Source organism: Suncus etruscus, chromosome 13 (assembly GCF_024139225.1).
Source record: "Suncus etruscus isolate mSunEtr1 chromosome 13, mSunEtr1.pri.cur, whole genome shotgun sequence".
NCBI lineage: Eukaryota > Metazoa > Chordata > Mammalia > Eulipotyphla > Soricidae > Suncus > Suncus etruscus.
The window spans coordinates 12,211,565-12,355,743 of NC_064860.1; the positions used below are offsets into that span (position 1 = coordinate 12,211,565).

The 144,179-nt window shown below is 35.0% G+C and overlaps 2 protein-coding genes and 1 pseudogene across 3 annotated transcripts in view; all 3 read right to left on the bottom strand.

Annotated features, from left to right (window-relative positions):
* POLR1F (RNA polymerase I subunit F) overlaps window positions 1-3,866 on the bottom strand; it is an 8,645-nt gene extending 4,779 nt beyond the window's left edge. The window contains exons 1-2 of the mRNA XM_049785711.1: window positions 3,610-3,866; window positions 2,220-2,361 (exon numbers count right to left, since the gene is read on the bottom strand). Of these exons, the coding sequence (XP_049641668.1) occupies window positions 2,220-2,361; window positions 3,610-3,866 (399 nt within the window). The remainder of the gene's footprint in view (window positions 1-2,219; window positions 2,362-3,609) is intronic.
* Window positions 3,867-21,074: 17,208 nt separating this feature from the next.
* TMEM196 (transmembrane protein 196) lies at window positions 21,075-83,851 on the bottom strand. Of its 2 annotated transcripts, XM_049785715.1 has the most exons (5): window positions 83,057-83,851; window positions 27,471-27,527; window positions 25,441-25,695; window positions 24,038-24,111; window positions 21,075-21,395 (listed from the first exon to the last, which is right to left on the bottom strand). In XM_049785715.1, exons 1-5 carry the CDS (start codon window positions 83,219-83,221, stop codon window positions 21,389-21,391), a joined length of 558 nt encoding a protein of 185 aa, XP_049641672.1. In that variant the 5' UTR covers window positions 83,222-83,851; the 3' UTR covers window positions 21,075-21,388. The 2 variants fall into 2 exon arrangements, with proteins under 2 accessions (XP_049641672.1, XP_049641673.1); XM_049785716.1 differs by lacking the exon at window positions 24,038-24,111.
* A 13,319-nt stretch (window positions 83,852-97,170) lies between these two features.
* LOC126026495 (uncharacterized) lies at window positions 97,171-97,353 on the bottom strand (annotated as a pseudogene).
* Between the last annotated feature and the right edge of the window lie 46,826 nt (window positions 97,354-144,179).

Below are 144,179 nucleotides of genomic sequence, written 5' to 3' on the forward strand. Positions count from 1 at the left end.
AAATAATATTTAAACAAAGAAAATGGAAAAGTGGCCTTTCTCAAAATTGAAACCTGCTATTCATAACTGATACCATTATAACAAAGAGTCGAAAGACAGAAAACATTGGTGTTTATGGTGCTGTTGCATCAAACACCCAACCGAGACTCAAGCCCTAGCACAGGGTTCCATTAGGAGGCTGGAAATGCAGTGTCCCTCAGGGCCTTGCACTGAACCATAGAGGTACAGTGGTGCAATGATGGTGGTGGGAAGAGCGAGACGGGGAGGGATCTTGGTCCAGAGGTACAGTGCAGAGAGGAGGGACGGGCTTTCTGGTATAGCTTGGGAAGTCCACCCAACAAATTAACAAAAAGGCATGGACTAGAAAAAATAGTACAAAACCTCCAAAACAAGGTAAGTTATTTTTTTGTATTTGTTTTTCTTCATTTAAGCACCATGATTACATATGATTTTAGTTGGATTTCAGTCATAAAAAGAACACCCCCCTCTTCAAGATAAACTTTGTTTTTAATACTATTCTACCTAAATGATGATAAGCCAATTAAAAACAAAGTAATTGAACAGACTTATTTAAGTACAGGGAGGAAAAAACATCCTTAAAGAAATGTCAATTGAACTCTAGTAACTAGATATACTAGACCTCCTAACCAGTAAAATCAAGGTGGAAAACAAGAATGGCAACAGGCCCTCTTGTGACTCAAAAGTACCATTTTTGCACCAAGTTAGTACCTCAAGTGGCAGGTAGCTCTGCTTAGTTTCATGACCACTTATTTCTTCCAGTCACAATCACAAGACAACACAGAAAAAACATCCCAACACGGCAAAGGTCACACACAGGGAAAAGCTTGGTGAGCGAATATGATAGCTCAGAAGACCAAACCAGTACCAATAGCAATACAGAACACTAAGGATGATCGAGGAACTCAAAGAAACCATGGAATGGACAGCCAACGGGACTGAAGGACAAGAGAGCAGAAATGAGAAAACTTCAAACAAAAGCAATGGAACTGAAAAACTTGCCAAACAAAATGAAAAACTCACTGGAAAGTCTCACCAGCAGTCACAACTGCTGAGGACAGATCAGTGAGCTTGAAGATGAGCTACATAACACCTCCAGTCAACAGCAGAAGATGGGAAAGTCTTAAATGAACAGGTAACATGGAAAGTTTGCGATGAACTCAAAAGAAACAATATAAGAATTATCGATGTCCCAGAGGGCAGGGAAGACAACCTCTATGAAGAAGCCAACAGTCATTAGATTGCTCAGAAGTTACCAGAAGTAGAGAGCACATGTCCCCTTACTCAGGCTGTCTGGAAGGCTAAAATGCAGCTTCTTAGCATAATGAAAACTACATAGAGATAAAATACTGAAAGCAGCAAGATCAAAGAAATAAGTACTGTACAAAGGAGTGTCCTTAAGATGTACAACATGTTTAACAAAGGAACTCTCAGACCTAAAGGCAGTGGTGGAATACAATGAAAAATTCAATGAATACCTCACCAAGACTTCTTTATCTAGTCAGACTCATTCAGATTTGAAGGAATGATCACAACTTTATGGATAAACAAGGCTACTTCACAGACTCAACTCCAATTTAATTTAATTTAATTTTATTATTTTAAGGCTAGTCAAGTGGGGCAGTGGGAGTGGAGAAGAAACGAAGAAATCTATAACTGGCTGGGATCAATTAATTGGTGAACACATAGCACTAGGAGGACCAGCTTCAACCCCAATTTTAAAAGAACTGAAGGGGGTATTCTAAGAGAAAACAAACTCCACAAACACATCAAATCTGACAAAAAAAAAAAATGGCAAAAAAGTCCATGAAAACAATCTCTCAATATCAAAGAACTAAATGTACATGCTTGCCTTGCATGAAACTAAACTAGGTTTAGTCCCTAGCACCATACATAGTTCCTGAGGCTTGCCAGAAATGATTCCTGAGTGCAGAACCAGTAGTATGTCCTGAACACTGTCAGGTGTAAACCCGCCCCAAAACACCCAAACACCCCAAACCAAAAAAACAAACAAACAAACAAAAAAAACACAAAACAAACCTAGGTAGGCTAAGCAGAGAGAAATGGTTCCTTTCTTTTAATGTTGTTTTTAGTTACCTGGTTTAGGAATTCCAATAGTGTATCAATGAATAATGCTTTCAAAAATGTCTAAAAATGTTTTAATTACAGCTATTTAGATGACAAGAAAAAAAAATACAAACCATTAGCTTTTGCCCTGGTTCGGGACAGAAAATAACAAAATCTGCTTCAATGTTAAGATGAATGTGTCCTTGATCATCATATATATCTCCTAATTCGCCAACTACTTTGATGTTATCATATGCCACAGGGACACCTAAAAGGCTGTTTAAAAAAAAAAAAGAAAAAAAGGTTACCTTCCATTTTCTCATAAAAACAGTATCAAAAGATATGCTGAATTACAAAGAAAACACATTCAAAAGAAAGTCATTCAAGATTAAAAAAAGAAAAAATGGAGTAAGATTACACTGTAACAACTTCAGCAGTTCTATTTCTCTAAAAGAATTCAATGTAACTACTAAAGTTGACATTGGGGCAAGAGTTTAATTAAGTAGTAGTCTTTAGGCATCGGCTTCAACCTCAGAACCTGAAAGAAAAAATAACTACATATATATATATATATATATATATATATATATATATATATATATATATATATATATATATATATATATATATATATATATAAAGAAATTAAAGCTGTCATGTACTAAAACTGATGTTGACACTTTTTAGTCAATGTAGAATTTAATTGTGACTTCAAAAAGGTCTAAGAGAAGTCAGAGAGCTGGAGCACACTTAGCTTGGAAGAGACTAGGCTTGATTCCCAATACCACACAGTCCAGCCAACAAAGCTAGGTGGAGACCGGGTGTCACTGGCTATGTCCCCAAAGACAAAGTCAATTCTATTTCTAAGTTCTCAATCACAACTATGAAGGAGGCAGATCTGGTGGCATCACCACCATCACCACAACTGCCTCCTCTAAACAATGCTCTCATCACTGCTTCTCTACTCCAACAGGGTTGCCTGACAATGCCATTATGTTTGAATCCCATTTTAGGAGTTTGTTCATTTGTGTAAATTCCAGACCCAACTCTGAGGCTTGAGTGGGGCGGGGAATAGTGATTGTTTGGGTTGGTGGCTGGACCCGGGATCTATGCTGAGGGATCACTCCTAGTGTGGTGAAAAGGAAACCTTCCTCCCATCCGCTCACCCTAAACTCTTGGGGGTTTTCTTGTGGGGGAGGGAATGGGGATTGTTTGATTTGGTGGCTGGACCCGGGATCTATGTTCAGGGATCACTCCTGCCGGCGTGAAGAGGAAACCCTCCTTCCACCCACCCAGCAACCCAGCAACCCAGCCTAAAGTGCAAGGAATGGAACTGGCTTGCAAGGCTTGCAAGACCAAGCAAGGCGAATAAATGTCAGGGCTCAACTAAGCCTAGGAGTGAGTCCCAGGGAAGCCTTCCAAGTCCATCCATCCCCAAGTTCACCCCCAACCCCAAAACATCGGGCGGCTGCGGGGGAAAGAGCAAGCAAAGGCCGTGCAAGGGTTGCAAAGTAGCAGAAGCACCTCTCGGAATAGCGCAGGAGCTCGGCGTCCAGCTGCTCCCGGATGCCACTGCGTTTGCGGTGCAGGTAGCGCGGCGCCAGGGCGACGTGCCTGCGGTGCGGCGCGGCCACCAGGCACGAGTAACGACTGGGCACCAGCGCACACGCGGCGGCGTACGTGGGCAGCTCGAGGCACTGCGGAGCAGCCCCGGCCGTGGCCCCCGCAGGCCCCGCCGAGACCGCTTTGGGCCGCGGAGCCTCCGAGCGGTCGGCAGCCATGCGGCTCAGCAATGCCTCGTCGCGGGCTACTGACGTCATCTTGGGCGCCTGCTTCCGGGTTGTAGATTTCTGCGTCCTAGACGTGCTGTCACGCCCCCCGGAAGTGGTGCGCTAAGAGCCTCCGTGTTGCATCTCCGCCAGCAGGGGGAGCTGACCGTTCTTTTTGCTCTAAGAAGCCTTGCGGAGCGCTGAGCTCCGGGGATCCTTACTGAGCATGCGCAAAAAAAATCCCGCAGGTATTCAATGGGATATCCTGTGTTTTCTCTGTCATTCTTTTTTAATTAATTAATTGATTGATTAATTAATTAATTAATTAAATCCAGGCTAGGTGGGCCTTTTCCATGCAAAAAGGGGTAGATAAAAGAAGACAATGGGGACTGGTAAAGGTCTTTGTTTCTGTTGTTTTTGTTTTTTTTTGGAAAAGATCTTTGTTATGGATAAAAGGTTTAATCTAATAGTCCCCCCAAACTAACCAGGAGTGATCCCTGAGTGCTGCTGAACCAGAAGTAAACCCTGAGCACTGTCTGGTGTGCCCCCAAATCCTTAAAATGCTTAATAACTTTAAATTAATACTTTTAATAATACTATGCTGCTTCACTTTGAAATTTATATTAAGGAGATCAAATCTACAAATATATTATTTAGTAAGAATGAGGTGAGGTGAAATAATAATATAAAGAATAATATGAAGGTGTTTATAAAAGTACAACGATTTTTGTTTTTGTTTTGCTTTTAGTGATGTGGAGCATTTTTCATGTGTCTTTTGGACACTGCATTTTTTTAAATTAATATCTTTATTTAAACACCTTGATTATAAATACAATTGTAGTTGGGTTTCAGTCATGTAAAGAACACCCCACTTCAACCAGTGCAATATTCCTATCACCAATTCTTACCAGGTGACATGTGCACCTCGAACCCGGATTGGCACTTTGAGCAAATTTCCATCGTAAGTGAGTTCATTTGAGAGGGTTTCGGACAGTGCATTTATGGCGTATCTTTTTTTGGTGGAGATACTATTCCTAAAAAAAAAGCAATCCTGATCTATCTTAGGAAACTTTCATCTTTAGAATCGAATCCTTCATCTCCATCAGGTGTGTCCTTCTGCAAAAGCTGATTGAGAACTGCTTTCCAGCGGGCTCAATCCCATCTCATCTTAGACACTTCTCTTTGGATCCCCACATAGTGAATTATTTTATTTAAATATATAAATTTATACATTTATCATGTTTAACATTTTATATCAATTATATATATAATTTTCTATTTTATATGTATATATTTGTATTTATATGATATAATTATATTTATATATTTTAAAATCATCTAAAACATAAATTTATACTTTTGTGTTTTTCTTTAATAATTTTTATTCTGACCAAAAGTGAATAATAAAGCTTTCACAGTAATATCTAAGGTACATAGTGACAATGAATCAGGGCCATTCCCACCACCAGGGCTATCCTCCCTCCACCCCTTTTTGCATCATTTGTCCCATATCTTCCTTCTTTGCCCTGGGAGTGCTAGTGTAACTGTTCCCCTTTGTGTATAGCTTGTTGTAGATAGAGTTTCGATTCTGTTGTTGTTGACTTTGGGTTTGGTGTTTAAGTCTGATCATTTTTTATTTCCACTCAATCAGTGGTCAGCAACCTGCGGCTCGCAAGCCACATGTGGCTCTTTACACTTTTAATTTGGCTCTTTTGTACACCAGTGACCTCTCCAGGAGTCAGGACTCTGCTCCTAGCCTCTGTCAGTGCACGCCCTGTGTGCAGCCCCAGCAGCAGGCTCCAAGACTGTAAGACTGTAAGATGATACCCAGTATCAATTTCTCTCTCTCTCTCTCTCTCTCTCTCTCTCTCTCTCTCTCCTCTCTATCTCTCTCTCCTCTCTGTCTCTCTCTCCTCTCTCACCTCTCTCCTCTCTCTCTCCTCTCTCTCCTCTCTCTCTCCTCTCCTCTCTCTCTCCTCTCTCTCTCCTCTCTCTCCTCTCTCTCCTCTCTCTCTCCTCTCTCTCCTCTCTCTCTCCTCTCTCTCCTCTCTCTCCTCTCTCTCCTCTCTCTCCTCTCTCCTCTCTCTCCTCTCTCTCTCTCTCTCTCTCTCTCTCTCTCTCTCTCTCTCTCTCTCTCTCTCTCTCTCTCTCGACCTGAGGCCTCCTGGTATTGGGAATTGGTTTTAATAAAGTAGTGTAGAGGTGTTCTAGTTTTCTGGGCTTGAGGCAGAGAGTACAAGATAAAAGGCCATGGACTCCATGATCATCCTTTCCTGGCTAGCTTGGTTTATTATTTCTTTCCTGCTACCCTGCTTCTTCAGAAAAGGTTGGGTGAGGTTTAGAAATACAGTGCCTGGAGTGATCTTAAAACACATATTTTATTTTGCACAAGAGTGGGCATCTTCCATGAAGGGATTCTCAACCCAGACTTTTCTTTTCCGTGGATTCTCATGTTCAATGTACTCATGATTAAAGTTGTGAGCTAATGCCCTTAAATGCTGTTTTTCATATTGATTATGACTTTCTGCATAATATAAGTGCTAATCAGAAATTTTTTGCAAGAATGGAAACATATCAATATCTCCTTCTCAGACACAGGTATCACAGAATCAGATTCTTTTTTGAACACCTCCATCTTATGTCTCACTGTAAAAACTAATTGTGAAACTCCCCTGAAGAGAAATATTAAATTCATAGAGAAACTGAACAATGTATGGCAAATGGACAAGCTTAGCTACCCATTCCATGTCCAACTGGGGCTGTACAAAGTCAGAGTTCTGCTCTCACAGGAACTGCACTACTTCTTCCCTCTTGCCAACAAGGCGAGAGAGCACCCTTCCCCTGAACAGCCACTTCACTTCCTCATGGAGAAGATGCTAGTAGTGGGCATCCATACTCTCACCCAGGGTGGTGAATAGCCTGGATTTGATCACAATTGTGAATTTCACAAATTATCTTTACTGTGTCATTTGTCACAGATTTTAGTTCAACAGGGAGTTTTTTTTTAATCCAGTCTATCATACAATGAGTAGATACAATGTATGGGTGTGCAATTTCTGTTTCTTGTGACTAGACAAAAACACTGAGCCATGCACAATGCATCATCTGTACATACATCAACACATCAAATTATTATTCTGAGTGAAATGAGTCAGAAGGAGAGCTGTAGACACGGAAAATCATTTGTGGCATATAAGAATAATAAATGGCAATATGGTAATAATGTCTAGAGAAAATAGGGATGAGGGACAGGAGGACTAGTCCATGATAGAAAACTTGCCATAAAATGTGCTGAGTTGAGTTAGAATAGAGAAAGGTACATTATGACATTGATAGTTGGACATATCACTCTGGACAAGAACTGGATGCTGAAAATAGATAAGTGACATGCATGGTACCCTTTAATTAACAATATTGCAAACCACGGTGTCATAAAGGAAATTTTGCAAACCTTAGTGTCATAAAGGAAAAGAAAGATAGAAAAAAGAAAAATGCCTGCCCCTGACATAGGCAGAGGAAGGTGAAGGTGAAGGAAACAAGGGACATTGGTGGTGGGGAAAGTGCACTGGTGAAGGGTGGTATACATTTTATGATTGAAACTCAAGTATGAATAATTTTATAACAAATATGCTTAAATAAAAATTATTTTTAAAATGTTTCAGGAACTCTATCATAATTCCTTTATGATATATCATATGCCTTTAACAAAGTGCCATTTTTGTTTTTGTGTGCATTTTAGTTTGGTTTCTTGCAGCACACACTAATGTGTCAATAGATTTTTTTTTTCCTTTCAGTGAAATCACTACTTTTCTCTGGAACACTATCCTTGCTTTTAAAGATTGTTAAAAGGTTTTTCTCTTTTATCTATTTCATCTCCATATTGTAGGGTTTCAAATTTTCAGCACATTTTGGTTATCAAGAGGAAATGTTTTGAAATGTTTTGCTTCCTTGTTATCAGAAATAAAAGCATTTTTCCTTGAGAAGGGTGTTCACTATCCAGAATTAACAAACAATCAGTGGATTCAAAAACTGTTTTCATGGTGGATGTTACTTCACATTTAAATCAGCTTAATCATAAACTACAGGGGAAAGGAAATACAATTTTTTCTATATTAGAAGTTAATTTATTTGAAAACAAATTATCTGTTTTTGCTCAAGATTTTGACAGAGAAACTTTGACTCACCTTCCATGCCTGTTGAAATATCATCAAGAAAATAATTCTTATATTGACATTACCTATTTTAAAACAGCACTTTTAAATATGAGGGAAGCTTTTCTCAAGCAGTTTCAGGATTTCAGACACAGCAAAGCCTTTGTTTAAAAAAAAACACAAAAACCTCTGGATGCCACTGTAAAGGAATTAAATTTTTTTCCCTTTAATATCGACATTGGCAACTTAGAAATGCAATTTCTGGATTTAAAAGCAAAGAACTGTGGAGCTCAAAATTTGAACATCTTTGTGCTAATTTAGAAAGATTGGAGAAACACACATGTGAACTTAGTTCACAGCACATGTGGCCTGCTTTGAAAGACCTGGAGAAGGAAGATATGTTGATTTTTAACACCTGGAATAGAATTCCTGACTCATATAATCCACTAAAAAAGCTAGCGTTTGCTGTTCTTTCCTTGTTCGGGTCTATATATTCATGCAAACAATCATTTTCAAGCATGAATATTATCAAGAGTAAATTGAGAAATCATCTCATCAATGAGAACTTGGAATCGTGCCTAAAATAAAAAACAACAACATACAAACCTGACTTACTCAAACTATCCAAGGAAATGCAAGACCAATGTTCACATTGTTTGTGACTTTGTCAGTCATTGTCAGGATGTAATTTTTCTACATTGTAAGGCAAATTTTATGAAATTTAATATTATCGATAAATAATATCGTTCTAAAGTTTTTGTTTCATTAGTCGTGTTATTTGTATCCTCCCAACCTATGTGGATACTTGCATGCAGAATATTCTCAATAAAAACTTATTGACACTAAAATCAGTGTACCATCCTATGTATTTTTGGTTTCAAAAATGTGGCTCTCGGGCCTGGAGAGATAGCATGGAGGTAAGGTGTTTGCCTCTCAAGCAGAAGGTTGGTGGTTCGAATTCCAGCATCCCATATGGTCCCCTGAGCCTGCCAGGAGCGATTTCAGAGCATAGAGCCAGGAGTAACCCCTGAGCGCTGTCAAAAACAATAAACAAACAAACAAACAAAAACAAAAAATCAAAAAATTTGTCTCTCAAAATAAATTCCAATCATGGTTTTGGCGAGATTTGGCTCAGTTGTAAAAAAAGGTTGCTGTTTGGTCCTGGTACCATTCATTTTTTTTCCCCTCTCAATTCATGAGGCACAACAAGATGATTCAAGTTGTGTGGTTCTGCTGGAAGAAGATAAGAACAAACAAACAAAAAAATAACAATAAAACCAGCAAACAACAGTAAAAATCAACAACAACAACAAAAAAAAAACCAGTAACTATCAAAAAAAGAAAAAGCAACCAGCAACAACAACAAAAAACATCAAATAATAACCACAAGAGTGAAAAAGAAAGAAAAGAAGAAAAAAGGAGAATAGATAGGTGATAGATAGAAATTTGCATAGGCATGATTATTAAGTGCGGAGCCAGAAGTCAGCTTAGAATACAGCCATATGTGCCCACTTGTGAAAAAGAAATTTAAAAAATACCCTCCACCTCTTGGTACAAGAGCAATAGTACAGCAGGTAGGGCATTTGCCTTGGCCAAGTTGACTTAATTCCTGGCTCAAGATTATTTCTCTAATGTGGCCCAACTTATCAAAAGTGAACCCAGAATGTAGTGCAGGTAGTTAACATTGAGTACTGTCAGGATTAACCCCCCCCCCAAAAAAAAAAAACAGAACAAAAATAAAATTGGGGAGGGTCTCTAAGTACATAATTTTACTGAGAATGATACAAACTCCTCTATAAAGCTTATAATGGCCAATGTATGCTCTGTGTCTAGCTGATCTTATTGCACTCTCTGGCCTCTCTACCCCCTTTAGTCCCTTTCCTACACTCCATTCTGCTGGTTCCTTCTGAAAAAGAGATGCTCCTTATTCATTTCTACCTCCAACCTCCAAGTACTGCAGAAAACTAGTCTCTCTAATCTGCTTCTCAACTTGAACAAATATTTACTCACTGGAGGTTCAAATAAGTAAAAAGCAGTTTCTTTAGAATTCTTTGATTTTAAATTCTGCATGGGATCACAATCCTTAAGGGGAGTGTTATTGCCTGCTTCTTTTGCTATGAGATACCACATGATTCTCTGTAGGGCCCTTTATTCAGTGTCCTCAAAATCTCTCAACATCTTAAGGAGCTTTATAGTATCCTGGTCTCCAGGTAGAACCAATTAATCTTTAGATAATATTTGTTTGCAGTAAGAAAATATAGATTTTGACAATGTATAATATAAATAAGCAACATACCAAAAAATAATTGAGTTTGAGTTTCTTATTATTTTTTTTATTTGGTTTTTGGGCCACACCCGGTAACGCTCAGGGGTTACTCTTGGCTATGTGCTCAGAAGTTGCTCCTGGCTTGGGGGACCATATGGGACACCGGGGGATCGAACCGCGGTTCGTCCAAGGCTAGCACAGGCAAGGCAGGCACCTTACCTTTAGCGCCACCGCCCGGCCCCATTTTTTTTAATTTAAAGCACCATGTTTTACAAAGTTATTTATAGTTGAGTTTTAGACATTCAATGTTTCAGCACGAATCCCATCACCAATTCAACCCCCCTCCACAAATGTTTTCAGAATCTATCTCAAATCACCAACCCCTGACACAGCTTGCCATAATAAATGGCACATTTTTAAGTTTGGTTGTTAAAGTTTGGATCTAATTATTTTGTTGTTTGTTGGCTTAACTATTCAGTTCTGTTCTTTCTTAACACCATAAATGCACCTGATGTCCCTGGACCCCTGACCCCCAAAATTTCACATCTGTCTCCTCCTCACTACATTCAGTGGCCAATGTGTTCTAGACAACCCACATTTAACAAAAATTGTTTTACCTTATGCAATTATTTCAAACATCACATATAAGTGGTATCATCCTGACTTTACTCTTTTATTTCTGGTTTACTTTATTTCACTTAATATCATTCAGTTCTACCCATGTTGCATCAAATTGCATGATTACATTATTCCTTACAGCTACGTACTATTCCATTGTATATATGTGCCACATATTCATGATCCATTCATCTTTTGTTGGCCATTTATGTTGGTATCAACTCCTAGCTACTGTTCTGAGTGCTGCAATGAATAGTGGTGGGCATATGTCTTTTTGAATGAAGAATTTTCTACCCTGGGGATAGATAACCGAAAGTGAAATTGCTGGGTTATATGGAAATTTGATTCTGAGTTTACTGAGAACCCTCCATATTATTTTCCATAGGGATCTAAGTAAACAATATTCCCATCAGCAGTACATGGGAGTTCCTTTAATTCCACATCCCCAACAGCACAGATTATTCCCAGTATATTTTTTTAATTTTTTTATTTTATTTTTGTTTTTTGGGTCACACCTGGCAGCACTCAGGGATTACTCCTGACTCTATGCTCAGAAAGTACTCCTGGCAGGCTCAGGGGACCATATGGGATGCCAGGTTTTGAATGTAATGCAAACGCCCTACCTCCATGCTATCTCTCCAGCCCCTGTTCCCAGTGTTTTTAATACGTGTTATGCTCACTGTGTAAGATGATATCTTATTGTCATCATGATTTAGATTTTCCTAATGGTAAACGATAATGAGAAAATTTTTTCATCTACTTGTTGGGTCTTCCTCAGTGAAGTGTCTATTCATTTCCTCTTACTTCTTAGTGGGTTTATAGATTTGGGGAGGAGGCTTAAACATTGTGAATCCTTTGCATATCCTAGATATAAACCCTTTATCTGTTGTTAATAATTCTCTCACTAATTATATGTCTTTTAATTTTAGCTTGTGTTTCTTTTGCCATACAGAAATTTGTTTGATATAGTTCCATTGTTGTTGTTTTTAAGGTAAACTAAGCTGCAGGTGATGACAATCCAGATCAAACAAAATTTTATCTGAAATTTAAAATTCCAATAATAATTTTTTCACAAATGTTTTATATAGCCCTTTCAGTGTCATGGCAGATTTTGTTTCGGTTTGAGAGTCATATCCAGCTGTGCTCAGAGTTTGTTCCTAGTTCTGAAATCACTTTTGGTGATGATGCTCTGGGACTGAATTTGCTGCCTAAGATAAACTCAGCTCACCTGCCTAAAATGGAAGCTCCTTACCTCCTGTACTTTCTGTCTCTTGTCAAGAGGAACTTTAGGTTTGTTTTCTTTGTTTTTTTTTTTTTTTGGTGAGGGGGAGTCACACAAAGCTGTGTTTAGGAAAGGAAAATATCCTACCCTCTGTCCTGTCTCCCAGGCCTCTGCATTGCAATATATATATATATATATATATATATATATATATATATATATATATATATATATATATATATATATATATATATATATATTTAAACACCTTGATTACATACATGATTTTGTTTGGGTTTCAGTCATGTAAAGAACACCACCCTGTGCAACGTTCCAATCACCAATGTCCCAAATCTCCCTCCTCCCCACCCGACCCCCGCCTGTACTCTAGACAGGTTTTCCATTTCCCTCATACATTCTCATTATTAGGACAGTTCAAAATGTAGTTGTTTCTCTAACTAAACTCATCACTCTTTGTGGTGAGCTTCCTGAGGTGAGCTGGAACTCCCAGCTCTTTTCTCTTTTGTGTCTGAAAATTATTATTGCAAGAATGCATTGCAATTTTTGAGTTTCGTTTTGTTTTATAATTCAGAAAATTTTTTCCACATTTGAGTTGTGTATGTGTGCATAGTTTTTGTTTTGTCTTCTTTTTCTGGGTTATTAGTCACTAATCATGCTGTGTGATTTGAAAGAGTAGAAAAGGATTCTACGTGTAGAAACTATGGAGTAACCCTATTTACCTCTACCTTCATGACAATAATAAAGTCAGACTATTATAGGGTCAATCTCATGTATTTAATCAACAGCTATAAATCTAGAATTTTTCTGCTATTTTTTTATTTTTTATTATTTTTGGTTTTGTTTAAGAGTCCTACCCAATAGTTCTCAGACCTTACTCTTAAAATTTGTTCTCAGGATGGTGCTGGGAATTAAACCCAGATTGACTGCATGCAAGGCAAGTGCCTTACCCACTGCACTATTGCTGTGGTCCCCACTATTTTAAAATGATCTGATAACAATGGTATTGACTTAATATCTTGCTGTACATACTCATAACCACCAAAGTACTCAAGACCACCCACCCACACTGAGCAAGTAAACTGATGACTTTTCCAAAGACATGCAACTGTTAATCCATTAAGGAATTTAAATAATCTATGCATGACTTATTTACAAGCAGTTGCTTTGCAATAAAAATAATGCTGTCCTGTATATATGATTAACACTAATGAAGAAAGAAGTTGAATAGGTCATGAAAATGGGATACTTACTTTCGATTTTGCCATAAAAGGTTAAGGTGAGAATCACAACACCCTAACTTAACTAATTGTGTCATTTTTAACAGTGTGTGGCAAGATGTCAATGAAACACCAATTTATCCAAAGCTTGTATCTTGGCTGTCTTGAGGAAACTAATTTAGGCCACATGGCCTTGTTAACTTACCTAGGCTTCTGGAGTATCTGTCAGTCACAGCTCTATTAATTCAGACAACATACCTAGTCTATTTAAATATGAACATTTGTGTTTGTTTTGTTTTGGGACCATACCTGACTGTGGTCAGACATTATTCCTGGCCCTGTTCTTAGAAATCACTCCTGGCAGTCTCAAGGGACCATATGAGATGTGGGGAATTGCACCCAGTTCAGGCGCATGCAAGTTAATGCCATGAATGTGTCCTGAATATGTATTATTGTTCTGCGTAGGACCATGTGATGAGATGGAGACTTTGTGAAGATCACTGATTATAGAAGGCGTTAATAAACAATATATTATCAATCTAATACTTAGCATTGGGATTGGCTTTTATTAAGTACTAGGTAGTATTTCTTTTTTTTTTTTTTAGTTTCTTAGTTTTAATTTAATTCATTAATTTTGGTTTTGGGGGTCACACCCAGCAGCACTCAGGGGTTACTCCTGGCTCTGTGCTCAGAAATCACTCCTGGAAGTCACAGGGAATCATATGAGCTGCCGGGATTCGAACCACCATTCATCCTAGATCGGCTGCATACAAGGCTAATGCCCTACCACTGTGATATCTCTCCGGCCCTAACTAGGTAGTATATCTATTGCGTCTATGACCAAAACTTTAGTTCTGAGAAGCCAGGTTCCACAATTAAGGTTATAGAGCTGAATCGTGGAGCAAAGGCATAAGCCTTTTAGAATAAATAATGAAATGGAGAGAAAAAGTTGAATATGAGTATAACAACTCTGAGTTGTACCTTGGCTCTGATTCTCTGGGAATGATAGTTTTATTTACTGTCATTATTAATTAATTAATTTAATTTTTATTTTAGGGCAACACCCAGTGTCATCTGGAGGCGACTTTCTGTTCAGTATTCAGGGGTCATTCCTGACAATGTTAGGGGACTATACAGTGTTGTAGGAAAATCTTGGATCTCCTTGCATGCGTGTCCTCTACTCCACTGAGAGATTGATCTCTCATCCCCTTTATTAGGATTAAAATTAATATATTAATGTAGTATGTGAACTATGTATTCAGAGATAAGAACTTTTACATTTTATTTATCAGTAGAAAGAATTCAAATCAATTCAGGAAAAACTAGTTGGAAAAATGTTTAATTGGAGAAATTGTTTTCTTTCAGTACCCTGGGTAATTTGCAAAACACACACTTTGAGAGAAAAATACATGCTTGAATTTTGCCTAATGGGTTTTGAAAAAGAAAAAAAAAACGAAGTAAAGCAAAAAAAAAACAACAAAACAAAACAAAAAAAACATCTGAATCCTTTTTATCAACCAGTTCACTTGCAATTTACCATTGTGTCCCCAGAGGGCAAACATGAGCTTTCATTGCTTAAAGCTTGCCTTGAGCCCTAATAATGGCAAACATCAAGTCCAATATTGATCCTTTGTTTCTAACCAAACTTCATAAAGAAAGGTTAAGATCATTTTTTAACTCAATAAGCTTCTACATTGTATTCTATTGTTGTATTCTATTCTATTCTATATCATTCTATTGTTGATCTAACATGCATTCCATTCTTGCAATGAGAAAAACATACATTGTGTTGTGTCTTACTGACTATAACAGGGGTTAAAATTTGCAGACTATAGCTATTGCTAAAGAGCACAGAAATTTCATGATTCAAATGTATATGAATCAAAAATATATTCATGACTCAAATAAATATATATGCTTAAATCAAGTTATTTAATGTTAGTAATCAAATTATTGAATGAATTTATATTTATTGAATATAATATTCATTAGTGCCCATATGTAACAAATAAAGGCATCATCTGGAGAGTGGTTAGACATCTTCTTGGGGCTGGAGGGATAGTATTATGAGTATGATGCTTGCCCTGTACATGGTCCAGGTTTGATATCAGCATCACCTATAGTCTCCTTCATATCTGCCAGTTTTCCTTAAGTACAGAGTCAGGATTAAGCTTTATGCATTGCAGGTGTCTCTCCTTGCACCACTCTTAAAAAGATGATTAGTGTACATACATCAGGCTTGCTGGATCAGGATCCTGGCAGGGGTCCTCAAACTTTTTAAACAGGGGGCCAGTTCACTGTCCTTCAGACTGTTGGAGGGCCAGATTATAATAAAAAGAAAAATTATGAACAAATTTTTATGCACACTGCATATATTTTATTTAGAAGTGAAGAAACAAAATGGGAATAAATACAATATGTGGCCTGCGGGCGTAGTTTGAAGACCCCTGCGTGTAGAGAAAGTTTTTATGGATGTGAAGGCATGTAAAAATGAAACCTACCTCTTCAAAGCCTATCTCTTTCCACTGAACTGGAGGTGATCTACCTATAATTTCTTGACATACACAATAACAATATTGAAACAAAAATGCACAGCTATACAGTTTGACATTGCTAAAGTTTTTTTTTTTTTTTTGAGCAATGCATTGTTAGTAAAAGGCCTTGGTAGTTTAAATCACTTTTCTGGCAAAAAAAGTAAAACACACACAAACAAAAAAGACTACAATTTTAAGAGATATCTACTTTTCTATAAACTTCTGAATCTGTTTCTGTAATTGGTTTTGGTAATCAGTTACATGTAGCTGACAAGCTCTGATTTATGAATTTGAAATTGTTAAGTGCCTTAAACATCACACATTCTGAATAAAATATATCACATAAGATTTATTAGGCAATTTTATAAAGAAAAGCAAGGAGCAAAGTTCTAAAGTTTATTTGGAAACTTTGCAATAACCAATCAACACTAAGTTTCCCCTAAGTTTTTTGCTAACTAATCTTTGCAAATGTATTAATGGACATATGACTTCTAAACAAGTCATTTCTGAAGCTTAGTGAGGAACAGATGACAGCATATTGATATTATTACCTTCCCCCAAAAGAAATACATTAGTTGTGATGCACGGTATAATTTCAGAAAATGTCTTTTTTGTGGGGAACCACACCCATTTGACAATCAGGGGTTACTCCTGGCTATGTGCTCAGAAATCACCCCTGGCTGGTAGGGGGGAACCATATGAGATGCCAGGGGATCGAACTGTGGTCTGTCCTAGGATAGCACTTGCAAAGCAGACCCCTTACCTCTAGCGCCACCTCTTTGGCCCGAGAAAACTTCTTTTAACATAGAAACTGCAAAATAGTGTCAAGTACTTACCTGTCAAACAAAATATTTAATTTATAAAAATCTTTTCATGAACCAGTCTTTTAAACATAAAATCTTAAAGGCAATTACTCAACTTGATGATCTGTTTAGCCAATAGTAGATACTTTTGCAAATCTATCAGCTTCAAATTTCATGAAGTACTTGCCAGTATCCTGGGCATTGATTATTTGAGTAAAAATTGGCTGGTTGTGGAAAAAACTAGTGTCAAGTACTGAGGGTTGGTCTTCAGTTCTCTGTCCATTCTGTCCATTTCCTAAGATAACATATAGATTCTAGTACAATATATTCTCCATATGTTGTTAGTCACCAACTGAACTGTAACTTGTTGAATCAGTAAATTTAGTCTTTGATTGTATTTTAATTAATTAATTTACATGCAAATAAGTGCATGTATTAATTATATAATGACAGATAAATCTTAAAGCAATGAGTTTACAACCCATCGGGTCTAGTCTGCCCTAGCAGTGCTTCCACTAATCAAAAATTATATTGATTGCTCTGAATCAAGTTAAAAGAATCTTCCTCAGTGGTATTAAATGCATGTAATTCTTCCTTATTAAGACTCAAGTGAAAACTTTTCAGGATATTTTTGTTTGTTAGATGACTAGATTGTTCTCCTGTAAATTTGTGGGAGATGATAAACTCTGAAGAGGCTGAAAATACATAGAAAAAAAAACTGCACAATGAATCATCTTCTCCAAATACCATTAGCAGCCAAATGGTCAAATGGGAGGGCAGAGCCCCTATCATGATTTTATTTGTGAAGTTCCACAATTGCAGTTCAACCAATAGCAAGTTCAATCTCCTAAGATCTGCATCTTATTTCCTACTGTGGTGACCTCACTGTTATAGAACCCTCATTTTTTCTGGTATCTTCAAACACTTTCACTTTATCCTATTCTTTCTCCCAGATAAGACATATTAGACTTAATCTCAAATAAAGCCCTTCCTTAATTTCATATCTTCCAGCTGGACCTGCTTCACTTATAATATTATATTCCTTGGACTAGAGCCATAGCACAGCAGTTAGGATGTTTGCCTTTCATGCAACCCATTCAGGTTCAACCCCCAGCATCCCATATGATCCCTCAGCCTGCCAGGAGTAATTTCTGACCTCTGAGCCAGGAGTAACTCCTGAATACAACAGGATGTGACCCTAAAGTCAATATATATTTATATAAAATATATGTATCATATAATATATTATATATCATATTATGTCATGTTAATATTATATATAGAAACATATATAAAACCTATATATATATATATGTTATATATAATCTTCCCTCCAGTCTCAGAAAACCACATTTATTCACTTAGTCATTGGTCAAAGTTATTTTTGGTATCACAATGAAATGCCACATCACCAGTAGTTTCAACCATTTTATTACACAAACATGTCAGTAAAGTCACTGTACCATGTTCCATTATACCACTTCAAAACAGTTATATGTGTGTAAGAACTCACAATAAGGTACACAGAGATGTACACAAAGACACACACATAGGTAGGATAAAAAAATTTAGGGGCAGGATTCAATTTTTATTCTTATATGACCACCCTTTGTAGCTAGCTTCTACTAGCTTCTACTGCAAGTAACCAAACTAGTTTCATTTTGTTTTCTTCCTAATTTAAAATCACAATACTTTTTCCGAGATTATCTTTATTCTAAACTTTAATGTAGTCATTTAAAAATAGGCTATATCATCATTTAAAGTGTTGTGAATATTAAATTTTCAAGTACTTAAAACAATGTATTCCTAACTTCTCCCTTTTTATCTCAAAAAATCATACTCCAACTAAATTGCTCTAAATAACTGAGTTTTGAAAATATCAGATAAAAATAATTACATATAAATATATACATAAGCTTGGTTAAATACACTGTTGACTAATTGGATAATTGTGATGAGTATATGTCTTAATTCTATGTCAAAGCAGTGATAAGCTTAATTTTGTCCTTAGCTGTGTGATTTTGTAAATTATTTCAAAGGGCATTATTACAGCTCACTAATATATCAAACTCTGTATTATACAAACATGTCTACAAAGAGTACCACCTAAAATTAGGTTGGCGGTTATTCTTTCAGTACAAAACTACACCCTTGGATAATTCAGTGGAGCCATATGCACACAAAAATATATATATTATAATTAATATTTTCATTGGTAAACATCATTCTTATTTGTGACATCAAGTGAACAAAGAAAATACTAATTCACTATTTGGCATTGCATTTTTGTAACATCTATAATATACTGTTAACAAAATTATTCAAATTTGAGAGACTTAAAAAATTACACCAAATAACTATAGTCAAATTATTTATTTGAATATATAGAGCTAGAACATTTGTTTGTTTTTTATTTTGTTTTTGGACCACACCCAATGATGCTCAGGGGTTACTCCTTGCTATGCACTCAGAAATTGCTCCTGGGTTGGGGAACCATTTGGAATGCCGGGAAATGAACCCAGGTATTTCCTGGGTCAGTTGCATGCAAGGCAAATGCCCTACTGCTGTGCTATTGCTCAGGACCCTAGAGCTAGAACTTTTAAATAGCTTTGAAATTTGGTAGGTGATAATCATGTTGATCTAAATCTAAAGTATCATCAGATTTCCTTTAACCAGAAATATTATTTCCTTAGCATATTTTAAATAACTAACGTTGTTTCTAAATCAAAACATTCTCAAGAGAGATATTAATGGTGTTATTGTATTGTTTTAAAAAACTCATAAATTACCTGAAAATTAGTTAGATTTGGAAAAAAATACGGTGCACTGATGTTATGTATTTCAATACTATAGTTATTTTTCTGTTTTCTGAAATTATATAGGAAAAAGTTTTTAATGAAAAAGGCTGAAGAAATAGGACTGCAAGTGCCCTACCTAGGTTTGATTTCTGGCATCACATATGACCCCACAAGTTCCACTGGAATTAATTCCTGTGTGCAGAACCAGGAGTAACCTCTGAGCATCTCCGGGCTTGTTCCAAAAACAAAACAAAAATCTTCACAAAGACCTGCTGTTTTCTGGCCTATAGACGAATATCACAGTTTCCATTTTACCAATCCATTATGGAAGAGATGAATTAAATCAAGCTACACTATTTTTAAATTTCTTCTATAGAATATGTTTTTAAGTACCTTGGTCAAACGTATTCTTAAAAATACTCTGTTATTATTTTATAATTATTGTAAAAATAACCCTAAAATCATAGCAAAGATAATTATAACTTCATCTTTTGGGTATACAACATCTGTCCTTTTATTTAATTTATTGGACTATAAGTCATTTTGTTTATATGAATATAGAAGTAGATAATTTAAAGTTATTTTGTTTATAATTAATTTTAATTATTACCATTCCATGAATGCCATAACATGGTAAAATATAGACTTATAATAATCTATCTTATATTACATTATTTAGGACAGTCAGATCCATAAATATTAGCCAGAACATGTATACAAAGAACAAACAGAATAAAAAGAATGAAAAAATGAGCAAACAGCAGAAATAAAAATTTAGATTTTTAGGCATAGAAAAGTCTAATCATCTTATGGTGACAGTCTGTTGCTAATATTTTCCACAGAATCACAGGTTTTTTTTATTTCTTTTTGTTTGTTTGTTTGTTTTTGTTTGTTTTTTGCGCCACACCCAGAGGTGCTCAGGGGTTACTCCTGGCTATCTGCTCAGAAATAGCTCCTGGTAGGCATGGGGGACCATATGGAACACCAGGATTCGAAACAACCACCTTAGGTTCTGGATCAGCTGCTTGCAAGGCAAGCGCCGCTGTGCTATCTCTCTGGCCCCGATATTTTTTACTTCTTTTGTAATTCATGGATGTTATAAATATATGTTGTATATATTCTATATTTACAGTAGTATATGTTCATACAGACTTTTAAGTTCATTCACTAAAATGCAGATCACCTGCATTGTAAGTAATTAAAAGATGTTTATTTTACTTAAGTGATATTCATGTACAACTTTTCACTTTGTGCAAAAATGCAAAAATATCATACAGAACAATATCGTCTCTCTAAAAAATCTCTTGTGTATGTTTTAAGTTTGTGTTGTTTACAAATAAATTATGAAATATTGTTCATTCACAAATCAAAAATAATTACAATGTTTTTATAACAAGGCATTGCTGAGGTTTTGTATCTTGGCATTCCTTTCAAAACGAAGACATAAATAAACTACTATTGTGTCTTTCAAAACAAAGACATCAATAAGTTATTATTTCTTAATATATTCACTTTTAGTTTACTTATATGAAAGAGATTATTACAAATCTAATACTCATGCTAGACAAACAGTGTCTGATACATTCTGAATCTTTCTGGCTCATCTTTATTTTTCTGATAGGTCTTACATAGAGCAACCAGAAAGTCTGTTGAAATTTCTATTCTAGACCATTTCAGGAAAGTTTTCACCCAATTAAAAAATATTGAGAAAACAAGTGAGGAAAAATTAAAAAAGAATAATTTTAGTGTTTGCACAGGAGAAATGACAGCAAATGTAAGAGGTGTTTTTGTAGTTCTCTCCTGGTCCTTTGGTATTTGAAAATGGTATAAAATGTTCAGTTATTTAAAACATGATTATACTCTTCCATTAAAGATCAGCTGTGGTCCTCCATTGCTCATATCTGTCATTTCCTGTTATGAAAAAAATGAAATAATTAGTACTCACTTTTAGATAAGATGTAGATTTTGTACAACAGAAATGTCACATTATTGAAAAACTTGCTACATTTGGGGAATGACAAGGATTAAAATTATTGCATGTAAGAAAATGAGATTTCATGGCATCTTTTGAAGTGACAATATGTTAGGCCCAAATTTTTCCACGTACAAAATAATTTCAGTCTCCCATTACTCGTCTTTATTTCAGAAAGTCTTCACCAAGAATGGAGAAGGAAGATCTTATATGCCCAAGTTTTCCCAATAATAGGCTTCTTCTCTACTGAAAGTGGGAGCAAAATGCTTGAGAATCTAATCTCTGATTCTATAGAAAAAGATCCAGACAGAGATTTTTATAAACTTTCTTAAAACGATGGGCCCCTAATAAATTAGTATAGAAAAGATTTTTTTAAGGACTGCTATTACAGTTTTAAAAAAAAAGAACAAACAATGAAACAACCATAAAACCTCACCATGTTTTTTTAAGCATTGTTGATAAGAAGTAAAGAAAAACTACATGGAGAGTCAATAACAATTTAGGTGAAAATGGTGAACTAACATATAATGTTCCAATGCAATGTTTAGAAAATGTTCACTCAATAAAAATAATAGGTACTTTGAATTCAGTTTTATTTAAAAAAAATAAAACAATCCTTCCCTACACAATAAAAACTAATGAAGAATTTTCAGACACATCACATTTATAAATTTTACCATACTATAAATATATATAAAACACTTAGATGCCAAATAGGTGTTATTTAGGCAAAAGCAAAAATAACAACATATTCACACTTTTAAGTAAGCCTATTTGCAAAAAAAAGGTAAATAATAATTCAAATGGAAATAATATTTTCCATTATCTTGTACCTATTGCTTTTATTGAACTTCTAGTATTGGAGAACTAAAAGAAATAATGCAGATTTTTTATTGTAGAAGTTCTTCCAATGGTTTATTTTAAATGTGAAAAGGTATTATTTCTCATTTTTGTCTTTTAAAAAGATTAAAGAGAAAGAAGACACGTTATTTTGCATTAAGTAGTTTTGAAAGTTACTAATAAGAAAGACTTGAGGAAATTGAAGGTAGGGATTGTCTAATGCTGAACTTTTCTTGGAAATTATATTGTCTCATAGAAAAAGGGATTGTTTCATTAAAAAAAATTCTGAGAAAGTGGTGCATTTTGGCGACTTGTCTCTCAGGCAGTGTGCTACTCTTTTCAAACCCTAGAGTGGTGTCTTGAGCTTAAATATCTATGATAATTAACCCAGGAAAGTGCTGAAAAATCACCAGAAAAACCCTAAACCCTCATATCTCTCTAGGATAAATGAATGAACGTATTTAGTCTAGAGCTAGCAGCTTGCTTCTATGGGCTGAAGATGCTTTAATTGAAGTAACTTTAGTTGAATGACTAAATTTGAATGACTAAAGTCATCCAACTATGTGACTAAATGTTTTCATTAAATGATTCTAGAGACAGAGGTGTTGGTGAAAGTAGCTTTGAAAACATTGAGGTTACTGGAATTAAATAAAATTTATGGAAAAGAAATCTGGTTTAATGTGCCATGCAAGGATTTATTGTTGGTGACAAAGTAAATAGAAGTCATGCCTCAAAAATCCCTTTATTAATATTTACAACTTTATCTGTTACTCTTACTGGTAGAAAAATGCAATTATGGAATGAAACTATAGATGTTTCTTAGGTGCTTCCAATTTACATAAAATGGTGTTGCATTCAAAATTTAGTAAAAAACATAGCTAATGAATGTATGTAATATATATTTTTAAATTAAATAAAAATATATAGTTAATATATATTTTGGAAGAATATTTTTTGAAAACCTAGTTTAAAAAATTTACAAAAGAAATAACTTTCATCTTTATAGGGACTTCTATATATTTCTGAGGAAGTTATTAATAGGAACAATAGTGAGAATAACTTTCAAGAATGCAAGACTCTGGTTTATGCGCAAATACACATGTCTAATTTAATAAGAATAATATGCTGTTAATTTGAACAGAAACAAGTATGACTCTTTGCATATTACTATCTGTCTTTGAGACATAGTATTTATGTGATGCTATAATTATACCATTTAACCAAAGCAAGAATGATCTGTTTTTTAGCAATAAAATATGAGAAATAAATTTGAAATGTAGCATAGCAGATAACTTTACAGGAAGAAGTTTTCATAGAGAATTTTTGCCACATTAATATCAGCTTAAGTTATTTGCTCATGCCGTTTTGACATAAGGGAGACGCTGTCTTTGTAAGACACAACTATTATTAAAAACAAAACTCTGGCCTGTGAATGATGATACTGAGTCAAAATTATAATGTAGCAGAGAATAAAGGAGTCATGAGTCATCCAAGCAGAAATGTGTTTGGATGATTGTAGGCAGGCTGAGTATTGAAAATATTCAGCTATCTTTCAGGCTGCAAGACTCTGCCATGAGCATCTATGTCAGGTTCTCAAAGCAGCTCTCAGGAAATGACAACTTTGAAGAGCAACATTGAAGCATCAGTTCAGGCTGATTTGCTGACATCATGGCTTCTAAGAAGAGGCAGTTCTTGCAGCAGTGACATTACAACATGGTAACTCCCCTAGAAATCAGCGTACCTTGTAGGTAACTCTGGTGTCGGGGGCACCACCGGGCAGCTGGGCAAGTCGGTTATTTCAATAGCCCTCAATCTCTAATATAAATATAACAATCATAGAGTAAATATTGCAAAAAACATAGACACAAAAATAAAATCACACTAGCATAGAAAACCATAGCCTAAACACATAATGATTGTCTATTTTTAACAACCCATTTTTTAAAATTTGATTGATTGATTGGTTTTGGGGTCACACCCAGCAGTGCTCAGGGGTTACTCTAGATCTATGCTCATAAATTGCCCCTAGCAGGCTGGGGAACTATATGAGATGCTGAGAATCAAATCAGGTCCCTCCTGTGTCAGCCCCATGCAAGACGAACCCCCCCCACCACCACCACCATTGTGCCATCTCTCAGGCCCAGCAACCCATTTCTTTAATTTATTAGACCAGGTACTTTACTCTCAACTCTTCATTGAAGGACATGCATAGATTTGTTCAACACTGCTGTCTTAGAACAAATCTATTCTCCTTTATAGGTACAGATTGTATATATAAAATGAACATATATAATGACCCAATAGATATTTTTTCTTCAAATTAAAAAAAGAGAAATTAGTAAATCTTGCAACTCATTTTTGGATGGCTTATGTAATTTTATTTACATGATAAAAAGAGAAATGATGTGGACATCATCAATTTCACAGATGTTTTTAACTTATTCTTAATAAATCCAGTAACTGAAATTGAATTAAGAAAATTGAGAAATATATGCAATAGTTGAAACAGATAGTGCCTTTTGTCCTTTTAGGCAATAAATATAAATTTCTATTTGAATGGGTTTCACAAAACATTATGCAAGTAACATTGTTTAAAATACAGGTAAAACTATCCAAATATGCATAACTCTCAGATGAGAATTAAATGAACCTTTATGTAGATTATAATATCTGCGCTGAGAGGCAAGGTCTTTTGTCGCCTTTTTAAAAGGCCACTTTATGCTTGAAATCTAATTTACATAATCAAATGCATTTACTTTCAAGGTTAAGGGATATGCTAAAAAGGGTAATTCATCCTATTTCTAAATCTGGCAAGACTGAATGGAGAATGGATTTAGTTTACATGTTTTCTCTCCTCAGTTAATACATAAAAATCCATATTTATAATGCTTTTCATATTTTATGAAATGCTATTTTCGGAGAATACTTTGTATAGATAGACAAGCTAAAAATTATATTGAAACTAGGTGTACCCAGCATTGTAAAGACACACACACAAAACCCGCCCCCTAATTTTCTATTCTTAGCCTTTGAATCAACCTTTCCAGAAAACCAATTTCTCAAAGTCTCACGGAAAACAGATACACCAACTGTAGACTGTGGTTTTCAGATGATACGACAAGAGGGAATCTCTAGGGCACTCACTTTCTCAGCCATCTCATGTGAATGATGCAAAGAATGTTCCCTCTCTGAAAACATCCTCCTCTGCTCATAGCTGGCAAGGCGACACGTGAGCCAGGAGGAAAGGGTACAGACACCAATTCCTATGCACGCAAAAGACATGGAGGCCAGATGCAGGGGGTACAGGGAAGATGTCTTCTTGGTCACTGCTCGGAGGAACTGAAAATTCAGGATGCCTCCAATGAGTCCACAAATACAGCAGGCAGAAAAGAGGATCATCTGGGAAGAATCAAAAGGAAGTGAGAAAGTCAAGAAAGCAAAACTGATCCTAGCACTCTCCTGACATACAATAAATCGAAGTTTTTTTCTATCCCTCTACAGAGATCAGGGAATGCCCTGTCATCAGGTGCCTCTGAAATATAATTGAATAGAGAGAACATAGGCCATCATAAGGTAGGAATTAATGGTTAATTAGTTATAATTTCCTGATATGATATAAGATATATGATATGATATAATTCCTTGATACGAAGGTCAGGGAGATGGCATATAAAAACTCTAAGATAAATATAATATAAAGGTAGAGTCCTATTTAAATAGATGGATTGTAGGTCAAACCCAGCAGTGCTTACTACTGAATCTATCTACTTTTCTGAAATCTAAGAATAGAATCTTTTGGGTCTGAAGGCTATACCCATTGATGTTCAAGGATTATCTCTGTCTCTGTCCTCAGAAATCACTATAGGTTATGATTGGGGACCATATGGAATATCCAGAATTGAACCTAAGTCAGTCCTATGCAAGGCAAACACTCTATCTGCTGTGATATATTGTTCCAGTCCCTAGACTTTTCTGTTTTTAAGTCTTGGAAGGGGCACACTGCAGTTCTCAGATCTCCACCTGGCTTGGTGCTCAGGTATTATTTGTTGCTGTGCTCAGGTGCTGATATAGGATGCCTGGAATAGAATTCAGTTTGGCAAATGCCTTACCCACTATGCTAAATCTCTGTCCCCAGCATTTAAAAAAATCTAGTATGTGTTTTGATATTTATGCCTAAATGCTAAAAAATTGTAGATATCTGTCATCTTAGTTCACCCAACAAGTAAAACCCTGAGAGGAATAGTATTTTGCACTCATATATTCAAGCCCAATAGCTTCTATGTCTTCAGTAATATGAGCCAAATGGCTTACTTTTTCCATTGCCTGATAGTCAATGAAAATTCATACCTCAGTTATCAGAAATTCCCTTCCAGTAAATATCACTTAGCTAAACACGTTATATGTATCAAATCCAGTATAATAGCCACAAAGCATATGGCAACATTTTTATATTATAAAAATAAAGTTAAAAATATTTGAAACATTAAAGGTCACTATAATAACACAAAGGTTGTAGACTGATCCCAGAAATTTTTATAAAAATAAAATTTCAAGGGGTCAGAGTGAAGCAAAGTGGTAGGACCTTTGCCTTGTAAGTGGCTTCCCAGAACAAACCTGGGTTTGATCCCGTGTCTTATATGGTCCCCCAAGCCAAGATCAATTTCTGAACCTATCGTCAGGAGTATCCCCTGAGTGTCACTGGGTGTAGCCCAAACCAAACCAAAACAATGAACAAAACAAAACAGAAAAAATAGCTTTCTGTTACTTTGAAAAATTCACCTCATTGTCACATAAAACTAGTAATTCTTGGGTATAATTCCATAATCAAAGAGCTAAATTTTCCATAAATTCAAGTTCTCTCTTTTTCAGGGAATTGAAGAATTCATATAAATGTCTATGTACTGGAAAAGTGAAGAATGTCAATGATAGAAATCATTAAGGATTAAATATTAATGTATTTAAATAATATATAAAAGTCTGTTCATTTTGTTATAATCTCTAATAATCTTAATTTTTCACTATAAATAAAAGGTCAGGATTGATTTGAAAAATCATGGTAAATTAGCATAGACACTCATAGTAAATACAGCACTATAGCATATGAAATTGGGCTATTTTTTTACTATCTTACATATCAAATGCTCATGCAAAATATAAACAAAGTAAACACTTACTACAAGTCCAGATTTTTTTTTGGCACAGAATATTCCACATATACCACAGAGCAGAAACTGAAAAGGAAAAAATATATAATTACATTACTCCCAGAAATAGAAGGGTCTCTAGTTTTAGCACATAGCATTCATGACACTTGCTCCAGGGAAGTTTAAGTTTTTGCTTACCCATCAAAGGTTGCAAAGAATATACCTCATTCGAAAGTAGGAAGGAATAGAACTGTGAATGCTAGTGACAACTCTGACTTGGCAAGATTCATTTATATGATTGTGGAATTTCAGCAAAACTTGAGTCAGTTTTACTATGAGGCAAAAATATGAAATAAATTAATTTATCATTTTGGCCCTCTAATAATAACTGTCCTCTTAATTCTTCCCTATTCTCAAGGAGACGTGTGTGATGCAATGTACTTGTTTATATCTGCAATTAGAAATCCACTTCTGGCAAGAAATTCAGCACAAACAAAAGTCTAAGGCTCCAAACTGGCTATGAAGGTACCTCATCATTATACCAGAAATATTGTCCTTGAAACATACATTGTCCTTAGAAAAATACAGAGGTGGGAGAAAGCAATTGATGACATGTAAGTTCTTGTAATCAGGTTGATGACATATGATTTGTTAATGTAATTACAACAGATTATCTAATGATGACTTTAACTTGTTAGCTATCAGAAAGTATTAAACTGTACAATTTAGATAGAAATATTTAGGGTCATTTGAATGCATGTTTGTACATATATTTGGCTGGAAGTATACTATATGAATAAAATAATGCATTTATAAATAAATAATAATCTCATCAATGTTTTCTAGATTTGCAAAACAAACAGCAATATCAAAAAGTCATTTGAGGGGCCGGAGAGATAGCATGGAGGTAAGGCGTTTGCCTTTCATGCAGGAGGTCATCGGTTCGAATCCCGGCGCCCCATATGGTCCCCTGTGCCTGCCAGGAGCAATTTCTGAGCCTGGAGCCAGGAATAACCCCTGAGCACTGCCAGGTGTGACCCAAAAACCAAAAAAAAAAAAAAAAAAAAAAGTCATTTGAATTTGCTGGGGCTCATTTTCATCTGAATTTCTCTAAAATATTGCGTTTTTGAGTTAGAAATAATAAAATAAATGATTGTGAACACTTTACATGTGCACATATTTAAAAATGTATACGAAAAATATTCCAAGAAATATGAGAAATGTTTGTGAGAAGCGCCAACAAAATTTGGTTAAAGAATAGTAAGAAAAATTTCTCTCTGCAAATAACTTCATCTCAAAGGGAATATGATGATTATAAGGCTGGCAATGATGGATCTAGACAGATTAGGGACAAACAAGGGACTTTTTAATTAATAAGAAAATGATTAGATCAATTTAGTACGTGATTTTGGACAGTATGTTAATCTTCCCTAACATCATATATGAAAGTGTTTATGAAACAATTTGAATACTTCAAATACCTCAATCTCTATGAATGTGTCAAGAAAAAATAAAATATGTTTAAGTCTGATGAAGTAGGAAGGATTTTGTATATATAATGCTGAAACCATAGACAAAAAATGGGAAACCTTTGTTACTATTAATAAGCAAAATTTAAATTTTTATAGTCATAACTCTCAAAGGCATAACATGAATCAGAATTGTAGTCAGAGAGCATATTTACTACAAATAGTGAAAGTAAATAATATCTGATAATAATATCTATAGATAAGAGCTGACAGAATATTTTATATATGGGAAAGATAGAATCAGAACTCTGTAGCTTAAATAGTTGTCTGTTTCAGAAGCCTTAAAAACACTATTTCTGAAGTATCATTTTCTCACCTTTACCCCCACTTCATTCCCACTTTTTTGTGAGAGACTAGAGGCTCTTGTCCTCAGATGGTCTCTTCCTTGCTGATCTCATTTTACAGCCTTCAGAACTGTGTTCAAACCAGTCCAGTTTGGACCACTTCTGTACCTCTCAAGATTTCCAAGCTTCAGATCAAAGCCTCGGCTTGCCCTTAGTCTTGTTTTGCTAACTAACCCATTATTCACCCTGAAAGTTCATTCACCCAGAACTCATTCTTGAAATAATTTGAAAGCAGTGCAGTTCTGTGTTCCTTGGATCTCTATTGAAATCGATAAACATTGTCATTATTTATTTACAACAAAACCCAAGAGAACCTCAGGCCTATAAGCAAAATTCTCTGTCCAAGTTAATTTATTTATAACAGTTACATGGTCATAAAATTGCTATTTTCTATTGACCCACTTCCCTGAAATGGGAGCTTGGGGCTTGGATGGGTGAGAACTATAGAAGAAAGGAGATAAAATAATTTTTTTTCATTAAGCTCTCAGGCATAGAAGTAAATGTTATTCACATTACTTCTGTTAGAATATACTAAATCTGAAATTTGAGAAAAAAATAAACACGTAAATAGGAAGCAGGTAAAACCATGAAAATTTTGAGAAGATTCGTGTTTAGTTATCAAAATATGGAGAGAGAAGAAAAAGTCATAAAAAATAGAAAACATTGAATTAGGGGAATACCCATCACCAAATTTTTCCTCCCCCCATCTTCGTTCCCTTCCTGCAACCCAAATCCCCACCCTCACCCCCTGGGCTGCTAGAATAGGTGGCCACCTCTTTGTCTAACTTACTGTTAGGATCAAATATCTGTTTGGCCCTGGTACCCTCCCTGATTCAATGTTAATATGTACCTAAAATACTACTGTGAAAGATATGTAAGCCAATATGATCAAAATAAAAAAAATCATCAAACAGAATAAAAACAAACCTTTAGATTTTAAGAACAAAATGGTGGTTCCCAGAGGGTAACGATATGGAGAGAAGGTAAATGAGGGTAAGATTTCTGTTGTATTCTGATAAATTTAATGTAGTATCTATGGGTGTTAAGTCATAATCAGTGTAACTGAATTCCTTGCAGTGTTTTAAACAATATTCAATAAAAGCTCCACTGTAATTAAAACAAAAAAATATAAAAAACAATCTTCTATTTCAGTGACTTCTTTATGTCAAGCCATCACTCTGAGTTACAAATATGACTTATTTTCAGTCTTTTTAGCTCATATTTTGGGTTTTCATTGTTTCAAAGAGGTTTAGTCATTTGTTGAAGTTCACACAGCAAAGTCATAAATTACCTATATAGTTTTAGGTTGTAATACGTGTCGAAATAAGTGAAAAAGGCTATTGTTAAAGTTTTCAGTTTAAATGATGTAATGGAAAAAATGGAATGATGGTTGTAATGGAAGCAAATAAAACACTAGTTCTATCAGCTGGCTAGGAGAACAACAAATAGAAGTATAAACTTATAAAATCAGACAGATGGGATTTTGAAGCATGGTGTGTTAAAGCAACTTGTTAAAGATATTTTCACATAATTTTTAACCACCACAGATGAACTAATTTTCACTGATTTTTACTTTATTACAAGACATACAAGTATTACAAAGTAAACATATATGAATGTTTTTTTTCCCCTGGAAATTATATGCTGACCCACCGATTAACTTAACACTTTGATTTTATTTAATGATTTCTACAACTACATCAAAATTTGTTTATTTTGTTTTAAAATAACAGCATGATTAGGAAAAGATACATATACATATTAAATATTGATAAACTTACTTATTTTTAAACTTTATTTATTAATTGATTGGTTTTTGAGCTATTCCTTGAAGGGGTCATTACTGGCTCTGCACTCAGAATTTGTTCCTGGCAGACCAGGGACCATATGGGATGCCGGGAGTCAAATCGAGTCCCTCCCAAGTTGACCGCATGCAAGGCAAACACCCTACTGCAATGCTATCTCTCTGGCCCCTGATAAACTTACTTAAAATAAATCTAATTCAAGTTAAAAATGTATATTTTCCCTATAACTTTATGAAAAAATTTAATGAGTATACTTGCTACCACCCATTTTGGAATATTTTGACTATACGTCAGTTGTTTTATTAATAATGTTAATTGAAATTATATTATTTTGTAGGTTAAGTCACACAATGCTAGTGGTCCCAAAGCAATGTATATTTTTTTAATTTTTCATCAATGTGTTTGTGATTTACTTACATTTTTCCTCTGTCTAATTTTATTAGGATGTCCCCTCTGTCATGTTACTTTCATTTGTGGTTCCTGTTCTTTTTGTAATTCTTATATATATTATTTTTAAAATTGAAAATTGTTTATTCCACTGGGAAGTCCAAATGAAGATGGTGATTCTCAAATGCTACTTCACAATAGATTTCAAAATATTTATATCTTGATTCATTAAGAACCACAATACTCAGGGTGGGAATTCAATCATCTTGTAAGTCTAGCCCGGTGACTCCAGCATCTGCATAAATCTAGAGCCACCGTTTAAAGTTGTTACAGGAAACACATTCACTAAATTACAAACCTACCTAATCACTTTGGAGCTTTCCAATAAAGCAATAGTCTTTCTCTTAATTGCTCTCAATAAGATATGGATAATACGTAGCAAATAAGAATACAGTACTCTTCTAGTAAGTCTTTAATATAAAGTTTATAATATAAAGTGTTTGGATTGATCAATGTTTAAAGAAAGCGATATCTTTATTTTACCATCTGTCTAGTAACTTTTATCAGTGCCAATAACCTCTATTTCTTAAGCCCCTAAAGTTTTCTAAATGTTTTTAATTTTGCTTTCTAATCACCTCCAAGTGCAAATGGGAGCCTCTTTTCCAGACTTCCCTCAGCCTCTTCTGCCCTTTGGAGCCAGCCAGGTTTTGTTTGGAAGGGAATAAGGAACATCTTAAACCCTTTCACCAAACGCAAACAGGGCTGTCTTTTTGGGTCTTTTCTCAGCCTCCTTCTGGATCCCAGCGCCATTTCTGACCCTTTGTTCTCTGGGAACAGTCAGGCCTGTGTCAGGGCAGGAACAGGGAAAATCCTGTCCTTATCCCCTCCACCAGGCCTGAATGGGGTCTCCTTTTGTGCATTTCCTCAGCCTTCTTCTGGGTTCCAGTGCTTACTAAAACAACCCTCATTTCAATCAGCCCTCCTTTTCTCAAACCGAAGTCATTTTAATTTATATCATAGAGTTTGTAGCCGATTGGATCTATAATTCTTTCTCTTAGAAAATATACAGCTCAAAACCAAGCAAAACAAATCAATAAACTACTATGCAATATTTTTTATCATATTTAGAAAACCTTGCTAGTTTAAAAAAATAAGTTCTAAAGAAGATATGCTTTTAGCACATTTCATACAAACAATTTAATTGATCACTTTGTTAAACACCCTGATACTCCAGCATTCCAAATCACTAAATGCAAAGAACAATGGGGAAGCTAAGGAAGACACTTACGTGAAGGATATGGAGAGAAATCCTGGCAAATCTCCAAGTCCACCTAAACAACTGAAGCTTACAAATGAGACCTAGGATCAACAATTAACTGTTTAGCAATGAAAATCAAGGAGTCACTAGCTTGCGAAATTAAAAAATATATGAATAAAAAATTCAACCAATTAGAAGAACTCTTTCAGAAGATGAGAAAATCTATACAAATGAATCTGAAGGAACTAAAAAAACACGCTAGCAAGCAATAATAGTAGAATTACACAGGTCGAGAATCACATAGATAAACTTAAAAACAAATTACAAGCCAGCAGTGATAAAGAAGTAAACAAAAAGAAGACTTTATCGTGTATATGTACCAGAGTTTCTTTAGCCGTTCATCTATTGAATGGTTGTTTCCAGAGCCAGGCTATTGTAAATAGTGCTGCAATGAATATAGGTGTGAGAAAGAGATTTTTTGTATTGGATTTTTGAGTTCCTAGGGTATATCCCTTGGAGTGGTATAGGCAGATCAAATGGGAGCTCAATTTCCAGTTTTTTTGAGGAATCTCCACATTGTTTCCATAAGGGCTGGACTAGACGGCATTCACATCAGCAATAAATGAGAGATCCTTTCTCCCCACGTCCCCTCCAGCACTGGTTGTTCTGTGTGTGTGTGTGTGTATGTGTGTGTGTGTGTGTGTGTGTGTGTGTGTGATGTGTGCTAGTCTGTGTGGTGTGAGATGGTACCTCATAATTATTTTGATTTGCATCTCCCTGATGATTAGTGATGTGGAGCATTTTATTTCATGTGCTTTCAGACATTCATATTTCTTCTTTGAGAAAGTGTTTGTTCATTTCTTCTCCCCATTTTATTATGGGGTTCTAAGTATTTTTCTTGTTAAATTCTGTCAGTAACTTGTAGATCTTAGATATTAATCGCTTATCTGATGGGTATTGGGTGAATAGCTTCTCCCATTCTGTGGGTGGCTTTGGGATCCTAGGTATTATTTCCTTTGAGGTGCAGAAGCTTCTCATCTTAATATATTCCCATCTATTTATCTCTACTTCCACTTGTTTGGAGATTGTTATTTTTTCTTTGAAGATGCCTTTAGCTTCAATGTCTTTAAGTGTTTTACCTACGTGTTGTTCTATATACCTATGGCTTCAGGTCTGATATCAAGGTCTTTAATCCATTTGCATTTGACCTTGGTGCATGGTGTTAGCTGGAGGTCTGAATTCATTTTTTTGCCAGTGGCTGATCAATTTGCCAACACTATTTGATAAAGAGACTTTCCTTGTTCCATTTTATACTTCTTTCCCCTTTATCAAAGATTAAGTTGTTGTATATCTGCATAGCATTCTCTGAATACTCCAGTCTATTCCACTATTCTGAGAGTCTGTCTTTATCCCAATACTATGCTGTTTTAATGACTATTGCTTTGTAATACAATTTGAAGTTGGGAAATATGATTTCTCCCATATTCCATTTCCCAATGGTTGATCTAGCTTTTCTCAGGTGTTTATTATTCCAGATAAATTTTAGGAGAGTTTGATATCCCATCTACATCAAGATATATACAAAAAGGACTGGCTACACTAGCAGTTAGCAAGCAAAAGATGGAGGTATGGAATACATGCTGGGAAGAGGGGTGGAGGGAGGACAACACTGGTAGTGGGTATGGCCCTAAATCACTGTCACTTTGTACCTTAAATATACCTGTGGAAGATTTGTAATTCACATTGGTAACAATAAAAGAAATAACGAATCAGAGAAGAAAGAGATCAAAGAGTACATCCATTTAAAACAGGGTCCAAAACTATCAATTATATAGAAATCAACCTGACAAGAAAAGTGAGAGACTTATATCAAAAAAAAATGGAAAACACTTCAGAAAGAAAGTGAAAAAGACCTAAGGAAATGGAAGAACATTCCATGCTTATGAATTAGAAGAATCAATATTATCAAAATTAGCATTTTATGTAAACTCCTATGTAAAACTACTATATAAAACTATAGTTTTGATGTAATCCCTATTCAAATTCAGACAAACTTTTCAAGGACTTAGAACAATCAATTATAAAGTTTATGTGGAACAATAAAAGACCTAGGATAGCCAAATCTATACTGAAAAACAAGAAACTGGGAGACATCTCATTGCCTAATTTAAAGTGTTACTACAAAGCCATAGTGATCAAAACAGCACAGTATTATAACAAAGACAGATTTTCAGACCAGTGTGTCAGAATAGAAAATCCAGTGATAAACCTCCAAGCATATAGTTAACTAACCTTTGACAAAGGAGCCAAGAATATGAAATGGAACAAAGATAGTCTCTTCAACAAATGGTTTTGGAATAATTGAATAACTATGTGTAAGAAATTAAAGATTAATCTATATTCACACATTACACAAAAGTCAATTCAAGGTGAATTAAAGATCTTGAGATTAGACCTGAATCCATATAGTTCATAAAAAAAACATAAGCAGAACACTCTAAGACTTGGACATCAAAAATGTCTTCAATGATAGGATACCAATGTCAAGAATTATAGCATCAAACTTAAAGACATAAGACTGCATAAAACTATAAATTGTTTTATGGCAAAAGAAACACGAACTAAAATTAAAAGGCAGCTAACTGATTAGAAGAAAATTTTTGCACTCAACACATCAGGTAAAGGGTTGATTTCCAGGATATACAAAGTACTCTCAAAAGTTAACTCTATAAAACTAAAATGTTCAATCAAAAACAGGGAGAGGACATTAACAGACACTTCTCAGAGGAGGACCAACAGATGGCCAACAGACAAATAAAAAAATGTTCATCATCACTTATTCTTAGGGAAATCCAACTCAAGACAACAGTAAGATGTCATCTTACACCAGTGAGCATTGCATATATAAAAATACTAAAAACAATATTTGTTGGCAAGGATGTGGTGAGAAATAAACTCTCCGTATTGCTGGCAGAAATGCTGCCTGATTCAACTCCCATAGAAAACAGTATGGAGGTTTCTCACTGAACTCAAAATTGAGCTGCCATATGACCCAGAAAACTGACTTTTGGAAATCCATCCCCAGGACAGAAAAACATTCATCCAAAAGAATGTATGTACACCACTATTCATTGCAGCACTTAGTACATTAGCTGAGACTTGGAATCAACTCAACAACAAATGAGTGGATCATGAAAATGTAGTCCACATATACAATGGAATAATACATAGCTGTAAGGAATGATGCCATTATGCAATTTGCAGCAACATAGATGGAACTTGAACATTAACTTACTGAGGAAATCTAGAAAAAGAAGGATAAATACAGAGTGATATTACTTATATGTGATATTTAGAATAATTGCACAAATCAACACAATGGTCTAATTGGTAATTGTCCTGAATACCAGTAGCCTCCGAGTATACCAAGGAGAAGAAAAAGCATCTTAGTGGAAGAGGAAAAACACAAAACTTGTATTCTTTTTTATACCTCAAAGATAGCTTTTAGGTCTAGCTATCTAGATAGAGCATGTGTCTAATCAACTACTTTTTATAGATGTCTAAAATAATGTTCGAATGCTTTTATCCACAAAAATGGTGCAGAATATGTTTGAAAGCCATGAACTCCCCTACAGTGCCTGCTATAAGAAGTTATAATGACATAATTTTACTCTATAACTCCTTGATCTTTTAGCTCACTGTAGTACTTCAAGATATAGGTTGGTTGCCCTCGTTTCATATTGCAATGCTATACTATATTAGACTCAAAAGACAGTGCTCATTATGATAATGTCTTAACAAAAATTTTATTCTATTCATTTACTAATTGATTATTCCTTCTAACATAATTTAATTTTTATGTCCACAGACACCAATGGAATATGCAACTTATTGCCAAAAACTCCAGAGATTATTCATTGAGTTTGTTATTGTAATTTGTTTTCAATTTAAGATAGTTTACCATTATACTATATTGCTCATGATTTTAGTTTGCTGTTAGAAAAGGAACTTGGATGCTCAAGACCCTCAAAATGAGTCTTCATGGTGTAAACTCCTCTTGAAGTGCTCATTACCATATTGCTTAATTTTATAGACTTGAAAATTATTATTGTTTTTAAAAATACTCTATACACAGTATAACCTCAGAAGCCTTTCTACTGTATAGTTTACCATCACCAATGATGATTGGCCTAGAAAATGGAAAAACCTTTCCATCTGACTTGCTGGCTTTATATTTTTTAAGTGTTCTGACCCATTTCCCCTGGGTCAGCTTTTCAACTGTAACACATGGATCTATTTCCGGTTGTATGCATGTTTGTGTGTGTGTGTGTGTGTGTGTGTGTGAGAGAGAGAGAGAGAGAAAGAGAGAGAGAGAGAGAGAGAGAGAGAGAGAGAAAATGAGAGTGTATGTGTTGGATACCTGACTGTCTGTTTAATGTCAGTCTGTAATATACATAATGTAATGTATTTCCCTTCCCTTTATATATAACCCCCCCCCCCTTTTTTGCTTACTATCTTACAAATTCTTTTCTAGCTCTTTACTCTCTCAGCCCTGGTCAGTTATTTTCTCCCCATTTAAAACTTTTTACCCTCAGTTCTTAGCTCCGCAGAAAGTTCCCCCATCCAAGCCAGCTGCCAACAAGCTCCCAAAGTAAAATATTTTCCAGCACACCTTGCCTCAGCTCGAGAAGAAGCTGCCACCGCCACTGCTGCTGATTTGCTCTTGGCAGCCTCTTAACCCCCACCTCCCTTCACTATGGACTGTTGCTTGCTACCAGATTTGGTTTTGGAGAAGCCCCCAACTCAAGGAGATGTTCTGGTATGTGACTGCTGGGACCCTTTTGTCAGACTCCACAAGACCATGTTGCAGGCTGAAGCTGTGCTCAGGATTTTATCCCCCACCACACTATTTCAAAAGACTTAAAGTGTGTCATGGGTATTCTTTGAGGGATTGCAATGAATCTGTACAATGTTTTAGGGAGTATTGCTATTTTAATGATGTTAATCCTGCCTATCCATGAGCAAGGTATGTGTCTCCGTTGCCTTGTATCCTTTTTTAGTTCTTGAAACAAGGTTTTGTAGTTTTCTTTGTGTAGGAGTCCTTCACATCTTTAGATAAGTTGAGTTTGTATGACACTAATGTGAATGGAGATTTTTTTAATACCCGTTTTTCTCTTTCAAACACTCCTAAAATTCATTTGGAACAATAAACACCCATGAGTAGCTAAAGCAATCCTTGGGAAAAGAAGTATGGGAGGCATCACTTTTCCCAACTTTAAATTGTATTACAAAGCTCTGGTCATTAAAACAGCATGGTAGTGGAATAAATACAGACCTTCAGATAAGTAAAATAGACTTGAGTATTCAGAAAATGTTCCCCAGACATACAATCAATTAATGTTTGATAAAGCAGAAGAAATAATAAAATGGAACAAGGGAAGTCTCTTCAACAAGTGTTGTTGGGGCAATTGGTCAGCCACTTGCAAAACTATGAACTCAGACCTCCATCTAACACCATGCACACAAATCAAATCCAAATAGATTTAAAATATGGATATAAGACATGAAACTATAAGGTATATTGAACAACATGTATGTAAAACACTCCATGACCTTGATGCTAAAGTTATTTTCATTTTTCATCATCATATTTTATTGAAATACAAATGGCTAAAAGGCACATGAAAAAATGCTCCACATCACTAAACATCAGGGAGATGCAAATAAAAACAACTATGAGGTACCACCTCACACCACAGAGATTGGCACACATCACAAAGAATGAGAACAAGCAGTGCTGGTGGGGATGTGGAGAGAAATGAACTCTTATTCATTGCTGGTGAGAATGCCATCTAGTCCAACCTTTATGGAAAGTGATATGGATATTTCTCCAAAAGCTGGAAGTTGAGCTCCATATGATCCAGCTGTACCACTCCTAGGGATATACCCTAGGAACACAAAAATACAATACTAAAATCGCTTTCTCACACCTATATTCATTGCTGTGCTGTTTACTCTAGAAACAGCCTAGATGCACTTTAATAGATGAATGGCTAAAGAAACTATGGTACATATATACAATGGAATATTATGCAGCTGTCAGAAAGATGAAGTCATGAAGTTTTCCTATACATGGATGTATATGGAATCTATTATGATAAGTGAAATAAGTCAGAGGGAGACAGATAAACACAGAATGGTCTCACTCATCTATGGGTTTTGAGAAAAATAAAAGACATTTGTGTAATGATTCTCAGAGACAAAATAGAGGAGGATTGAAAGGTCCAGCTCATGGCATGAAGCTCACCACAGAGAGTGATGGGTGCAGTCACAGAAATAATTACACTGAGAACCAACATAACAAAATGTGACTGATGTGGGAAGTAGAAAGCCTGTCTAGAGTACAGGTCGATGTGGGATGTAGAATTAAATAATTAACGATGGGGCTGGATGGTGGATGATGCCATCCAGCCCACATGGCTCTGCAACCTCCATGCAGCCGGCGAGTTCCAGGCCCAGGTGAAATCACTCACACGCAGGCTTTAGGAAGAATCATCTTTATTTATGCCCTAGCCACCACAGGTGTGTGGCCTATGTCAACCTTTCAAGCATTCAGCAATATTTTGCTAGCCCTGCATCTTATCTCCTGTTAGCCATCTTCCCTTTGGGCTCCATGCGGCCCAAAGATCCAAAAGCCAGGAAACCAAGCCGGGCCAAAAGAGAAACGGCAAAAGGGCCGAATCCCCTGGCTCAGAGGTTTATCTATCCTTTTCCAGACCCCTCCCAGAAATGGGAGGTCTTGCAGGTAGTTACACCTATTATCCGGTTCCCAAGACCCCTCCCAGATATGGGTGGGTCTTAGGGTCTTTGCACCCAACTTCAGGGTTTTAGCTAGGTACACCAACATTTCCTCCTTTTCTTAATATTTTTATGCACCAACGTAATAGAGTGAAAATTAATATACCAGCCCTTTTGAAAAACATATTATTTGCAAAATATACTTTACACCTGTAACCTAAAATTCTATTAATGCTTTTTTACCAAGCACTATTTTGGAACTTTCATGTTCCTATACTTTTAAACTATATTGGGGGAACTTTATTGTTCCTATAACTTTTATATACACAAGTACTGCAGCATACATGCATAACATACATTTTAAAAACAGGCTAAGTACATTAAAATACACAGTAAAACATTTTGCAATTGAAAATATTAACTTTGAAAGAAAACAAAACACATTTAAATTATAAAGAGAATGACTTAAGACAAAGATGCAGGTGGTTAGAAATTAGATGTTAAAATGAGCTAATTTGTATTACCTCCCTTATAGTTTTATTTTTTAACCACTAACTAATTAAAACTTATCCCATTACCAACTATGAGTAAAATATTACTACCCACTAATTTTCTACACCTAAAACCATAGTTTAGATTAATTTGTCCCACGCTGATCTCACCATGTGGCTTTTGTAAACTTTTAAAGTTCAGATGTTGGTTTGTTCCACGCTGATCTCACCACGTGGCTCTCTTTTATAGTTTCAGGCCCCGTAGACGGTTTTGTAGACCATGAGGTTGCCGGTTTTGCTGCCCGCTGCCGGTTCGCTGGAGGGTGGATTCCAGGTTTTTCGCTTTTCCGGGCCAAACTGAGCCCAGCCAAGCCGATTCCAGCCGAGATCCCAGCCGAGCCGAGCTGCTTGGAGCTTGCCGCTTGGAGCTTTTTGCCGCAGGGGCTTCACCGCTGCCTTTTTTCCCCTCTGGGAGCACTTTGGATGTTCAGAGTTCCAAGTGATTTAAACTAAAAGTTCAGTTCGAAATTTCCAAAGTCGAAATCCAAATTCAAGCCAAAGGTCATTTTCAGAAAATCAGTCCATTTTTAATACAGTCTTTTTTCTCCTCCGTTTCCAATTTAGACTTTTAATAAGTTTTTGAAGAGGCCCAGGTTTTTGTTTCTTGTAACAAAGTTTTAGTTTTGGGCCTGGGCTGGAGGTGATGCAAGCTTTCACCTCTTTTTTTTCAATTGCCCTTCTTTCCCTAGAAGGGGTCACGGCCATGTTTGAACATGGCTGCACGTGGCCCAGTGTTTTGGGCTTAGTGCACCCGAAAAGAGCCAAAATGAAACTGAAAAGCAGAAATATTACCATTGTTGCTGGTTTCTTGGGTCCAGGATTCAGGTCAAAGTTCGGAGCGCCAGATGTAGAATTAAATAATTAACGATGGGGCTGGATGGTGGATGATGCCATCCAGCCCACATGGCTCTGCAACCTCCATGCAGCCGGCGAGTTCCAGGCCCAGGTGAAATCACTCACACGCAGGCTTTAGGAAGAATCATCTTTATTTATGCCCTAGCCACCACAGGTGTGTGGCCTATGTCAACCTTTTAAGCATTCAGCTATATTTTGCTAGCCCTGCATCTTATCTCCTGTTAGCCATCTTCCCTTTGGGCTCCATGCGGCCCAAAGATCCAAAAGCCAGGAAACCAAGCCGGGCCAAAAGAGAAACGGCAAAAGGGCCGAATCCCCTGGCTCAGAGGTTTATCTATCCTTTTCCAGACCCCTCCCAGAAATGGGAGGTCTTGCAGGTAGTTACACCTATTATCCGGTTCCCAAGACCCCTCCCAGATATGGGTGGGTCTTAGGGTCTTTGCACCCAACTTCAGGGTTTTAGCTAGGTACACCAACAGTGGGATGGGGAGGAGGAGCCACTTGGAACATTGTTGATGAGAATGTTGCACTAGTGAATGGTCTTTATATATATACATATATATATACATATATATAATGCTAAACAATAATAAAAATTTATTTGACCAAAGTGGTTTACAAATCTTTCACAGTAGTATTTTAGATACATAGTGACACTGAATCAGGGACATTCCCAGCACCAATGTTGTCCTCCCTCCACCCCTGTTCCCAGCATGCATCCCATATTGCCCCTCCTTTGCCCCCCCAGGGTGCTAGTATAAGTGTTCACTTCTGTGTCTAGCCTGTCATAGATTGGGTATCGATTCTTTTGTAGTTGGATTTGGATTTGGTGTTTAAGTCTGATAATTTTTTATTTCTACTCAATGTTCATAAGAAAAAAAGTTATCTTCAAGGTGGAAACAGCACTCTCCATGCAAGTGGAAACAGAGAGAAACAGATGGGACTATATTAAGGTGAGAAGCTTCTGTACCTCAAAGAAAATAGTGCCTAGAATACAAAAGCCACGCACATAATGAGAGAAACTACTCACTCAATAAGTGTTGGACAAGGGGCTAATATCTAAGATATACAAGTTAGTGACTGAACTTAATAAGAAAAAACATCTAACCCATAAAAAAAACAATGGGGATAGAAATGAACAATTTCCCAAAGAAGAAATATAAATGGCCAAATGTACATGAAAAAATAAGGGCTGGAGTGGTGGCTCAGAAGTAGGGGGTCTGCTTTGAACGCAGCTGACCTAGGACATTCCGCAGTTTGATCCCCCAGCATGCTACCTGGTTCTCCAAGCCAGGAACAATTTTTGAGGGCATAGACAGGAGTCACCCCTGAGCGTCACAGGGTATGGCCCCTAAAAACCCAAAAAATATTCCACATGAATAATTATCACTGAGATGCAAATCAAAACAACAATGAGGTATCATCTCACTCCACAGAGACTGCCACACATCACAAAGAATAAAAACAATCAGTGCTGGCTGGGATGTGGAGAGAAAGGAACTCTCATTCACTGCTGGTGGGAATGCCATCTAGTCCAGCCCCTATGTAAAACAATATGGAGATTCAAAAAAATAAAACACCCTGGAAATTGCGCTCCCATATAATGAAGCTATACTATTCCTAGGACTATACCCTAGGAACAAAAATATGCAATACTAAATAAAACAACAACAACAAAAATAAACCCTTCCTCACCCCTATATTCATCACAGCACTGTTTACAATAGCCAGAATCTCGAAACAACCAAGATGCCCTTCAACAGATGAATGGCTAAAGAAAATGTAATATATATACACAATTGAATATTGTGCAGTCAGGGGAGATGAGTCATGAAATTTTCCTATACATGAATGAACACAAAATATATTATGCTGAATGAAATAAGTCAGAGGGAGACAGAGACATACAGAATAATCTTACATATCTATGGGTTTTAAGAAAAATAAAAGACATTATTGAAAAATATTTTGCTTTAGTTAACTGGTTATTATTAGTTTTCTATTACTTATTTTATGCCAAATTATACAATATGTAGAATTGGGCATTGTATATGATTAATCAGAAGAATGACTAATTTTATACTAAGAATTGAGAAAATAAGCATAAGAAAGATACCTGTATAAATAATATCACTATAAATATTTGAATAAAATATTTTATTATCAAACAAATAAGGAAATAAGCACAAATAAAGGTTGAAAATGTGGTTCAGAGGTAGAGTTATGCTTGGTATGTGGAAGACCTTGATTTAATGCACAGCTACACACAATTACACTCATATACATACAAACACAGAAAAGAAAAAATAAAATACTATGACAAACTAAATGATTCAAAATATGGGTAAATTGTTTGATCAGATATCTGACTAAAGAAGACCTATAGGTAGCAAATATTTGCTTGATAAGTCAACATAACCTTCCACTTAAAAGCTAGTAATTGAGGCTGTTGAGCTAATATAGCAGGTAAGGTGTTTGTTTTGCATGCTGCTATATTGGGGATTCATTCCCAAGCACTCAATATGGTGCCATGAGCCCAGTGAGGAGAGATTCTTAGCACAGAGCCAGAAGTAACTCTAAACATGGTCAGGTGTGGCTCAATCTCCTAAACTGATTAGTATAAATATTCATGAAATATCATCTAATGCCTATTCAAATAAATGATTAAAAAGGGTTATATTAATTCCTAGTGGCATGGAAAACAGAATTTTCCATTTAATATAAAATGGGGAAATAGCATAACTACCATGAAAAATTCACGATACTATCTACAATATGTAGCATTTTTGTATTTCTTTATTTTGAAAAGCATTTCAATAATTTCCCCTCCTTTATGGCACTAAGATGGACAATATCCATATTCTCATTTGAATGCTATGTTTTACTATATGCTGGTATCTTCTGCAATGAACCGACTGCTCTGAGTGATTATAGTTGAAATTTGCCTTACTTCAATTTTTAGCCTTGAAGCCCATATTAGCCAAATATCAATTATACATTTATTCCTGGAAGAAATCCTGATGTTTTCATTCATCAATCAAATAACAAACAATAAAAGCAACTATGAGACAGGGCCCGGAGAGATAGCACAGCGGCGTTTGCCTTGCAAGCAGCCAATCCAGGACCAAAGGTGGTTGGTTCCAATCCCGGTGTCCCATATGGTCCCCCGTGCCTGCCAGGAGCTATTTCTGAGCAGACAGCCAGGAGTAACACCTGAGCACCGCCAGGTGTGGCCCAAAAACCAAAAAAAAAAAAAAAAAAAAGCAACTAAGAGACAGACTAAAATTTCTAGGACATTAAAATATCAAATACATTATTTAAAAAACATTGGAACTATTGCTTAATTATTTTGTGGTTCTTTTAAACTATCCATGCTTAAAGCCAATACTGAGAGCAGAAATCATAGGAGGGTGAAAAGTTCCTCAATTTCTTATTGAGGCCCTGCTGTCTGCTGTAAAGATGATGTCTAAAGATAGGCAGGGACTAACTTTGTGTACTCCTTCTAGGGAAAAAGAGAATATACAGGGAGAGTATGACCCTAAGACTCACTGTCAAACCTAAAAGTATTATTATAATATATTGACAACATTAATAGTGATTCTGACTTTGTGTTCTGCTTGAAATCTCTTCTAAGATTTCATAAATCAAGGGAGCTCTTCATTTGATATTCTGCCTCATACAATAATCCCTTATGACTATGTTTTCATTTAAATTCATGTAGAATTTTTCCTAACAATCTTGGGATTAAGGATGCATTTTTGGGCCTTCCCTGCTACTTTCCTTTTTGAGGATAAATTTTTGGCTATCTTAACAATTATACATGTGTTACTTAAAACGATTGGAATTAGAGTCTTGATCATTTTCTTTTCAAAGAATAATTTATACCAAACCATTTTATAAATCAGAATAGTACAGGGACAACAATCATTTATACACAGAAATAATTGAAAATGATAGTGGGTTGGGACTTAGTGATATTTTCTATAGTACAAGGTGAAACAAAAATACTTATTATAAATGACACAAAAAAACCCCAAATACTTATAAATGCAAATTAATACATTCTTATTGAATCAGATTTGAGGATGGTCTGTAAACTACTCTGCATCCTAGATGTCCCTTAGAGATGAAAATATTATCCCCAAAGTTACAATGTTGATTTGATTTCTTCAGTTTGACATAGATGATTTGGTCAGATGTAGAATACAGCCTGAACACTAATAGAGGTTGCCATCAATAATTATAGATCCCAAAGACTCTGTGCTTGATGGGGAATCAATTCTTCTTACTGAATGATTTTAACTTCATAGAGAACACTTATAACCTCAGTGCTAAGTGAAAGAAACAGTTGTTAGAAGCACTCTAGGGAAAGAAAGAGATTCTTGTTACTATCCATGCACCTAGAGTGATGGTGGATTTATGTGTGTCTTTCTGTGTGTGATAATGTAACATCCTCTGATTTTTTCTATAGATATTTTATGCATTTTCATAGAAAGATTTTGTTTTGGAGGTCAGTGTAGATGGCAAATTTTAAGTGATTTTTTTTCTTCGACATTCGTTTCTTCTATCAAAGAACTAGTGGAATAAGTTGGCATTAAAAGATTTTTAATTTTCTTTTGGGGGGTTGGTGGGAAGGCATGTTGGACCATACCTAGTGGTATTCAGTATTTTTACACTTATCTCTCTTTAAGGGTCACTCCTGGTAGAATTTGGGGACCATATTTGGTACTGGGAATCAAACTGAGTCAGCCAAAGGCAAGGCAAGTGCCTAAATCTCTGTATTATTTCTTCAAGCCTTGGGCCTCTACACCCTATTTCCTAGCTGAATCACTGTTTCTTATTATTTGAACATCCAAAGTTAAGTAAAAGGTCTATCAATATTCTATGTAATGCCTATATAGAATGAGAGTCTCTATAATTAACTTTTATACCTCAGGCAATCCTTTTTATACAAAATTACTGAAAGAGGTAATTGTGAAAAAGGTATAATTGCTATACTTTTTTCTTAAATAAAGGGAATTTTTCTTGCCAACATTTTAGTATTATTATCTTTCATTGCCTGTCTCCTGTTTTTTTTTTAAAGGAAGTCTGAAGTAGTTGATTAGAGGTTTGCACAAAAGAATAATTTCACTTCCACTCTATAATTTAGCAGTATAACTTTATTTAGTCAGGAGTTATCTATTTGCTACAGTTTTTAATAATAAATAATATAGATCAAGAAGAAAACTGTAGTTTTCTTAAGTTTATTTATTCCAGGGACTGACAGTTACATAGCTGGATAGGGAGAACCAAGAGGTTGAAAAGACTAATCTAGAATAAAGGATTTCCTAACTCTGTGCATAACCAAGCATTTGTAGAACAATGTTTTTAACTCATCTGAAACTACCTGAAAATATAGTGTATTTTCTTTGTACCGACCTATTTAATAATGTCAAAAAGTTATTTTATTGTTCTCATATCTGAGTTGATTTGATTACTTGATAGCAATACAAAAACAAAACCAAGTTAACTGACCAAAATCAACCTTAAGGGGGTAAATAGAAAGATTTTGCAAGTCAATTGTCAAAAGATCTCATTGGAAAATCTATCAAATTAAAAATTCTGTAAATTTTTTATGGCTTTTAAAATACAAAATAAGAACGTATGAAAATATAAATCAATCATTTCTGGGAAATGAATATGACTAGCAACATTTGTGAGGATGTAGTTTTAAAAAATGTAACACAAGTGCCAGAAGATTGTCAAAAATTTATGAACTTATGCTAATAAAGATAAAGTTGCTGAGTTTCTGATTTGTTTCAGTGTAGTTCTGAATGGTGGTTTTAGATGTCCATTAATTTAAATTATGACTGTGTTAGTTTTATTTTTCTCTGAATAAAGAGAGCAGTCAGAAAATAATTTTAGCCCTTTTACTAGACTTCAACTAATTTACTTCCTCATACTAAGTAAGCAACTTTCTTATTACAGTCTAGATGCATAAAAACTTATGGGCATTGGTAATATAAAATAGTACTATGTAGAATTAAAAACATAAAAACATTTACTTTCCGGAAAAGTAAAAAAGACTAAACTTAACACATCTTTTTCTTGAAGTGGAGGTGCGCTATTACTGAAAAACCTACAAAGATTTTAGAAAGAGAAGTGTGGTTAAAAATAAGTTTAGGGCACTTGGGCTATACGTTTTGGAGAAATTATTTGACACAACACTGTCAATATTCTTTAGCACAGAAATCATTTCTCTTGCTAGAAGGAAATTTACAAGCTGTTTCAGTAGGCATAACTTTTCCCTCACTCTCCAATCCCATCATTATGATTCCTGCTGAAGAGTTGCAAAAAGAAATGATTTCCCAAATATTTTATTGAGATAAATTCTCAAATTTCTGGAATGTTTCAAAAATTTACAACAGTTTCTCTTGGATTATTAACCCCAGTGTTTCTGAAAATGCTGAAAAATCATTCATATTTCCCTTTTGTTAATAGTATGATTAAATTGCAAAAAATAACCCTCAGGCAGTCAATGGCAGAAGTTCAATGAGAAGTGAAGATTGGCATTCTCAAATTACTGCTTATTGCACTATACTTATAACACCGTATACACAATGTAAATTAGACATACTTTGTCAAAATTTTATGTTGAGGGGGCCATAGAAATAGCACAGTTGTAGGCCATTTGCCTTGCATGCAGCCAGCCCAGGAAGAAACTTGGTTCGAATCCTGGCATCCCATATGTTCCCCTGAACCAGGAACGATTTCTGACCACAGAGCCAGCCCTGAGTAGAGCTGTGTGTGGCCCCCAAACAAAAAAAAAAACAAACAAAAATTTTATGTTGCATATACAAGTCAAAAAATATCCTCAGTGAAAACGTTTGACAAAACTTTTCTGGTGTGAAGAACTGTAGAAGTATGCATATTCACATAGAATTAACCTTCCCCTTAAAATTCTTTATGTCTGTTAACCTATGCAGTCATTTTCTAGCCTGTTTTAGATAAACCAAACATAAAACAAAAAGCTTTCTGTTTTTTCATACAGCATTACTAAAATAACCCAATATTTTCAGAGAAACAGTAATAAGAGGCATTCAAGATCAAAGCTACCAAAAAAAATGTATGGCCATAGTGCATTGCTCTTCTAATATTTAGACACTGTTTTATGCTATCTTTTGTCTTGAAAGATTCTCTACTGATGATGTTAAGAGAGTATCAAACTTTAGAATTCAAAGGGCAGAGATCACCTGTATTATTATCTGTTCCCAATCAAAATTATCATTCAGTATTTGAACTTGACTTGATAACACATTGATTCTTATATTTCATTTGATTTCTATCACAGGCATTTTTTATTTAAATAACTTAGAATATCTTAATTTTAATGTAAGGCTAATTGTTAATAGATTACATGATTATTAATAGATAAACTGACCCAGCGGCTAGAACTACAGTACAGCAAGAAGAGCTTTTGCCTTGCCCATAGCTCATCTGGGTTAGATCCTCAGCCTCCTAGAGTAATTCCAGAGTGCAGAGCCAGAAGTAACCCCTGAGAACCATCGAGTGTGGCACAGAGGGTAGAATGTTTGGCTTGCATGTTACTGACCAGTGTTCAACTCCCAGTATCCATCATGTTCCTTTGAGCCTGCCAGGAATAGTTTCTGAGTGCAGAGCCAGGAGTAACCCCTGAGCACAGCCCAGTGTGGTCTTCCAAAACTTTATAAGAAAGATCAACTCAGAGGCAGAAAACTGTACTAGTAAAATTTTTTCTTGGTTTATCTGAGAAATGGAAAAGTCTAAAAAATTGTCTATTGTTTCTGGACAATAATAGAATTTATTGTGTATAGAGGGATATTTTTACTTATAATGAAGAAAAATTGGACAAGATTAGGACTGCTCACAAAATAGCTTCCTCATAATATGGATCAGGATTCTTTAGAAATTTTTTTTGTTTTGTTTTTTTTTTGGGCCACACCCGGCAGTGCTCAGGGGTCACTCCTGGCTGTCTGCTCAGAAATAGCTCCTGACAGCACGGGGGACCATATGGGACACCAGGATTCGAACCAACCACCTTTGGTCCTGGATCGGATGTTTGCAAGGCAAACACCACTGTGCTATTTCTCCAGGCCCCTTTAGAAATGTTTAAGAGTGACTGAGGTTCCTCTTCTTGGGTGCAGAGGACAGATGGATAAACTTCTAAAAGGAGGTTGAAATAAAATCTAGTGAAATCTATTGAATATGGTTTAGAGAAATTCATCAGATTGCTGGATGACTAATTATTAGTGAATAAAAATTCAGTGACAGACATGTGGGTTCTGTACTCAAAAGACATTTTTCCTAATCTGTGCTTTGAAGTATTTATTGTACGTTCATAACATAGCCAAGAAAATATTATTTGTTAATTTGGGACATGGATTATTTAATGCTAGAAAACAGTTTACTGTAACTTCAGAAATAGTCACACTATTTTTATCTTGCTTTTTATATAAGGTTAATAAATGACTATGTTTCCTAGAATATAAAATTACAATTGGCACCTACATGTAGATCTCAAAGTGTAGCCTTTCAAAAAAAATTAACCTTTCCAAAAATCTTAATTAATTCATATTTATTATAGCAGTGCTGAGTTAGGATAGCTAAAAGAATCTTGAATGTCTTGCCCAGACCTCAATAAGAAGGAACTACTGCCAGCTATGGATTTTGAAATTACAGGGTTTTTCCTTTATTTTGTGACCACACCCTGCACACTTGTGCTTAGGATTTACTCCTGGTTCTGTGGACAGGTATATAGAAGACCACCTGAGGTGCAGGGTTTGAACTCAGATGCTCCATACAGGGAAATATTTTATTCCTACGGTCTGATTTTTGTTTTTATTCTTAGCATAGCTGTTGAATATAAGGGAAATTAAGAGATTTTTTCTTAAAGTTTGTTGTTGTCATAATTTATCTTCTTTGTACCTTATTAATATGGGTTGGACTTATCGTAATCATAAATGCAATGACAAGGAATAGTATATAATTAATTCAGGGCAGTGTGGAGTAAGGATGATAGTCATAAAATAAAAGGCTACAAAAACATCATGAAGAAAATTTCTCTGTATCCCCACTTTCATCTCAGCCCTATTTACTACAGCCAGATTTGAAAAAAAACCCAAGCACCAAAGAAAAGTTGAATGGCTAAAAACACTGTGGTACATCTATACGATGGAAATGCAGTGGTTAGGAGAATGAGGTTATGAAATTTGCTTATACATGGATAGCTCTGAAGATTATTTTATGAGTGAAATGAGCCAGAGAGAGAGGAATAGACAGAATAATCTTACATTTTTGTGGGATATAAGGGGGGAAAAGATAGTATGGCAATAATATTCAGATACAATAAGATGGCAATCAGTAGGACATGTTATTAGTAGGAAGCTTGTCACAAAATGTGGAACAGTGAAGTTTAGGGTAGAGAAGGCACCACTATGACAATGATAGCTGAAACTTATTCTGAACAAGTACTGAAAGGGGATAAAAGATTGCACATGCCATTTATTAACAGTGCAAACCACTATGACAAAAAGGAAAGAGTGGGGAGAGAGAAGTAAAATATCAGTCTCAGAGTCAGGCAGGGTAAGGGCAGGAGGGAAACTGGGGTCATCGGTGGTGGTAAGTGCACACTGGTAAAGGGACTGTGTACATTTTATGACTGAAACTCAATCATGAACAACTTTAAAACCATGATATTTAAATAAAGTAATAAAAATGAAAGTATGGAGTAAAATTTACTTGACACTTGCCAAATATATGGCTCCGAGTTAACATACATATCATAATGTGATATCCATATTCAGCAGGCATAACTGATTCTTAAACAGTTTTTAATACCATATTATCTGCTAAGCAACAGAACTTGTATTCATACTCTAGCCCAGTGGTCAGCAACTTTTTTTTTTCAACTGAGCCAAATCTTGCCAAAACCACGATTGAAATTTATATTGAGAGCCACATTTTTGGAGGGGTTGTTTTTTGTTTGTTTGTTTTGTTTTTGTTTTTTGGCAGCGTTCAGGGGTTACTCCTGGCTCTATGCTCAGAAATTGCTCCTGGCAGGAACCACATTTTTAATACCGAAAATACATAGGATGGTACACTGTTTTTAGCGTCAATAAGTTTTTATTGAGAATATTCTGCATGCAAGTATCCACATAGGTCGGGAGGATACAAACAGCACAACTAATAAAACAAAAACTTTAGAAAAATATTATTTATCGATAATGTTAAATTACATAAAATTTGCCTTACAATGTAGAGAAAATCACATCGTGACAATGACTGACAAAATCACAAACACTAATGTGAACATTGACCTTCCATTTCCTTGGATAGTTTGAGTAAGTCAGATTTGTATGTTGTTGTTTTTAATTTTAGGCACAATTCCAGGTTCTCATTGATGAGACGAATTCTCAATTTACTCTTGATAAGGTTCATGCTTGAAAATGATTGTTCGCATGAATATGTAGACCCGAACAAGAAAAGAACAGCAAACACTAGCTTTTTTAGTGGATTATATGAGTCAGGAATACTATTCCAGGTGTTAAAAATCAACATATCTTCCTTCTCCAGGTTTTTCAAAGCAGACCACTTGTGCTGTGAACTAAGTTCACATTTGTGTTTCTCCAATCTTTCTAAATTAGCACAAAGACATTCAAATTTCGAACTCCACAGTTCTTTGTTTTTTAAATCCAGAAATTGCATTTCTAAGTTGCCAATGTCGATATTAAAGGGAGAAAAATTTAATTCCTTTACAGTGGCATCCAGAGTTATTTTTTTTTTTAAACAAAGGCCAACATTGCTTTGCTGTTTCTGAAATCCTGAAACCTCTTGAGAAAAGCTTGCCTCATATTTAAAAGTGCTGTTTTAAAATAGATAATGTCAATATCAGAATTATTTTCTTGGCGAGGTTTCAACATTCTTGGAAGGTGAATCAAAGTTTCTCTGTCAAAATCTTGAGCAAAAACAGATAATTTGTTTTCAAATAAAATAACTTCTTTTAACATCGAACAAATTGTGTTTCCTTTCCCTTGTAGTTTATGATTAAGCTGATTTAGATGTGAAGTAACACGAAATACAGTTTTTGAATCCAATTCTGGATAGTGAACACCCTTCTCGAGGAAAAATGCTTTGATTTTTGATAATAAGGAAGCAAAACATTTCAAAACGTTTCCTCTTGATAACCAAAATGTGCTGAAAATTTGAAACCTACAATATGGAGATGAAACAGGTAAAAGAGAAAAATCTTTTAACAATCTTTAAAAGCAAGGACAGTATTCCAGAGAAAAGTAGTGATTTCACTGAAAGGAAAAAAAAAATCTATTGACACTTTAGTGTGTGCTGCAAGAAACCAAAATAAAATACACACAAAAACAAAAACTGCACTTTGTTAAAGGCATATGATATATCATAAAGGAATTATGATAGAGTGCTTAAAACATTTTTAAAATAATTTTTTATTTAATCATATTTGTTATAAAATTATTCATACTTTAATTTCACTCATAGAATGCACACCACCCTTCACCAGTGCACTTTCTTCACCACCAATGTCCCTTGTTTCTTTCCCCTTCACCCTCCTCTGCCTATGTCACGGGCAGGCATTTTTCTTTTTTCTCTCTATCTCTCTTTTCCTTTAGGACACCAAGGTTTGCAAAATTTCCTTTATGACACTGTGGTTAGCAATATTGTTAATTAAAGGATACCATGCTTATTACTTATCCATTTTCAGCATCCAGTTCTTAAGAGTCCAGAGTGATATGTTCCAACTATCAATGTCATAATATACCTTTCTCTTTTCTAAGTGAACTCACCATTTTTTATGGCAAGCTTTTTATCATGGACTAGTCTTCCTGTCCCTCATCACTATTTTCTCTAGATATTATTACCATATTGCCATTTATTATTCTTATATGTCACAAATGATTATTCTGTGTCTACAACTCTCCTTCTGACTCATTTCACTCAGAATAATGATCTGATGTGTTGATGTATGTACATATGATGCACTGTGCATGGCTCAGTGTTTTTATGTAGTCACAAGAAACAGAAGTTGCACACCTATACATTGTATCTACTCATTGTATGATTGACTGGATTCAAAAGCTCCCTGCTGAACTAAACTCTGTGACAGATGACACAGTAAATATAATTTGTGAAATTCACAATTGTGATAAAATCCAGGCTATTCACCACCTTGGATGAGCGTATGGATGCCCACTACTAGCATCTTCTCCATGAAGAAGTGAAGTGGCTGTTCAGGGGAAGGGTGCTCTCTCGCTTTGTTGGCAAGGGGGAAGAAGTAGTGCAGTTTCTGTGAGAACAGAACTCTGACTTTGTACAGCCCCAGTTGGACAAGGAATGGTAGCTAAGCTTGTGTATTTGGTAGACATTGTTCATTTACTCTATGAATTTAATATTTCTCTGCAGGGGAGTTTCACAAGTAGTTTTTACAGTGAGACATAAGATGGATGTGTTCAAAAAAGAATCTGGTTATGGGATAGCTGTGTCTAAGAAGGAGATATTGAAATATTTCCACTCTTGCAAAAAATTACTGATTGGCACTTATATTATGCAGAAAGTCATAATCATTATGAAAAACAGCATTTAAGGGCATTAGCTCACAACTTTAATCATCACTACATTGAACATGAGAATCCACGGAAAAGAAAAGTCTGGGTTGAGAATCCCTTCATGGAAGATGCCCACTCTTGTGCAAAATAAAATATGCATTTTAAGATCACTCCAGACACTGTATTTCTAAACCCAACCTGGTCTGAAGAAGCAGGGTAGCAGGAAAGAAATAATAAACCAAGCTAGCCAGGAAAGAATGATCATGGAGTCTATGGCCTTTTACCTTGTACTCTGCCTGGAGCCCAAAAAGCTAGAACACCTCATTCTTTATTAAAACCAATTCCAAATACCAGGAGGCTTCAGGGCAAGAGAGAAAGATGAATGTACATATTCAGTGGGCTTTACATATCAAAGGAAGAGGTTTAAGAAAGGATGACATTGGGGGAACACCTTTGTTTAGGGTTGAAACGGGGTATCATCTTACACTCTTGGAGCTGGTGGGGCTGCACACAGGGCGAGCACTGGCACTGGCAGAGGCTAGGAGCAGAGTTCTGACTCCTGGAGTGACCACCCGGCACACAGAAGAGCCATATAAAAAGTGTAAAGAGCCACATGTGGCTCTCAAGCCGCAGGTTGCTGACCACTGCTCTAGCATTTGTGTTGGTGCAGGAATGTTTTGATATAATTTTATGGCAATTCTTTCCAGTTTCTTATCTTTCTCTCTTCTTTCTCTATTTTTTTATTCTCTTTCCTCTTTCATTAATTAAATTTATTTATAATTCTTTCTCTTTACTTCTTTTATCTCTCTTTGTGTCTCTTTTACTTTCTTCTCTCTCAATCTGTATTAAAGTGTGCATAGGAGAAAATACAAAAAACATTTCCTAGTATATGAGTTTTGAGAGGATATTTTTGTAGTGTGGTGAAGCAATCAGAGACAATGGCATTGAATGATATTGAATGGGTATAACATAATGAAAGAGGTTGGCTAATTTTGGGTCCAAGTCATTGTAGATTCCTAGCTCGTTTATCTGAAGTCTATTGAAGGCCAAGTATATTCTTACCACTTGAGGGCAGCAGCTACCAATTAATTCACTGTATTGTCTTTTACAAATCATGACTAAAATAGGTCAGATATCAAGATCTTTATAGCTTGTGGGAGTAGATTTGACGGGGAGAAGGTTTGTGGGGATTGGATATGCCAGGGATCAAACCCAGAACCTCATATACAAAGAGCACACTCTACTCTAAGCAATATATATTCCTGATCCTACAATGAGATTTTAAATGTTATTTTTTTTCTGCAAATAAGTTAATTTTACTGATTTTGCTTCCAGAAGTTTCTCATTTTATGCTTGTTTACTCAGGTATTGTTGTCCTATCTCTCCTACATTAAAATCCTTTCTTTATTATTGGAAGACATTGCTATACTCTAACATACTATTTAGAAGGATTCATTGTGTAACTGACCAAAACTAAATAATAGAGCTTGGTAAGAATGAATAAGACGGCTCACAAAATTAGAAATGGAGAACTTAGAATCATTGAATATTATCTAATAAATATGATTTTTGATAGCCAAACAAATTGAATCTGTTGTCTCAATTTAAAAAATTATATAAGAACTAGAGATTTGGGGCCAGAGGAATAGCAAAGCTATAGGGTGTTTGCCTTGCATGCAGCAGTCTTGGGATGAACCCGGTTTGATACCCGGCATCCCATGTGGTCCCCCAGCCTGCCAGGGGTGATTTCTGAGTGCAGAGCCAGGAGTAACTCCTGAGTGCTGCTGGGAGTGCCCTAAAAACCAACCAACCAATCAATCAATCAATTAAGAAAATAAAGTTTAAAAAGTAAAAGAACTGGAGGTTTAAATATATTTCAGTGAGGGAATAAGAGCCATAGTACAGTGGTTGGGACATTGGCTTTGCACATGGCTGACACATGTTAATCCCTGGTGTCCCATATAGTCCTCTGAGCACTGCCAGGATTAATTCCAGAGTATAGAACCAGAAGTTAATTCCTGAGTATCATTTGATGTGAACATAAAACTAAAGAAATTATAATGATCTTGTCAAAGATAAACTGGAATGATACATGCAATTAATAAATAATATAATCATTAAAATCCAGACTAAGTACATCCATATTCTTCATTATTTCATGTCATGTTTAAGAAGAGAAGTAAATTATAGAAACATTAAAATTTTAATCTTTTTTTTGGGGGGGGGCACACCCGGCATTGCTCAGGGGTCACTCCTCGCTGTCTGCTCAGAAATAGCTCCTGGCAGGCACGGGGGACCATATGGGACACCGGGATTCGAACCAACCACCTTTGGTCCTGGACCGGCTGCTTGCAAGGCAAACGCCACTGTGCTATCTCTCCGGGCCCTAAAATTGTAATCTTAATAAAAGAAGCTTTTTAGATTGTCTAAATTCTTAAATTTGGTGCCAGAAAAAGACGAAACAAGTTTATGGTGATAAGGAAAACCTTCTGTGTATAGTTAAAGTAATATAAAACATTTAGAATAAACTAAAGTGATATAAAGCAAATAGGTTTATGAAGAACAGATACTAGCCCTGCATAATTGTGTAATGTCATAAGAAGCAGAAAATTGAACCAAAGAATCACTAAAGTGTAGTAAAGATTGTCAATATTTGGAAGTTATGCTGTCAGCATTTTGTGGTTAATAATGGAATAATGATAAGGTCATTATAAGTTTGAGGTTACATCAGAAGCAAATATTTTATGCATATAGCAATAATTAAAATTTTTTAATTAAAAATGATTATTGTCTCCTTGCCTTAAAGAGATAACATAGACAGACTGTATCATTTACTGCTCCAGAGCTCGATTGGTTAAGTAATATTGATCTGATCTTTTTCAGGTGTTGAGACTGCAGAATTGAACCAGTTAACTGCTCATTTAGGGTAGCATGGGATTTCACCTCTATTTAGGGAGAGATTATAGTCCCTTGCCAGTCTGAAGCAGTTATAGAAATTGACCTTTGGCCACACTCCCTTCAAATTACTTCTAAGGTGGTAAAAATCTCTAGAAAATGTATGAAGCAGGAAGGTCATCAGGAAAAGCTTCCAGGGAAAATAAGGGCAAAGAAGGGCCATGGGAATCTAACGAACTAAAGTTATTGACAATTGGAAATTATATTATGTCTACCTATCCTAGAATCAAGTAGCAAAAATTAACTGAACATTGACATCCAAAAAGGATAAAGAGGATGGATAGTATAAAAAGAAAGAGCAAAGATTGTAGTTTCCCTTAAAATTTGGGAACGCCTTTGCTGATGGACTAGGCCACAAAAGTGCTGACAACTTAAGGAGGGTGCCAGCCTGCGGAGTGGACGGAAGCAGACAGAGGAACCTCAGCTACCTCCAAACTCCCAGGCATAAAGGGCTCCCTACCTGCTGAGCCCCCCTCAGAAGATGTGTCTGGGACCCCTAAAAGAAAAGAGAGGAGGCAGGGAATGAGCCTCCTACCCCAAGGAAAAAGGTGAAAGTAGGCCAAGAAAGGCACCTGAAGACGGTGGGGGTGGAGAAAGGCTTAACAGGCATATCTATATCTGATCACCTATCTGAGTTATTATAACCATCTAATATCATTTTCATATATTTTCCCTTAGCATTACCATTCCCTGGACCCGGAGAGATAGCACAGCGGCATTTGCCTTGCAAGCAGTTGATCCAGGACCAAAGGTGGTTGGTTTGAATCCTGGTGTCCCATATAGTCCCCCGTGCTTGCCAGGAGCTATTTCTGAGCCAGGAGTAACCCCTGAGCACCGCCGGGTGTGGCCCAAAAACCAAAACAAAACAAAAAAAAAACCCCAACAAAAAAAATTAAACATTACCATTCCCTACAGTCAATTTATATAAAATAATAAAAATTTTCAATTAAATTTTCCAGATGGTATTATATAAACCTATTGCTTTAGTTTTAATAAGAGTTAATGAGTATGAAAACCAAAATAATGAAAATAAAGCCAGCAGAGATATCTCCTAAAAAGAAAGAGCATGTAGTTACGAAGTGTGGTATGAACAAGATAATTAAATTATTTCCCTCACTTGCCTTAAGTTTACTCTTTGTAAATAATCTACTTTTAATTAAGTCATGGAGTTCCCAGAAGTATTCTTTTAAAATACACTCTGTAACTCTAGTAGCTTTACACACAAGGAATTAGTATTCATATTGGGAAAACAACTTTTTTTTGTCCTATTCACATATCAAAGTCTTTTGATAATATTGCAAAGCTATGCTAAAGAAGCTGGAGCATTTGTTCTTATGAAAGATAAAGCCATGAATTTTTATGAGTTAACCATGTATTCATTAATTGCTTTTCCAGATCCCTTCCTCTCTTTAAATTATCCTCCCGCCTTTCCACTATTTCCTATTCCAGCTTCCAAATAAACATCACTTATAAACATTTTTTATGGAGTAGGCGTTTAGGCTCTGTGTTAGAGTAGAAACTTAGGCGTTAGTGGATCATACATGCATATAATGCTCAGCACCACTTTTTTGGTACCGCATTTTCCGGCGTATAAGATGACTGGGTGTATAAGACGGCCCCCTGATTTTGCAGTTAAAACATAGGTTTAGGCCTATATTCGCTGTATCAGACAGAACGCTCCTGTGCTGCAACTGTATGTACCACAGTGAGCCAATCACAACAAGCCAAGGTTCAAAGGTTCTACTGCAATAGACTTCCTCTCTGACTCTGGCCCATCTGAGCAGGCTTTTGACAGTGTAGATTCCGGTCCAGAACATTGTCTAATTTGCATGCATCAAAAGCCTGCTTGGATTGGCTGAGTTAGAGAGGCTGTCCGAGCAGCCTTGCAGTGATTGGTGCGGGATCGAGTTGGAAGATTCGTTTTGTAGTAATATTCAGACAATTTTCGTTTAGCGGCATATTGAAACATTTTTCAGGATATACTCGGCGTATAAGACGAACCCCGGTTGACTTTTCTTTGTTTCAAAAGTCGTCTTATACACCGGAAAATACGGTAACTGTTTTGTAGATGATTATCTTAGCAACTCAAGATCAATCTTATTCATTAGAGAAGCAGTTTGTTTAACCTTCAAGTAAGCGATTGCCAGAAAATTCTCTTTTCCCTCTCTCACTATGCCTAAAGACTTTATCACAGTGGGGTCTATGAATCGACCTTTAACCCTGCATTTTCTCCAAACAAGCACACATTGCCTTTCCAGTTATGTTGTTGATAATTTTCTTCTAAATGTTGTGATGTCTTTCTTTTTTTAAAAAAAGGGGGTTACAATTTAAAAATAAATAAAATAAATAAAGGGGTTTAAAATTTTCTGAAAAATAAATCAATAAATTGGCAAAAATTTTCCTTTTAGCAAGAAGATTTTATTCTAGCAAATTTGCAGAGAGCTGATGTCACTAATAATCATGTCTGGTCCATAACATTTATTTCAAAATGAACACATGAATTGTAAACTGGAAAGTCGTTATTCAGTGGCAGATATATTTTAGCAATTCTTCTCTGGTGTACTTTATTTATTCTAGGCCATTTTTCTATTCCCCAATAGGATGTTGGGTAGTAAATTTTACATGGGATTCACAATGTTTGGAAACCTATAAACAAATACATCCATTATTCAATTCCTCTCCTCTGTCCACAGTTGGATACTTTATATAACTCAATAAAAATAACATATTATCAGGAATAAGAGTGGCCTGTCCAATTTATATACAAAATATATCTTTAGAATCTGTAAAGCAGGAAAATCATCTGCTATCTTTTAAATATTTGTCTTAAAGATTACAGTTTTCCAAAGGAGCATTTTCTTTGAATAGTGTTTTTCTGAAGGTATCTTAGAAGATAATACTTGAAACTTGTAATACTTGAAACAGATTGAGTGGAATGGTTAAAATATATAATACAGTTAAAAATTTTTTATCTGATTTGGGGACTAAGTGGATGGAGGAGTCAGAGAATAATAATAGCATTTGATTAAAGAGAAAAGTCGTCATAGTTATTTTGATTTTCAGTGCAGAAATCAGAAGATGCAGTTGACTAGGGGTTTCTGCCAAAAAATAAATGAAGAAATACAAATTTGGAAAAGAAAGTAATCCCTTTCCTCTGGCAAGCACGTAACAGTATGGTTTGGGTAAATTAACAGAATGAGATTTCTAGCAGGAAAAAGGGTGGCTTTTCATGTTGAACTCTACTAATACTCTAATTCTCATTGTGCAAAGTTTAAACATGGGTGTGGTCCACCATTGCCTGAGAAATGGAACCAGTATTTTCTTAATAGTCAGGAATTAAAAGAAGTGTATTGTAATATTGTAATAGTTAAGAATACATATTTGGGGGTTTTGGAGTGGTAGCACAGTGGTAGGGCATTTGCCTTGAACATGGCTGACACAGAATGGATGTGGGTTTGATTCCTGGCATCCCATAATGTCCCTTGCCAGGAGCAATTTCTGAGTGCAGAGCCAGGAGTAACCCCTGAGCACTGCCGGGTGTGCCTCCCCTCAAAAAAAAAAAAAGCAAGCAAACAAACAAACAAAAAATAAAACATTTTGGAAATCAAATCTTAGGAGTTCTAAATTTGACAAGGTTACATGTTAAGATTTACAGCTGTTCTTCAAACTTTCTGAGTCTCAATTCTTTCATCTACAAAATAGTTAACCCTACTATGAGTATCTTTATACTTTTCTTAGAGTTCCACTTAAAAGATTAGTGAGATGTTATTGATTATGTACTTTCTACAGCTTCTAATATTCAGTAAGTCATAAAGAAATATAACTCTCAGTAATAAAATATATAAAAATTTTAATCCTCTGATGAGTTACAAAGCAGTGTCTGAATTCTTGACATGAACAATTGAAAATAATACATCGAATATGTGTGCTATTATTTCTCATTTGTAGAATCTTGTCTTATGCTAATGTGTTTATATCAGTATTCATGATCCCACTTTATGAAGTCAAGTTGTCTCATATATCAATGTACTTGAGGACTTGAAAATTTGCTCAATTTCTGGTTCTTTAATGCTAAGCTGCACTTAGGAAGACTTCAACAATTTTAAATGGAGTACTTCCTAAAAAATACTAAATGTATAAATTTCTAATCTGACGCAAGGAAAATTTAAGTACTGAATATAATAGTTGTCCTTAAATATATAGTTCAAAGCAAAATATCTTGTATAATGTGAGTTCATGTTCCAAAAGACCAGAGATTAACACAGGATGTTGGTCATCATGTAAGTTTCTATTTTTAGCCTAGCCTACAATCATTCTGCAATTCATTATGTTCTTGGCCAGTTGCACAAGAGATCCAGCAGCAGCAGCATTGTCAGTTCCAAGTACTTATGAAATAAATCTCAAATCTGCTCCCACTCATCACATTCCTGTTTCTATCTCTTACTACTACTATTTTCTACAAATTCAGGCACTTTTGATTTGTTCTTCTCTTCTCTGTCAAATCAATGACTATGCACCATCAATTTTATTCTGGTCCTCATCAATCTGTACCAGTTATATTTCCAACCCTTAGATATAACTGGTACATTGTCTCTTGACCTCTGTAACTCCAATGTCATCTTAAATCATTGTAATCATGGTTTTCAACTCCTCATGCCTTTGTTCACTGTTTTGCAATGACTGCACAAACTTCCTCACCTGTCATCAGAGACCAAGCAAATAAGTTCTATCCTGACTTGTACATTGGTCTCCATCTGATATGCTACTGCTAAAGTGTACTTAATCTCTGTACACTTGAAATTATCATCTTTTTTCTATATAACTCTCTGTTTGCAAAATATAGTTTTTATTTTAGGAGTTTTAAGTTTGACTAAACTGCATCCTGAGACTTGATAGCAGTTACTAAAACTTTTTGAATCTCAACTTGCCCAACAATAAAATAGATACACCACTATTGGAGTAACCAGTTTTTACCCTATTCAGGACAATTCTTCTTTGCTTGTGCTTGACTAGAAGTACCTTTGGATTGATTCCCTACCCCTATTTGTTCTCCATCTATAAAGATGGTCCTTCTCTTCCCAGTAAGAACCTGGATCAGAGAAACTGCTTGTGATTTGGTTCCATAGCTATTCTGACTGCCTGCTGGTAGATAGCTTGTGACAGAAGTTTCTGAACCTGTCTTATCTTCTTAAACTTGTGTGGATTATTTTCTGTGTTGATTTGCTTCCAGAATCCTGGAGGGATTGAGGAATGAGACTTCCACTACACACTGCCAAAAATATCTTGATGCTATTCTTACAGTTCTATTAAAAAAATTAATGAGATAAGCCTAAAGATGTACTTGCTATAATTTCTAATACCCAATAATATATACAGAAATGCAACTCTTAGTAACAAAATATGCTCTTTAGGGTCTATCTTTTATTCCTGTGAATTCTCTTCACATTTCATGAACTGTATTGTACTCAACTTTGAGCTATATTGTAGTTGTTAAAGCTTATTATTCATATCATTAAACATTTTATGGAAAATACTATATTTAATTTGTATTTATTCTACCTCCAACATCCTACTTAGGCCCAGAATGACTCAACTTCAATTATGGTTCTTGAAATTTTTTTTTGTGTGGTTTTTTTTTTTTGGGTCACACCCGGCAGTGCTCAGGGGTTACTCCTGGCTTCATGCTCAGAAATTGCTCCTGGCAGGCACGGGGGACCATATGGGACGCCAGGATTCGAACCGATGACCTTCTGCATGAAAGGCAAATGCCTTACCTCCATGCTATCTCTCCGGCCCTGTTCTTGAAATTTTTTATAGAAACTATATTATTGGGATTGAACAATAATTCCCTGTACATTTTGTATAATTTTTAGGATATCCAGGAATCAGGGTACCTTGTGGTACCTATTAGGAGATGAACCATAGTTAGCCACTTGTAAAGCAAGTGTCTTAATGTCAATCCCATCTCTAAACTCTCATTTGTATATAAACTCCTTACCACCAAGCTTTTTAAATCTATCTCCATAAGCTTTCTCATATTTTGCCCTTTTACTTCCATTGGTGTCACTTTCATGTTCATTCTAAATTTTAATATAAATGTTGTATCTATTCCCCTTCTTTGTTATCACTTGGTTTTTAATACTTTAATTTTTTGTCCCTTTTATTTTCTTTATTTTTTCTTTTTTTCTTTATTTAAACATCTTGATTACAAATATAATTGTTATTAGGTTTCAGTCATGTAAAGAACACTCCCCTTCACCAGTGCAACATTCCCACCACCAATGTCCCAAATCTTCCTCCATCCCACCCCACTCCCACCTGTATTTATTCCCCTTCTAATTCTCATATTGCTGCAGAGTGAGTATTGTTATAAAATATCTTTGTTATTTCTCTATTTTTGTTTGTTTGTTTGGTTGTTTGGTTGTGGGTCAAACCCGGCAGCGCTCAGGGTTACTCCTGGCTCTATGCTCAGAAATCACTCCTGACAGGCTCAGGGCACCATATATGATGCAGGGATTTGAACCATCGTTCTGCATGCAAGGCAAATGTCTTACCTCCATGCTATCTCTCTGGCCCCTATTTATCAATATTTATTGAGAAATTATTTCTTGATAATATCTTCAACATATTTTAAAATGATTTTTAAAATGTACAGAATTTGTGGCTGTGAAATTTGATCCCCAGCATCTCAAATATTCCTCAATTCTGCCAGGAGTAATTCCTGAGTGACAAGCAAGGAGTAACCCTAAGCACAACTGGATATGGCTCCCAAATGAAAAAATATCATAATATAATTTTTAAGTCAATCACAGTTATATCAACCATACCTTTAGAGATCTTTTACTTTCTTTGTATTTTTTTTTCTAAAATAAGCACTCTCTTTACCTTTCTCAAACTCTCCAAGAACCATGCTTCTGCCAGCCAGTAGGATTCTCTGGTTTTTATTTTTGTGTCCTATCAAGGTTCCCAAGAAGTCATTTGTCTTCCTCTTTACTTCCCTTTGTGCATCTAAGCTATTTGAATATACTGCTATACTGCAATCTACACTAAACTATTTTTATTTGGAGTTAGTAGGAAGCAGTGTAGTTTAGGAACAGAATTTCTACACTAAAGTCAGTTTGGCCAATATGAATCATGAATCTCTCATTTTCAACTATGTGAGGTTTTGAAAAAGTTACTTCAATTACTTTGTCATGAAATTAAAATATTAGATACATAAATGTATATAATTCACAGAATTTTTATATGGACTAGCTAACATAATAGGTGTTGAAGACCAGAACAGTAGTACAGCAGGTAGATTGCTGGCTTTGTAAGGATTTGCTGGTTCAATCCCCAGCATTCTCTGAGCATGGAGTTAAGTGACAGTCCTGAGCACCACTGAGTATCACTCCCAAACAAAGCAAAACAACAAAACAGATGCAAAACACTTAGGATAATTAAAAAATTTACTATATATTATCATTGAAAAGTACAATTGTCCCACCAATAATAATGTTTCTGTATTCAAAGTCTAGAATGTTAGCTATCATATGTTCCCTGAATATTGCTTCATTGAAAGACAAATAATTTTTCATTTTTATTTGTAAGGGAGCTCTAGGTCTATATATCTTAAGAATTTGTGCTATCCTAACTATCTCAATAAGATCAGTCTTGTTCAAGAAGAAAATATTTAGAAAATCAAGGAAAGAGACAAAAATTATCAGAAAAAAAAAAAAAGAAAAAATGGAATAAAAAGACAGTAATAGAGACTGGAAAGAGAGTGAAGGCCACATGTAACTTCTCAAGCTTTGTGGAACATAACTCTTGAGATCTCTAGAATCTCTGGAATGGCCCTAATGGTCTGTTGTACCTCAGAACCAAGCAGCATTTTATGGTCAACACTCACTTTAAGAAATAACATTTTGACTGATCATCAAGAGTGGCTTCTGGGTACCCTGGGCAGGGACTGGCAGTTTTTTTGTCACCAAGTAAACAAAATTTTACCAATAGTCAACTCTAAAATATAGAATGCAGAGAGAAGCCATTTATAAATAAACAGAGAGATTACAATAAATTAGTTTCCCAAGATACAATTTCTGATGAAGCTTTTCTCCTGTAATCAAAGGCTAAGAATTTGTCAACAACAAGTTGTGGCTATGCACTCTTGGGATCGTGCACAAGCTCCTTGTCTCCAGTTCAGATTTCTTGTTCCACTTATTTGCTTTAGTCAAGTATGTTAAATCCTCTGGGTTTCATATTTAAGAAAAGGGAGAGAAGAATGAAATTTGGAGTTTTTTCTGGGCTCACATTCCATAACCACTAAATTGCATTTGTGAAGTCTTTTCAACTCTTCTACAAATTTGTAGTTAGAATCTATGAAAGATATGTTTATTTTAGGATGTATACACTATATTTCATGACATCCATTCACTATATATCTATCATGTCAAAGTATTAAAAATTATTCTTAGTCATTTTACTTGCATTTTCAATCTATAAAACTTTGTTACTAAAATACAAGACTTTATATATATTCTTACAAATGGAAAAATGGTCTATATTGTCTCCCAAAATACCAAATGATACTGAAATTTTCTTAGAATAAAGAAATGTTTCTTATTATAAGAAACTTGCAAAATAGTACTTGACATTTCTTATAATAATGTCACATAAAGGTTCTTATTTCAAATTTAAAAGATGATGTTGAGTCATGGGAACAGATAAGCTAGTTGTGTATTTGGGGGAACATTACATTGTAATGGCAAAGCATTTCTGGTAGAGACCTATCAGCCAACTAAAATATTGAACTTCTTCCCAGTCTACCAATAACACAAGTAGTTTTAAAACCTGTCCTCGGTGGAGCTCAGTCTCTGTCTATAGCTGGGGCTGAAACACACCAGTTAGGGGCAGGGGCAATTGACCCAGGTCAACCTGTGAAGCTCAATCCCTGTCTACAGCTGGGGGCTGAACCACACCATCTGCCACATAGGGGAAGGGGTAGTTGAACCAGGCCGACTTGTGGAGTTCAGTCACTCCAACCCAAACCAACAAATGCAAAGAAATATGGGCAAACTAAGGAAGACACTAACAACTGGGGATATGGAGAAAAGTCCTAGCAAGTTCCCAAGTCCACCAAAATTCATGGCCCCAATAGATGAAGACCTAAAAGCAACATTGCAAGCCATGGCAAAATCAGGGAATCACTAGCCAGCAAGTTCAAGAAATCTATAAACAAACAAATCAACAATCTCAAAGGATAACTTTCACAGAACATGAAAGAATCCATACAATTAAAAGAAATAAAAAATGTCTTAGCAAGCCACATTAGCAGAATTACACAGTTGGAGAATAACATAGAACTTGAAGAAAAACTACAAGCCAAAAGTGACAAAGAAGCCAATAAGGAAATAAAAGGTAAAGCATTGGAAGAAAAAAGTTAGGTATATAATTAACAAAGACAAAAGAAATAATCTAAAGATTGTAGGAGTAACAAAGAAGGGGAGGAAATAGGGAAAGGGGGAGAACAAAAGGTTAGGGAAATAATAGCAGAAAACTTTCCCACGCTCTGGAAATTGACATTGGTGCAAATCCAGGAGGTGAAAAGAGTCCCTAATAAAATAGACCCTAGTAAACCAACACCAAGATATATAGTAATCCAAATGTCAAAAAATAAAGAGAAATATGAATGCTTTAAAGCAATAAGGGAGAAAAAACCTCAAGTACAAAGGAAGGAATATAAGAATTAAACCAGATCTCCCATTTGAAATAATTCAAGAGAGAAGGTAGTGGAATGACATATTTAAACAACTGAATGAAAGAAACTACCAACCTAGAGTCCAGTACCCATCAAAACTCTCATTCATATGGAAGAGAGGACTAAAATCTTTCTCAGACAAAAAGAACTTGCATTATTTGCTCAAACAAAACCGATTATAAATGATATACTCAGAAATGAATTACACAAGTCAAACCCCCGATTGTAACAACAACACCCTACACAATACAACTGCATAACAGACCTCCCTAGCAATAATCTCCTTAAATGTCAATGGATTAAACTCTCCCATTAAAAGACACATAGTAGAGACTTGGATCAGAAAACAAAAGCCGGATTTTTGCTGCCTGCATGAAACACACCTACAAGTATAGGGTAGACAGGCTCAGAATAAAAGGATGGAAAACAATTATTCAAGCCAATGGAAACAAACAAAAAAAAAACTGAGACAGCCATTCTTATATCAGACCAATTGCATTCAACCTCAAGAAAGTGATCAGATACAAAGGGGTCACTACTTACTGATCAGGGGAATGCTAGATGACGAAGTACTAACTCTGGTCAATATTTATGCAACAAACGCAGAGCCAGCAAAGATATGTAAGGCATTTGCTCACAAACCTAGAGAAACATATGGAAGGTAATGTGATAGTAGTAGGAGATTTCAATACGCACCTATCATCACTGGACAGATAAACCAGACAGAAAACTAGCAAAGAAATAAGAACCCTAAATGAGAAATTAGAATATCTTGGGCTAATGGACTTTTAGAGGGCCCTCCACCCCAGAAAGCACAATACACATTCTTCTCAAGTGCATATGGAATCTTCTCTAGAATAGACCATGCCTTAGAATATAAATCTAACTTGCATAAAGTCACAAATATAAAGATTATTAGAAGTACCCTATTAGATCACTATGCAACAGAGATCAAGATTGACTGTAAAAAGAAGCTATGGAGAAAATCCAACACCTGGAGATTAAACAACTTGCTGCTCAACAACAGTTGGATCAAAAAGGAACTCAAGAAAGAAATAAAAAGATTCCTTGAGACTAACAATAATGAAGAGACAAGTTGTCAAAATCTATGGGACATAGCATAAGTAGTAGTTTGGGGAAACTCATAGTAATACAGGCCAATGTCAGGAAAGAAGAGAAGGACAAAATCAACAATTTAAAGGGACATCTTAAGGAGCTGGAAAAAGCAGCAAAGAAATCCAAACACAACCAGAAAACAAGAAATAATAAAAACCAGAGAAGAAATAAACAACATAGAAACTAAGAAAACAATACAAAAATATCAATGAGACCAGGAGTTGGTTCTTGGACAGATTAAAAAAGCTTGACAAACCAGTGGCAAGACTCACAAAAAAGAAGAAAAACACCCAAATAAATGAGATCACAAATAAAAGGGGAGAGATTACAATAAAACCCCCAAGAAATCCAACACATCATGAGGACTTATTATGAACAACTTCACTCAGTCAGGTTAGAAAACTCAGAAGAAACCAATAGATTTTTGAAAAACTATCATCTTCCAAGATTGGAAAAGGAGGATGTAGAAAGCCTAAACAGGCCTATCACATCTGAGGAATTTGAATCAGTAATTAAGAAACTCCCTAAGAACAAAAGTCCAGGTTCAGATGGTTTTGCAGGTGAATTCTATCAAACATTCCAAGAAGAATTGCTACCACTGACCCACAGGCTCTTCCAAAACATTAAAAAGACAGGAATCCTTCCTAATTCATTTTATGAGGCTAATATCACACTCATTCCCAAAGAGAGCAAAGACACTGCCAAGAAAGAAAACTACAGACCAATTTCACTAATGAACATAAATGCAAAAATCCTCAACAAAATCTTAGCAAACCGAATCCATCATGGCATCAAAAAGATTATATATATATAAACCAAGTGAGTTTCATACCAGAATACAAGGATGATTCAACATATGCAAATCAATATCATAATACACATCAACAACAAGAAAAACAAAAATCACATAATTATATCAGCCGATGCAGAGAAGGCTTTTGACAAAATACAACACCCATTCGTGATTAAAACACTCAACAAAATAGGGCTGGAAGTAACCTTCCTCTAGATTGTTACAGCCATCTATAAAAAGCCCACAGCCAACATTATCCTTAATGGTGAAAAACTGAAAGCATTTCCACTAAGGTCAGGAATGAGGCAAGGCTGTCCACTATTTTCACTTTTATTCAATATAGTTTTAGAAGTCCTAGCAATAGCAATCCGATAAGAAAAGAAATCAAAGGAACCCAAATAGGAAAAGAGGAACTCAAGCTATCTCATTTTGCAGATGATATGATGATAATATACATCAAAAGCCCCAAAGAGTCCACAGTAAAACTCCTAGAAACAATTAACCGATATAGCAAAGTAGCCGGCTTCAAAGTCCATACACAAAAGACAGTAGTGTTCCTCTATACAAAGAACAAAGCAGAAGAGAAAGAGATTAAGGAGACAATTTCATTTAAAATAGTATCCAAAAATATCAAGTTCCTAGGTATCAACCTTACAAGAAAAGTGAAGGACCTATACCATGAAAACTTCAAAAACACTCCAAAAAGAAATTGAAGAGGACTTAAGGAAATGGAAGAACATCCCATGCTCCTGGGTAGGTAGAATCAATATAGTCAAAATGACTATCTTACCTAAACTTCTATATAGATGCAATGTAATCCCTAACTAAATTCAGACATCATTTTTAAGGATTTAGAGCAATCAATTATAAAATTTATCTGGAACCACAAAAATCCCAGGCTAGCCAAGTACATACTGAAAAAACAGAAACTAGGTGGCATCTCTTTACCTAACCAGAAGCTTTACTGTAAAGCCATAGTGATCAAAACAGCCTGGTACTGGAACAAAGACAGAGTCTCAGATCAGTGGGTTACAACAGAATATCCAGAGATAAACCCCCAAATATATAGCCAACTAATATTTGACAAAGGATCCAAGAACTTAAAATGGAACAAAGACAGTCTCTTCGACAAATGGTATTGAAACAACTGTATAACCACCTATAAGAAATTAAAAATTGATCCATACCTCACACCTTACACAAAAGTCAACTCAAAATGGATTACAGACCTTGAAATCAGACCCAAATCCATAAAGTTTATTGAAAAAAAATGGCAGAACACTCGAAGCCTATATATCTAAGAAGTCTTTGAGGATAGAATGCCAATGGCAAGAACTTTAGCATCAAATCTAAATAAATTAGACTACATCAAACTAAAAAGTATCTGCATGGCCTAAGAAACCCTACTTAATACTAGAAGACAGTTAATGAAATGGGAACAAATTTTTGTACTCAACAGATCAGACAAAGGGCTGATATCTAGGATATACAATGTATTCAAAAAGGTGAGTTCCAAAAATCTAATCAAGACATAGACAAATGGGGAGAAGAAATAAATAGACACTTCTCTGAGGAAGAACAAAAGATGGTTCAGCATTCAGAAGTCTACTATGTATAAAGCATGGCCACAGCTGGTTGAGCTGTCTAGCTGGACTCATAACTTAGCAAGTAAAATTATAGGCAAAAGAAATGGGCTCAAAGAAATTCTCTCACTCTTTTTCTGTCTCTCTCTGTCTCTGTCTCTCTCTCACACTTATACACAAAAGAGAGAAAATATTGTGGATGGGATAATGAAAGTTTTATACAATGTTTTATTTCCTAGTAATATAACAATTCTCAAAACAATAAATGGGGAAATTTATTCTGTCAGTTATTCAATTTCAAAATGCAGTTCATTTTTGATGCTTTATTTAAAACCCATACGTAAAGAGATGTAAAGTTTGTCAACTCTGAAATATAAAATATTCTTTACTTTTACCTCTCTACTTCCAATTATATAACAATTACATTCTGCATTCCAGTAACCTTCTAGCCAGTTTTTAATTTATTAACTTTTTTGACTCTGGCATATTTTCTATACTTTTAGCCCCCAATTTTTTTTGTAGGAAGAGGGGTTGTTTTTATCAATACCTGAACAATGCTCAGATTTCTCATGGTTGTATATTCTATTCTAGTGAGGTTTGGGATATCATATTCAGTGCCATGGATATAATCAAAGTGAACCACACATAAAGAAAGCACTTTGTCCCTATTCAAAGCTCTCCAACCCAAGATGTTTTTAAATGAAAGGGTAATTTTTATTTTCTTGTTTAAAGCTTCAAAGTTTTTTGAATAACTAAGGTAAATTCAAAATTCTGTAGTACTATGAAACCAAAATAACTTTTTTGTCTGTTTCTTCTCACTTCACTCAGTGTTTATTTGATCATGTTATGTCTTCTCATTGACTTCTTATCATGCATTTTAAAACTGTTTAAAAATACTTTTTAAATTATGTAAACACATGTATTGTATTTAAACTTTTGGATGAAAACAGTAGAGTGCAGGAGCTGTGAAATCAATATTTGTTGGTTGAATCTTACAAGAGTAAGGTAAGGAAAGTGAGCTTCTGACTTATGGGAAAGAAAAATAAACCAGTCTTTCTGAGGTCCCATAAAATTTCCACTACTCAAAGCTGTCATTTATGCACTGAACAAATCCATTCAAACCGTGAGGTTACAACCCAATAGAATTTACTAACCATTGATTTCACATAATTGGTGTATCGCCGTAAGTCTAATTGGGGGTCCGTGGTAGGGTTTCCAGGATCTAGGTGGGTCTGTCTCACACACTATACAGTCCTCTGGGCTTTCTCTGATTGTATTAGATTTGTATTATTTTCATTTATTACTTAAACATCTCTGAAAAGGTTTCTTTTACTACTTGTAGTGCATTTCAATTTATCACTGATTTTTTCTTTCTATCTCTACCTTAAACGCTTTATTTTTTTTTATTTCTATCAATCTCCTCAGAGATCTCTACTTTCCTATTTTCAAATCATCTGTATTTACCTAAGTATTCTTCTTAAAAGGAAGTAATTTTCCATTTTTGCATTTTTTATCTTTCTTTTCATAGTTAACGGGAAGGCCTGCTAATTATGCAGCATTTTTTTCTTTTATGTTCATATATTTCTTGTTTTCTAAATCAGTACAAAGTACTAATATAATTCTTGCACTTTAGAAAATATCAAAATTTGGAAATCTTCAATGTCAGATTAAAAAAATGTACAATTTATTTGTAGAACCATGATATCTCACAGATAAATAAACTTTAAATAAAAATGAATAAGTATAAAATATATAACATGAATTTATATAATAAGCATACTTTCCATTAGCAATAATCCATTTCATTGGGTAAATGGTCATTGATAGAAATAAAAAACAAAACATAAAGAATTTAAGGTAGAGATAGAAAGAAAAAAAATCAGTGATAAATTGAAATGCACTACAAGTAGTAAAAGAAACCTTTTCAGAGATGTTTAATAAGTGAAAATAATACAAAAACAAGTTAGTTCAGTAGAAGTCATCAGACATAGCAAGAATCTGATCAGAATACTAAACTCTTATAAATGAATTTCAGTCCAAAAATCTCAGAAGGTTTTCACTGGTTCAGGACTTTCAGTGTTTAGGAAGAATGAATCTTAATTCTCAGAAAGATATCCCTTCAGATCTTCTGCTGAGTTCACTTTATGAATCATTTTTCTATGTGATGCATTATATGTTGTGTTCTATTCCAGTTCTTGTCATAGTTTTTATTTTCATAAAATAGGCAGTTGAATATTTTATATGATAAGAAAAGCAGGCTATTTATATTAGAGTTATTTCTGATCATAAAGTAGAAAAATGCTATAACAAAACTTGTGAATTTGGGGAAGATAGACTTTAAGTATGCTTGAGAATCAGTTACAGTTGTCAAGTCAATTCTTATATGTAGTCATTTTTTCATGGTCATGTTAAAATTAAGTAAAGTTTAATTATCTTATAGATAGCAATAACAAAACCAAAAAGTTTATCTTCTTGGTCTGTATTTTTACCTTATCTAAATAAATAAATAGATTTTAAAATTTAAAGTATTATAAATACTTAAGATCATTACTACTTATGAAAGGAGAAAAAGAATATATTGAACATGTAGGAGAGTTAGTGCTATAAATAAAATTTGATTTGTTAAAGCTACTTAATTGTTCTATGTCCTTTCCTTCTATCCTTATTTCATAGTAAACATTTAATTTGTGCCTTATATAATTTAAGATAGTTTTATATCATAATATGGGTCATGCCAATTTGTATTATGCTTAGTTTTATGCTTAAGAGTTTTATGCTGTAAAAAGTGTTCATGTAAAATTAATAAAGATGTTATTATAAATGTTATAGTATTCAAATATAATGATTAACATTAAAAATATGGAAAATAAAGCAGTTTGATATTTAGAAAATGGATTTGGTGAAGAGAAGAAAAATTTCTCATGATCACATGCAAGTTCTGAGATACGATTTGCGACTAGTTTTCACAGTGTTGAAAATAGAGGTCCTTAGGAACTAGAAAATGAAAGTTATGCCTTTTCTAGAATTGTCAACACAACACATAAATGTTCATCCAACATGCCTATCAGTTTCTGAAAGCAAGACAATTATAGAAAGAAGCTGTGAATAGGAAAATCATCTCTAAACCTGGGTACTGACTGCAACCTAAAATCAGTGACAATATTACAATTTTTTTTCTAGAAATAGTGTTTCCCATAGTTTCTGAACATTGACATTTCTGAAAACACATATAGCACTCACTTCCTCCTGGTGATTTACCCTATATATTCGAGTATAAGCCTAGTTTTTCAGCACAAAATTTGTGTGGAAAACCCAAAGTCAGCTTATACTTGGGTCATAGAGGTTATTTGATTCGGTGTGAGTAAAACGGAATCAAATGCACTTAGTCTCCCATCATCTATTGCCATCTGCTGGAGGGGAGGGGGCAGTGCTTCAGCTCAGTCCACAAGTTGGGCTGAGTTGAAGAGGTAGGCAGCTGAACTAAACCGTATGCCACTGAACTATTCAACCCACAAAATTCTGCACTTTGCATGAGACCGACAGCAGTGATTATAGCTGTGAACTCAGTGATAATGACAAAAGAAAACCCTCTGGGCTCAAAGACAATAGTGTGATATAGAGAAAAATACTTAATGAAGTGAATGCTTCATCAAGAATACTAACCCAGCCAGAATCTAATTCAAATTTCAAAGAATTATACACAATTTTACAGATAAAAAAACAGCTGAGGAATTTTATGGACTCAAAACCATCTTAATGAGATGAAAGAAAGGGACAACTTTAAGACAAAAGAAAATCGACAAACACACCAAATTGTCACACAAATAAGGCAAATATGCTTATAATCTCTCTCAATGTCAATGGACAAAAGGTACCAAGTACAGAGTGGCAGGGTAGATTAGAAAACTGAACCCAACATTCTGCTGCCCACAAGAAGCACATTTGAGCAGTTAGAGAAAACAAGACAAAGCGGGAGACAATTACCCAAGTAGACAACTCCCATCAAAAATGTCAGATGGACAACATAGACTTCATGCTTAAAATCATTCTTTTCAACTGGGAAGTTGGTCAATAAAAGAGCTTGAGAAGGTGGTGAAGCTTGAACATTCTAGTACCAAGGATTGTGCGATCACTCTGATGCTGACTTGGAACAGGTATTTGCTATGAGCATTGTCCTCTTTGCTTCACAACAATGCCATAAAATTCACATTAGATTTTCTATAACTTACACTAAAGAAACTGGGCTCATAAAGAAACAATAACTTACATGAACTGCAATGTTTATACTATAGATAGTGTTCTTCAAATACTACAATTTTTGTGCATACTGCTTTTGTCATATTAAGAAACTATATTTCTGCAGAATTGGTCATTTGGAAATTTGACTAAATTACTAAGACAATGAAGTCAAATATTTTGGCCACATGGTGATTATTAAATTATGTAATGCCATTTGAAGAAAAAGGTATTAAAATTTATTATGTTTTTACATTTTAATTTATAAATAAATGGCTCCAAGTAATGTTACCATACAGTTATTGGTATCTTCTCTATATTCTTGGTTTTATTCTAGTGTACACCAAAATCTATTAAATGTATCTATCTATTAAAATTTAAAGATAGACATTTCAGTTTTGGTAACTGAACACTTGGCCACTGCTCACCAATAACCTTTAAAACTGGTTATTCAGAGGCTTAATGAACAGATACAAATGTTCAATTGCTTGCCATATTAAAAGTACACATTGATAGTCTAAATCATATTAGAAATACTCATTGATAATCTAAATTATTCAACTATTTAGGAGCTTTCTTGGACATTAAGATAAAAACATCCAGACAAATGGACTGCATTTTCTCAGATCACATTTTTATTCAGCAAGCTGTCAACAGGTGAATAATGCAATTATTATCAATTATATTCTAATATTTATATAATATACTCTTCAAGACCAGTTCTACTCTTAGACAAGGACCAAAATCCCAAAGCAGAATTTGGCATGGGCTGCAGATAAAAATTTCAACACATTTGATTTATATGTAGATAACCTATACAAAATATTTTTTCTTTGATTTTAAGCCACATCTGACTAAATTCAGAGCTTAATTCTAACTTTGCACTCAGGAGTCATTTCTGCTGGGTTCAGGGGAGTATCTGGGATGCCAAGAAATGACCCAGGCAGGTTGTCAAACAAGTACCACTCATACTGCATTATCTCTCTATTCTATAAGACTTTTATTCTTTGTGTTTGTTTATTTTGGGGCCACACTGGTGACGCTCAGGGGTTACTCCTGGCTATGTGCTCAGAAATCATTCCTGGCTTGGGGACCATATGGGAGTCTGGGGATTGAACGCAGGTCTGTCCTGGGTCAGCCACGTGCAAATCAAATGCCCTATTGCTGTGCCACTCTTCTGGCCCCTAAATAAAAAACTTTTTTTAATGTTTAAAAAATGCTAGGCTTTGTCCTAGGATCGGGGCAAAAACCATGACCACCAATTACACAAGACTTATTAAAACAACAGTGATGGATCACAACTCTGAGAACCATAAAGAAAGACTTCATCCTAAGCTCCATCCTTTGACTTATGCAAATATCAAAATCTCTAGCTACAGAGGCATGATTTTTATCACCCACGAAAGGCATGATTTTATCACCCACAAAGAGCAGAAAGTTTCCAGACACCCAGAAGGACCTAGGGGAAAGTAAAAGAACATGTACGGAGCCTGTAGTTATTCCCATGACAGCATACTTCAAAGGTGGAGAAACCCTGTATCTCTTAGGCCAAGGGAATTCTCTTGCTAATCTCCTCAATATTTACTGTGCCTATGTAAGAAAAAACAAGAGAAACACAAATCAAAATTATTTTTTAGTTTTGTTATTGTTGTTGTTTTTTCCTTTTGTGCTTTGTTTTGTTTTTATTTCAGGACCGTGGTTATTGTCTGGCTGCTGTCTATATTGCTGTGGTGCTTTTTAATTTTTTTATCTTTTGTTTTATTTATTTTTTGTATTGTTTTTATGTTTTTCTTCTTTTTCCTCTTTGCTCTTAAACTGATAGATATAGCCTCTCTAGAAGGACTCCTCTCATTTTTTACTTGTTTTCTTTTTGCCCCAATTATTATTATTATTATTATTAATTATATTATTATTATTATTTTTTCTTTCTCTTTCCTTCAAACAGAACCACACAACTTGAACCATCTTATTCCACCTTACAAATAGAGGGGGAAATAATGGAGAGTAGCAAGACCAAACAGCCATAAGAACATTAAGTAGAAATTAAAAAATGATCAAACTTAAGCACCAAATCCAAAGCCAACGACAACAGTATCGATATCCAATTTACAACATACTAGACACAAAGAGGACCCCCTTTACTAGCAGCTGGGGGGGTAAAGGAGCGAGATATGGGATGCATGCTGGGAACAAGGGTGGAGGGAGGACAATATTGGTGGTGGGAATGCCCCTGATTCAATATCACTTTGTACCTAAAATATTATTGTGAAAGATTTGTAATCCACTTTGATTAAAATAATATATGTTAATAGGGGATATGCAAAGTTTATAAAAGTCATTGTAGTCAATTAAATTTATAAGATGAGTATCCGAAAGAGATGGACAGAATTTATTGTCATAGTAACAAACTTAACACTGATAAGAATATCTGATATTGACACTATGATCTTAATTTCTAGATTTCTCAGTGCTAATGTAGAACAATAAAATAAATTTCTCTTTGGTTCAGGAATCTGTGCACTACTAAATAACAGTTTGATTAAAAAACAAATGATATATTAGAGACAGAAGAAGTGACTTTCACACAACAATTAAGAAACATTGCCCTCTTCGCTTGACTTTCTGTCAATAAAGCTTTCTGGCCAATTATATTTCACCTAAGTCTTTTGTAAAGCTGTTTAACCAATGGCTCATTTAATGTTGTGTAAGAGTTATGTCTTTTATGCTGTCAGTTGTTGACTCTGTAAGCTATTAAAAAAAAGTTAAACATCCAAAAAGACTAAAATTCTTCAAAAATAGCTAGCTCTGCTTTCTTGCTTTCTCTTTTCTTTCTTTCCTTTTTCTTTCTTTCTTTCTTTCTTTCTTTCTTTCTTTCTTTCTTTCTTTCTTTCTTTCTTTCTTTCTTTCTTTCTTTCTTTCTTTCTTTCTTTCTTTCTTTCTTTCTTTCTTTCTTTCTTTCTTTCTTTCTTTCTTTCTTTCTTTCTTTCTTTCTTTCTTTCTTTCTTTCTTTCTTTCTTTCTTTCTTTCTTTCTTTCTTTCTTTCTCTTTCTATTTTTTTGAGAGTTACACCAAGCAGTGCTCAGCTCTTATTTCTGGTACCCAGAAATCATCTATGGCAGAGTTAAGGGTGCCATATGTTTGGGTTTGAATAAGGCTCAGTCGCATGCAAAACAAGTGCCCTATTTTTCTGTCTATATTGCCTCTTTTCAAAATATCACTTTTTCATTTTGTTTTGTTTGCGTTGCCTTTTTTTTTTTTTTTTGAGTTTTTGGGCCACACCTGGCGGTGCTCAGGAGTAACTCCTGGCTGTCTGCTCAGAAATAGCTCCTGGTATGCAAGGGAGACCATATGGGACATCGGGATTCGAACCAACCACCTTTGGTCCTGAATCGGCTGCTTGCAAGGCAAACGCTGTTGTGCTTCTCTCCGAGCCCTGTTTGCTTTGTTTTTAAAGGAGGTGCTGTCATACTAGTAACACTCAAGGCTTACTCTTGACTTTGTAGTAAAAATCACTCCTGACATAGCTCAGGGGATCATAAGTGAAAGTCAAATGTACTACCTGGTCTACATTTTTTTTCCAGCCCTAAAATCTCTTTGGTTACACATTTTAATGATTTATCTTAAGAAATTATCTTCTTTGATTAAACATCTATGTATGCATTCATTTAATTAACTGTAACACTGTTATTGTGATGCTACTTTATTTCAAACTATCTCTGAAAAAAATTGTATTTTAAGATCTAAATGATCTAAATAGTTTCCTGAAGTAATGTAGCTCACCTTGATCCAAAGATTATTTTTTGAGGCACATATGTAATAACTAATCCTTTCTTAGTTTGTTTATTTGTTTATTTATTTATTTATTTATTTTGCTTTTTGGGTCCCACCTAGTGAGCTCAGGAGTTACTCCTGGCTATGCTCTCAAAAATCACTCTTGGCTTGGGGGACCATATGGGACGCTGGGGAATTGAACAGCAGTCTGTCCTAGGTTAACTCATGCAAGGCAAATGCCCTGTAGCTTGTGCCATAGTATAGTTTTCTTTCTACTGGCTTCAAAAATGTAATTCAAAAGCTTGTAATAATATTAGGATATTGAAAGAAAATATATGGCATTACTTAAAATCTAGTCATATTATAACCCACTGTTATCCTGACTGGCTAATCATAAAATCCCATCTAGTGTTTATAAATTAAATAGTTTCCATTCATAAAATGTCAAAAGTATTAATAATTTAAAATTTTACTTGGAAATTTCCCCATAATTAATTTGAGAAGTATAATTTTTATTATTTAAAAATTTATAAATTTTATAAATAAGATTTATAAATCTTATCTTTAAAATATGAGGGAAAATGTATTACCATGTACTAGCACACTGGCAGTGATGGCTAACCTTTTTGAGCCCGAGTGTCCAAACTGCCGCACAATGCCCAGTCTTTCCAATGGCCAGTCCGGATCTGTTGCCAGGTAAGCTGCAAAGCAGACACCAGCACACTCGCTTCCTGCTGCTCCGCATATCTTAATTGAGGACCTTCCCGCGTACCAGCTGTGAGGCCTTCGAGTGCCACCGCTGGCACACTTGCCATAGGTTCACCATCGAGGTATTCCCACTGTCTGAACCGTTGCAACTACTCTCCTCCTTCTATACATTTTTCTCGAAAATTATATAGTTAAAATATATATATAGTTTACTCTAAGGCACAAACCATTTTGCTCCAGTTCTTTTGTTTTATTCTGTGCTGCCTCAAAGAGGTTTTATGCTGGCCTGGAGAGATAGCACAGTGGCGTTTGCCTTGCAAGCAGCCTATCCAGGACCTAAGGTGGTTGGTTCAAATCCCGGTGTCCCATATGGTCCCCTGTGCCTGCCAGGAGCTATTTCTGAGCAGACAGACAGGAGTAACTCCTGAGCACTGCCGGGTATGGCCCAAAAACCAAAAAAAAAAAAAAAAAGACTTTTATGCACTTCACTGTCCTTTTGTTGATCTAACTGGACACAAGCTATTTGCTATTTGCATCTATTTACTATTTACCAGATGCTATGTACTTTGCTAATATAATTATTTCTTTTGTGCCTTTCATCAACAGTATTTTGAAAAGTATGATGAAACATCAGTTAGTCACTCTAAATTTAAAGTAAATGACATATCAAGGGCTTTCACTTAGGCTACCTCTTAATCTCATGATTGTGATATGTTATCTAACATTGTGATAGCTATTTTATGTTCCAACAAACTTTCAAGGTCAAGAGGAAAATAATAGACCTTCAACACATCACCCCAAATTATTTTTCAATTATTTGTCCCTATAACTTAAGGTCAAATTCTAATTTCTTATGATTTATAAGTTAGTGATGTATTAATCTTATTTCCTCAAATAGGAATACTCTTTGTCTTAAGCAATGAAGTGTTGCTCTTTGTAAATCCTTTATAAATTTTGATTACATGACAAAAACTTGATTATGTGAATTCCTCACTGACATAATTAAAAACAATTTAGATAGTGTATCACATAAGATCTAAAAAGGTCAATCTAAAATGTCAATTTAACAAGCCTACATTTTAATAAGTAATTAATGCGAATGGGCATTTATTGCTTCACAGTTTGATTTTTAACTTGCATTTATAAAAAATCCATTGGGCATGTTAGCTACAAATTTACTCATTTAATCACTTGAAATATTATATTTTACTGAATAAAATAATGGAATTCAGAACTCTTCAAGGAACCCAGGTAAAAATTGTTTATTTAAAAATTCTTTAAAATTCAAAGAAAGGCCTAGATATGTTGCTCAATGGTAGAACAAATAACTTGTACGTATGAGGCCTTGTGATAAATCTGTGCCAATACACAATAAATGATAAATAGATATGACTTTATATGAGTCATATTTGATCTTCATTAAAATGATGAAAAATTCTTTATATACATATAGTAACTTATCTAGATATTATCAGTCTGAGAAGAGAGAAAATTATTCATTATCTTAATGACAGCAAACTGATGTAACAATTTTTTTTATTTTGGAGAATTGTATGGTGCAAATTAGAGATCATTTATGTTTGTTTCAGGTTTTTTTTTAATTTAGAGGGAAATTTAATTTTAATAACCTATTTTCTATCTTCTTGATCTATATGAAGACATTAAATTTTATTTTCAAAATTTGTCTGGCCAAACTTTTAAAGGCTGGATATATCTCTTTACAAATAGTTAAATTAGGAGCTGGAACAGTGGCGCAAATGGTAAGGCATTTACCTTGCACAAGGCTGACCTAGGATGGATTGTGGTTCAATCTCCCAGCATCCCATATGGTCCCCAAGCCAGAAGCGATTTCTGAATGCTTAGCCAGGAGTAACCCATGATCATCACCAGGTGTAGCCCCAAAAGCAAAACAAAAAAAATTAAAATAAATAAAAAATAGTTAAATTAATAATAGCTATAGCTTTCAAAATACTCACACTTATTAGATGTCAATTCATGAAATTTAAGATTAATCATTTAACCCTTCTACAAAAAAATCATGTATATTGTGATGCATAATTAAAATTAGGTAGCATTTAAAAATTTTACTAGGTTGAAAGATTTAAAAACTAGAAACATTTCTCAAAAGAAAACTTATAAGGGTTTAAAAGTGGCAAACTTTTTCTTCAAAAAGCAAGTTAATTTTGAATCATTTCCTTAAGCCTATAAGTTACCATTTTGTTCTCCATGCTCAAAGTTCAAATGATTAAATGATGGTTATTAATTATGTATGTTTATGACTAGTTACTGAATGGCACCAATTAAATTATCTTGAAAAGTGAAATCAGGCACTCTCCAAACTAGTGGAAGCAGAGGTAAACAAATGGGACTATATTAAGCTGAGAATCTTCTACACCTCAAAGGAAATGGTGCCTATAATACAATAGCCACTCACAGAATGGGAGAAATTATTCACCCAATACCTAGTAAATAAGGGGCTAATATCAAACATATAGAAGATACTGACAGAACTTAACAAGAAAAATATTATCTAACTCTATAAAAATGGGGAGAAGAAATGTACAGACATTTCCTTAAAGAAGAAATACAAATAGTCAAAAGGCACATGATCACTAATCATTAGGAAGATACAAATGAAAACAACTGTGAGGTACCATCTCATGCCACAGAGATTGGCGCATACCACAAAGCACAAGAACAATCAGTACTGGCTGGGATGTGGAGAGAAAGAAGCTCTCATTCACTATTGGTGGAAATGTCATCTAGTCTAGCCCTTATGAAAAACAATATGGAGATACCTCAAAAATATGGAAATACTACTCCTAGAGATATACCCTAGGAACACAAAATACAATGCAAAAATCCCTTCCTCACACCTATATTTATTGCAGCACTATTTACAATAACCAGACTCTGGAAACAACCAAGATGCCCTTCAACAGTTGAATGTCTATAGAAACTGTGGTACATATACACAATGGAATATTATGCAGCCATCTGGAGAGATGAAGTCATGAAATTTTCCTATACATGGATGTGCATGGAATCTATTATGCTGAGTGAAATAAGTCAGAGGGAGAGAGACAGACACAGAATAGTCTCACTGGTCTATGGGCTTAAAGAAAAATAAAAGACATTATTGTAATATTGCCAGAGACAATAGAGATGAGGGCTGGAAGGACCAGCTCACTATATGAAGTTCACCTCAAAGAGTGGTCAGTGCAGTTAGGGAAATAACTACACTGACAACTATGGTGACAATGCCAATGAATAAGATAAGTAGAATCCCTGTCTTGAATAAAGGTGAGGGTGGAGGAGGTAGATTGGGGACATTCGTGATGGGAATGTTGTGCTGGTGAAGGGAGGTGTTCTTTTTATGACTGACCCAACTAAATCATGTGCTTAAATAAAGATAATATTTTAAAAATACATTCAAGAAAACACACTGTGATGTTGGCTTTCATGATTTCTTCTGGGATTTCATTCTAATGGCAAACACAAATGCATATATATATATATATATATACATATATATATGATTTTATCAAACAAAGAAAAAAGTCAAATGAAGCTGAATACATGGAATATAGCAGAAATCTAAGAAAAGAAGAAAATCTGGTTTCCACAATTAAACAAACTTTTGCAATAGTGCTAGGTTATTATATTATGGTGGGGGGAATCAATTTTAAGCTTTCTTCAACCTTTACCTAAATTAAATGAACAAAAAACTTATTTCACAAAAATAGCTTGTTTCCTTCTGAACGTTTATATATTGGACTACAGAGTTGTTCTCCAATTAGAATATTGTTAACCTATCAGGCCATTTGTTGTTTAAAAATGCCAACTATCTCCTGGCTTGTTCCTGTAAAGGAAACAAATACTCATTTGATTTCCACCTATAAGAAACTAGAGTTGAGTCTGCCCTTGACAAGTATGACTATGCTCTTACCCTCCCTGCACCAGTCCCATGAGCGGCGCTTTACTGAACAGCCCTGGAATCTGTGCTTCCTCCTCAGACCCAGCCCCCAGTAACTTTCAACAAAACCATTACATGAGATCTGAAGCCAGAAGGTTGGGAAGAAAACCAACAAGTAATGAACAAGAGAACGAGAGAGAGAGAGGAAGAGAGAGACAGAGATAGGTTCAAAGAAAAGAGGGAGAGAGAGAGAGAGAGAGAGAGAGAGAGAGAGAGAGAGAGAGAGAGAGAGAGATACAGAAACAGAGAGGAAGAGAGAAACAGAGAGGAAGAGAGAAACAGAGAGACAGAAACAGAGAGGGAGAGAGACAGAAACAGAGAGGGAGAGATGAGGGAGAGAGGAGGGAAAGAGGGGGTGAGAGAGGAAGAGAGAGAGAGGGAGAGAGAGACAGAAACAGGGAGAGAGGTAGAGAGGGGTGAGAGAGGGGTGGAGAGAGAAAGAGAGGGAGAGAGAGAGAAGAAAGGAGGAGGGATGGAGGGATGGAGGGAGGGAGGAAGCGACTGTTAACCCGAATCTACAAGTAAGTGAGAGATTTGTGGGTTTTCTTTCCCGAGGAGGGAGGCAGCCACGCACGCACCGACCATCAGCATCAAGAGGTAGAGAGAGTGAAAGGGCTCAACGTACACACACCCCGCTCCATACCGGGGACGAGTCTCCCAGCTGCGGCTTGTGCTGCCGGAGGGCCAGACTAAAGCTGACCGCCCCCACGGCCACGCTGGACACCCCCAGCCCTATCTCCAGCACGGACAGCACCAGGAGGCTCCCAATGATCTGGCCGCTGGTGCACATCCTTCCTCGGGCATCATTCCTTCCAGCTCAGAGCGGGAAGCCAAGCATCCACCTTCTCTGCTCCAGTCTCCTTCTTCTCGTCTCCGCCCCCGCTTAGACCCCAAAACTTTTCTTCTTTCTTCACCAGGGAAACAACATCCACCAAGGCTGCCTTTGCAGGACCGCAGCCTCTCTTCCCAGAGTCGGCCAGAAGCAAAAATCAAAAATGAAAAAGAGCAGCTCCACCTCCTTGCGCATTCAGACAAGGATCCGAGAAAGGTTTTCCAGGTTTGGGGGGTTGCAGTCCTCAAGGGTATTTTCGTTGGGAGTCTAAATAAAGGTTGGAGGCTCCGAGCCAGGCGCTGTCCAGAGTGCTGCCCGGTGCTATCTCCCCGGGCAAATCCTGCCCGCTCCTTTGCTCTTTGCCTCCCCCACTCTCTCAGCCCTGCAAAGCAAATTTGCAGAGATCTCCAGCTGAACTGCTCAGAGCATCCTTCTCACCCTTGACTCCGAGTCTCCTCTCCTTTGTTTTCCTGCCAGCACCCAATGCTTCTGTGAGTCCCCGGATCCCCTGGGCAGAGCAGCGACTGATATTCAGCACCACGCTCGCTCTTGGAGTGGCTGTGTCGCCAGCAAAGGCGACCTTGTCTGATGGCCTCTTTCTTTCCGTCTGGGTTTCATCTCCTTTGCTGTCGTCCTCCCACCCCCCCCTCCTTCATCTGATTCTCTCTCATTGCAGTGACCTCATTGGGTTTTCAAGAGGTTGATGGAGGAGGGAAAAGCTGGATCTATTTGTGAGTCTAGTCCCAATATTCTGAGCTGGCCTCTGAGTGGCCCCTGCCTAAAGACCCTGATAACAGTGAGTCTGGGGTTCGAAGGGTCCCTGACTCTTAATCTTCCTCATTTGCTCTCTCCTGGGCTTCTGTCCAGTTGGCAGGGTAAGTGATGGATGCTATGTCAAAGCAGGTTCCTTCGGTGGAACTTTGGTCTAGGCAGGGTAGGTGAATAATGGGCAAAGAAAGGCAGAGAATGCAGAATGGAGAGCTGATAAATACTAAATCCTAAATCCCAAGTCATATTAGGACTCTAGTGAATTCAGAAGCTGCATCCTAAAGTGAGGGCCCACGTCAAATAACTCCTCCTAGAGGAGCCAAGAACTTATAAGGAGCTCCAAAGGAGTTTCCACAAGCAGCTTTGTCATCTGCTAGGAACCTTGATCAGAGGTGGGAGGGGGCCATAAGCTAGACCTGTGCCTGCACTGGAAGTGGGGTCCCCACAGGAAGAACAGGGGATCCTTATCATCTAGTATCAAGCACTGCTGAGATTTCTGGGATGATGCTTCACCAGACAGAGCAGGACTGCTTCTGCATGTTCACACGTAAATTCAAGATATATACGCACTATTGTCTCACACTGAAAATCTAACTCTGTCTCACCTTATGCCTCTTTCTTAAATGGTTTCCCTCCTAAACATCATTAGGGCAGAAGATAAGCTTGTTGTGGGCGCATGCTAGTATTGTGATCTTTGATACACATGGATTTTAAAGTCTTAATATTCATGCAAGGAATGGATCAGGATAGCAAGACATGTTGACATATGAAAAGGAGATTTCACAATATTGGCACTGTTCTCATTAGAGACATTTTTTCAAGAAATGCCCAATATTGAGGCAAGAATGAGTGACATAAAATCTAGACCATAAGTTGTTGCTAGTTTCTGATTCCTTACATTGAATTCAGACCCTTTTTTTTGTAGTTTAAATTCAATTCTATGCTATAATTTACTTTCCTTATGGTATTTTTGATTCAATTATCTTTCAGTGCAAATTTATTTTACTCAAAAATAGAAAGACAAAGAAAGAATGATAAAAAGGATGACAAATTATTGTCCTTAAACAATCTTTAGTTATTGTACTATTTGGAGAGCAACTCACTTATGGTAAATAATTAGTAGATTTGTTTTTTTTTCCTGGAAAGTTGTACACCAAAAAGCTAATTTTCTGACGCTGGATCAATCTGGACTACAAATGATACTTTGTGCACAGCCAGAATTGGTCCCCGAGTTTAAAGCTGAAGTTAACCTTGAGTACAACTGGTTGTAAAACAAATCAATGTAAAACCAAAAACTAAAACTAAAACCAAACTAAACCTGATTCAAAAAGAGCCAGCTAATTTTTTATGTTTTTTTTTTAATGTAGGCATATCCGGTGGAGCTCAGAGATTAGTTTCATCCTCTGTGCTCAAGGATCACTCTTTCAAATGCTTGGGGGGACCATAAGTGATGACATGTTATTTGTGATCTCGGTTAGATGTGTTTAAGGCAAATTTTTCCCCCACTGTACTATTCCGATAGCCCAAAAGTCAGCTAATTTACAAGTCTCTCAGATACTTTTTAAAATAAAGCAAATATTTTTTAAATCAAATCTTTGAAAACAAATACATATACATGACAATATATTTGTAGTCATAATGAAGTCATATGGAAATAGAGGAAAATGTAATTCGGGAATATAGTAATGCTTAGTATGCCTGAGAGCCTGGATTTTAGGCAACATAATAAAGAATAACACTAGGAGGGGAGTTTTATGAGATAGCTCAAGAAGCTGGAACACATGCTTATGGCCCTAACTTTGATCCTAAGCACAACCTTGTATAGTTGTGTTGGGAGGCTGGGCTAGAAAAGTGTCATATCACCTGACCTTATCATTTAACTTTCATGCTCAAACTACTGGTGAGTAAAAATGGAACTAACCTCCAGGTCCTGAGCACTAAATCCCATATTACCCCCTAAAGCCAATTGGGGGCACACTGTAAAACTCAGTGGAAAAACACATTCTTTATTTAAATGAACCCCTGGGTTTGATGCCTAGAACTAACTGGTCAAAAAAATCATCAATGGTAAACTAACTTTAAGTTTTACTTCAGTCATAATTTAAAAAAATTAATACATTCCCATTAGAAGGGGAATAACAAATCATGTTAATTATAAAACAGTGTGCCATGGCTATACATATAGTACAGCAGGTATAGTTTGCTCTGAATGTAACCAACATCAGGTTTGAAATCTGGCATCTTATCTGGTTCCACAAGCACTGCCAGGTGCACACAACCACTGCACTTGAGTGTAGGCCCAAGAGTAACCCTTGAACATAGCCAAGTATGGTCCCCAAATAAAGTAAAACATAGATTGGTTAATGCAGAGATTTAGGAGAGAAGATAGTTTCTAGAGAGAAAATTTAATTCTATGGAGAATAGAAGATATCTGTAACAATAGTTGAATGTCAGACTTCTACATTTTAATTTTCTAGAATTAATATTTTAAGTGCTATGATTTATTCATTATTTCTTCTTATTAATTTATTTTGATTTGGGGGAACAGAATCATTGATGATAGGGACTACCTGTTTTGGGGGTTTCTCCTAGCAGTATTCAAGGTACTCAAAATACTGAAGGTACTCAAAGTTGTACAGGGTTTAAACCTGGACCTCAAATATGCAAAACAGGTACATGTTTTGAACTATTTTAATAAGAAATATTTAGTACTCTTTTTTTTGTAGGTTTAGAAATTTACCTAGTATTTAAAGTACTAGGTCAATTTTTAGACAGTGAAAGCAAAAATGAAAATAATATGTTAGGTCACTTTTCTTTATTACCTTTGTATATTTCTTTTTTGTTTTGTTTTGTGTTTATTTTTGGCAGTACTCAGGGGTTACTCCTGGCTCTATGCTCAGAAGGCACTCCTGGCATACTCGGAGGACCATATGGAATGCTGGGATTCGAACCACCAACTTTCTGCATGAAAGGCAAACGCCTTACCTCCATGCTATCTCTCCTGCCCCATGTTTCTGTATTTTTACAGAAATTTTAAGGGAGGTTCTGACTATTGAAATTGACTCTCCGTTACTCATCGATCTTTGGAATTAAAATGATTTGATTTGATTTCCAGTTTATGGATAAGATGCTGCCAACATGTTCTTCACCAGTGTCTGATTTTGGCATTGAAATGTTTCTTTTTTTCCCCTTTCTTCCTACTTTGTTTGTTGTTGTTGTTGTTGTTTTGGCTTTTGGGTTTTGGGTCACACCCGGTAGCACTCAGGGGTTACTCCTGGCTCTATGCTCAGAAAGCGCTCCTGGCACAGTCGGAGGACCATATGGAATGCCGGGATTAGAACCACCAACCTTCTGCATGAAAGGCAAACGCTTTACCTCCATGCTATCTCTCCAGCCCCTGCATATTTCTTGATTCACAATCAATATTAAAAAATCAAAAAGGGAAAAATTAAACCAGTATTTATCTTTTGTTGTTTCTGACTTTCAGTAATAATGTAGTTTAAAAGTTACTATGCTGCAAAAATTGTGATATTAAACTCTAGCTCTAGGATCTTACCAAAATATGTGGGACAAATAGCAGAGGTCCTGCCATGTGGAGAAACCAATATAGTTAGGACAAAGTTTTGTAAATTAGGGAAAAAGAGATTAATAAATATTTATGGAAATCTGTTAGCATTTGTTGTTAAAGTCTATGTAAGATCATGGGATAGAATTTTATAAGTTAGGAATCAACTAGAGAAATTAAACTTGAGACTTGTAGTGAATTTGATGTGTAAAAGTATGTAACAGCCAATGAGAATTCTTCTTGAACATGAAGGATTAATTCAGGTTCTTGACTAATTCATTAGGCCTTCAGTAACAGGCCTTCAATGTAACAAAACTTGTTTGTAAATAAAATATCTTAACATATCTTAAAGAATATGGCAACAGCATCATTTTCTAATGAAAAATAATAATGTACATGATTTAATTCATAGCTTAAATTTTAAAAACGAAATGATATGTCCTATACTTGTACGTCAGGGTGGTATAGTAGTTAACACTTTTAAACTTCTAAGTATTAGGAATATTTATCACTGCAGGATAAAGATAAAAGTATAAATGGAAAAAGTAAAAACATTAATAAATATAGAAGTTAAAGATGTAATGAATATAGATGAATGAATATAAATGAATGTTTTGAATATATTCAAAACAAATAAAGTATGTCTGATGTTAACTGAAAAATAAAAAAATGAAGAAAAGATTAATGAAGGATCCAGAGTGGTAGGGCTTTTGCCATGCATATATCTGATCCAGGATGAACTTCAGTTCGATTTCTGGCATCTATATGGTCCCCCTAGCTAGGAGCGATTATCCAAGAATAAGCCCTGAGCAACACCAGGTGTGGTCCAAAACAAAAATAGAAAAGAAAGGAAGAAATAAAGATGAAAGAATGAAAGAAAGAAAGAAAGAAAGAAAGAAAGAAAGAAAGAAAGAAAGGAAGGAAGGAAGGAAGGAAGGAAGGAAGGAAGGAAGGAAGGAAGGAAGGAAGGAAGGAAGGAAGAAAGAAAGAAAAAGAAAGGAAGAAGAAAGAAAGAAAGGAAGGAAGGAAGGAAGGAAGGAAGGAAGGAAGGAAGGAAGGAAGAAAGAAAGAAAGAAAGAAAGAAAGAAAGAAAGAAAGAAAGAAAGAAAGAAAGATGGAAGGAAAGAAAGAAGAAAGAAAGAAAGAAAGAAAGAAAGAAAGAAAGAAAGAAAGAAAGAAAGAAAGAAAGAAAGAAAGAAAGAAAAAGAAAGAGAAAGAAAAGAAGGAAGGAAGGAAGAAAAGATTAATTAATAAAGATTTAAATATAGAATAGTCATTAAGGGCCAGAGCAGTGGTGCATTGGTAAGGCATCTGCCTTGCTCATGCTAGCTTAAGAAGGAACTTGGTTTGATTCCCTGCTGTCCCATATGGTCCCTTAGCCAGGAGCGATTTCTGAGCGCATAGCCAGGAGTAATCTCTGAGAGTCACTGGGTGTGGCCCAAAAACCAGAAAATGAAAATAGATATTAAACTACAAAAATAGTAATTAAAATACAAAGAAAAATCACAATAACATTTCATCATAGAGATTAAAGCAGTCTAAAACAGTAAACAGTGACTCAAAGGATTTATAGACGAGTATCTGAAAAAAAGCTAGCTAGAGAGGTAGTATGCTTGTCTTGTACACTGTTGACACTAATTCTATCCTAGTACCACATCTCCTGAGCACTGACAGGTGTCATCCCTGAGCATAGATTTTGGAATGTAAAGAGCTATTGAGTCTAACCTCCACCGATAAACAAACCCTCCACATAGAAAGTAAGACATGCATATAGGATATGTCTAAAAAAATCTAAGTACATATATTTAAAATAATAATGGCCAATTATTTTTCAAATGTCATAAAAACTCTAAACTCAGATCCAAAAAGCCAAATATACTTTAAATATACTAAATATAAATAACTTCAAATAGGATAATCACTATTTTTCAATTGTGAAATCACAATTTATTGTTCAATTGCAAATCACAATTGATCTGCTGAAAACAGTTGTAACGATTTTGTTAAAAGCACTAAAGAAAGAGCATACATTTCATGTGGAGGAAAAACGCATAAATTAAAGATTTCCTATTGACAATTATGCAATATTATAATAATTATAAAACAGTAATGTATTATAATACCATAATTATATATAATACAAAAATGTATTATAATAACTTAAAGAAATAAGTCTTTAAACCAAACAAAAGTGATAACTTTTTTTTTTTTTTTTGGTTTTTGGGCCACACCCGGCGTTGCTCAGGGGTTACTCCTGGCTGTCTACTCAGAAATAGCTCCTGGCAGGCACAGGGGACCATATGGGACACTGGGGTTCGAACCAACCACCTTTGGTCCTGGATCGGCTGCCTGCAAGGCAAATGCGGCTGTGCTATCTCTCCGGGCCCCAAAAGTGATAACTTTTGACACATAAAAAACAGTACCCTGGGGCTAAAGAGGTGGCATCTGCCTTAAAGTGCTAGCCTAGGACAGACTGCGGTTTGATCCCCTGGAGTTCTATATGGTCCCTCCAAGCCAGGGGAGATTTCTGAGTGCATAGCCAGGAGTAATACCTGAGCGTCAAATGGATGTGGCCCCCCAAAATACAACAAAAAAAGCCCTACCCTAAGTTAAGTACCAAACAATTACGAACAGAAATAAATAAAATGCAGATATTGTAACTAATATAATATAAATTATGTCATTCTAAAAAAATAAAAGCAAAAAAGTAAAAATACAAAGAGAAGCTAGAGTGATAATACTGAGTCTAGGGCCATTGCTTTGCACACAGCCTCTCAGGGATTGATAATAAGCACCCTATATAGTCTTCTGAGCAGGGTAGAAATGATTTATAAATGCATAACCAGGAGTATGCCTTATGAATTAATAGGTATAGCCCATAAACAAAAGCAAGCAAGATGATGACAGCCAACTGCATCAATAATCATAAATGTAATATTCTTCTTCTTCTTTTTTTTTTTTTTGTTTTTGGGTCACACCCAGCAGTGCTCAGGGGTTTTTCCTGGCTCCGTGCTCATAAATCGCTCCTGGCAGGCACGGGGGACCATATGGGATGCCGGGATTCGAACCGATGACCTTCTGCATGAAAGGTAAGCGCCTTACCTCCATGCTATCTCTCCGGCCCCAAATGTAATATTCTTAACTCTCAAATTAAATGTCAATGATGCTCTACAGATTCAATACAATCTCCCTTTCAATTCCCATAACATTCCTCAGTATCACTTTTTTTTTTTTTTTTTTTTTGGTTTTTGTGTCACACGTGGCAGCACTCAGGGGTTACTCCTGGCTCTATGCTCAAAAATCTCTCCTGGCAGGTTCCATTGACCAATGGGATGCTGGGATTCGAACCACTGTCCTTCTGCATGCTAGACAAATGCCTTAACTCCATGGTATTTCTCCGGCACCATATCACATTTTTTAACTTTAAATTACATAATAAAATGAAAGAAACTGTAGAAAAAACTATATAAGTCAGGAGAAAGCCCTGAGCACAGCTAAGTGTGCATCAACCAACATGAGTATCCCCCAATAAAAGAGAAGGAATCAAAGAAAAAAACTCAAGACTGGAGATATAGTATATAAAGTGTAGTAGGGTATTTGCTTTCCAGGTAGCAGACTTAGATTTGATCTCTTTTACAATTTAGGGTTCCCAGAGCACCATCAGGAATAATTGCTGACAGTAAAGCTATTAGTAATCATTGAGCACTTCCTGGTGTGATGTAAAAATAAAAAAAAATTATCTGCATATTACTATAGAAAAAAACTGCCCTCTTGAACAATCCAATACAAATGAAAAGCCCAGAAGCCAACCTTGAAAATGTGCAATTATTTTACAGAAAAGTATTTAGGTGTGTCAACAATATTACCAAGTAATATCGCAAAAATGTTTAGCCATATTTAAAACAATACTACTCAACTGCTAACTTACAACATGCTCAAACTTTATTTCAAAAGGTATTAAGGACACTTATGTTAGGCAAATTTATAAAATTCATCGATGAAAATGTAGAAAGAACTATTTATGATATTTACTTCATAGATTTTTAAATAATTTTTAATAAAGTTTTTGGCAAGGAACAAAAAGCAAAAGCAAACAAATGGGGCTATATCAAAAATGTGTTAGCACTATATTAATAATGAAAAATATAAAAATACTATGCTAAATGGACAAAAATGGCACATCATAAAAAATTTAATATTCCAGATAAATAAAGCAATCACAAAAATTAGCAACAATAAAATTCAGTTCTATAAAAAAGGAGAGAGAGGAACTGAATATTTTTTTGAAGAAGGCAGATGGTCAATAAACATATATTGATAATGCAAAAAGGTATAAATTACTAATTACCAGGGAAAGTACATTTAAATAATAATGACATATATTTTCATACTGGTGTGGATGGCTTATATAAAAAATTAGGAAACAAATGCTGACAAAGAGTTGGTTAAAATGAACCATCTTTTAAAGGTGCAATTGTCACTGGATTCTGTTTTTATGTAAAATGCAATGGAGCTTCCTAAGAAAGATTAAAAATAATATTTCCATGTGGAATCCACTTATTTCTTGTACCCACCCCAAGCACTACCGTTCAAATATAATTTCAGGAATATATATATATATATATATATATATATATATATATATAATACCTATTTTACTTACCAAATTTTAGCTATTAGTGCCACAGTAAAATAGGTATTTTACTGTGGCACTAATAGCTAAAATTTGGATTTAGCTCAAGTATTCAATAGCAAATGAGAAGACCAGGAGTTTTGTGAAGTGTAAACATAGGATTCTACTCAGACATAAGAAATAGAAAACATTTTATAATACTCAACTTGGAAACTAGCAGACATCAAGCTAAGTTAGCTGAATCAAGAATTGCTACAGAAAAAATGAATATACATCTTATTCATATGTGGGAAATAAAGAAAAAAACACAAGAAATAATAATGGCCAGTGGAAAAAAATCTTGGAATACTGTCCACATAATACTGATTTCTGAAAGGGAAGTTTCACAATGGGAGGATTCTACAAGGAAAGAGATATAGAGGTACGTTGGTACTCTCTCTGGTAGTGGACATGGTACAGAAATATTTTACATCTAAAACATTAATAAATAAATTGGTAGTAAAATGAAAAAATACAATCAAAATTGTGTTACATGTAGGAATCCTAATTTAAATGTCAATAAAATAGGGAATTTTCTTTCTTTTTTTTCTTTTTTTTTTTTTTTTGGTTTTTCGGGCCACACCCATTTTATGCTCAAGGGTTACTCTTGGCTAAGTGCTCAGAAATTGCCCCTGGTTTAGGGGGACCATATGGGACGCCGGGGGATCGAACCGCGGTCCTTCCTTGGCTAGTGCTTGCAAGGCAGACACCTTACCTCTAGCGCCACCTCACTGGCCCCGAATTTTTTTCTTAATGATGGATTAAATGTCTCCAGTTGCTTCCCATCAGAAGAATTGCTCTAAGATATGAACATAAGGCAATGATCAACTTCCCAAGGACATAGGACAGTGAGCAGATTAAAGCTACTTCTGGTGAGTATATAATGCTTGACTGAAAGTGATTCATAAAACTACATAGTTCCTTTCTGCAGCTTTCAGTGAGTGAGGAACAGGCACTACAGGACTACGGTCTGGGGAAATTTCAGTCTTTGGAACCTCTGTAATTGTAAGAGTGAAGCTTGAGAATAATCATTGTTTCTAAGAGTACTGGACATCTGCTAGAGGAAAAGCTAGGTGGACTCACAATCTTTATTAACTCCTGTTAAAAATATGTGTAGAACAGACTCAAAGTTCTAATATCTTCCAAGAAAGTTAACTGTTAAGCCTAAGGAAATGATACTTACTGGAAAAAGCAACAAAATCTATAATATTTGAATTTTGATATTCAAAATATTTTAGAAGTAACACAAAATAGAAGGCAAAAGAAAATAAACTTCTAAAGGAAAAAATGAAGCAAGTTTGAACCACAAAATAAATTACATGTTGATATTTACAGAGATTATAGAAAATAATTATAATTATTCTCAATGAGTTAAAATCATTTTAACTATTCACATTTTATAGAGAAATGAAAATAATGGAAAACAATTACAATAAAACTTACTGCATCAAAATTTTAAGGTAAAAATATAATATTTGAAATTAAGAAAAACAGTGAAAGGATCTACCTTAATGATAAGACTATATAATTCCATTTGAAGATAGATCAATAATTATTAAATTAATGATTTTAATAAGAAAGATATATTTATAAATGAATGAAGGCTCAAGACATGTTAAAATAGAAACAGTCAAAATACATATTTAAGTAGAAATAAGAATGAAACCTAAAAGCAAAATAACTTTTGAGAATATAATGTTTAAAAAGACCAAAAATTTATGAAAGATAAATGTGAATATTCAGAAAACTATAAAAACATAATCTAACAGTAATGGGCCAGAGAAATATCGAGTTGGTAAGGTGCTTGGAATGAAAGATGAACACAGAGTCAGAAGTAAACTCTGAGCGCTCTTAGGCATAGTTCTCAAATGCAAAAAAAAAAAAAAAAAAAAAAAAAGAATCAAACAATGTAGAAAGTAGATTTAAATTATTGAAATTCAAAACAAATATGAATTATTTGAAGAAAAAAATTAACCTGATGTTCTATAGTATTCCATAAGTATCCCATATAGTCCCCAAAACTCTAGGAGGAGAGATGCCTGCCGAGTGTAGAGAGCCAGGAGTAAACCCTGAGCACTGCCTGGTGTGCTCAACTCCCCTCTCCAAAAATGTTAAGAATAATTACAAACAAAGGAAAAGTAATATTTCTTTAGATTGAGGAAAATTACATGGGTAGTAGCTAAGGGAAAAGCTACTTAATAGTTAACCATGTGCACAAAATCCATAATTGTCAATTAAAAACTCATACAGTATGGGGGTAAGTCAGACCATAAATGACGTTGAGGCATGGCCTACTTTGTGGTGATTTGTACTTCATAGTCATAAACTTAATTACTAGTGTAATCCTATTAATAAAATTATTGCAAAAATTAAAAAATAATAAACACAAAAATGTATGTCCTTTAGATTGGAACTATAAGAAATCAAGTTCTTGCAAGCTAAGAAAAATATTTAAATCCTAAAAATAAATTACCCCAGAAATTATTAATATTTGATTGAAAATATAAATATAAAAATATAGAACAATACACTACACAATACACTACAATACAATATGGTACAATATAGTACAGTGCAAAGAACTTTTTTTTATTTTGTGGAGTACTCTCAGCAGACACCTCTATAGTTATCATGCAAAAGATGCTACCAGTTTTATTGTATGTTCTGTCATTATTACTGTCTTCCATGATTACAAGCTTTTAAAATATATGCTGATACATTACCATAAAGAGTGGTGAGCACAGGTAGAGAAATAACTACATGGACAACTATCATGACAATGGTAGTGAGTGAGAGTAGTAGAATGCCTGTCTTGAACACAGACATGAAGTGGAGGAAGAAGAAATGGGGGCATTGGTGGTGGGAAGATTGCACTCGTGAAGGGGGTGTTCCTTTTTTATAACTGAAATCCAACTACATGTTTGTAATCATGGTGCTTAAAGAAAAATATTATTTTTAAAAAGAGTAAAAAAATATGCTTATATATTGGACAGGGCCATGAGCATTCTAGCTCATGACCAATGCACTCAATGTAAAGTATGAGAAAATGAACGCTGCCAACCAACACAAAAATGAACTTAACAGCTAACTAGATAGGCCTTGAAATCTGGCTGAACTTGCCAACACCTTATTACAGAAGAGGACATACCTAAATTGCCCCTGGGTTTCTGATCTCCAAAACTGAGATAATACATGTCCTCCCAAAGTGTATAATTTTTGCCAGCTCAATAAAGTAACACAAATGTATACAATTATAAACGTGGTCATTCCCAGTAACAACTTCAAAAATATTTTGAGACATAATGGATAAAATTTAGGAATTCCACCATCATACTTGTACTTCCTTATCATCTGATTCATAGAACAACTAGAGGAAATACGCGCAAAGGTAAAGAAGATAAAAAAAAAACATCGCCAAACTGTTGTTAAACTAGGACTAAAGGTCTTTTCTTGTTAAAGCAATATTTTACATTATAATTATCTCTGCATGTAAATATTTTTAATGTTACCTCAACATTAAATATTTGGCACTTGGGGGTCAAACTTTGTACGACTGATTCAAACAAGAGAAGCTTTTAATCAGTAAAAATCTGAGTAATTTTTCTGCTTTTCAAATTTGTACATAAACAGTTGAATTTTTTTAAACATAAGGACAGCTAATTCATTTACTACTATCTAATTTGAGCTTGTTAGCAATGGTCAATCACTCCTTTCTGTTAAAATCTTTTTTCATTTTATTTATGTCATTTTCATTCAATAGCTATTTCTTCCAGAATTATCTCATACGCCTGCAGCAGTGGACTTAGTCTGGTCTTATTTTTCTCATTCTGAACATTTCTAAAAATGTCATTTTTATTGTTTGTGGAACTTCTAAAATGTTACTGCTCATTTAGACTTTTTGATTTCTCTGGGTTTCTAAATTTCTTCTAGCCTAGGTTTTATCAACATGTATATGGTCTACCTATTTCACTTTTCCTATTTACCATCAAACTTACGTTTTTCAATGTATTTTCTGGAGAAAAAATGTTTATAAATTTTTATCCTTTTATAATGAATGATATGGATTCTCCAATGGAGAATTGGTAGTTATAACCTGCATTTTTGGAGTTAAGAGATCTTTATTCAGTATCTAACAGCTCAGAAATCTGGCCAAAAATTTTCTCATTTCTGAGTTCTAGAGACTCAAAAGTTTCTCGCTTATGCCTCTGCCTTCTTCCTTTGATTTGAAATGACATTAATCTGTAAACTCAATTGAAGATCTATTTATAAATATCTGTTTAAAGAGTATAAAAATAAAAATTGATCAAAACATACAGAAGATATTTTTTCTCAAGATTATCTATTTTCATTTCTTTAACCACTTATATTTAATTTCAAGAAATAAAATAAGCATGGCAATTCTCATGGATTTCATCATTGATTCATTTGAAAATAAAATGAAAAAAGGCAAAGAATATCCCTTAAAACAAAAGCATTTATGATAAAGCCTTAGTTTTTATATGTAAATAATTTTCCTAAAGTAAAAAGAAAGTAATTTAACTGAAAAGATTATGGTATAATAAACAGGCTATCTTAAGGCACTCCTCCTCCTATATTACAAATGTCTAGTTAACATGGTGAAAAGGAGTAAGACTCAACAGGAAGTATAAATAAAATTAGTCATCAAATTTCTTATTGAAATGATAATTTTTAAATGCTTATCAGTGCTATTGTCAATTAAATTGCGACTGTTATAAGTTTTATGATATAATATTTTATAAAGATATTTAGCTATATATCAATATTACTCATAATGTTTATTTTCTATGGTTCAGCAATTTAATTTTTACATTTATACTCTTAGAAAGTATTCACTGATGACCAAAAGTATTTCTGTATAAAATGTTCACAATAATATTTTTTTTGAAAATGTTAAAATTACCTTTACTTTTTTCCCTTTTTTTTCTCCATTACCACAAATTATGCTGGTGAGTTTCCCATGTTTGGGGAAATTGCAGAGATCAGCACATCCAGAATGCAATGGAGAAGCTTCATCTTGGAAAAACTACCTTCGTAAAAATGTTATTTTCCTGGCCAGATAAGTATAGCTTTACTTTTCTAATTTAAAGACAATAAATAAAGAACACATGAATATAAAGCAATCCAATCATTAAGACCATTTTGTGAAAATGCAAATATCAGTCAAAGCTAGTTTTTAATCATAGAAGTAAGCAACAAACCCATTAAACTACTCAATCATTTTGTAGGTACTGTTTGTTGAGTCTCATCCACAGTATTCCAGATCTTGATTATGGATGTTTTGTTTTCTTTATTTATTTTTCTGTACTTTTCAATCTGTGAACAGAAAAATGCATCAATTTTTAGTAAGAAAAATTCATACTCTCAGAAATGAGACATTTAAAGTGGATAAGTAAATTCCTATGAATTTCAGTGCATCCGGAGAAGAACATTTTAAATTACATTTTAAAATTTAGCTAATAATGGCAGTGACTAAAATTTAAAGTTGTGCTAGGTTAAAGATTTCTAGCTGAACTATTTACCATAGCAAGACTCTGGAAACAACCAAGATGCCCTTCAACAGACGAATGGCTAAAGAAACTGTGGTACATATACACAATGGAATATTATGCAGCTGTCAGGAGAGATGAAGTCATGAAATTTTCCTATACATGGATGTACACGGAATCTATTATGCTGACTGAAATAAGTCAGAGAGGGAGAGAAAAATGCAGAATGGTCTCACTCATCTATGGGTTTTAAGAAAAATGAAAGACATTCTTGCAATAATAATTTTCAAACACAAAAGAGAAAAGAGCTGGAAGTTCCAGCTCACCTCAGGAAGCTCACCACAAAGAGTGATGAGTTTAGTTAGTTAGAGAAATAACTACATTTTGAACTGTCCTAATAATGAGAATGTATGAGGAAAATGGAGAGCCCGTTTAGAGTACAGGCGGGGGTCGGGTGGGGAGGAGGGAGACTTGGGACATTGGTGATGGGAATGTTGCACTGGTGATGGGTGGTGTTCTTTACATGACTGAAACCCAAACACAATCATGTATGTAATCAAGGTGTTTAAATAAAAAAAAAAGATTTCTAGCTGAAGAACTTGGGAAACAATCAAAATATTTAGAGAGATTTTGTTACAAATATTCAAACTTCCAAATATGTATACCTCTGCCTTCAGGGATGATAAAGAAAATGCAAGATCCAATAATAAGAAAGGCTTATTCCCTATAGTGATAGGAAAAAACTCGAGAAGATATATGCCAGAGGGTTTGAATAAGCAAAGTTTCTGAGATTTTAAAAATAACTGCTTCTTCTCAGCAAATGCTGTTATCTCAGTAAGTGTGCCAATTAATAGAAATATGTAAGAAATGTTCTTTTCTGTGTTTATTTTTTTAGGTCACTGATATCCTATTGGTTAGGGATTAATTTCACTTCCTGCAACTTCAATTCACAATATCTTAATAAGAATATTTCACTATTTATTGAATTACTTGCAAAGGTTTCCTTTAGAACCCTGTGCATAGCAGTTGAACGAGTATGCTATTATTAGACTAGACAATTTCATTGTTCCTTGTAGTAGAACATTTGGAGGAATTAGTTAGACTTCTTTTATTTTTTTCCTTGGAAAGGTGGAATGCACCTGGCTGTTCTCATTTAATCTTTGCTTTGTATTCAGTGATCAATCCTCGCAGTGTTTGGGGGAGGATTATATGTGGTTCTGGGGTTTAACCCGGGTGGTTCATATGCACTGGTGAGGGAGTATTCGTTTTATGACTGAAATCCAACTTAAATCATGCTTGTCATCATAGATCTTAAATAAATATATTATTAAAACGAAAAAGAAACATATTTATTTTAAGCAGTGGGATCAACAACAAAGCATTTAAACAGCCATATGTAGTCAAAATTCTGCATGATACCTCAATTATTTTTTTAAGCAAAGCATTCGATTGCAATCTTGCAACAAGAAAAATAACCTGCTTTCTGTCCAAGACCTCTGTGTTTATCTTTCTTATCCATCCACTAGAGATAAAGAAATGGCCACAAACCAAATTAAGGGCAAAAATTATTTATTTTTTAGGGATTAAATTTTTATTTTAGGTACTGCATATTTTAAAATAAAACCAAGTTGAGTATTTTGGATACTAATTCAAATCAACATTAATACAGCAGACTATTTCTCACTTGAAAATCCTTCTATCTCCAGTGCAACTTTCCCACCAACAATGGGGGTTGTTCTTCTTTATGACTGAAACCCAACTACAAACATATTTGTCATCATACAACTTAAACATATATATTAATTAAAAAAAGAAAATATTTCTATCTGCTTAGCCTGATTTTGTCTGCAGTATGTCTTGAGAAATGGAATTTATATAGTTGCTCTTCAGTGAGAATTGCATAGTTGAATAGCTGTTACTTTTAGAAAAGTTTTCTTTATGGCATTTAACCTAAATTGTTTATTTTTTTAAATAAATGAATGCCCAGAGAAATATTACAGAGATTGAGACACTTGACTTGCATATGGCCAAACCTAGTTCAGTTCCACTCACTACATATGACTCCTTTAAAACTGCCATGAGTGATCCCTGAGCATATTCAGGAAAAAAAAATTGAGCACCATTGGGTGTAGTGCAACACTAGACACTTCAATTGATGATTGATGTTCTACTACTCAGAGATATATCTTCATATAAGTAAATATAATCGCTTACTCTTTACTGATTTGGGGCTTTTTATCCTATAAATGATATATTATGTTATAAACTATATTACATATTTATATGAAACCCCAACACAATATGTATTTTAATATATTGTCCTTTTTACAATGGAAGTTTATAGTTTTGTATATGTATGTATACATATATATGAACACTTTTTTTTTTTTTGGTTTTTGGGCCACACCCTGTGACGCTCAGGGGTTACTCCTGGCTATGCGCTCAGAAGTTGCTCCTGGCTTCTTGGGGGACCATATGGGACGCCGGGGGATCGAACCGAGGTCCGTCCTAGGCTAGCGCAGGCAAGGCAGGCACCTTACCTTCAGCGCCACCGCCCGGCCCCTATATGAACACTTTTTAAGTCTACAGTCATTTATCTACTGTTGAAGACTCCTGGGCTGCCAAAAATAACAAAGTATTTTCCAGGTACAATCTTAACACAGTCATGTTGAAAGTGATAATCCTCTCTGCATGACACACTGCTCAAAATAGCATTGGCATCCTTTGACACCATGAGGGAGCAGGTTTTATTTAATCTTATTTCACTCTGTATCTACTTGGCAGTCATGCCATATGTCAAGAGTTCACAGTACAGTAACCCCTGGATGACTCAGCCAGCGATTATCATTTTCTGGAAAAAAAAGAGAAGCTATGGAAAATTAATAGTACAGCACCTATTCCTCTACATCAGTGACATGACAATTCAGCAGTTTGAAACATATTACATAATTCAGTGTGTTTGATTGATACTGATTTTGCATGTGTGTATGAGAAAGGAGAGACATATTTTGATGAATTCTCACAATACCCTTAGATATTTAAGTGGGAAACAGTGTCAGAAATTATGTAGCTCAGACTGCTACTATCAGTTTACATGAATATAATACTCTTTTTAAATAATTTTTATTATGATCAAAGTGATTTACAAGTCTTTCACAGTAATATTTAAGGTACATAGGAAAAAATGAATTAAGGGCCATTCCCACCACCAGTTAATACATTATTATTTAATGCTATTGTAGTGCTCTTTTTGGAGACGTATTATATAAATATACAAAGTTAAATATCAAGTCTTCCAATCCCTCATATTTTATAAATTTAATACACCCATGTAAACAGCATTGCATTTTAGAGGTTCAGAAACTCCCAAAGCCCACTAGAAAAGCAAGCCACTGTAGCTTTTGTAACAGTAACCAGAATTCTAGTTCTATATCCATTTTTGTCTATAATTATGCTTTACAAATGTGGCATGATACAATGCCTTTGATTTTTGTCTTCTGAAACTTGACATAATATTGATGAAATTCACACATTTTGCCTCATGTAGTCCTGTAGTCACATTGCTCTATGGCATTTTATAATATTAAGTATGCCACAATTTATATGCTTTGTTGTTAGTAGGTATTTCTACATTTGAACTACTACCCCATATAGTATTGTTAGAGATAACATCCTATGTGGTATTTAGTGAAAATGTACATATTTAAGAGATACAATTTTTGGAAGTGAATTGGCTAAGTAATATGTTGTATAAATATTCAAGTTCAGTAGCTACTAAATCATAGGGTTCCAATGTAGTTCTACCAATGAGTACTTCTAAGAAATAGCATTTATTATCATTATATAGTTATTATTACTAATTCCAATTATGAATCCAAACATAATAACTATAATTTATGGATTATTATCAGTCTAGCACTGTGACCTAGTATATATACACTATATATAATTATTAAATATATGTTACTTATAAATAATATATTCTAGTGCGATACATTTATATACTTAAGACAGAAAATACAGTAAAGTTTCATGTTATACATAAAAATATTTCTCATGTGTATGTCCAAATTATGATATAAATCTTAAAATGTAATTATTCTATTATATGTACACATATATCTCTCAAGTAAAAAATAGAGTTAGGGTGGGGCCTGGAGAGATAGCACAGTGGCGTTTGCCTTGCAAGCAGCCGATCCAGGACCAAAGGTGATTGGTTCGAATCCCGGTGTCCCATATAGTCCCCCGTGCCTGCCAGGAGCTATTTCTGAGCAGACAGCCAGGAGTAACCCTGAGCAACGCCGGGTGTGGCCCAAAAACCAAAAAACCAAAAAAACAAACAAAAAAAAATTCCTTAGGGTGGAGAACCACATATATTTGTAAAAATCTTTGCAAAAAAAGTGTCTTCTTCCTATGCCTTCATTCATAAATTATTCACTAATTCACATGTGTCAGCATGAATTTGTTATTTGATAGTTATTGGTTCATATGTGATATAAAACATAAACTTTATTTTCCTGTTGAAACTTTTCTGATTTTGGCCATAGGAAGTTCTTTCAGTGACAGTAGCAGCAGCTCTGGTGCTAAAATAAATCATTTATTAAGGATTCCAAGTTCTTTGGGAGTCAACTTTAGAAGGCAAAATTTTTACTGATTCTACTACTGTACAAAGACTTCTCTCTATATAAACTTCAATATCATCATTGTCTGAACATGAATTTATATTAGGAATTAAATATATTCCATTTCAATATAAAACATTCTAGCCTTCACATCTTTCTTATTTATTAATTTTGATAACAGAAAAAAATAGGAGTCCCAACAGCCATTTAAATACTCAACACTATATATATGAATTGCAGTATTAGAGTTAATTTTAGTCATCTCATGAGGAAGACAAACTTTTCCAGAACCAGTGCAGTGTTGATGTACATAGCTTCTTTTTGTTTTAGTCTTTCATAATATAGTCACCTCCTTTTAGTTTTTAGATGGGTGGGCACCCAGCTTTGCTCATGGTTCATTCCTGGCTCTGTGTTCAAGTCACTTCTGGGGCCGGAGAGATAGCCAAGCGGTAGGGTGTTTGCCTTGCAAGTGGCCAGTGCAGGATGGTCCTTGTTAGATCCCCAGATTCCCACATGGCCCTCCAAGCCACGAGCAATTTATGAGCTTATAGCCAGAAGTAACCCTTGAGCATCACTGGGTGTGGCACAATGACAAAAATCAAACAAACAAAAAGTCATTTCTGAAAGGGTTAAAAGAACCATAATTAATTCTGATAATATAATCTGGTTCAGTGCTTTACCTGCTATAAAATCTTTCTAGCCTCTGAATTTCCTTTATTCCTATACTCTATCCAGTTAAATTGTTCCCAATGTTTGTAATACCTAGATTTTCTTGTCACCAAATCTGCATTGCTCCCTGCATTTCCCAGTCTTACAGATGATTTTTATGTCACTTAAAAACATTAAGGATAGTTTTCTTTGCTGTATGGATTTTGACAAATTCCTAGTGTCACTTATCTACTATATAATAGTATGATACAGAATTGCTGTATTGCTCCCAGCAAAACTCCATATTTATTTATTCAACTATTTTCTGAGTCTCCAACTACAATTTTATTTATCAGAACTTTAACTTTTTTTCTCTTCAGAATGTTACATATTGCAATTACTTAATGTGTAGCCTGTTCAAAGATATTTATTTCATTGAGCATTCTATTTTAAAATACTTCCATGTGGACCGAAGAGAGCACAGCAGTAGGGTGTTTGCTTTGCATGTTGCTGACAAGAGATTGACCTGGGTTTGACACCTGGCATCCCATCTAATCCCCAAGCCAGCCAGGAGTGATTTCTGAGAGCAGAGCCAGGAGTAACCCCTGAAGGTCACTGGGTGTTTCCCTGAAAACAAATACCAAAAACCAAAAACTTCCAAGTATTTTTGTAATTTGACAGATCCTTTATTTTATCACTATACAGTATTCCACTATTTCAATGTACTAGTTTGCTTATCCACCAACATATAAAATCTTGTTTTTATATTTGAGCGATCATAAACAATTACCTATATTATTATGTGCAGGTGTTTGTATGAATACAGATTTGAAAGGTTGAAACAATTCGAAATATTCATACAAACATATATGCAAGTATTTATACTTAAGTATTACACCTAGCATATAATATCCTAAATGAACTATATCTAAACTTTCTGATTTGAAGTGTATATGACTAGCATACAAAACACAAGTTTGAATACTTTGGGGATGGTTCTATAATGCTTAATAATCTAGAAATTTATTTCTTGTTCTTCAAGAATCCCCACAGCAAATACCACATCACTTATAAAGAAATCTGCATAATTACTTTTCTGTTTAGTTCTATCTGCTTATATAAAGTTAAATAGAAACATTAAAATAATTTTTGCATTTTTTCAGTCTATGGGAGAGAAGGACCTAGCTACCATTAAGTAGAAAATTAATTAGATTTAATTGATTTAATTATTTATTGAAGATTATTTAAATTATTTTAATATTTTTCAACATTTAATATTAATTTAATGTAATCAAATATTTACTTGCAATTAATACATAAATAATTAGCTTATAATTATACGATTATATTACTTAACATAATCCATATTTATATTAATATGTTAATTAAATACAATTAATAATCACACAATAAATTGATAGTGTTAATTAATACATAAGTATACAATTATATAAATTAATAATGATTGATTAATTAAGTGATTAATATAAAACTAAACTATGAAGTGCTTTATCAATTTAAGGGTATTCTTTTATACTATTAGTTTGATGAGAAATTTACTTTTAGTGGGTATTAGAGTCAAAATATTTTCTGTCTCAGGACATGGAGAAATAGCACAGCAGACAGAGCATTTACCTTGCACATGGCCTGCTGGGTTCTATTCCCTATATTCCATATGGTCCCCTGAGCCTGCCACTGGTGTGATTCTTTTTTTTTTTAAGTTAAAAACATTTTATTGACGAGATAATGGTTTACAGTGTCACATAGCTTTTTTTTTTCATGTTTGTTCATAAAACATATTCTTTTTTAATTTTGTTTTACATTTTTTTAAATTTTTATTGTGAACAAAGTGCATTGCAAATCTTTCACAAATCATAAAAATCATTTATGGTACATAGTGACAATGAATGAGGGGCATTCCCACCACCAGTGCTGTCCTCCCTCTGCCCCGTTCCCAGTATGCATCCCTTATCTCCCTCCTTTAACCCCCAGAATGCTAGTGCAACGGGTCTCCACTTTATAGCTTATTGTAGATTGAGCATCCATTCCACAGTCATTGGAGATAAAAGGGATAAGAAAAAAGGGAGAAAAAAATTGGTGACAACTACCAAAAAATGAAAGAGAGAAAAAAAGAAAAGAAAAATAGAAGAAAAAAATTAAAAAATGGACCCAGCAAGTAAAAATAAAAACAAATCTCTAAATAATAACCACAAGAGTGAAACAGAAAGAGAAAAGTGGAAGGAAAATAAAGTCAAAAACTAACAAATCAAAAAAAAAAAACTAACTAACAAATCAAAACAAAACAAGAAAAAGTATGGGTGCTGGAGTGGTAGGGTTTGGCGTTAACCCCACTTTATTTTTTATTATTTTTATTTTTTGCATAGGCACAGTAAGCATTGGGGAAGAAACGGAATTCCTGTGGCCTAAGAGATTCAGGGTTTCTCCATCCTTGAAGCATACCGTCATGGAATCAACCCCTGGCTCCATATATACTCATTACCCCATCCTAAAGGCTTTTTTGTGATGCCACGAAAGTTTCCTCTTGGTTGTGTGTGAGAAAATCAAGCCACTGTAGCTAGTGATCTTGGTATTTGCGTAGGTTATAGGTCAGGGTCTAGGTTATAGGTCTCTAGGTTATAGGTTATAAGTTATAGGGTATAGGTCTCTAGGTTCTCGAGGTTCCTATCCATCGTTGTTGTTGTGTTCAGTCTTCTGTAACACTTGCTCCCTATTTTCGTTCAGTCCCTAAGCCGAAGCCTAGGATATTATGGAACCAAAGGTTCTGCTCAGTCTCTTTTGTCCAAGTTGGACCTCTGCAATAAGACGTCTTGTTGTTGTTTTTTATGTGTCTTGGGCTACAGCCTAGGGTAGGGTTTTCTTATTAATCCCAAGGTAGGTTCTGTTCAGTCATAGTTGTCAGTTCAGTCATAGTTCAGTCAGTTTTCTGTTGTTCGCACTCTTATATTTCACAGTTCAAAGAATGATACCTCTTCTGATTTCCATTTAGTGTTAGGTGATGTGATAGGACAGCCTGGTCTTAGGTCAAGTTTTCCTTTCCTCGTTGTCATATCAAAACTGTCACAAGTTTGTGCTAGAGCATTGTTACAAATCTCCCAATCGAGCTTAGTTCCTGGTGGTGTTGCCCGGAGTTGTATCATTTCTACATCGGGGATCTATCCCCTCATTTCCCAATCCTGATCCGTTATCTTCCACTAATTTAATCCTCTATACCCTCAGTTCCTAACTCAGTAGGCACCAAGATTGACCTCCTACCCCAACAGACCAGCTTCCAGCTCCTCAGTGAAAGACACCCTCTGGGTCCCGGTTCTCGTGCCTCGGCAAAGAACTACAACCTCTCATGCTTGATTGTGTGATTCTTGAGTTTAGAGTTATGAGTAATCCTTGAGCACCACTGAATGTGGCTCAAAAACAAACAAAAATATTTTCTGTGTCAACTGATAAGATCATTCGATTATTTTTCTGAGTGTTGATATTCAATTACAACCTTCAAACTTTAAACATTGAAGTAGAATTACATTTCTAAAATAAATCTTCAATTTGGCATACAATTATTTTTTACACTTGCATTTTTAAAAATTTTTTATACTTTTATACTAAATAATCTAGTATTTAAAAAAAAATTTTTTTTTTCGGCCATACCCGGTGATGTTCAGGGGTTGCTTCTAGATATGCGTCCAGAAATTGCTTCTGGCTTGGGGGACTATATAGGATGTGTGGGGGATAGAACCATGATCCTCCTAGGTTAGTGCATAGCAAGAAAACGCCCTACAACTTGCGCCATCTCGCCAGCCCAATACTCTAATATTTGTTATGAGATTTTGCATAATAGTTAATGAGTCCTTATGATAATCTTTTCTTGTTATGTTTATTTATTTATTTTGTTATTGTGTTATGGCAATGCTGGCCTCACTAAGTGAGTTAGCAACCATTCCATATATTTTTATTTTGTGGAATCCATTTGAACCTAGTGATCTCTATTTAGTAATAAATTGGTGATCGAATCCATGCTCAAATTATTTAATATTCCTTTTTTCTTTCTTCTATTCTTCCATCTGTACTTCTTTCCTTTCTCATTTCTTCCTTTATCCTTATTTTTCCTATCTGAAATCCTTCCTCTTCTATCCTACTTTCCCTCCTTCCCCTTCTTCCTTCCTCCTCCTTCCTTCCACTTCTTTTCTTTCTTCCTTCTTCCTTCATTCCTTCCTTCTTTCCATCCTTCCTACTGCCCTTTCTTCCTGTCTTCCTTCCTACCTATCCTTTTCCCTTCTTTCACTCCTTCTCTGTCTTCTTCCTTCCTTCCTTCCTTCCTTTCTTTCTTTATTATTTCTTTTCTTTCTTATTTCTCTCTCTTCCTCCTTCCCTTCTTTTTCTTTCTTCTCTCCCTCCCTTTTTCTTTCTCTCTCTTCCTCCCTTCTTTTCTTTCTTTCTTTCTTTCTTTCTTTCTTCTTTCTTTCTTTCTTTCTTTCTTGTTCTTCTTTCTTTCTCTCCTTTTTCTTTCTTTTACTTTCTTTCTTTCCTCCTTCCTTCCTTCCTTCCTTTCTTTCTCTCTCTTTCTTTCCATCCTCCTTTCTTCCATCCTTTCTTCCTTCCTTCCTTCCTTCCTTCCTTCCTTCCTTCCTTTCTTTCTTTCTTTCTTTCTTTCTTTCTTTCTTTCTTCTTTCTTTCTTTCTTTCTTTCTTTCTTTCTTTCTTTTCTTTCTTTCTTTCTTTTCTTCTTTCTTTCTTTCTTTCTTTCTTCTTTCTTTCTCTTTTTCTTTTCTTCTTTCTTTCTTTCTTTCTTCTTTCTTTCTTTCTTCTTTCTTTCTTTCTTTCTTTCTTTCTTTCTTTCTTTCTTTCTTTCTTCTTTCTTTCTTTCTTTCTTTCTTTCTTTCTTTCTTCTTTTCTTTCTTTCTTTCTTTTCTTTCTTTTTCTTTCTTTCTTTCTTTCTTTCTTTCTTTCTTCTTCTTTCTTTCTTTCTTTCTTTCTTTCTTTCTTTCTTTCTTTCTTTCTTTCTTCTTTATTTTCTTTCTTTCTTTCATTTTCTTTCTCTTTCTCTTTCTTTCTCTTTTCTCTTTCTCTTTCTCTTTCTTCTTTCTTTCTTTCTTTTTCTTTCTTTCTTTTTCTTTTCTTTTCTTCTTTTTCTTTCTTTTTTTTCTTTCTTTTTTTTCTTTCTTTCTTTTCTTTCTTTCTTTCTTTTCTTTCTTTCTTTCTTTCTTTCTTTCTTTCTTTCTTTCTTTCTTTCTTCTTTCTTTCTGTCTCTTTCTCTTTTTCTTTCTTCTTTCTTTCTTTCTTTCTTTCTTTCTTTATCTTTCCTTTTTTATCTTTCTTTCTTTCTTCTTTATTTTTTTTTTTTTTTTGGTTTTTGGGCCACACCCAGTAACGCTCAGGGGTTACTCCTGGCTATGTGCTCAGAAGTTGCTCCTGGCTTGGGGGACCATATGGGACACCGGGGGATCGAACAGCGGTCCGTCCAAGGTTAGCGCAGGCAAGGCAGGCACCTTACCTTTAGCGCCACCGCCCGGCCCTCTTCTTTATTTTTTATTTTTTTCTTACAATATAACTTTTTATTGAAACTGAGACTTAAAGAAAGATAAAGAGAGTATATATTCAAGAGATAACATGGGGTTCTCCAAAGTGGGAAAAGATGACATAAGTTCAAACGGACTATGGGCTAGAAGAAGATCTAGCCTACTTCTTATTTTGAATTTCATTAACATCTGTTCCTATAGTTATTATTTCTGATACTTCTTAGAAACAGACTGAAAAGCTGGGGGAAAGGGATGTGGTTTTGAAAATGAAAAACCAACTCTTAATCATTGTCAGAAATAAGAAGGTAAAAAAGGGAATTTAAGCTTGAGAAAATAGTTGTAACTTGGATATTACAAGAACTCCATGAAAAGTGAGTTACAGAGAAACAATTTATACTACCATTTTTAGAGGAAATTTATTAATTAATTATTGAGACAAAGAGCTTAGCATCCAACAAATAAAGACTAATAAAAACTAGAAATTACAGCAGAGAATTTGGCATCTTTTGCTGCAAACGATACACCCTAAACCCTCAGTTGGAAATTCTGAATTATCTAGAAGAGAATAAACTGCCTAGAAGGAAACAAACCAGAGATATAACCAAGGCCTCCATATTAGTGTTGAGTCAGTGCAGTATGTCATGAATCTTGAATTTAAATAACATAAATCATTTGATTTATAACAAAGTGGGTAAAGGAAATTAAAATGTTTATGACTCTCTTGTATTTCCATTGGCAAGAAAATGCATTTCAACTGTACTTTATCCCATGTAAGTCTACTTGAAATTATGGAAAGTTATTATTTCAAGAAAGGCCTTCAAATAGTAGAGTGACCCAAGTAAGCTAAGCAGTAGAATTGTTTGTAATTGGCAGCTCACATATGGATGGAAGTGGAAATGAAATATCCTCAGCAGAATATTTTCCAAAAATGGAAACTTGATTTGTAAAGACCTAGAAACTTAAAAAAACTTACTTTGAAATAGAATAATGTACTTTCATATGTCAGAAACCCGAAAGACTCAGATAATAACTCCAGTGATATGTACTAGCAACAAAAAGTCGTAATAGTCCAAATGTATTTTGATTCTTTTGTCATAAGCAGAGCTATAACTAAACCAATTATAGTTCAGCTCTGACAGGGATGCTTGTTAATTCTTAGAATGGCTGAAAAGAAAGTATTTTGAACCTGGTCATTCTGCAAGAAGGAAAGTGAGTAGTTTTTTTTTTTTATTTCAGTGGCAAATAATAAGGATACAACTAAAATTACAACTAAAATAGCAAAAGAGTTTATAGGTTCATTTAACTAAGCAGGGTGGTAAGCTAAAAACTATATTTTAGGACAAGTAGAAATTTAGTGATGACATTAGGAAAATATCTCATTATTCATAGTTGGCCTTTTTGTGTTGCCTTTCTTAACCCACCCCTACCACTGCCATCATTGTCCTGAGCAATAGGATTTGGAAATGCACTTGTGTTTTTGAGAATTGTAGCAACTTTAAAGGAGATTCCAAGCAGTGAAATGTTTAGAGTGAGACTCTCAAGCCCAATAGAACATGGTTAATTGTACATTCTGTTCCCATTCACATGAGGTTCCCAATTTATATTACTCTAAATTTTTAGTGAAGCTAGTGGATGAGATAAGTGTCATTATAATTAACTAGGTTGGGAGCATTACTTACTAGAAACTATACTGGTCAAACAAGAATATATCACATGAGAAATGAAGTTTTGTTCCTGTGTTACTGGGATAGTTGCCAAGAAGTGGTATTATTGGGTCATATACGAGTCCTCTTATTAATTTTTTAATATCAGTACCAATGTGGTTTTTGTTTGATTTTATGTGGTAGCCTCATTAATGTATTTCCAAAGTCAGTAGGAAAAGAGGCACATGTTTCAAAATAGCTTGCCTAAAATGTAAGATTAGTCTAGAGTAGAAATATCAAATTATGTGTTGAGATAACAATTGTGTGGTGAACATTTCATCATGCATTCTATTCCCTTCTTTCTCATTGAGCCCCTCCAGAGTTCTCAGGAGGGAAAACACACTGATGTGCTATTTTTATAACAGTCCAGAAAGCAATAAGCAAGTCACAGTTTACAAATCAGCAATGATCTGAAATGGAACACACATATTATTTTTCCCTTGGCAGTATTTCAACTCTTTGTCCATACTGATATTTTATTTAGAAACATCATAACATATTTTGTCAAGTCTGAAAAAGGGAGAAGTGATTCTTTTGAACTCATTAAATATTCTTTCTTTGGGTCATGCTTTAAACCTTATGCTTGGGAAAATAACAATTTCACTTCATGGTGTCTATTATTAAAGTAGCTTTTTATATTTTCCTGAAGCAATGATTATATCAAGATATTATTGTGGGGCCTAAAGAGTCCATTGCCTTGCTTTCTGCTTGCTTATAATGTTTTTTTTTAAGAATAAGTAAGTATAGGACACAATACAGGAGGGAGGATGTATTTTAAATAATGTAATTATAAAAGTGCTTGAATATTGAGAAAGGGGGAAAGAAACAGAGAGAAAAAAAAAAAAGGAGTATCTTACTTTTTCCATTTTGGCAATTCACAGAATTTCTCAGCACATTGTCCTTGACTGTTCCTCAATGAAATATTGTGTTATTAAGTACTTTCTTTACTTCATTCATGGATGCTTAACAATAAAACAGAAAGAATGACTCATAACTTGAAATTTACTTTTAAATACCTGAAGTGGAAAATTTGTTTATCTGTTTCTCAAAGGTAATCATTTTCATTCCAATCACTTGCTACATCAGCATTCCCTTCACCTTACTTTTAATTGAATGAATATGGATTTAATCACAAATTCAGTAGAAGATGCTACTGACACAAATGTCACATGGCTCCTTAACTCATAATCTGAAATATAATAGTTATGTGTACGACTAATTATGACACAAGGTAAAATTTTGATGGAACTACATATTTTGATATTTTTCCAGTTTTAGCCAAAACTTATCTCAGTTAAGGATAACCTCCAAATTCAACAATTCAACTTGATTTTTTCTTTTTCCTCTAAGAGAAATGGGTATAACCTTTTCTTTGTCTCATTTTTAGTATTTTAGTAATATATCTATATTTTAATGCACACGGATAACTAAATTAATTTATGTTTACATAAATGAATTCCTCAAGGATACAAAAATAGTTACTGTCTTGGGGGTGCTAAAAGACAAAAGAAACCTTGTGTGATCCCCACATTTCTGATTTAAATAACTAGCTGAGTATTTAAGTAGGCTTAGTAAGGAGAAATAATATAAATATTTGAAGATTTGAAACTAGAGGGAAATGAATGCTGTGAAGCATTCTTGGTTAGAGAAACAGAACAAAGAAATATAGATGTGGATCTTAGAATAAGAATACATGATAAGATGTAAAACTGGAAAATATCAAGTCATCAATGTGAGTAAATGTACAAGGGAAGCAATAAAGATGGTTAAAATAGATCTTTTGAGTGATAGCCTTTAATATTGGTAAAGTGGGCTGCAACATCATATAAAGATATATATGCAGTTTCATATGTAAGTATAATGAAAATGAGTTTTTAAGGCAAAATTTTGAGAAGAGCATAAAACAAAATTTATAATAAGGGCAATAAAAGAAATGAACTATGAAGAAAATTATATTCATTTATTTATTTTGGAACAAAGATTTTCTTTCTTTATATGATTTCTTGAGTATAGTTCACTAGAGATTTAGAGTGAAAAAAAAAAAACAGAAGAAAACCAATGAAAAGTGAAGAACAGTTTCTGGGATCCTGTTTACTGAGTAATTAGCTGTGATGCCTAGACATACAATAGTGTAGTCTTCAACAAAGTCTGAAGGGAAGGGGCTGTAATAATGTTTTGTGTAGGAGAAAAGCAACTCAAGACCAAGAATTATCTGAAGTTGTGTCACTTTATTCAGGGAGTGTCAATTTCACTTCTGCCATTACTTCTTGAATGAGTCCTCTGAAAATAAAAATTTGATATAAAAATTATGTTAATGAACAATAAGTGCTGCAGTTAGTCCAGAATTTATTAAATGGGAAAACTTTTTCAATTCCAGTGGGATACTGACAAGATACATTTCTGCTGATCCATATTAGAGCTGCCATTTTAGTTGCCCTTGCCTGATGGTGATCCATTCTGTCTGGTTGGACTTAGTCATAAGAGTTGTGAATTATATTGACTATTTTCTCTAGAAATCAGAACTTGTATGTAAGCACCTAAGTCTAAAGTAATTAGTCTTGATTAATGTAGAAAAGAGCATGGTATCTGTAGAGAAAAACAAAACAGAGAAAGTTTATCCAAGATTTATATTTCACAAACTCAAATGACTCAGCTGACTGAAGATGCAATTCAGGCTAATATAATGTTTATTCAAGAAATACTAGTGAATGCCATTTTCAGTCAGTGTCACAGCTGATAAATTATATTCATTTTGGAGCTAAATCCTGTGTTCTATCATGCACAAAAGTCAATTCGAATTGAATCCAAGACTGAATCCATAAATTATATAAAGGAAAACATAAACAAAATCCTTAGGACATTTAATCTAAAGGCATATTCAATAATTTAGTGCTATAGGTCAAACTAATAAAAACAAAAATAAATGGAAGCAAAAAAAAATAAAGGAGTGGGATTACATCCAATTAAGAAATTGCTGCACTATTATAAAAAAGTGATGACTGAAGTAAAAAGGCATGCCACAAATTGGGTGAAAATATTTTTTCACCATCCATCTGACAAATTATTAATATCCAAGACACACAAAAATCTTGTTAAACTTAAACAACAAAAATCAACCTCATCAAAAAAAAGAGCAGAGATGAGCAAACTTTCTTAAAGAAGATATCTAGGTGGACAGAGGTAAGTTTTAAAAATGCTTCTCATCTATTACCATCAGAGAAATAGAAATCAACACAATAATGAGTTGTCACCTCATACTAGTAAGGTAGGCATACATCAAAATTAACAAAAATAAGCAGTAGTTGAATGGATGTGAAGAAATGAAATTCTTATAAACTGCTGGTAGGAATGTTGGTAAGTTTGCCAACATTATCAGATTGTTATCAGGTTAGAAAAGGTTTCTATATTCTCTGTGAAATTACAGTAATAGTAATATTATAGTAATAGTTACAGTAATAGAATATTCTAGTAAACAGCTATTAAAATGATCAAAACACAAACTCCAACAACACCAGTGCTGATGAAAATATGAAGACCACAAAATGGTACAACCACTTTGGAAGTTGGTTAAAAAAATAAACATATTTTTGCTTAGTGACCAGAGTTGTATTAACATTATCTGTCTAAAAATACTTTTGGAATTTACACAAGGAAGTTGAGAATTTATGTCCACATAAGAATCTGCACATGGATTTTTATAGCAACCTTATACTTGTATTCGCCAAAAATTGAAAAGAACCAAGTTGTTTTTTTAATAGAATATATACTTTGCAGTGAATCTAGTAAACGAATGCTAAATGCTAAATGAATTCTAAAATAAAAAGAACAGTCAAAAGGAATGGAGGGGTAAACTATTCCACTATTTAGAGGATAAAAAAAAAATAAGTTCTGTAAAATATGCACTTACTTTATATATTTCCCTATTTAATAAAACCAACCACCAGAAAGAATATTGGTATTTGTACTAACGCATCTCTTATCACTATTGCTTTTATTATCCATACCATTATGTTATGATTTAATCATGACTAGGTATGTCATTTTATTTTTAATCAAATTTTATAAATACAATATTTGTATTGTGTTTAAAGTTCAATATAAGTATTGAATATAACTAAAATAAATACATAAAATAAATTTATAAATATAAATACTTAAATAAATTTAAGTTCACTATAAATTGAATTGAAATAATAGTAATATTCTAAATATAAATCATAATATTCAATTAATTACTTGATAATCTGAGAATGAGTATGATGATATATTTTAGTATTTTATATAGCTTCTATAACAGAACTCAATTTTACAAGCTAAGAATCTCTGAATATATTGTCTTTTTTTGTAGTGCTTTTAACTATTTCTCAATTTAAATTTTTAGTTAGAGTAGCACTGCATTAAAAATAAGGGGCATGTTGTATATGTCTGATTTATTTTAATATAAGACTAGGGAGTGGTTTAGCATTTTAATTACTTTAATTAGGGAAAAATGCTCTGGAGGTGGCTTTATAAACACTGTACTGCTCATCATCAAAATAATTATCAGGCATGTGTTAATTAGAAAAAAGAATGCCAGAAATAATTCTATAGTCATATTAATTGAAAAATTATAATAAATATAAAAGTTTTATTTTAAAATATAAATAAAATTGCTCATAGAGCCTTATAAAATATACATAAATTACATCTAATTACATCAATAATAAACAAGCATGCTTATTTTATGTACAAATAAAATGTACAAATATTTTTCAAGCGATTTACTCTTCTTTGGAGAGAAAAAGTTAAACCATTTCATATTATAACTATTACATTTAGTGATGATTGAACTTTAATAATGAATTACATATCCCCCAAAGGAATTAAATGGAATAGAATTTTTTTTTAAATTTGATTGAAACACTATGTTTTAAAGTGTGTAACAGCTTGGACTTTGAAAAAATTTTGTTTTGTTCAATTTACTTTGGTCCCATCTGTAGTGCTCAAGACTTATTCCTGGCTTTGTGCTCAGGGAACACTCCTGGTGAGATCATCATATGCATGGAATGCCTAGAATGAACTGGGTTTGGTCAAATGCAAGGCAGGTTCCCAACCTGTTTTATCACAATTACCTACATGCTGTTTGATATTTTTGTTTGTTTGTTTGCTTTCTAGATGACAACTTTCGGCTATGTTGGGTGTTGTAGGGCACCCTGAGGACTTGGTGCTCAGGCCTGATGGTGCAGTGCTTTGGGCCATTCGCTCAAATGACACCCCATTGGTTAGCAGGGTAATGTAGTCCCAGAGATTAAGCCAAGTGCCAAGATAATGCCGCATCATGTGTTCTATCACTTGTACCAACTCTATATTGAATTATCCAATTTTTATCCCAAAAATCAATGGCACACTTGACATTTGGGATTTAAGAAGCCATATTACTTCATTTGCTCATTCATTCCTCCTGATATTTTACCCTTAAAAGAACCCAAAGATGCTCAATCTTGACGGAGAAGAATACAGTCCAACTTGAAAGAATCACAACCATTTGGTAAAGAGAGTATAGGGAAGAATTCATAACTGATAAACTAATTTCTTTAACTTCTATCTAAATTTGTCTTACACATATCCTAGAGACTTGCAAAGAAATTTACTGCACATTCAACTTCTATATCCCAGTGTGCAAAAGTTTTTCTACATCTGATATAAATGCCTTAAAGGAAAAAAACATTATAACTTTTCTTTTTCTCTAGACAGAATGCTGATATTCAGAGTTGTGTCTTTTTAGCTACTCACCTGACTGTAGTTCAATTGATTTTGACCTTTACTCATAGCCCTCTAAGTATAATACTAGGTTGAAAGCTCTAAATCAGGGAGAATAATCAGGCACTCCTTGTAGAACTGATAAAAAAGATCAGACAGAAAGAGGGCAATAGCAAAAACCCATAGAATACTGGATTCAATGTGTGAAATATGGAGAATTACAGCTATATCTAGAAGTTTTTACTGGATAACAAAGGGCAAGCAGCAAACTACCCATGTCAGGGCTGGACATAGAATGAAGTAAATGTATTTTAATTGTTGTTAACATGGGATGTCATGTTAGGAGAATATTGGTGCTTTGTGCTTTGAAATTATAGTTTGGAAATATTTCCAAAACATTCCAGCCATTCTTCTAGCTTTCCTTAGAAAAGCAGGTCTCTATCAATTAATTGGATATTTATCAATGTGCATAGATTCCCATTAGCTATAGTAAAACCAACTAGAATTCACAGATGATACTGAATATCTAAGATTAGAGCCCATTAGGCTTATATTTTTGTAGGTTTCTTTCAGGGTTTCTAACTTATTAATAGACAGATGATTTGGTGATCCTATAAGAATAGTGTGAGGAGGGGCCGGAGCAATGGTGCAAGCAGTAAGGCGTCTGCCTTGCATGCACTAGACTAGACTAAGACTGACTGTGGTTTTATCCCCCGCGTCCTATACGGTCCCCCAACCCAGGAGCGATTTCTGAGCACATAGCCAGGAGTAACCCCTGAGCGTCACCGGGTGTGGCCATAAACTGAAAAGTAAACAAACAAACAGATAAATAAATGTGGTTTATCATAAAGGATATATTGATTCATTTATAGATTTTGATATTTTCCTGGAGTATTAACCCTTTGTTTATTTGGTTAAGGACACAATTATACAGATAATTTGAGAAGGAAATGGGAAAAATATTTATACACCTTGCCTGCCATCCCTGAATGCACAAATGTTAAAAATAGAAATACCCAACAAGAACAATGTTCTTGCTCAGTCCACTGGAGGAGCTGTTTAGCTATGATTTTCTATGCCTATGCCTACTGTTATCAAAATCCAAGTCTAATTGTTCAAGTTTGCTCATTTTATGAAATTCTCATTTGTTAAAGGCAATGGGAGAACCTACCACCTCCTACTGAGTTAAACTTGCCAGCAAGACTAGGAACACAGGCAGCACTGATTCCCCTGTGTGAAAAGAAAAGACAGTGGTACAAATTTTGAGAACAAATATTGCCCAGATTCAACTTTGAAGCATGTTGTTCCAGGTGTCTGTTAATTTGGGAATGTCTAGGTTTAACTTTGCTTCCATCTTGGCATGAAGAGTGATCTGAAATGCAAGGCCATCCAGGTGTGGTGATGGTAGCTCCTCTCCTGGGAGAGGAAGACCTGCTCAGCAATCCAGAAAATTAGTTTTTGAATTCCACTTATTTGCATTTCCTTCTTTCTGTTGAGCACAACACTTTTGCTCTGCTTAGGAAACTTTTGCTAACATTCTAATTTAAGATGAGTTGGTGACTAGTATTCACAGAATAAACAAGGGAAATTGAAATCTCAATGGGACTGCAGACAGAAAGTTTGTTCAAGATTCCAATCTCCTTCCTTTAACTTGAATCCTTTATCTAGGAGACTTAAATACAATTCTTAAACCATGAGCTAGATGACTTTAAAAATTATATGCATCTCATCAAATTCTGGTGAATGCAGATGTATTTTGGGGACATGTTAATGAGGAATTTAGGTTCAAAAATCACCCTGTCGTTCTAGATGCTTGTATCAACTACTTTTCTATTTTCTATAGACAGAATTCATAATGTTGAGCTTTTGCAACAATTTCTACTTAAGACAATTGACATATTTTTGTTTGTTTTAGTAGCATTAAAATTAAGTCGCATGTTGTGGTGGAATTTTTTGAAGCAACACATATAATTCTGGTTTTGCTATGACTAAATAGAAATCTTCCCTTTCTGTAACTCCTTTTCCAGAAAAGTCAGAATTTAAGCTGCAAGTAAAATTCTTCATGACATTTCAACTGAGTTGAGAAAATTTGTTTCTTAATATCAGTGGCTCATTTGTGATAGCACAGTACTATTACCAAAGATAATAGAAATGAGGAGGAGGAAATTTGCCGCAAAAAGTGGAGGAGTGCATTAATTGTAGAGAAGAGACCACTATAACAATGAGAGTTGGAAATGATCATTCTGGACAAGAACTGAGTTCTGAAAGAAGATAAAGTGGTAAACTTATACTCCTTCAATAACAATATTGTAGATCATAGTGTCTAACTGGGACAAAGGAAGTGTGAGAAAGGAGAGTCAGAGAGAGGAAGAAAAAGAGAAAGAATAAAAATGTCTGCCATAGAGGCAGAGAGCAGGATGTGGGATTTTGGAGGCAGGAGGGAAATTGGGACATTGGTGGTGAGAAATATCTCACTGTTGAAGTGATAACATTGGACATTGATTGACAGAAACTCAATCGTAGGCAGCTTGTTAACTGGATCTCATGATGATTCATTAAAATATAAAAAAAAAACATACGGGCTGGAGTGATGGCGCAGCTGTAGGACTTTTGCCTTGCATGTGACTGACAGAGGAAAGACCACAGTTTGATCCCTGGTGTCCCATATGGTCCCCCAAGCCAGAAGCGATTTCTGAATGCATAGTCAGGAGTAACCTCTGAGTGTCACCAGTGTGATCCAAAAATTTAAAAAAAAAAAAACAACATAAAACATAATATCAGTGGCTGGTATGAATTTGGGTTGTATTTCATTGGTAAAAGCAGGAAATCAGGGATGAGCAAAACTACCTGTCTCCATAAATTTCATAATACCTTTATAGTGATATTTTTGTTTCCTTAGATGGGGCAGTGGGAGAATAGAAATAATCACTTAGTGAGTTTTAGAAAACCAGGTCTACTTTGTTTTTCATCATTTAAAATTGTAAAAGGCTTCAGAAAATTGAGGAAGGGCATATATGAAAGCACAGCTGTAGGGTATTTGCCTTGCACATGGCCAGCTCGAAATGGACCAGAGTTTGATTCCTGGCATCCCATATGATCTCCTAGCCTGGCAGGAGAGATTTCTGAGTGCAGAGCCAGGAGTAACCCCTAAGCACCACCAGATGTGGCCCAAAAAGAAGCAAAAATAAAAAGTTGAGTGGTAGAATGATGTCCTTCATTTAGTGATGGAAGGAATCTTAGCTGTAATTTTACAGGGACACTGCTTCACTCTACACCAGGGGTCTCAAACTCAATTTACCTAGGGGCCGCAGGAGGCAAAGTTGGGGTGAGGCAGGGCCGCATAAGGGATTTTGCTTACCAAATATTCGCAATAAAAAAGCACATTAGTAAGGAAAAAATTGCAAAAAAAATCCATTAAACATTTGCATACCCCGAACGGAACTGCTCGCGGTATGCGAATGTTTAATGCAATTTTTTTGTACTAATGCGATTTTTATTGTGATTATTCAGTAAGCGAATAATCGAGAATACTGCGATATTTGAAGGCCAGCCGTGGGCCACAAAATGTACGGAGGGCCGCAAATGGTCCATGGGCCACGAGTTTGAGACCCCTGCTTTACACCATATGGCTTTTATATGTTTAGCTAATTTTCCTATATGAGTAAGTGATGGTGAGTTATGGCTGTGAGACATTAGGCAATCATGGGATAAAGATAGCAAAAAATCATGGAATAATGATGGACCTCATCCAAAAATTGGGGATCTCATTGGAGATCTATTCCTTTGTATTATTTCAATATTTGCCTAAGTTACTCTCATTTATTTATTGAGAACTATGTAAGCTCAAAGTTGATTTAAGGCTTACAATGAAATTGCAAGGATATGTGTTTTATTTACCATTGAGATTTTAAAATAATGAATTTTTGGACAGTATAATTTTTTCAACTATGATATCCAACCAAATGCTTTAAGTATCAGTAACATAAAATCATTAGCAGTTAAATAGATTTCAGTCAAAAATTTTTGATAAAGGTCATTTTGCCTGCCTCAGGACCAACAGGACATAATGATTTCTCCTATTATGATACCTGCTTTATTTATTTAGTTAGGAATGATCATTGGTAAGTTGGCAAACTAACTGCTAGGAACTGAGCAGTTAAATCATTAGGACCTTGGACCAAATTCTCATCTTTGGAAAAAAACTATCTTCAGCAGCTCCTTTGGGAGCATATTGTGAAGCTATATTTTTATGCTCAAAATTATTCAGATCTTTTTTCCCCCAAGTTTTGGGGAGGGCAGTTGGCTGTGCTCAGGAATTACTCCTGGCAGTTCTTGGAAGAGTGATGATTGGTCAGGGTAGGCCACTTGCAAAATAAGCCACTTAGGTACTCTAATGTCTCTTTTCTCTACATAATCTTGAAAAATAGATTAAATTTATTGTAAAATATTGTCTATGAAAAAGACAAAAAGCTCTATGTAATATATGAATATCTGAAAATATTATATGTGACAAATTTTGTAGCCATAATATACACAACAAACTCTTATAATTTAACATATAGGAGACTGGAGAGAGAGTACAGAATGGAAGATTCTATCCCCAGTACCATATACATTCCCCTGAGCAGCCTAAGGTGTGTTATCTCTTACCATAGATAAAGCCTAGAGTAAGCCCCAAAACCACTAGTTGTGGTCCCTAAGACAAAAAAAAAAAAAAACAACCAAAAAATCCCCCCCAAAAGTAAACAAATATTGAGTTATGAGGAGAAAATAGCAATTGAATTAAACCATGAAAGGAACTGTTATATAAGGAAATATAAGGTTATATAGCTACTTCCGAAAGCAGGTTCACAACCTCTTAGAATGGCAAGCAGTCTAACATGTTGTACAATAAATACTCTTAGGTATTTAGGTAAATGAGATATAAAACCTATGTCCAAAGGAAAAAATTTACGCATGAATTCTTTAGCGAAGCTTTATTTGTATCTGCCCAAATCTGGGCATCTTCTTTGACAGGAAAATGAATAAACAAAAGATTCATATGACAGAATAGAAATCTGACAGAGAGAGATACATTTTTATTAGTTATTAGGATTCTGCAGATATACAAATTCAGTAGGCTATTATTAGGCTGTATTACTAGGCATTTATTTTACATGATTGTGAAGAATACAAGTTCCAGAAAATATGTACTCAACTATGTAGATTCTGATGAATGCCAAAGTTTAGATCAAAAGATAGCTTAAAGGCTTGTGAAGCAAGATGATTGAGATATAATGTTCAGTTTGAAAGGTTAGGAATTGAGAAAGAGACTAACAAAAGTATATGGACCTCATCCAAAAATTGGGGAAAAGAAATAGACACTGTACAAAACTGTCAAATAAATATATGAAAATTGGTTCATTTTCAGTAAGTATTAAGGAAGAACAAATCTAAAAGGCAATAAGATATCACTTCACACTAATGAGAATAACATAAATTAAAAAAAACTTGAAAACAAGTGATTATAGAGAGTGTAGGAATGTTATCTGGCCCAATCTATGAATACAATAGAGAGATTTCTAAAAAATACTAACTATGGAGCTCTCATTTTACCTAGTTATCCCACTTTTTGGTATTTGTTTCACAAATATTATTTCACAACATTAATTGCAACATTAATTTTTGAATTTAAGTAAGTTTGCTGTAGCTCTTAATGCAAAACCCAGGAAATAGAGCAACTGAAATGTCCAACAGCAGAATAGTAATATGTATATGTCTATATATACGATTTAATATTATGAAGTTACAAAAAGTACAGTAATCTAGATTATAGCAACTTTTATGGAATTGAAATTCTATCATACTGGGAAAATTAAACCAGAAACAGAGGATATATAAATTGTTATCTCACTCTTTGTATAGAAACAAAAGCTATTTATGAACAATCTCAATAGTTTATAAATTGCTGACATGGATTGCAGAGCTGAGAATGCCAGGTTGGGTGGGGGACAAGGAGAATAATTATGTTGACAAGAAGTAGTCTGGGCAAAAAGTAAGAGACTATAATTGTTAATCAACTAATAATGAAGGCATAAATACGTTTGAAAAAAGGAAGGTCAAAAAAGAGGTAACATATAAACAGAATAGAGAGGTCATGAACACACTGGAGGTGGTGATGTGCAGTCTTTGTATATCTATATCATAAACTTGAATGCTACTGCAATCTATTATCAGAACTATAATAAAATTAGTAAATAATAAAATATTACTCCTGCCCATTGTATGGGAGATGCCAGCAGATCTACATACCAGTTACTTTAGAGAATTTCACTCAAATGTAACTCACTGACTATAGGTTCCCTCCTAGTTCATGAGTGCTGAACCCAAGTCTCTCCAACTCTGTGGTAACTCCATGTATATATAGTTTCAAGAACAAGCAGATTTAGAAAGTTCTAAATAATAGGTTCTTCACTCAAGAAACAACCATTAATTGTTAGCTATCATTCAAACCTCAGAAAAAAAATAAAAATTTTAAAAGGCTGGTTTAGTGCATTGTAAGACCAAGAAAAATAAAGGAATGCATGTTAACAAATTCACTTAATAATTCAATAACAACTCATTCTCAGTGGTCTAGTCTTCCTTACCCCTCCTGGTTTTGTCAGTTGCTTTCCCATCGTACTCACAATCATATAAAACTTATAAAATTGTGAAAGCCTATAATATTGAATAATTTGTAGACATCTAATTTATTTACAATAACAGTCCTATATTCCTTGAAATTGAAAGAAATAATGTTTAAATTGACTTAATCAGAGTTCAGTCCCAGCAATGTTTTACAATAACAATATGATGACTAGATTCAGCAGCAAGATTATTTGTTTAGAAAACTTCCCAATAGAAATTTGGGGAGGGGTAATAAAGCCTACATAAAGAATGCAAATAATATTGTGGAATAATTAGATAGTCTTTTAATTGAGCCCATCTGGTAGAGATTAGCATAGATAAAAATGGAGAAAATTAAGTACAGAATTCAACTAGAAAAAAAAAGGTTAGAAAGAAATAACTGTATTCTACTAATAACTAAATTTTAAGTGTCAATGCAAGACTTAATCTTAGATGAACTTTTATGTTCTTCTTAAAACTACCAAGAAGGTGATATTTAAAATGCTTAATAATTATACATCAAGTTGAATACTCTTAGTTTCTAACTTGTTGTTATTTCTCTACATTATTGAAAATGGATGATCTTTAAATATTTTAGTTAAGTAAGATTCTTTTACTTAGAGAAATATAAGAAAAAATAACAGTATCTGTGTCTCAGAGTTGTAATCTCAGGTCTTTGGTCTTCAGGAGAGGAAGCTTTGCAAATTCTTTTTTTTTCAATTTTAATATCTTTATTTAAATACCTTGATTACAAACATGATTGTGGTTCAGTTTCAGTCATGTAAAGAACACCCCCCCCCACTTGACCAGTGCAACATTCCCTTCACCAATAATCCAAATCTCCCTCCTCCCAAGGGCCCAATTTCTTTCAAATAGTTTTCAAGTTGTCTCTATTGGGATATCTTTGTTGTGATTCATTTTTAAACATAAACTTGTATTCAGATAATATTATATTTTTACAAGAGGTAGAAATTTGTACAGCACTGAAACTCAATGACCTGTGACTATGATCCCCATTTCCACCCAAAATCAAATTTCTACCTACCACCAGACATTGAATCCTTTTCCCACCTTCCCCTGTGGTAACCATCCATCTGTTCTTTGTATTTAAATATTAAATTTTCTTTGTTTTTGTTTATATGTATCTTTATATGCAATGAATGAAATCAGATGGTCTTTGTCTTTATTTCTGACTTATTTTACTGAATCTTTTGTCACCATTGGCAAGATTTCATCTTTCATTAGCTGAGTAAATTCAAAATCTTTATCCATCCATAAACTGATGAAAATTTAGCTTCCTTATATTGGTTATGGTGAAAAATACTATGATAGGGTTTTTTCAAAGTAATATGTTTCTGTTGCCAGATAAAGTCCCAGAAGTGGGATACCTCTAGTTTATATGATATTTTTATCTTTCACTTTGGGGGAATCTCCATACTGCTTTCCTGATTGGCTGTATTTTTATTCTCACCCATAGTGCCCTTTCTTTCTATCTTTACCAGCACAGGCTAGTTCCTGTGTTATTAAAAATTAGCCATTCTGACAGGATTGAATGGTGTCTCATTGGATTCTTTTTGAGGACATTAAGAAAACTATACTTGAAAATTTGCAACAAAATACAGTGGCTGCTGAGGCAGTACAGTATGGTGCTTCCTGTCCTATGTTCTCTGCTTTTGTGTGTGTTGAAATGGTTCAAATAAGAATGCAATTATTTAAAGTCTGCAGTCACTTCAACTCAGATATGGATTGAATATCTTATTTAGGAATTTGCTTAGCATCACTATTATATTTTGTTTTCACAAATGGCTGTAAGGGGATCCCATATCACAAAGCAGATGCTGGATTCAACTGTTCTTAAACTTTTCCACTTTGTCAAACCCTGAAAGTATTCAGTTCTGGATTTTTTTTCCTAATTTTTTGTTATCTATTATAGTGTATTAATTCTTCAGCAGAGGTTCTACTAAGAACTTTCTTTTCTTTCATTAATTTCTTTATTAAAGGACCATGGTACAGAAATGTGCATAGTTGTATTTCAGTCATTGAATATACAACACCTTTCATCAGTGTAAATTGTCTTTAATATAAATATTGTAAGCTATTTTAAATACCAGTCACCAACTTTTAGGTAATAAACTAAATGAAATGAATGGCAAATGATCGTTTATATATTTCAATGATTATTATTTATTTCTTGTCTTTTTTATCAACCAGCAGGAAAAATAAGCAGACAGTTCCCTTGACATTCACATACTTGTCTGAAACATTTTCAGACAAGTCATATAATAAAAAGTTTCCTTAATCCTAGTGACAAATATTTACTGGATGAGCTTGGTTTTATTTCAACACATCATTTTGTCAAAGTCAAACGATTTTTGCAAGCCTCAGATTAAAGGTAGGTGAACATAACTTTAACATAAACATATATAATATATGTAAAATGTGGGCCTGGAGAGATAGCACAGCGGCGTTTGCCTTGCAAGCAGCCGATCCAGGACCAAAGGTGGTTGGTTCGAATCCCAGTGTCCCATATGTTTCCCCGTGCCTGCTAGGAGCTATTTCTGAGCAGACAGCCAGGAGTAACCCCTGAGCACCACAGGGTGTGGCCCCAAACAAACAAACAAAAAAAATATATATGCAAAATGTAATATAACATGTATATTAATATTTTAGCCTGTGAAAGACCAACCTCTCATTATCTTTTCCAACATAGATTATAAAGCATTTTATTACAATTTGTTGAGTCAGTATATTTTTTACAAAATATTAAAGTGTTTGTTATGTTAGAAATTTTAACAAAAAATCTTTCATGTATCACTTGTTTTTGTATAAACCTATTTTTAGGATGGAATCGTTTTTTTTTTTTTAAATGTCCCACTTATCTGAGAAGGAGTAAAGAAATAGTCTATAGGGCATTCTGGATCCAATTCTGGACACAAGGTAAGTTCTCTCAAGTCCTGCCAGGAGTGATTCCAGAATATAGAGTCAGTAGTAAATCTTGAGTACCGTGAGATGCATCTCCCCCACCAAAAAAAAAAAAAAAAAAGCAAAAGTCCCAGTTATCAGGTGCATTTATTTGATAATATTTATTTTTATATAAAAGATAAAATGTATTTAAATTGGTCCCCAGATAAAAATTATTCAGATAGCAAAAGAGGATTAGATTTATCTTCAAGGTAATATATTAATAGAGTCAAATTCTGTCCTAACGAATAATTCTGAAGCCAGCAGGAATTTCAAATTTGTTATTTTATTTATTCTTTATATTATTCCTTGCTGTGACAGGATCAATTCAGAGGTGTTGAGTTATCAATATTAAAGCAGGTGTTAATTTTCAGGCACTGAAGTTTATTTTGTAAAATATTTATAGAGGTTGTTTTGTGTGCAAACATTTGTTAATTCTTTAACTTGGAATTTGAGCATATTTTTCTAGAATACAACATTCATTCTTGTTAGTTTTTGATTTTCTATTTCATTTAATGTTCACTTTGAAGCTACCTACCATTTACAATATCAACATAATCCTCTCTTAATGGTAAATGGGTTTCACCAATCATTTTAATAATATAATCTCTTGGGTAACACTATAGTCTAAGCTTTAAAAAAATGCAGTACTTAAGGAATTAAATAGACTTTTTCTGTAAAACCCCTGGTATAATTTGTAACAGTAGTATACTTTAACCATTATATAATTTCCCCCCTAAGTAAATTCTCTCTAATCCTCTGGACCATATTTCTAAATCCCTACTATTCTACTTTTTCGAACGAGACCTTTTTTTCCTAATTAAATAGCTTTCAGGGGTTTTCCTTCAGGTAGATGTTCAAACTAAATTACATTGCGAAAGTTAAAAAAATGATTGTACTCATAAGCTACAAACTTGTGTTTTGATCCTCTATTTTAGTTCATATCCTCAAACATGAAAAAAATTCTCAAATATGAAAAAGGACATTTTTCATATCCTCCAACCTATAGTTATATTTATGTAATTTTCTATGCATAAATAATAAATGATAGAAGTCACACAGCTCAATTCCTCAACAAAGACAAGTGCTTCAGTTAATACAGCTGATGAGTTCTTGCTGATTTCAAACTTTGAGTCTGAAGTTACCTATCAAAAAGTATTACTTGTCTAGAAAGAAACATAAATTATTAAATATAATTATCTTTTCTATTCAGTCATTTACTAAATGACTTCACAAATGTCACTATTGTATAGTTGACACTAATTTAGCTCTTTTGTAAGCAGTCACTTTAATTCATATTTTATTTTTAAAAAAATAATTTATTGGGGCCAGAGAGAAAGCATGGAGGTAAGGCATTTGCCTTTCATGCAGAAGGAAAGTGGTTCGAATCCCAGCATCCCATACGGTCGCCTGGTCCCCTGTCCTGCCAGGGGCGATTTTCTAAACATAGAGCCAGGATTAACCCCTAAGTGCTGCTGGGTGTAACCCAAAAACCAAAAAAAAATTTTTTTAATTTATATTTTACTAAGTAAACTTTAATTTACAAGAATAAAAATGTTTTTAGATTTTAGGGATACAGTGTTTTCATACAAGGCCAGCTACAAACCATCATATACCACTGGCCCACTTTCCTAACCTTCTTTGGTAACTTCAGTTCTGAGATCAGAGCCTAACAGTTTGTTTTCACTGAATGATGTCTCCTCTTTTGTGTTCTTTCTTTAAGTGCTCCATATAAGATGAACTTGTATATTATTTTCTTTCTGATTTATTTTGACTTATGTTCTCATATTACATAGTATCAGACCTATCCAAGCCTAAATTTTTGTATAAAATACTTGTATTACTTAATTTTTTTATGTTATATTGTAACATTGACTAAACTAAATAATAAAAAATGTTTATTGGTCATTGATTTTAGTACATTGGTCCATTGGTATTTGCAGTTGAAATGATGGAATATGTTTTGGTAGGGTACGCATATGATATCAGAGTAAAAAATGCTAACATGAGCAATGTCTAGTCATAACCTATTGAGTATTCATATTTTAAGGGTGCACACATTGCAGTAATGAGGTATCATTTCTAGATTTTGCACTCAAGAAGGAGTTCACTTTTGGGATCACCACATTGGGAACCAGGGATTAAACTGGTCAGACACATGTAAGGCAAACACTTTTACATGCTGTTCTATCTCTCCAGCCTCTTATTACTTCATTCGTTTAATAGAAATAAGTAGTAAAAATATTTGTCATATTATTTCTGTGTTGTTTTTTCTTCTATTTGAATTCACTATGTATCAGGCATTTTTATTACTACTTAGAATATTTTAAATTGGTTCTAAAGTTATAGAAAATAGAAAAGTTAGAGATATGATTTTGATCAGAGTCCTGTCTTGTGATATGAAAAAGAATAAAGGAGATATTAAGTTCTCATGTATAATAATATGCAGGTGATTAAATTCATATACACGAATTTGATTTTGATTTGATAGCTCTTAGAAAAACAAATTGCTAAAAAATAGCAACTTAAGAAAAAGTCAGCTGAGTGCAGCACTCGAATTTTAGTGCAACCTTTTTATTATATCTGTAGCCATAATTGAAGGTTAAAAAGGTATCAGTGCAGAATTTTCTCCTGACATGATTTTTGTCATCATTATTTATGCTATTTGAACTATACGCTTTTATATTTGTTACTGTAATCCTTGAAACTGGCCTTCAACCAAGTTGCCATTAAATTGTACCTGATACATATTTAAATTTATGCTGAGCAAAATATAGCATCATTCTTCATTTTTGTTATTATTTAATATATACAATACCAGTTTGGAGTCACTTGTGGTAAATGTTTTCAGAATTTTTTCTGTTTTAGAAACTCACTTCTTTTAATTTGTCTTCCTCTTATCATACTTTCTTCTACTTTTCCACCATGAGGGGAAGCACTTTGATTCTTTTAGAATTCAAAAATATAAAATCAAAGAAATTACAGATTAATTCAATAAAACGAAAGATTTTGCATCAATTTATTTTTCATGCAGAGTGAGTACACATTTTGAGCCTTTTGCAAATGAAATCATAGACATAAAAGATTAAATTAGCTTTTTTATGAGTGGGTTCTTTTATTAATTGTGTAATCGGGAAGATTTCATATTATTAAATTCAGGGCTGAAAACAACAATAACAAGCTAGTAAGGGAAAATTGAGCATATAAGATAGCTGTCCAGACATTTTCTTAGAGTTAATTGTGAGGCCAAATATGAAGTTTTATAATATTAAAACCTATCCAGCTTTTCTCCAAGGACAGATGATGCAAAAATAATAATACAGCAAATATTTGAAGCTGGAGAAATAAAAATGTCAGCAGTTTTGAGTAGTCTATGGTATGTTTTAAAGTTGTAGTTTAGTTCTATTTGACAATAAACTTTCCTCCTTTCTACCTCTTCAGTGATTGTTTATATAAATATGAAATGCAAGAGTAACTGTCATTTGGAATGTAGAAACTATTCATTAAATTGTTGAGACTAAATATTAATTGTATGCATGCTTATATTAATTCTTAATTTGAATAAACTTTCAAGAATGTGTATATCAAAATAAAACAAATACGTTTATTTACAAATTAATATACTGTGCTTTGAAGATGATCATGTGCTGAGGAATAACCCTACATTTTGTATAATGGCTTTCCTTGATTATACAGAGTAAACAGTTTAGAATGTTTTTGATATTTCAATGATACCTCAGAAGGTCACAGTGGTGGAGTCACAGATATTTTATTAATAGTTCTCTGAAGGAATTAATCTCTTGGGATATTTGAAATCAATATAACCCTGAATCTCTAAAATATGCTGATATACTTATAATCCAGTGACATAAAAGGATAAGATAGCAGAAGAGCACTTTATCTCTGATCCTCCTTATATAATGCAATTTTATTATAGAAGGAGGAAACATAGAAATGACACTGCACTTGACCTAGCATCCACTGGTGTATTCCTGGCAGCCTCTACCTTGTAAGGGCCCAGGAACTCCCTAGTACCAGAGGACCCAACAAGTATTGCATCTTTAAGTCCTTTATTTAACCATAGGTCTGATTGGCCAAAAATCACTAGGTGAATCACTGCATGGGACACCCGCCCTTCAGAAATTGGAAAGAAAAATGAAATCTGCTCTGAAGAGTAATTTTTAACATATGAGGACTTTAAGAATCTTTTCTTTAATTTTCCTTATAGGAAGAAAATACAATGCTATCAATGAAAACTCTTACTTTTCTTCAAACTAATCTTTCTCTCTTTCCATGTTAGAACTCCAAGCAGCTATAGCTATTTGGGAGATGAATGAAGAGAACCAGGTTTAAACTTTGAGACAAAGAAATGGATCAACCATTGTCGGATGTCCTGGAGACAATCCTGACCTGCCTGAGACTGTGGCTTCCTTGCTGGAAAAGGAACTGTAGAATAAGATGTTAATTATGGGTTTCTAAATGGGGCTGGATGATGGTGAGATGGATGGAGAGGCCTTTCTCTGCCGGCCCAGACCACACTCCTCCAATTCCCTCCAGCCAGCGGGTCTGAGGGTTCGGGATAGCCGCGAGGAAATGATCCACAGACAGCTGGGTTTCAGGAGACATCAGATTTATATAGGCCCTAGCCTCCACATGTGGCTCCTAAGCTTTAAAATCTTTTATGCTGGTTCATATTCAGCCCTGCCATTTCAACCTCTTTCTGCCATCTCTCCCCCTGCTGCTTCTTCCTCCATCTCCCGCTGAATACTTGAATCAATCCACTTCCTGCTCCTGAGGCAATCCTTTTGTTACCTACCAAGGACACCCTCCCAGAAATGGGCAGATCTTATCATCAGGTAAGGTTACACAGGAAGAGTGGGGGTAACAGGAACATCTGCTTCAAGAATGTTGCTAGGAGCATCTGTCAGAGGTGAGATTCTGTAGCCTGTCATAAAGTCTCCACAGCGGGTGCTCCCCTCTCACAGCTTCACAAACAATACAAAAACAAACAAACAAACAAAACCCCATTAACTAAACAAAACAAAAACTAACAAAAACTGAAAGAAAAGGGTACATGGTCCTCTTTCCCTTTTGATAAGAAATTTACTTTAACAGAAGACCACAACATCTTACTGGACAACAGCAAAATCAGAAGCCTTTCTTTGTGAGAATTAAGAAAGAGTGTAGGGAATTGCTCAATTGCTAGGGACAAGATAGGACTGTGAGTGAATTTTATTCTTAGTGCCCTCCACGTGTTTATTATAACAGAGGAACAATGTATTATAATAAAGAAAACATAAGGAGACAAGTGGTGACTCAAGTGGAAAAGCATCTACCTTGACTGTGCTAGTCTAGGATGGAACATGGTTCGATCCCAGGTGTCCCATATGGTCCCCCAAGCCAGGAGTGATTTCTAAGCATATAGCCAGGAGTAACTCCTGAGCGTCATTGGGTGTGGCCCAAAAATAAAATAAAAGCGAGAGAGAGAAAAATTGTGATATGTAATCTATTATAATAGAGGAACTATAATAGAGAAAAGTACAGTAAGTCTACAAAAGAAAATAACCTGAGATCTAGCAACAGTATCAGTTGAAAAAAAACTATTATATTTAAATGTTTAAAGCTGACACTAAAGAACTGATTAAACTTGTTCAATATTAAGGCAACATTTTAGAAGTACTGCCAAAGAAATTCTCAAGAGTATGACAGAACAGGAGAAGGAGAGCTATAAAATAAAAGTGAGCCATGTATATTGGCTGCCAATATACATGCTGGTATATGGCCAAAATAAATTAGTACAAAATCCAGAACATAAGAACAGAGTGGTTTCCACTGCATTAGGAAAATTATATGTATATCGTTTTAACAATAATTTGTATGCGATTAAATTAAAAATAATTAACTTCAATGCAAAATTTATTTCCAAAGTGAATTTTGGAATCCTATTTCAGCAATAGAATTCATTATATTAAATTATGCTAACAGTTTAGGCTACATTCTGATGTTCTTTGAGTTAGGCACATTTTTTTCTTTGTTTGGAGAACTCAACACACTATTGTATCTGCAAAAATGCCAATTTCAAAGCTTCTTTTTTGGATTTGGCTGTATTAAGAGATTGGGCCACACTTGATGATGCTCACAACTTACTCCTCACTATACTCAGGAATTACTCTTGTTTGACTGAAGGGACCAATTGGAAACACAGAGAGTGAAACTGGCTCTTCCTCATGCAAGGCATGCCCTACCCTGTGCTCTATGGTGTGGCTTTTCTTTTTTATTTTTCTTTAAGGTATTTTTTATTTTGAGAGGGAGGGCACATCAGTGATGTGCAGAAATGACTCTTATTTTATAAATATAATATTTTAAACACCTAGATTACAAATATGATTATAGTTGGGTTTCAGTCCTATAAAGAACACCAGTACAACATTCCCATCACCAACGTACCAAATCTCTCTCCTCCCCACCCCAACCTCCCTGTATTCTAGACAGTCTTTCCCTCATTCATTCACATTGTTATGATAGTTCTCAAAGTAGTGATTTCTCTAACAGAACTCATCACTCTCTGTGGTGAGCTTCATGTAGTGAGCTGGACCTTCCAGCCCTCCTCTCTTTTGTCTCTGAGAATTATTACAAAAATGGCTTTTATTTTTCTTAAAACCCTTAGATGAGTGAGACTATTGTGCATCTATCTCTCTCCCTCTGACTTATTTCACTAAGCATAATAGACTCCATGTACATTTATATATAGGAAAAAAATCATGATTTCATCTCTCCTGATGAATGCATAGCATTCCATTGTGTACATGTACCACAGTTTCTTTAGCCATTCATATGTTGAAGGGCATCTTGGTTGTTTCCAGCGTCTGGCCATTGTAAATAGCGCTGCAATGAATATAGGTGTGAGGAAGGAATTTTTGTATTGTATTTTTGTGTTCTTAGGGTATATCCCTAGGAATTGTGTAGCTGGATCATATGGAAGCTCAATTTCCATTTTTTTGAGGAATCTTTATATTGTTTTTCATAAAGGCTGAACTGGTTGTTCAGTAGCAGGCTGCTTAATTTCCAGTTGTTAACATTCTTCTTCTGTGTCCTTTTGTAGTTCACATCTAATTTCAGAGCCCTGTGGTCAGTGAAGATAGTCAGCAAAATTTCTATCCTCTTGATTTTATGGAGGTATGTTTTATGTGCCAGCATGTAGTCTATCCTGGAGAATGACCCATGGACATTGGAGAAGAATGTGTATCCAGGTTTCTGGGGATGGAGTGTCCGATAAATATATATTAGGCCTCTTTCTTCCATTTCTCTTTTCAGGGCTAGTATATTTTTGTTGGGTTTCAGTTTGATTGACCTATCAAGTGTTGACAGGGCCCTGTTGAGGTCTTGCACAATTATTGTGTTATTATTGATGTCTTCTTTCAAATTTGTCAATAATTTTATTAAATAAATTTGCTGGTCTTTCATTTTGTGTGTATATGTTTAGTAGTGTGATCTCTTCCTGTTGCACATACCCTGTTGCACAAAGATGTACAAAGTGTCCATCTTTGTCCCTTACAATTTTCTGAGTCTAAACTATGTGTCATCTGATATTAATATGGCAACCCCAGCTTTTTTTAAGGGTGTTGTTTGCTTGAATGATTTTTCTCCAGCCTTTGATCGTGAGTCTACCTTTGTTCTGACTACTACCTTTGTTTCTTGTAAGGCAGCAGAAGGTTGGATTCATCTTTTTTATCTATTTATCCTCTCTGTGTCTCTTAACTGGTGCATTTAGTCCATTGACATTGAGGGAGATGATTGCCATGGGATTTAATGTCATCTCTAGGGCCAGAGCAATAGCACAGAGGTGTTAGGGCATTTGTCTTCATGCAGCCAATCTGGGACAAACCTGTGTTTGAACCCTGGCATTCCCTATAGTCAACTAGTCTGCCAGGGGGGATTTCTGAGCTCAAAGCCAGGATTAACCCATGAGTGTCACCGTGTTGTGCCAGCCCCCCCCCCCAAAATGAAACAACAACAAAAATATGTAGTCAAATGTAGGCAATGCAAGTTATTATTGTCTTCAACAACTCTTTCCAAATAAAACTATTTTCTAATGAATATACTTAAAAGATAAAAAATATTTGATACATTTTAATAACATGTTCCAGACAGCAAGTAGTACATAATTGTTTCAATATGCAACATGTACTAAAAATTATTGTTATTTCATATTCTTCTTTTATACTCAATCTTCAGAATTGGCATGAGCTTTTATATTTTAGCACCCCTCAAAGTGACTAGACATATTTCAAGTATTCAATATGCTATGAGCACAGAATTATCACACAATATGCTACAGATAAAGGACAATAATCATTGTGGAGATGATGAATACAGTAAATAAAAATCATAAATTATAACACTATTATAACCATGTGATGGAAAGATTGTACAGCGGGTAAGACACTTTCTATTCACATGACTGATTGAGGTTCAATCTCCATAACTCCTTATGGTCTCTGGAATATAACTAAGAGTGATTCCTGAGCAGAGAGCCAGGAGTGAGGTCTGAGCATTGCCCAAATTGGCCCACACGTATTCAATTTCCAGCCCCACATGTATTATCTCATGCCTATCAGGAGAGATTCCTAAGCACAGAGCCAAAGTAAGCTCTGAGCACTGTTGAGTGTTACCCAAAAACAAACAAATCAAAAACACAACCTCAAAAGCTATAATAAATATATTTATTGCACGTTAAATTAATATCAACCATGTAAATAATAGAGTAACTATTGAGTGAGACTTTCTAATCTTAAAAATTAACTTCAGCTCTCTTTGTGATAAGAAAATTTGTAATAACAGCTTTTTAATATGTGGTAGGAATTCACAAAATACTTGTAAATAAATGTACTATGGAACTATGTTGTAATAAGAAAGATGCTAATTTTTTCTATGTCTGACACAGTGTGAAAACATGATGGAATTTACTAAACAAAACAACCTTGTAAGTTATTGCCATAATTAGATATAAGTGTAATGAAATTAAAAAGTTAGGTTACAAAGTTAGAAAATTAGTTTTAGATCTGTACTGAGGTACAAACGACTCTAAAATCTATCCTATTAAGGAAATCATTCACCTCTTGCACTTACGCAAGGTGTTCCGAATTAATGTTTGCATGTCAAGACATTTCAGGTAATGTTACCACTTTAGGTAACATTATAAGTGGAGTTGAAAATGAAATATGGGACCCGAGAGGTGGCTCAAGTGGTAGGGCATAACCTAGGACAAACCATGGTTCAATCCACCAGTGTCCCATATGGTCACCTAAGCCAGGAGCAATTTCTGAGCGTATATCCAGGAGTAATCCCTGAGTGTCACCAGGTGTGGCCCAAAAAGCAAAATAAATAAAAATAAATAAATGAATAAATATGTCAAGTAGGGATGAAACTGACTAAGCTCCATCATATTATATTGGCAATATTAGTTGACATGAGTGATCATAAAATAAATAATGACTATAATTCATTATATACTAACACAATTGGGTGTGAATAAATTATACTATATTACATATTTGGGCTATAACAAAAACAGTACAAATGAATTTTCTTACAATTATTTTTGTTAAGGATCATAAAACCAAAGTTTCAGCAGATGTACATTACCTTAAGAAAGCTGTAGAGGATAATGAATTTGTTTTACCCAACCATTTCTAGAAAGAGATATAACTCAAATGCTGGAGGCCCTGCTTCAATGAGCAGAATTATGTAATCCCTTAAGAACCACTGGGATCAATCCCAGGCACAGACCTAAAAATAGTCCCTCAGAAATACTAGTTGAACCCCTGCAACAACAACAACAAAAAAAAAACAAGTAAATAGAAAGCAATTTTCAGAAAGAAAACTACTTGTGTTCTTTGACATGTGTCCATTTTAAAAACAGGCAGAAGTGGATTAAAATCATTTCAGATATTATCTAAATGATGTTTTCCTTGTAGCAGACATTTTCTCTGGCTTTTTTTCCTCCGCGTTTAAATTCTCCATTTATATAAAAATTTGAACGAGTATTCAAATTTTAATAGCATATTCTTGATGATATCACGGGGGTATGCTTGGAACATGGAAGAATATCCACGTATTGGAATACAAACATATCTTAGGAACTCTTATTTTATGAAATACATATATTACATAAGTATCAATATACTTTACCACTTCTATTTAGTCTGACTATTTTATCTCCTTAACTTCTGACCTACTGTTTTTGGAATTTATAACCTATTGAAAACTACTTACTTGTTGACATTCAGAGGAACATTCCTAGAATCAGCCTATAGGCAAGTGAAGAGCACAATAGAAGCTGATAATAGGGGCCGGCGAGGTGGCGCTAGAGGTAAGGTGTCTGCCTTGCAAGCGCTAGCCAAGGAAGGACTGAGGTTGGTTTGATCCCCCGGCATCCCATATGGTTCCCCCAAGCCAGGGGCAATTTCTGAGTGCTTAGCCAGGAGTAACCCCTGAGCATTAAACGGGTGAGGCCCAAAAAAACAAAAAAACAAAAAAAACAAAAAAAAAAAAAAAGAAGCTCATAGCAATCTTGGCCAATTGCAGAGAAATTAGAAAGCTGAAAAATCCTTCAGAGTTTTCTCATCTTGAAGTAGACAGGGTTGCTGTAGACATCTCTACCCCAACTATTTATAGGATACAATTGTTTTGCTATTAGTAATCTTTCTTAATAGGTTTATACCTACCAGACTCAGGGTTCACTTATGGCTCTACACACATCAGTCACTCCTGGTAGGCTCGAGGAATCTTATGAATTGTCAGCATTCAAGCCTAAGTTGGCCAAACATGCTGTCCTATTATTATTCAGACACCCGGTAATATATTATTTTTGATTTAAAAATGTCAAAATATTATAAATTGGTGATCAAGAAGTTAAGATAATAAAACCTGCTTTAAATTAGATAGCACTAGGTCAAAAATTATCTTTTATGTGGAAAAAAAAAGCTAGAAAGATAGTACAGCAGATGAGGTGCTTGCCTTACTTTCAGCCAATGGATGTTCTATCTTCAGATCCACATGTGGTCCCAGATCTTGCCAGGAGGAATTTCTGAGTACAAAGTCTGAGCAAGCCCTGAGCACTACCTGTTGATAAAGGAATTAAGGTCATATGAATACCAATCCTAAAATAATTGAGATATTAAAATTTAGAGACAAGGGGGCCGGAGAGATAGCATGGAGGTAAGGCGTTTGCCTTTCATGCAGGAGGTCATCGGTTCGAATCCCGGCGCCCCATATGGTCCCCTGTGCCTGCCAGGAGCAATTTCTGAGCCTGGAGCCAGGAATAACCCCTGAGCACTGCCAGGTGTGACCCAAAAACCAAAAAAAAAAAAAAAAAAAAATTTAGAGACAAGATTAGTAGCGCCTTAACCTATAAATTACATACAACTGTTTTAAGGTTAAAATGAGTTAAAATTGTTTCAAGATTAAAAATAAAGAGACAATAATAAAATCCACTCATTAGTGCTCACAATATTTTTCTTCTATCTGCCTGAGTCTTGGCCTATTTTAGCAAAATTGTTCATTTAAACAGTCAATTCATTCATGATTATTTCCTGTTACTAATATTGAACACCAAGAATTGATGCCAAAATGAAGTGAAAGTGTTTATTTGTTCAAAAAGCTGAGAGTAATTACAGATGCAAATATGTATATCTTCAGAGGGTGCAATACATTTGAGAAAAAAATTTGCATTAATACTTAATTTCCAAAAGTTGAAAAACTTCTCTCATTACAAATGTCTACATATCACATGCTTTGCGAAAGTAAAGTTAAATTTAACTAGTATTTGTAAATTTGCTTTTAAAATATAATTTCCTGATAAAAATTTAAACAAATAAATTGTGGCTTTTTCATTTAGATTGTCAAAGTTTTAAAAGCCAGAGATAACCATGAAGCCATTCTTATCTTTTCTTTATAGTCCTTAATGCATTCATTAAAGATGAAAGTATTTCTTTCAGAGCAATTTTTATTATGGATTCTTAACTACAAAATATCTCATATTCATGACTGAGCATTTAGAACTGTATCAAACTAAATTGCCTATACTAAATTTTCTAATTTTAGTATTTAATTTGATAGATGGGATCAATCACTTAACCATCTAAAACGCAATGGTTTTGACTTTTAATAGAAATAACTATCTTCTACAGTGGTAATAGCCAGGTGTGTATTTATGAGTGAATATGTTCATAATTTGCTTTTATTTAAATATCTTATGTTTTAAAATGAAAATGGAAATCACTTTATGCCTTCAGGTGCATATACATGTATTTTACCTTTTCATAAAATATAATTTGTAAGAAAATAAGGTTCTGTCAATTTTTCTTATTCATGCCCCTCACACCTGATCTATTTTTTTTCTTAATGAACTGATGAATTTGGACATTACAAAGTGAGCTTTAATAGAAGTTGAACAAGATGAAAGTTACAAATCTGATAGTGTAACCAGATCATGACACTTAAATTCGACCTCTTACATTTTTTTTAAGTTCCCTATTTACACATTTTGCCTCGGAAAGTTCTTGTGATTTCATTCAGAGATTGTAAGTTTTTCTTTCTTTTCCTTTAGTTTTTTGTGATACATTGTTTTATAAATTTAAAGAGAAAAAAAATCCCTGAGAAGAAAACAAAACGAGAAAGTTTTCCAGTTGCTATAACAATTCTTTTAGATTCTTGACTGTCCTTTGAATGCATAAGGAAATCGTCAACAAACTTATTGGCAAGAACAAAAGCTGGAAAATTTAAAAACAAAACAATAATAACAGCAAAACAATAACAAAAAACCTGAGCAACTTTCTAGGCTCCTGGCAACTGCAGAAGCTGTACTGTATAGCATCAGTGTTTGTTTATTTGGGGGGGGCACACCCGGTGATGCTCACGGGTTACTCCTGGCTATACACTCAGAAATTGCTCTGGCTTGGGGGGAAAATAGGGTTTTCTAAATATAGTACCATGTCATCTGAAAACACTGAGAGTTTGATTTCTTCTGTTCCTATCTGGATGCCCTTGATATCTTTTTCTTGCCTAATCGCTCTGGCAAGAACTTCCATAACTATGGAAAGTGGTAAGAGAAAGCTGCCATGTCTTATACCAGATTTTAGAGCAAAGGCGTTTAGTTGATCTCCATTGAGAACAATATTTGCCATTGGCATTTGATAGATGACCTTGAATATATTGAGAAAAGTTCTTTCCATTCCCCTTTTGTTTAGAGTTTTTATCAAGAATAGGTATTGGAACATATCAAATGCTTTCTCTGCATCTATTGATATGAACATATGGCTTCTTTTTTGTTGTTGTTGATATGGTGTATTATATTGATTGGTTTACATATGTTAAACCATCCTTGCACTCCTGGAATGAAACCTACTTACTTGTTCATTTTGTACGACGTTCTTGATGATGCATTTGAATCTATTTGCTAGAATTTTGTTGAGGATCTTTGCATCTGTGTTCATCAGGGATATTAGTCTATATTTATTTATTTATTTGAAGCATATCTGTTTGATTTTGTATCAAGGTGATGAAGTTTTCCTGATTTTTCAAATTCATGAAAGAGCTTGAAAAGAATTGGTAGTAGTTCCTCTTGATAGATTTGAAAGTTTCTATTCGTGAATCCATCTGGGCCTGGGCTTTTGGTTTGGGAAAGATTTTGGATTACCATTTTATTTTCCTAAGAAGTTATTGGTCTGTTTAGATAAGCTATATCACCCTGGTTTAACCTTGGAAGATTAGAAGAGTCCAAGCTTTAAATTCCTCCAGTTTCTCATGTTTTGGGGCATAGTTTCTCAAAGTAGTCTCAATTACCCTTTGAATCTCTGCAGTATATTTAGAGATATTCCCCTATTCATTTTTAATCTGCTTTTTTTAAGTTTCTCCTTCATTTATTTGTGCTTTTTGCTAATGTTTTATCAATACTGTTTGTTTTTCAAAGAGGAACTTTTGCTTTTGTTGATATTTGAGATTGTTTTATTGATTTCCACTTCATTGATTTCTGCTCTAGGAATTTTTATTTCTTCTACCTACCTATTTTTATTTATTTAAATGATTATTTTATATTTTATAAGCTGTGTAATTAAACTTTCTATATAGGCCCCTTCTTCCTTTCAGATGTGTGCTTTCAAGACAATAATTTTTCCTCTTTGTACGCTTTTGCTGTGTCCCATAGTTCTGGTAACTTGTTTCTTCATTGTCATTTGTTTCCAGGAATGTTTTGATTTTGATTGCCACAGGTGGTAGGCAAAGCTAGGTTTCTGTTTCAATAACTAGCAGTCCTTGATTTCTCTTGCTTACTGAATTATAGTCAATTGTGTGAAAAGAAGAGCTTGGATTTACTCTCCTGTCCTGAGCTGTGTTCAGTTCACTCTTCAGCACAAGGCTGCTTGCTAGGAAAATTTTCTCCAAGTGTTTTCATAGACATTTTCTTTTCCTTACTTGGGTAAATAGCTAGGTTTGGAATTTGTAGATAACAAGATATGCAGGTGATACTTTCATAAGAAGCTGTTAGATATTTTTTCCTCATAGTGGGTTTACCATCTTATGCTCCTACCAATAACATCTGAGAATTCAGGGTTCGCTCCAAAAGACCATCAATATGTGGCTTGTTGGTCTTTCATTTTAGCACTCCTGTTGGTGGTTGGAGTAAATGTTGCTTTTATAAGCAAATTAGATTAATGCATCTAATATCAAGTCAAACTGGGGATTTCAGGGGTGGAACATATACACTTGCAGAAGTTGATTACACTTAATAGTACTATGATCACAAAAAATTGGAATTTATAAATGCTGCCTTTCTTTCCTATTTTTTCAACCATATTTTGGGCCAGGAATGTGGTTCAGTGGTAAAAGTGGTTCACTTGTTTTGCATGTGTACAGCTCAGGCATCTCCAGTGATCACATGTGATTCAACCCAAAGCTGTGAGGCTGGTGTTCTGCCACTCCTTACTGGCTCTAGGCCAGGAGAGCCTCTAGTTGTTTCCCTTGATATTGGCCAATCAAATGGCATTGAAATGGCCCAATCAGAAGGCAGCTCTGTAAAATTCTCACCCACTCACCCTCCACCTCAGTGTTTTAGAGTACGGAACAAACCCACATCTTCTACCAGGGATGATTATTAGGAAAATTTGTACTAACACAGATTCAGAAACAAATTCTCCCCATCAGGAAAGCAGTCAGACTTCAACCTAAGAGGGTTCAAATATGGTATACCTAGGAATATTTAAGAAGCATGATCAGAGTGGTCCTCTTTCTTCATTTTGTGTTGAATTCCTTGGATTATGTATTGGGAGAGGGTGTTGGATGCAACAGCAGTTCAACATTGTAGCAAAGACCTGTATGCTTTACAGTGGAAGATGTGGATTTCTGAAAACTCTAAGACTAAAATTAATAGCCTGGATCACTCTGGAAGAAAGTTGCAGGAGTCTCATCTCATGAGATGCTGATAGGAGGATGAGAGTAACAGAAGTGAATAAGCAGGCAAGATTACCCCATGCTGCTTTGAGACTTCTCAGGTAACTTGCTTTGAGGGCTTGAGAAAAATCAACTCAGATACTGAGTACGACAGTAGTTCTACAAAGATTTTTCAGGGAGCTATGGAGCCATGCACAGAATTTGTGGGGAATTGACAGAGGCAATTAAAAGATAGGTTAGATATATGGAAATTCAAAAACTCCTGATGAAAATCTTAGCCTTTGAACATGCCAATGAATATTATCAGCCGACCAAGTAGGGGAAATAGTAATTCTTGTCTCATAGAATGTATTTTTAAGAAAGGTAAAAATATAGCTCACATTTTATTGCTTCCCAATTTAATGCCTGGAAAATCAGAATGCATCATGGAGGAAGTACTTTGGAAGTACTAACCCTGAGGCTTCTGATTAATGCAATTTTAGCTTTTACTGCTAAGCTTAAGGAGGAAAATTCAATGTTAACTCTTGAAATTCAGGGCAGGAAGCTTGAAGGAATGTTTGAATCTGGCGCAGAAGCATCTGTAATTTCTTTAAGAGATTGGCCCCTATATTGGACGGCACAAGAAATCAGAACAGTTTAGAAGGGATAGAAGGGGTCTTGCACCGGTCTGAGGTCCCACAGCTAAGCAGTGGCAGTAGTGAGAACTGAATGCAGCTTCCTAGTCCCTGAGCTCAATGGTAACTGCTGAGCCCTTCTGCCTCATAAGAAGGTTGGGGTCTCCCTGTCACACTGACCTGTACCCACAGTGAAGCTCCTCCCTCCGTCTTAGTCCACTCTCCCTGGTACTGTCAGGAATGACCCGAGAAATCATGAGACTCTGTCATGCTTGGGCAGTACATAAGGGAACACCCATGAGAGCGGAGCAAGCACATTTTTGTGACCAGTCTAAAGGGAAGCAGCCCAAGGACAGTTTCCCAGCAGAACCCAGATCCCATGGGATTCAGCTGCCCCCCACTCCTTGCAAAATAATGTGACAGGGAAGGGTGTTGAAGGGTCTTGGATGGGGCTGTCACCTGTGGGGATGGGCCAACTGAGGATCTGGTTTCAAAAGCTACACACAGGAGTGCTGAGGGCAAAGGGTTGACCACAGCTATAGCCACCAGGGATGAGGACTAGAAGACCCCATAGCCACTTTTGGAAAGGCATGAATGGGTCAGGGAGACAAAGCAGGGAAGGTCAGTCCAGAGGGCAGGTTTTGAAGGGCAGGCAGCATGGTAGGGGTGTGGAGGGCAGCAGACAAGTGGGAGCAGTTAGGTATGCAGTCAATTGGCCAAGTGATTAGAGAGATGCTCTGGGAGGGGAGGACACTTGGGGTTACAGATGCAAGTGATCAGGGGCTTCTCGAGGTTTGAAAGTTAAGTCTGGGGTCTCAGGACAAGACCTCTTGAAACAGGAAAGTCGTGACCCATCTAGGCACAAGCCAGAAAGGTTCTGTGCATGGAAGAATACACCTCTGTCTGATCCCATCCCCATTGTGGGGGGTTGCAGGGCAGGAGGTTCCAAGGTAGGGGTGGGGTAGTCCCTCAGGGCACCCTGGGCACTGTGACTCAAGGGCACCTACGGGCACAGCCTTTATTGTGATGTCAAGGCTCTGGCCAATGAGCTTGAAGAAACAGAGCCACACCCACCAGCCCCCCTATAAAGCCCGTGACCCTGTCTCTACAGCACCCTCTCGCAGCGACCCAGTTGTTTCTGGAAATAGCGAGATGTGGACCCCACTCCCTTTCCCCATCTTACCCCTTGAGGGGCAAGGATTGCGGAAACCCCGAATGAACAAAGTCACCATTCAAAGGAAGTCGGACGGCTTGCCAGCCTGGCCCGGCCATGCTCGGCCAGTGGCCAGTGTGCGTGGCCCTGAGGTCAGTGAATGAGCCCCTCAGCCCACGGCCTGCATTTATCTGAGTCATCAGCCATTTTCAGTCCTACAGTCACTGCCCTCTCCAGGGACTTCTCTTGCTGGTGATCCCAGGTCGCCTCCTGGCCCATGGAAGTGGTCCTTAATGTTTCAGGTTTCGAAGACCGTAGGGTTGGCCCTCATGTCCTCATGTCAGCTGTAGGGCAGCCACTTTGGCCTCGGGAGTGTGAGGTGTGAGGACTCTCCCCTACGTCAGTCCTGTTTATACAGAGCCTAGAGCCTTGAACTGTTCGTTACACCCAAGGTTCGAAAACTGCAATCTCCTAGGGTTTCAGCCCTTTTCTGTTTCTCTTGGTGGCACCATGTCCAGTGTGAAGGTGACTAGGGACTGGGGTCTCACCTTTTCTGGTGTCTGGCCGATTCTTGGATTTGGTAGTGCCCCATGCTTTAACTCCATTCCTGGGCAAATGTTTTCTTTGAGGGGGCACTTCTTTTGGGGCTCCAGGAATCCTATGCTGTACTCAGGATCAAAGCGGGATCAGCCCAGAATGTCTAATCGAATGACATTCTGTGACCCCCAGAGGACAATTCTGTCGCAATCATACCCAGCTTGGTCTCTAGAACCTTTCCATTTTTGCCTGGTTTCTCATCTCGTTCTCATTTCGTGGCATCAGCCAGGGCCCTCTGAGTCGTGTGTGGCCCAGATCCCTAGCTAGTGGACTTTGCAAAGGTGCTAAGCCTAGTGCCTGAGTGTTAGTCTAACAGGGAAGGCATTTGCCTTTCCTGGGGGTGACTTGGTTTCAATCTCAGGCACTGCTCTGCTCCCCAGCACCTCCAAGAGAGATCCTTTGTGCAGAGCCAAGAGTAGACCCTGGGCATGGCTGGGTGTGGCACCCGGAACCAAGTACCAAACAAATAAAACCATAGTGCTCCATTTCTTCATGTTAAGAAGAGAATTTGTGTTGGGAAGTTTGAGGAAGTCTGAATGAGACAGTCTGGAGAGTGTTGCAGAGCCAATGGGAGAGGATGGAGGTTCATGAGCCACAAAGGAATGACCAGGACACACTCTGCTCTCTGCTCTCATTTCACAAGCCAGCCGGACACTCAGGCCTCCATAGTTGAGTCCATACTCAGGGCCTGAGATAAAGGCCAGAGACCCCTGGGGGGATGGGCTCCCTTGCAGCATCCTAGAATCTC

Excerpts from the sequence above, each read along its gene's own strand:
- TMEM196 (XM_049785715.1), bottom strand. The coding sequence starts at position 83,221 with ATGTGCACCAGCGGCCAGATCATTGGGAGCCTCCTGGTGCTGTCCGTG. Across the intron at positions 25,696-27,470 it reads AAAAAAAATCTGGACTTGTA|ATGATCCTCTTTTCTGCCTG; the intron begins GTAAGTGTTTAC and ends GATTCTTCCCAG. Across the intron at positions 24,112-25,440 it reads CACATGAGATGGCTGAGAAA|AGATTGAGGGCTATTGAAAT; the intron begins GTGAGTGCCCTA and ends TATTTATATTAG.